We start from the raw sequence: 127,372 nt of genomic DNA on the forward strand, positions 1-127,372 counted from the left end.
GGAAACACAGGAGGCAGAGAGATGTGAAGAAAAAGCTGCACTAGCTTGTACTTCGACCAGGGGCTTGGGAGACAGGGAAGGAGATACTGCAAGAGACAGAGGACGTGGGTGAGAGACCCGGGGGAGGCTGACTGTGCAGCCTTTGTCTTGATTTTGATTTTGCTCTTTTCCTTCCAGACCTGCCCGGTCCCTTCTGCCCCTTTCCTATGGATCCCTATCAAAGGGTGGCTAGGCTGGTGACAAGTTTTTAGGCATCAGTGGCCCTACTTTGGGCCAACCCTGTTTGGCTGGGCATTTTACCCACGAGGGGATGAGTTACTTCAGGTGTTTCACAGGGAAACTTTTAAACTATGTGTTTTTCTCCCCTCCCCTCCCATCTCCTACCCTTTCCTCTCTCTGTCACACACTAACTGTATTACAGTTCCTTTCCACGGACATTCTTGCCCACAAGAGTTTGTTTTGCCTTTATGTAGGGGATGGATGGAAAAATCCATTCAGAGCAGGCAGATTTGGGGTCTGGGCTGCCCTTTATCCTACTCTGTAACTTGGACAAAATAGAAAAATCAACAATCCTATTTTAAAAGATATTTATTAATGTGTCTTTTACTGAAGGGATCTATTTAATATAACTAAGAGAATAAATTATTTCACCTCCTCATATATTCCTCCTCACAAGTAAGGGCTGGAAGACAAAACAGTTTTGTTGGCTTCTTCCTCCTAGGGCGGTGGAAGTTGGCTCCTTCACACAGGAGCAGCACGTTACAATCACAGGGTTCATCTCCTGTCTCTTCTGCTTCTGCAATTGCTTCTCTGAGCTGGGAAGAACAGTTCAGTTTTTGATGGACATTTTTAAAAATCAGCTTTATACTAATGTTTTGCCAAGTTTGTGTGGATTCAGCAATTAAAACTCAATATAATCATTATCTAAAAGTAGCTTTTGGAATAATCATAAATTAGTTATTTTGTTTTAATGAGAGACCAAAACCATTTTCCAGAATATTTTATAATTAATAAATTTGTTCTCCAAGTTGTAAGGCATTAGCATGCACATCTTGCCTCTGCTTTACAGTTAGACATCACTTTTATCATTAAGCGAAGGAAATTATGATTAGCACTCAACAATAGGAATATTCCTTGGAAAAATGAGTGTTTATCTCATTAAGACTCGCAAAATGACTTCTGAGATGATGATATGTTATTTTACATGCAAGAAAAAGAAAAGACAACTGTAACTATAGTTACCAAGTATGTCAGGGACCCCTGCTTTCCGGAATAGCCTCCAGACTAAGTATTTATTCAAAGAAGTTGTCATGTGAATACATTTAGGAGCAGGAGGTTAGAGAAGACTTTAAATGTACTTGTCACAAACATTTTAATATGCAACAATTCTTACTTCAATTTTTTTCATAAAACACTATGTACTTTGAAACCATCTTCTACAAAATAACCTCTCTTGAGTTGTCTAGGACAAAAAATGCTAGGTAGATTATCAGCTCCAAAAGGGTCCTATTTCCTAGACCTTACTTGCCCCTGAATCCAGGCTCACAGATTATCTTGATTTGCTCTCTCTCTCTCTCCCTCTCTCTGTATATAGAATATGTATACAACAATATACATGTATATGTGTAATCTGTATACGTACATGTGTGTACACATTACACATGCATATATATTATACATACCCGTGTATGTATACACATGCATATGACTGAATATACATGTGTGTGCATATTACACATACATGTATAATATACATGCATACACATGTGTGTATACACATGAATATAACTGAATATATATATGTGCTGAATATATATATATATATACACACTATATATATATTACTGAAATGAAAAAATTCCTATACTTTGAGAAGATAGAAAGTAGAATGTCCAGGTCAGTTTGTTTCTAGTAATCACCTACTTACTCTCTTGATAGAGAAATATATCTATATATTTACATTTTGTATACATACATAGATATGTATATAAATTCTAAGACTTGCAGATTTTATTCCCTAAGTTCTATGGTCATGCACACTTCTGGAAGTAATGTCTATAATAAGCTGTATTATTTACTCTACATATTATTGCTCAAGATATTTGGCTTATTCAGAGTATATTATAAATGTAGGATAGAAATTAGGTACCTGGATTTGAATACTCAAATCATCATTTACTCAACTTGTGAGCATGACCAAGATACTTTATCTGTCAAATCTTAATTTCCCCATGTTGCAAAATGAAGGAAATAATAGTATCTTCCTTATAGGTCAGCTTTGAAAATTAAAAGAGGTGACTCAAGTATAGCACAAAGAATAGAAATTGAAAGTATTTGATAACCTTATTCCTCTACCATACTAGGAAAGCAGATATCTTTCTCATTCTTCCAAGATAATCAACAGGGAACCACCACCACCCCCCACCCCCAACACACACACAGACACACAACTCCAAATTAAGGGTTGGGGATGGATTCAGAGGCTATTTCATATTGAAGAAAGAATTTTTCTAACTAAAAACGTACTAGGTCCACAGCCTGTTACATGATTACACATAGCTCTTCAGTTCCCTTCCAGTTATCTATTTAAGAACTGGATTACAATACTAACCTCAGACTATTCATTCTGGTAGGGATTCAACTCCTGTGGAAAGTTCAGTTATTCCTCCTGCCTTAGCCAGGGCTGAGTAGCACTGAGGAACTAAGCTTCTCTTACTGTAAGAGGGGCCAGTACAAGTCTTGGTGGACAGGAAGACTCCTGTCACTACACTACTGAATTTACATATAATAAATTCTAGTTAATTCTTGTAGATTTTTAGATATAAATAAGGGCTGCAAATCATGGTAAACACTTACCTAATATTTATATTCCAGGTTTTATTATACTACATGTTGTTATAGGAAGCAGTCTTCTCTATACTCTAACTGTTAATATTGATAGGGGGAAAAAAGGTTAGGGAAATAAAGGTTTGTATACTAATCAAAATATGTGTTTTATTAAGAATGCCCATTATTCTAATGGAAAGAGAATCTAGACTTCAAATAACCAAAAGTTTAAAAATATTGAAAGAAGTTTTCGATCAAAGAAAGTCAGAAGAAGAAAACAAGAATATGGTAAAGAAAGCATACTAGAAAGCAAATAGGATTCCTGCCTCTGGACTTAGAGCAACTGGTAGAGGTAAAATTGCTCAAACTACAGACAATAAAACTGAGAAAAATTTATGAGATAACTGTTCTCAGGTTTGACAACAGACTACAGAATTAAGATTCTCTGTGGAAACAAAACACACAAAGTAAACCTCATGTTAGCCACAGATTTCTGCCTGCACGTGCTTTTCTACTTCAATTTGGGGAGGTGGATCTTAAGAGGGGTGACAGAAGTTAAGGAGGAGGAGACTGGAATGGTTAAGTTGCTGAAGTTGGCATTTAGAGAAAATCTACTAGACTTATATTGGTAAAGCACAGGCAAAAATCTGCAGAGATTGACTGTGAATTCAGGCTTGACAATATAGGAATAAGATAAAGACTGGGAAACTGAGCAGAGATGGCAGTTACAGAACTGGGGACTTTTGGTCCAACAAATTCTGGAAAGGCGTTTTCTGAGCGGTTAGCATGCATTCTGTAGGGGAGGAAGGAGAAGAGCCAGGACAAGGGACTATGGTGATGGTATATGGGTGAACTGGTGGTGGGAATTTCATGGGAAACCATACACTACACAAAAATGAAGGATGATATAGTGAATATATTAAAGATATTAAAAAATAAATATTTTTTGCAGTTGAGCACAGGAAATATTATTTAAAATCATCTGCATCCAACCTAATCAGAAAATACAAAGACTACTACATGGGAAAACTAAATGAGGATGCAGTTAAATTAGCAAAATAACCTCAGAATGCACAGCTATCAAGACCAAGGGTGGCAGTTGGTAGTACCCATTAGAGCTCCCATGATTCTTTTTATATTTGCTTCAAGGATCATTTCCCATAGTGGTTTCAAGAAGGTAGAAACGAAACCCACCTTCCACTAGCACAATTCTACCATTAAGTATGGATTAATTTAAAGAGAAGTAGACCTGAAAACATAAAGAATAGCATTTCTGTAACATATGATAAAATAAAAACAGCACCAATAAGGGTGAGAGAAAGAGAGATGTTCTCACCAAGAAAGAAACCCCATCTCTGAGGTGGTAACTTAATACAGAAGGGACATGGAGGGCTCGGAGCTTTTTCCTGGGGAGTGGAGAAGTATTGTGCCCGGCTTGAGGTACCCCCCACCCTCCAATCTTGTGCTGAAGCCCTAGTACTGAGGCTGAGCAAGAAATTAGCCCAGGAAAACCAAGAAGTGTAGAGAATGGAGAGCCACCCTTACAGGCCCAGCACACAGATGTATTTACCCTGACACCCAGTGCAGTTAACACTGACCTGAAAGGCATCCCTTTCACTGGTGAAAGAACCCCACTTACCATTCTTACAGCCTCTGCCAAAAAAAGCAAACACTGGCCCTCCCTGGTGGCGCAGCGGGTTAAAGCAGAGCACTGAGAATCTAAAGCCGCTTCCGCATGAGTTTGATCCCCCCTGCCCTGGAGGTGACCACATGGTGTGGCAGACCTCTCCTGACCCGCCCGCTGCTCCCCTCAGCAGTGTACTTTGTTGATCTGCCTGTTCTGTTCTCCGCTCTGTCTCTGGTGAAGCCTCTCACCGCCCCTGAGCCTCTGGCCTGTACCCCAGTTCTGTATACACAAATAAATAAATCTTTAAAAAAAAAAAAAAAAAAGCAAACACTATTGGGATGACCCCTGGCATGGAAGTGCTGTGGGCATAATTTTGGCAATATCTCTCAAACATGCTCATAGCATACAGGCAGGTGGCATCCTGGAATCCTCCACCTAGAGGATCCTCCACCTACTTTGTGGGTGAACTGAAATGGGAGCCCCACCCAACCCAGGCAGGTCACGTGCTGATCAGCCAGGGAGCAAGTGTTCTGTCCACCTGTATCAGGGTGGTACCCAGGAAAAGGGGAAGTTCCAGGCTCCCTGCCCCAAAAAAAGAAAGATGGATTGAGCAGAGAGGAGAAGCTAGAAAGAGACTGGAGAAGGGAGGAAGCAGGATAGGGAGCAAGGAGGAGACCTGAAGAAAGCACATGGAGCGGAAGACATGAAGAAGCTGCATTTGCCTCTTGGTCCTGGACTGGCTGAAACAGGTTAGAGACCCGTGAGAAGGTGACGATGGCAGCGTTCATCTTGATTTTGATTTTGCTCTTTTCTTCCCACACCTGTGTCTAGCTGTTTCTGACCCTCTTCTATAAGTCCTCCCTGAGAGGAACTTTAGACTTGTGGCAAGCTTTCAGGCCTCAATCTGGGCCAATCCTGTTTGGGTAAATTTTTACCACAAGGGGGGTTACTTCAGGTGCTGGATTTGGAAACAATATTCTTTGCCTTTTCTGTATTGCACATTAAAAGTCTGTATGTTTTGTCTGGATGCAGCAGATGGAAGAACCTATTTAGAGCAGGCAGGTTTGGGGGTTCTGTGGTGCCCCCCTCCCTGCCCTGTAACACGCCAACAACCTCGCATCTAGCATCCCAGCAACCAGGAGCGCCATTTGGGCACATGCTTGCAGCTCTGCCCACCTGCCGTCCAGGTGTGGCCAGTGACCTCGCTGACAATTCACATACCCAGTGAGCCTCATGCCATGAGCAGCTGGGCCCAGCACCATTCTCAGCCCCACAGCTGAAGGCAAATACAGATAACTGTAAAATACAGATAACTGTAATTTAACCTTGAGCTAAGTGAAAGTGGTTTCATATTTTCATGGGGAGACATGCTCCTACAAAGAAGACAATAGAAATTGTTTAAAACAAAGAACTTGATTTATTTAAGATAAACATTAGCAAAGCAAAACAGAAAAGGTCTCACCCCTCCAACCAAACACCGTAGAAAATGTCAGCCCAGCAGAAAATGTCAAATGGGAAAAAATTTAACCTTTTTTAAATCCTGTTCATTTCCTACAGACTATGAGTCTCTCCTTTTTAAATAAATAAAATTTATTATTTTCTTCCTACTTTGCATTGCAGGAAAGACTATAAATCCACACTGGTACTGCCCTCTGAAAGCCAGACTTGTAATAAGCTGTCTCCACTAAATAGGAACAAAAGTATGAAATGATCTCTTTCCCTTTCTGGGTGCTGCACTTTTTTTTTTAAAGATTTATTTATGCATACAGAACTGGGGTACAAGCCAGAGGTGCAGGGGCAGTGAAAGGATTCACCATACAGAGCAGGGAGCAGAACGGGCAGATGGACAAAATACACTGCTGAGGGGAGCAGCAGGAGAGACGGGAGAGGTCTGCTGCACCTTCTGGGTCACCTCTGGGGCTGGGGATTGAACTCGCACTGAAGCAGCTGCAGCCAGCTTGCAGTGCAGCGTTTTAGCATGCTGCGTCACCAGGGAGGGCCCTGCATTTCCTTCATAGACCTAAGAGCATCAATAATAGAGACTACCTAAAGGTTAAGGTCGTTCAATAAAGAACAAAAAGTGCCTAAGTGCAGCCTCCCTTTTGCCCTGGGCAATAGCATCCAGTGACAAGGCTGCTGTTTTGAATAGTCATGGCTCCGGCTGCCCTTCTCCTCCAAAGTCTACGTGTGCAGTTTCTCCAAGGATGACTCAGTGCTGGCCTCAGAACCAGTGGGTAGGAGCTGATGTGGCTTCTTCCCTGTGGAACCCTGTCACCTTAGCAAGTTACAAGTTACATAACCTCTTAAACCCCGCTTCGTCAGTTATTGAACAGGATATTACCTATTGTACAGGTTCATGAAAATCATATAATGCAAGTATCTTGAACATAGTAAGAAGGAACTCAATCAAGTGTTATCAGTATTGTTTACATATACACAGAGATATAGATAAATATTACATTTCCTTGTGTGTGTGTGTATATTAAGATTTGGATTATGAGTAACTTCCTCTGGATCTCTTCTCTACTAGTGTGTTCATATGTTTGTTCTCCCCCGCCACCTACTTTGTGACATTATTACTTGTTTTATTCTCATAAATGCACATTAAACAGCAAGAGCTCTGGATATGAGGGGCTGAGTCCTTGGTAGAAGAAAGCCATTCCCTTGGCTACTTAGGAACACAGACATTTAGCTTCCAGTTTCCAACAGGTCACCGGTGATGAACAGTCAGCATCAAGCAGAGCCACCCACACAAATGAGGGGAAACTGAGTCACAGTTACAGACACAATGTAAGCAGGTGCTTTTGTGAATGCTCACCTAGACACTGAGGAGTCAGTGACCAGGTGGATGTTCTGTCAAAATCTGATTTTTGACCAAAATACCCTAGTCTGACAATCTTGCACCCCCTAAGACTAAAGATGGACACTGAAGTGTAATTACATCCAAAGTTTACCCAAGAACCAACACAAAGCAAGTATGCTGGGTGTTTACCTTCAGTGTTAATTGGTTGGATGGGTATTTGGGGCAAGTCTTTTTAGTACAAACAGTTCAGGTATATGATCCATCAGCTCTATGTAAAGGAATAGTCTATATAAATGTTGCTTATATTAAGCTATGGTAAATTTTTCAACTTTTATAATTAAAGCTTTTGTCTTCACTCACCCAGAAGTGAGGCTGGCATTTTTTTTTTTTTTTTTGGTCTTTAGATTAAATTTTAGTTTCGGTAGGAATGAAATAAACATAAGTTTTAGTTTATGAATACTTGGAGTGAAGTGTCTTTCATGAAGAGTCAATTGGTCATTTTTATAGTTTTTGTTATATATCCTAAGAAACTGCTGGAGGATGAATTTGGATGAAGATTGCAAAGGAATTGTTTCAGAATGAAATTCTAAATTCTTGTTATATTCCATCAACCGCAAGCTTTTAAAATGAGATTTCATATCTCAGTCAAGCATAATTTTGACCATTCAACTCTAAAATTATTTTTTAAACCCACTGGAATGTAGTACACTAAAGAGAAATAATTGATAAAAATGTTGCATTATGAACTGCCAATGCATTTTTAAGAAGAAAAACGTGGGGCCTTCCTGGTGACATAGGGATTAAGTCTCAGCACCACTATGGCCTGAGTTCCATCCCTGCCCAGGGAGGTGATCCACATGGCACAGCAAACCTCTCTTGTCTCACCTGCTGCTCCCCTCAGCAGTGGATTTCAACAGATCCACCTGCTCTCCCCACTCTGACAATGGATCTTCCTCTCCTCCCTACACACACACCTTTGGTCTACACCCCAGTTCTTCTACACAAAAATAAATAATTTTTTTAAAAAAGACAAAATCCTGGCCCTCCCTGGTGGCGCAGCGGGTTAAAGCACAGCACTGAGAAGCTAAAGCCACTTCTGCATGAGTTCGATCCCTGCCTGCCCCGGAGGTGACCACATGGCGTGGCAGACCTCTCCTGACACGCCTGCTGCTCCCCTCAGCAGTGTACTTCATCGATCTGCCTGTTCTGCTCCCCACTCTCTCTGGTGAAGCCTCTCACCACCCCTGAGTCTCTGGCCTATACCCCAGTTCTGTATGTACAAATAAATAAATCTTTAAAATAAATAAATAAATAAAGACAAAATCCACCCATTTTAGAAGGACCTCACTGGTTATTGTTAAGTTAAGCCCCCCGTGGAGGCCACTGCCTAGGATGTTCCAGGAAACTCACTGCCCCTAGCTCTAGGAACTGCTACACTAAAAGAGAAAAAAATAACTCCAGACATGGCCACCATGGGCGAATGAGGAGGCAAAAAAACCCCAAATAAGGCGACCACCCTGACCTCTCTGCCAAGTCAGCTCCTGGCCATTCTAGCACTACTTAAGAAACCCCAAAACCCTCAACTGGTACAACAAATTCTGGCTGCGCCAGAAAGCAATAAATTTTTCTTGCTTTTGCTATTTTTTTGTCTCACTCTTTATTTCTCGCCAAACTTTCCCTCACCATTCCTTTTTGTTAGCCTTTCAGTTATTAAGAATGCTTGTCTTCACACACTATAAAGTCATTTAAAAAACCTACCATGGGTTAGTGAAATAAGAATTATTTGTTGGAATTTGGTGGAAAAGCTGGCCTTCGGGACATGTTCCTCTCATCTTTGTTGTTGTATGTCCTTTGTGAAATGAAAGCTAATGTTTCCATAATGACCTGCAAATAAACTAGCAATTATGCTCATTTAGCTTTCCCAACATTGAAGATTTACAGTGACAAATAATAAAACACTTATAGTTAATGTTATATTAATGCTCTATTTATCTATAGAGACATAATAATTAGCCGAAACTACTTTTATGAAATGATCCAATCAAAAGTGCTATATTGAAGTGTTTATTATCTCATAATATATTTCAATTTATTTCTATCATCTTTTTCTACCACATCCTTTTAAATTTAGAGGGGAAAAAATCCCCTTCAATATTTTTTTTGGTAGAAATATACTCATTGGCAGAATGATCTTTTAAATGTCATTAAACAAACTGAAAAGAAAAATGTTCACATCGTACTGGTCACTCCTTCCAAAATGAAAAAGCCTAGATGTAAAACTTGACTCTGGAAATTTGATTTAAGAAGTGATAGGAATCAAAGACTTATCTTGAAAAGTACAGTGTTTCGCAGTAGCAAGAATGACATCAAGAATCACATTGAATGTTTACAAGGCACCAGGCACCATGCCTCGTGTTTTATGTAGCATTTTGATATCTCCATTTTGGAGTTGCAAAAACAACATGCAATCAACTGAAGTTAAGTTCCCCTGGCACCCAGTTAGGTAAGTAGCAGAACTGAAATTTGAAACCAGAGTTCTGAGTAGGAATCTGTGCCCTTAAGTAATGGCCAGAGCTTTGTTTTTAAAACCAATCACTTTGATGTGGAGACTCCAAGTATCCAGTGGAAAAAAAGTTAAGGTCATACATAAAAGTTCCCAATATTAAAAAAAAAAGTTCCCAATATTCAGCATGATCTGAACACTTCATCGTTTTTCAACTGTTAACATGAATAGAAAAAATGTCCTTTGGAAAACAGGTAAATCTGGCATTTGTACCCTTATCCATATTAAAATCAAAACCCTACTTAGAGTTCAGATTTCCTCTTTGTTCCTAGTTCTATCCTGCCTTCAGGTCTTTATTACAAATTTCTCAGGATTCTGCACTTAACCCTCTTCACGTCTTCACTTCAGTCTGTTTCTATTTTTGATGATTCCTAAATGTGTAACTCAAGCTGAACACAGATCTCTAAGGAGCTCTTCCCCCTAACCTCCAATTTGTTATGTCTCCATTGTCAAGGTCATATCCTACACAGTCCAAGCACCCAAACAGAATTTATTGTCTCTTCAAGCCTGTTTTCCAGCTCAGCATAGATCCTCTTAATCAGGGTCATCTTTATCTATCAAGTCTTCCACATTTCAAACACCAGGATCATCTTTCTTCCATTCAACCATTTTAACTCAACAAGCCACTTGTCATTAAATCGAACACTCTGCTTGCAAGGTTTCTTGCATTCACCATGACACAAGGCAGCAAGGGGCACTAACAGTGGCCCAGGACAGTACCCAAATAGTTTACCAGTCACTGTCACTTCTGCACGCCTTTGCAAGACAACTCCGGCTCCAGAACAACAGTAGTAGGACTTATTTAACAAACCAGAGAAAACAAACAGGTAAATGGCCATTTAACTCACCCAAAGCAGTGTCCACCGTTGTAAAGTCCTAAACACAAATGCCCCCAAGATGGAGTCTTCCTGCCCCCGTGGGCCTAGGGCATGAGTTAACCCTACGGGCCAGGATCCAGCTCGCGAAGACAGCACAAGACACAGCAGGCAACGCTCACGGGAGCTGCTTACATACCCCAGGGCAGCACCAGACAAGCCATACTCAAAACAGCAGCTAGAGGGCCTTAGGGCCGGCACCACACTTGAGCAGCTCCCAGTCTTCGTTCCCTTCCAGGCTGTAACAGCAGCAAATCCAGGAATGGTGTCAGTGACTGGGCCTCTTGCAAAGCCTCCTAACTTTTCTCCTCTGACATTGGCTTCTGGGAGCTCCCACATGTCCTTCAGAGGCCTTTATCAGCCTTTGGGAAGATTGGCATGGTAGGGGCAGGAATGGCTGACCCCAGAGTCAGGGAAGTTCGGAAAACACTGAAATCCGGAAAACTCAATCCCAGAGGCCACTTCTGCAGCCCTTTGTATTGCTTAGTAGAGTCTCAGCCCCCATTGATACTTTGTTCGTTATTTCCCCTGGGGCTATCCTTCCTCAGAGGCACCTCTGTGCAACTTTGGCTCAGTCCCCTGTTATAACCGTGTCTTCCTACAGATCCTGGGTCAAGCCCTGTTCAGATCTATAACGGCGTCTTAAATGGCTTTTAATCCCTGGCTCTCAAACTCTTTCATCAAATAGCAGGCATAATGGTTTTTCTGAAGAACAGGACTATTGATGCCATTCTGCTCTATGAAAGCTTCTCTTAGCTATAGGACATGATTAAATGTTTAAAATCTAAATATCACAAATGTGAACTCATTTTGTTTCCTGAATCATTATTAACAGATATCCCTAATTTAGTCTTCTCTGAGAAAATAGTCAGGCACCCGTAACGACTTTTTCTAATGCACTCAGGTCTATCAAAGCATGTTTAAGCAAATCTAGACCAATCTTTGATAACCTTTATATCCAAATATTTCTCTACTTTAAATTAGAAATTTTAATAGTATAGTAAGATGAAATGTGAATCAATATGGTAACTATATATAAAATTAATATTGTCATGAAAAGATCAGTATTTATTACTCATTAAATAAATATCGATTGCATGCTGATTCAGTGTACTGATCTTGGCACAAGAGACACAGTACACAGGGCCTTCCTTTGTTTTCTCCTTCCACTAAAGGGAAGAACAAGTTCCAGACTTATGTGTTCAATACTTCAAGACTCACTAACAATTTTTGGCAAGGTGTGGAATCCCAGCAAGGAAACAGTGTCATATGCAAAGAATGAACTCTCCATTAAAGCCTTGAACCCTAAAACAAATCTTGACTTTTCAGAGTGTTTTGCAGGTTACCTACTAACCCTGTATTTCAATGTCTTGGTCTAAAAGATGAATCGAGAGGACTTCCTGGTGTCATAGAGGTTAGATCTCAGCGTTATCACCTCTGTGGCTTGAGTTCGATCCCTAGTTAGGGAGGTGAGCCACATAGCAAACAGACCCCTCCTATCTCACTTGCTGCTCCCCTCAGCAGTGTACTTCATCAATCTACCTGTTCTGCTCCCCACTTTGTCTCTGGTGAATCCTCTCACCCCTGCACCTCTGGCCTACACCTCAGTTCTTCTTTGCATAAGTAAGTAAATAAAAATTTTAAACAAATAAAAATACTAGATGAATGGAGATGTATGTGTTTGCATACAACATAAATTTTAACTAAGTTCACAGAAGTAAACACTGGAGAATGAGCCTTCCCAAGTGTTACAGTAGGGGTGAGACAGAGCTACATAAATAACCGTAACTCAAAAATTTAAGTCAGTTAAAAGTAGGGGTTCAGACAACAGGTTGTAAATGTGAAAAAAAAAAAGACAATATATTCTGATGGAAATATTAGTGAATATTTGGGAATTAACTCAGCATTAACATTGCAGGACATTTGGTAAACTAGACTGGCTCCCTGACACCGCTTTTCTTGGTTTGGTTGATGAACTCAAACCCTACTTACTATGGGGCAAGTCAACTAACAGTTCGCGCCTCCACTTTTCCCTGGAGGAGTGCCTGTGGGGCCGTTTACTCCACACAATAATCAATAATTGACTGGAGAAAAGATACAAAAGCCCTCCTCCCTTGTGTAGTAGAGTTCATATTCCAGAACCCCCTTTATCATGGTGACATCTCCCACTTTCCCTGAAATTCTTGAGGATTGGATTAGTCCACTGACTTTTCCCCTTCCCTATACTATTTCCATTACTCACATTTGTTTTGCCCTGAGTCTGTGTGACCGGCTGCAAGAAAGAAGGATGGGAGGCAGAAAGGCTGAGCAAGCAGAATTTACTGCTCCCGGGGGGCAATAACTGAGACAGAGCCCCTAGAGTGGTTTCCGCAGCTACTGCCAGCCCTATGGGGGGAAGGGTCTCTTTAATAGATTCTAAGCTCAGATTCCAAAGGGGTGACTCATGGCTGTGTCCCTTGATGTAAGGCCCAGTTCATTATCACCTTCATCTACCATCATCCCGGATGCAAGGCCCAGTTAATTGGATGCAAGGCCCAGTTTATTACCGCCTTATCACCCTTGGATGCAAGGCCTAATTTATTACTCCAGTCCCATCAGTAAATCTTCACACTTGGTCATTCCCAACAACATTGGACTCTGAAGAAGCTATAGGTCCTGGATCTGCTGGCTGGAACCAGGCAAGGACTCCTAAGAAGGATGTTCAAGCTGCTGTGTCAAGAGAGACAAATGGCAAGCTGAATGAAGAAGAGTTTATCCATAGGGGAAACACTCTCTTGTGAGGCAGAATTTAACACCCTGGCAAGAGCTCCAGTTCTGAAGCACTGGAGGAAGGTTCAGAGATGGCTGGAAAGTGTGAGCTCCCATAAAGGAAGAGCAATCCCAGAACCACCCTGGCAGAGTGTGGAAACTTGCTGGCTGGGGAGTAGGCATGCAAGAATGGGTCTATTAAGTAGCCCCCTCCCCCACCCCAAACTCACAACAGACGTGTTTCCTGGAAGTCCATAGGGTTCACCTTTACCAAGTGGGCCATGGTCTACTGAACAGGAGGGAAGCAGACCTTGAGGGCAGTGAGCCTTGTTCTGAAAGCTAGAGCTCCCTATGCATCACACCAGAGGAACATGTGGTGAGTACGGCCAGGTGAAAGGAGTCTTAAATCAAGCATGAGTCAGTCTTCATTTAAAATGAAAATATATGGGAAATAAGCAGCAAAAATAAAAAGGAAATTAAATCCTACTAAGGAAATCAGTGTGACAAGAAAATAATGTTGAATTAATCAAAAACACCCTCTGCTCCTGAGAGAAAACATCAACAAAGGAAATTGATCCAATTAAGAGATTTTGTACCAACTAAAGCAGGGTGACCTTATCACACAGTCCCTTCCTCGTTCAGCCCAGCGATCTTGGAGTGAGACTGGGGTGTGTGTGTGTAAACATGAGTCTCTGGAAACAGCATAGAGGAGAACCTCTCCATGACCATGAAAGCTCTTTCCCATCAGGAAGGAAAATACTGGAGAAGGCACTGAGTGTACCATAACAAGAGCAATTACAGCAAGAGTGATTACAGCCTCAAGGATCAGTGCTTCTGTTACTCTGTCACAGAAGGAGCATTTGGAGTCATTGACACATGGTGTGTTGGGAAGGAACATAATGTTGTCCCCAGAGAAAGGGGCTCCAGAGCCATGAAAAATACAGCCCTCCTCCTAGCAACATCTGTCACCTTTGCTTATGCCCAAAGTCTTGCTACTGTTGCTTTTTGCAGAGTATAATTTAGACTTTCATTTTAGGCAAGATATCACACACACGTCGCCCATCAACCCTATTACAACATTTGCTGAGACATATGGGAAGAGGAGTGAGGAGCAGGGGAGCACTGGAAAAGTTAAAAAAAAAAAAAAAAGAGCCAAGTTTCCAAGATTGGTTGTCATCATAAACCCAGAGTTTGCTCAGAATGGAATCCTACCCATAATGGAACAAGAATGTTTGCAAAACACAGGAAATGTCAGTCGTCCTTATAACATAGAACTCTTGACATAAACTCATCCAAATGCTGCCACACCTGTGCCTGAAGATCACAAAAACCAAGAGAGCATAGAAAAAATAAAAGGCTGAGCATTATGCACACACTAGCAACTTCACTCCAAGCATCACATGACTTGTATGACTTGATGAGAAGCATGTCATGCTAGTAAATTTCATATGCAATTTACCAAGATTTTTGTTTTCTTTTTAAAAAATGCATCAAAGAAAGAAATTTAGTTTGATTTAACCTGTCTTAGTCCTAGACTAGCTAGGTACAATGAAACAGCCCCAAGATAGCATCAAATGCCTTGTGATAAATGCCAAACATCTACTTTCTCTGAGCTCTTGGTGTGTCACCTAAAAGATGATTTTCTCTACTAATCAGTTGTCTTCTTATCTGGCATTTAAAATATGAGTGTCTTTTCCTTATTCTTCAATGCCTGGTTGATGCTGTTATCAGTGGTGGGAACAGTAACTCTTGAGGTAGAATGACATCTCAGTGCTTTGGGTGATTAGCCTTTGATTTCCATGAGAAAATGTCATTTTTTTCCTAGAATGTCATCTGCATAGCTTTCCCTTCGTATCAGGCCACTGCTTTTCTCCCTATATACCCTTTGGCACAGATGACTAACCAGAGATTGCTCCAGTAATAAAGATGTTTTCAGTGTCAATGTAATTTCAACTTTCTATCAGAGTGTTAGAATTTATTTTTCAGAGCACATGACTCAGTTCAAACTAGTCCAAAACTAGACTTTTTTTCTATCCCCCATAACAAGGAACACTTGATCGTCAGGGGGGAAAAAAAACCTTCAGCTCAAAGCAAAAAACTCCCCTGCTAATTTATACACTGGAAATGTTAAGAAAAATTAGAAACCAAAACCATTAAAGAGCACAAATCTAGAGGGCCAAGCCAACATGTCAACGTTGGTAATTTCTCTGAAGACATGGATCAGGCCCTTTAAGGTTAAGTCTATAGTTTAAGAGCATAAAGAGGCTCGAAGACAAAACCACACCCTCTCATCACTAAGGAAAGCGGAGCAAAGACATGTATGAACAGAGCCATCAAAAACACTCTCAGTGGTGAAGTTGCAAACCTAACCACTAGAGGGAGCTAGGAAGCGGCTCACCGGCAGAAGGAAGATTTCTGGAAGAATAGTGGCTAGGGAGCAGCTGATTGGCAGTTTTCCCCTTGGGATATTGGGACTTCATTTGGAATTTTAAATTCTATTCCAAGTCCGTATGAATGTAGACTTGAGGTTTCGAAGTCTCAGAAGTCAGTTCTCTTACCAAACATTTTTCTAGTCAAGGTTGAGATAGCTCAATTATGAAAATGAAGAAAAAGAAAAACCTTGGGAAAGAAAAGCAGGGAAGTGGAAGGCTACCGGAGACCCTATTTTAAGACATGTTATAAAAAGTTCTATAAATCAAGCTGTGAGGTTATTAGTATATAAGTAGACTAATGAAAAAATTTAGTGGATCTGGATAGAGACCAAAAAGAATATGAAATATCAGTATAGTATAAATGCATCATCTGAAATCAAGGCAGGAAAGAAATTTCAATAAGAATGGGACAAAAGAATAGTAAAATGGAGTTTTCCATTGATCTTTTGATTAATATTTGATAGATTCACATCATACACAGGATGTTACGATTGGATCAAATATATAAATATGAAAATATTTATCTCTAATATATATCCTATTATATATGCATGCATATATATATAATATATTCTTCAGATTTTACTGATTTCTTTTTAACTTAATCAACCAAATGTCCACTGCAATGTTAAAGTTCACCATAGATCAAATTTTTTTGATGGCTTGATTATAGCAGAATACCAAAGTACTAGTAATTAACCATTTTAAGCTATGAAACATCAAAAAATAATGAGGTGAGGAGCATGATGAAAACATGTCTTTTTTTTTAATCATGGTTAGCTACATGGGATGCTTTTCTAAAAGCTGATCATAGGTTATAGGAAATTTACAAGTTTATTCTTTAACAAACTAGTGTTTCACCTAAGAACATACCCCAGGCATGCAGTACTCATATAATGGTGACAATAAGTTGAAATTGTAAATTATTGTCGATGACTAGTTAATGAAATATACAAGGGAGCACTTAAATATTTATAAACCAATCTTACTGAAGAAACACAACTATGTCTTAACATACATTCCCAAAATAGGTTTTTTACCCCCAGATTAAACTTATTTTCCTTTCCTTGTCTAAGAAAGTCATTCCCAAATACTGAAATTTTATAAATTCTGTTGCCAGTCAAAATAAGGCATATGTTTTAATAATCATTTTGCATGACTTAAACCCTGCAATTAATCCAAAAGTTATTAGAGAGATATTGGCCAAAGAGTTCCAAATAAGTGACAAGAAAAAAGAAAATCATATAGACTCTACCATGAGCATAGTCAAATGAGACCCCCCGCCAAAGAATCCAATGAGACATATAAAGGTGAAAAAAAAAAAACACCTTTTCTCACAAAATCTGCAGTAATTGAATCTAGAAGATAGAATACAAATCAGCATTCTTCTATAGTAACAAAAATATAAAGCAAGCAACCACTAGTTTGTTGGGATTTGGAGTAACTTTCCACACCCTAATGAAAGACATTTAAATGTTTCAATGTTCATCTTGTCATTGTTAGTAATGCCTTCCTTTTGAAAGCAAATTTTCCACTCTAATACAAGCCTGCTGTTGTCACTCTACTTAAAACTGTAATTTGTTAACATTAGAATTGCTAAAATTTGAAATTAGAGGTTACAGACAATTCGCACACTAGGAGAGATCCCTTAAGTGTTTCCGCAGACCTGTCTATTCTTTTTAAATAAGTCCTCCTTATTATGCCTTTCTGAACTTCATAAAATCTTTTGTCCTTGCTTTGAGCTTTTGGCAGGTGGAAAACTGCCAAAATATATGCAGTAGGGTCCTGAGAGTGAATAAAAATAGGTGAGACTGAGTAGAAATCATGACTCTACAGTCTGTAGAAAACCACCATTAACCAGCTCAACAGCGCATGGTTCCATTATAAGATGGAAAATGGTTAGAATGAATTAGGAACTTGTACATTAGATAGGTATTTATGGCTCTCAGTTCCACTACTCCCTCCTACACCCTTACAGATCCATGTCTCACCTCCTTGAACAAATTCAGGTTCCTTGGATTTTAACCTTAGCTCATCCCTGACTACTCATTTGCTTCCTTCATAACATGAAATAGATCAACTAGAATTTTTGATTCTTTGCTCATGCTGTCTTTTCCAGCCACTCTTCCATGTCTGTTGTGCACTTGTCTAATTTCATTCTTAGCCTATATTCTCCTGTACTTCTCCCAAGTATCCTGAAAATTACAGATAGTTAAATATATAAAAAGGCTATATTGTCAATCACCTTTTCTGTTCAATGCTAACTCTCATTTGCAAAGTTCACAATACACATCCTCCAGAGAACTATATAAAGGGAATTGAGCACACAAATTTTTCACTTAATCTGAAAATCATGGTTGAATTCAGCAATCCTACCTCCCGAACTTTGTTTTGAAAGTGACCCTAATTTTTGGAATGTGAGTTCAACTTTTATACCTTGTGGAATATAAAATAGTTGGTTATATCCTGGTTGAGACATGCTGTCCATTTAGATTATTGACAGAGGAAAAAAAAAAAAAGGAAGAAAAAAAGAAGAGAATAACAGAAAACCAGGTGGGTAGAACTCAGTCAGTGGCTACATTTCTATAGTTAAGTTGGTTTTCTATCTGCTCCTTTCTTCACCTGTAGTATACTATGCACAATGGCATCAAAGTAGGTGGTATTTTCAGGATGTCCCCATACTCACATGGAGCCCATAAGCATTAACCAGAGCCACCCCTCCCATAAAAAGCTGATGGCTAACTCAAAATTCCCCCTGGTGCCTTTTTCCCAAGACCCACTCTTAGTTCTCCGACTGGCCTACCAACTGGTTCCCATTGACAAAGGGCAAGAAGACACCAACAAAGAAGGTAACTCACTCCAGATGGTGGTTGTTAACATATCAGGAACTCACTTAGTAGGCGTGTCTTGGGTCAATGCAAGAGAAGTGACTCTCTGTACCTGCTTGTCAGAATCTTAAACGTTTATCTAGAGGCTTTAACAAGAGTTAAGCCATCCAGATAATCTTAATAGCTTGTTTCATTCTAAAGGCTGTTTCTTTGAGGCAGCTTCTAGTGTAGGGAAGGCAATCATGCCAATACTTAGGAGGAGGTGAGGGGAGGAGTTTCTGACCAGGTTCAACTTGAGGGTGATATAGTGGTCACATCCTTGGGATGAACTTCTCCAACATCTTTCCTGTGTATCAAGTCCAAATTCTCTCTCTCTCTCTCTTTTTTTTTAAGATTTATTTATTTATGCATACAGAACTGGGGTATAGGCCAAGGCACAGGGGCAGTGGGAGGATTCACCAGAGACAGAGTGGGGAGCAGAACAGGCCATCTGACAAAGTACATTGCTGAGGGGAGCAGCAGGCAGGTCAGGAGAGGTCTGCCACACCATGTGGGTCACCTCCAGGGCCAGGATCGAACTCGTGCTAAAGTGGCTTTAGCTTTATAGGGCTGTGCTTTAACCTCTTCTGCCACCAGGGAGGGCCCCAAATTCTTTATCAAGGTTTTGCCATATGTCTCTTACTTAATCCCATGCCTCATTATATATCCAATCTACTTGGCCTGGAAATATGTCTGCTTCGCCAACTCCTGCTATGTTATTTCCATGGAAGAAGGCAATTAGCTTTTGCACATTGCCATAGTAGTGGAGTATTTCCCAAAGAAACCACATAATCCTGGAGTTCTTCAAGCACCCGTTCACCTCTTGCCAGTGATTGTATCAGCAGAGTTGTATACTTTTCAGATTCCCTGGACAGGGAGCTGGCTGAGGAATCACTTACCAGCAGAAATGGAACATTTCTATGAATAAAACAGGGCTAGACTCCACATCATTTTGCATCCTTCCACAGACAGGAGAAAAAACAGGAAAGTCAATTACAACATTCTCCTTAGCCCATAACTCTTGTTTTGATCTTGAAGACATATTTCAGAATATTCATCTGCATTTTTCTAGCTTTGTGGTTTATAGCTTCTTTTGTATTTTAATCTGGCTTCACTTCAAGAGTACATTTTTGAATGCGTGATTCTATCTCAGAACTTTGCTGGACTCTGAGTCAACAGAAGTATAATGTAGGATTTTATTGCCTTATAATTTTTTTAAATGCTTCAAATAGCAGGAATGTTGTTTAGTTTGAAAGTGCATCATTTTTCAATGATTCTAAACAAAAATATGTACTTAGAAACTAGAGTAAGGACAAGAATATGATTTCCAGGCTAGATTTTGCTCAGTATCTATTTTACTTATTTTTCTTATCAGCAAGTATTTTTCTTATCAGAAACGGCTCTAGGCATTTCCAACAAACACAGATTTAATCTATGAAATCAGTAACAAGTGTCTTAGAAGGACTGATGAGCAAAAGATAATAAAAGAAATGTCAGAGAAGACAAGAAACTTCTCCACTGTAGGGCCAAAACCAGAGACCTTGACACATCACTGACGGTACAGTAGAGTTAGCTACTGTCACTGAGACAGAGATGTGTCTGCTTTCTCTGGCATCCCTGCACTGACTCTAGAAAACAGCTCTGCTGAAGCTGCTGGACCCAAAGCCAAAGTTGAGGGACTGAACGTTGCTGCCACTGCCAGAGCCAGACAGAAAAGTACCTCCTTTCTTTCTCTCTTCTAATCTCACTTCATCTGTCACTGATAGCACAAATCTGAATCTCAGCCATCAGGGGACACTAGAAGTGGCCTCAATCTTTCTGAAAACAGAGCAACATGTAGAAGAGAGGGGTTGTAGTCTGAATACTAGTACCCAACACTCTCGCAAATTCTGAGATGAAAGTAACAAGGTAAGAATGACTGGATTAAAAAGATGTGGTATACACACAATGGAATATTACTCAGCAACCAAAAATAAATAAATGAACACATGCCTTTTGCAGCAACATGGATGGAGCTGGAAGGGATCCTGCTTAGTGAAATAAGCCAGAAAGTAAAAGAAAACTACCAGATGGTTTCACTCTAGCAGGAGCATAAGGGACCAGGAAAAAAAAGAAAAAGAAAAACAATGAACAACTATAAACCAGAGACATTTTATGGGGGTGGAAAGGGGAACAGGATCAAAACTGGGGTGGGATGGGAAGAGTGCACGGGACTATGATGATGGCACATGGGTGAATTGGTCATGGGAAATCCATGGGGATTACAACCGAAATGAAAAAATGCACAAAATGAAGAATGATGTAATAAATAAATAAAAGAATGATACCCTTAAACCAGGCTTATATCTTCATAGCTCTGTGTGAATACAAATTAAAAAAAAAAAAGACTATGAAGAGAAGTACACAAGAGAAATCATCTTAAGGGAATGATACATAGTAAAATAGACTGTTGCTTCTAACAAGCCTTAAAATCTGTTTACTAGAAAAGTGAATCAAAGTCAACTTCACATGGCTTTTAAACCATTAAGCCAATCTTCAGGGTTAAAGAGATTACGAATATGGAACTTTTCTTCCTAGTGAAACAAGAAGCTGAAACACATTATTCACCCACTCAACAGTGTAATAAGGTCAGAGCTCTCCGCAATGTTCCAATGTCTGTGAATAGAGTGTGAGGACCCCCGACCTCATCTGCAGCTTCACTGTTGAGATGGTTCTCCAAAAAAGAATCAGAGTACCTGGTAGTCAGCATAACACATGTGTGTGCAAAGTGTTTGAGGGCATAGAGGTAAGTAAGGGAGCGCAGAAAAGAAATGTTTGGGCAAAGCTGCACAGAGTGACAACATTTTTATGGGTCTGAAAGTGCTATTGAGAGTTTCACAGTATCAATCTCCCCTCACTGTGCCTGCACGCAGAATCCTCTTATGGGCTCCCTCACACCAGAAGGAATCCCAAAGTCCTTACAAGGTCCTGCTGTGCTGGCTTCGGGCTGCCATTGGACCCTAAATCCTTTCACACTGCTCTTGCTCTTCCAACCTCAAGAATGGGCTTTTTCTCTTCTTTCTGCCCAGAAGTCCCCACCCCTGGTAATTGCCTGGCTTACTCCTTTGCTTCAGCTAGTTTCCTGTTCAAATATCACTTCATCACAAAGACCTTTCATCACCATTGTAACTAGTAGAGTTTTCTCTCTTCTTAACCTTGATTGATATTTTTAATTAATGCATGTCTAATTAAGGTAACACCCCCCCCCCAGGAATCGATACCATCATGCACCCACCCCCATAAACCACTGAGATTTCTTCTCTCTGTTCTTAACCCACCCTCACACCCACCACCCTGGATGGCTCATTTCTATAGTCGGCTTTCAAGGGTTCATTTTTAAGCTCACATTTTTCTGACTTAGTTTAGTTACTCTTTATTCCACATATATGATATGCCATCTGGTATTTTTCTTTTTCCTTCTGACTTATTTCACTTAATATTATCCCTTCCAGTTCCATGCATATGGCTGCAAGTGGCATGAGTTTTATCTTCTTTGACCACTAACTCATATTCCATTGTATATACACAATTGTGTAGAGTCTTCATATATGACTTTTCTTAATGGCATATAATCTCGCAGACATTATATCCTTATATGTACTTATAAATAGTTCCACATTCTCTACTTATACATTGCTGCTATATATGTATACATTGTCTCTCCCCACCTCTTTCCTGCTCTCTCCTCCCCCACACATACCAAGGGGCTCAGAAACTTTATCTGCTGCTGTATTGAAGCAGCTTGAGCAAACAAGCACATGGTAACTACTCAATAATTGCTGGCAAAATGAATTAAAAAATAAATGAATGAGCAAACGGACGGGAGGGAAAAATGGTAAAGACATGGATAGGTGGGAAAACTAATGTTATATGAGGAAAACAGACTCTCATATTTAAGGATGGCAAAGTGCCATCAGATTGGGTGAAATACATGGGGGGGGGGGGGGGGACAAAAGGAACCCTAAACCATTTTCCACTTCTTTTGTGAAGTTATTTTATTTCATGGGTTTGTAACATTATATAAGTTTCAGGTGTACACCATTATAAATCAATATCTGTGTTATGTATTATTTATATACTAAGTTATGTATTACATATACAAGTATATGTTGTATACTTGTCTAGATTTTTAATTTCGCCTCACATTGACCTTATGGGAAACCATTTTGTTCTTTTAAACCAATATAAGGCCTGGGGTTTATGAGACTTGGAAGGGAAATGCTACATAGATTCAGCTCAGATTTGAGCCTAAAATAATACAAAACAAACTGTGCTTAAGATAAAAATATCACAGAGCTCTGGTTGGATAACTAACTGTGAAATCCCCTGCCCTTCCTCCCTTCCCAATCACAGTTTCCTACAATAACAGCAGGGAAATCTCCCTGAGATACACATAAAAAATTAGAATGATGACATGGCAAGTAAAATTAACATCAGAAAGGAAAAGAGCTTGGAATCCACGCCAGCGTGGCAAGCACAAACATCGCCACCATCAGACAGCCATTCCCTGGCATGTTCTGAGAGGACTGGAGAGGATTCTGCCCTCCTTTCTCCCCTCCCAGATGGTCTTTCTCATGCTCTTCCCAGTCCTCACTCAACACACTCTCTCAATCCCTCCCTCATCTCCCCAACCTTGAAGACTTGTTTTCCTTAGTGCCTTGCCAAGAACAAGATGTACATTCCACATAAATGTGACATGCAATAATTTTTTTTCTACAGTTCCGTGAGTTTTCACATCATCATATACTTATACCACAGATCCATCATCCCCAAAACTGAGACGTTCAATCATCCCACAAATTCCTTTGTACTGACCCATTGTACAAATATTTTTAAATATGTAATATCCTTTTACTGAGTAGGGATACCTGGGAAGCAGACAAGTCCCGAAGTTGGGTGATGGAGCATTAAAAAAAAAAAAAAAGTATTACAACACACTGCTAATTGTTTTCCAATAACCATGTGTTCCTTCTTTGATATCTTAAAACTCCCAATTTTCAGTAGAACATTCAATCCTCCAGAATAAAGTTACCTATTTAAAAATCTTATAGATTGGGCCTGTAGCTAAGCTATGGTCAATAGAACAGCAGCATAAATGTCAAGTACCTTAACTATAAGGTAGCTGCTGCCTACCCATTGCCCATTTCTCCATCATCCCTACATCTGTTGCACTAACTGAAATTAGAGCATAAGAGTTGACACTCCAGCTGCCGTCTTGGGCCATGGGGACAAGAGCCACATTGAAAGGAGTCTGTGTTGAGCAAGGTTTCCTGTGGTTGAGCTACCAGATCAATCCTAACTGCTTATCTCTAAATTTTGAGATGAACGATAACTAAATATCTTACTTTGCATTATACTTTTGTACTTTTTATGTCTTTAATCTTAGCAGAGTATAATCATATTATACCAGTTGATGTCATAAGTAATATAAGTTTTATATTACTTGGTAGGTCCCAAGTGGTTGTGATTGACAATTCTTTGGGTTTCAACCAAATACTTATTTTGGAGGGATAGGAGAAGAGCAGAATCTTGAGTATACTAAGCAAGACAAATCTCTGATCTCATCACTCAGAGATAAATTATCTCAACAAATGTATAAAATGATGTAAAAATAAACTTTTCTAATAAAAAAGTCAAAAAAATTATCTCAACATTTTCAGTTTATTAATTTTGTCCATCTGTGTCAAAATTAACTTTATAATATTACTGCCATCCTACCTGGGTAGTAAAATACTGCCAGCATAAAAAGACTAGTTTTGCAGTTCATCGTCACTATTGAGACTTTATCTAATTATTTCCCCAGAAATCAATTAGACTGTTTCATAACTTTAAATTTGGTAACTGATAACTTACTTCAAGGTTTTTCCTATGGAAATAAGTTTTGGCTCTGTGGATATTAAAATGTATAAATTCACCCTTAAAAATAATCTGAAATAAAAATAAGTGATCTTTCATTATCCAAGCTTATTATAGAACTCTGTGATCCATATGTTGATTCTAAAGATACTTTTCAAAAGCCGTATCTATACATAAATTTACACTGGCAAAATATCTTTCTTCCTGCTGTAGTGCTTTAAAATTCAAATGCAAAGAGACCATCCTTAAATTATCTTGCCTTGTGAGTGACATCCTCCATTAAGGCCTAAATTTACCTCCAACCCACATAGATCCAGTGTTCACAGAGTTTGCTGCTATGAATTTTAATAGCTAGAATGAAGAATAGTGGAACAGAGGTTTGAGAAATTACATGTTCTCAAAAAGCTTAGCCTCACATCAGTTAAATATCTTTCCTGAACATTTCATTTCAGAGAGCAAAATTTATACAGGAACTGATTGCAGACTTGTACTCAAGAAAAAGTAGGTTATGAGTCAGTATATCTGTGGTGCTTGGCTTGTGTTTGGTCACATGAAATCAAGCATGACCTTGGGAAAAGCTGCCTTGTGGGACCTCCACCGAGTAAAGGTAGAGATAAGGGAATGGGTGAAAGATTTCTGTGGTGAGTTGCTATATAAAGAACCCCAAGAGGTATGGTAATAGTACTTGTGGAAATGGGGAATAAACATCAGTGAAAAGACTCACTGTGAAGTGACCTTGTATTAAATGAGAATTTATTGTACAAAAAAAATATATAGTAAAATGGTTCTCTATCTTTATTTACAATGTAACAGAAGGACAAAAGCCTGGTCTATAACATGGGAGAGGTGGGTGCCTTATCAAGAACCTCCCTGCAGAGACACTTGGGACTATACCAAGGGTTAGCAAGTGAAGGTGTTGGAATTTCACCAGTAGTAGCATTTGGGAATCCATATTCACTTACATAGCAGGTCCTTCTTTCTTACAGGGTGAAAAATAGGAACATGTACTTGGTCACTTAGCCAAGTACCTGTTGCCAATGCTCTTCCAGGTAACCACCTGATTTCCCAGTTAAAGGGCAGATGAGGAGAGTCACCTCCATCAGCTGTGAAGAAAGCAAGGCTCACCAGTAGTAGCAAGTCAGGCATATGCAACCATTACTAGATGGAAACCTGAAAGAAGGGAAACCCTGTGAGATGATAAGCATATTTGCTGGAACAGAGGATGTCTCTAGAAGCTGTGACCTGGTGGGTAGGGTAAGGCTGGATGTACGCCCACTTCAAGGTGCAACAGAAGATGACAGTGTCCGCAGGGTGCCCTAGGTGTGAGAGTGTTTACTAAGTTTGCTGTTAGAGCTGATCCCCTGCCAGTTCCTCCCTCATCTGGGTTGCCAGACCCCTGTCCATTGTTCCCCTGCCCCCCCTTCCTTCAGCACCCTAGCACCCCCATTAGAACCTTTGTCTTCTATATGTTATTATTCTTGTGTATGACTCACCTTCATAAAATATGGTAGGAATTGAGTATCTACATTTTAAAGGAGCACTTTCGGGATATACATGTCAAATACATTCTTTAAATTTGTGTAAGAACTGGTTTAAAAAAAAAAACAACCTTTGTCTTTTGTCCACCAAAACTCAGAAATTGAGGGAGATATGCTTTCAGGTGGGCTTCTTCTTGATTCTTTCTTAAATAAATCTGCAAAGCAAGCTCTATCATTTTCTTTTCCTAACGCCTGGGTAATTTTTTTTTAATGTCTTCCAAACTTCCACCAGTGTCCCTACATAATGCCTCCGGTTTCTGATACTTGAACTATCTTGGAAAAGTCAAACAAATAATAGGTTGTTCAAATGTTTCCAGATTCTACAATATTCTACCCCAGAAATTCTGATTCAACAGATTGAGAAAAGGATTGCCTCTACTTATAAAGTTCCCTTGGTAATTTCAGTGGGCCCTTTACTTAGGAACAATTGGTCAGTGGGTGTTTCAAAAAGGTTTTGTAGTTTACCCTAATATTCACATCAAAATATCAAATGTTATATATATATATCTTCTGGATCAATTAGTTTTTAGTAGTGTATATGTTTTCCTTTTGGTAATACATAGGAAAAACTTAACATCAAATGAAAGTAATGGAGCTACATGTGATTTTTAATGCATAATTCTTATTTACTTACTCCTCCAAACTGAACATCACAGTCTAACATACTCAGTTACTAAGAAATACGATGCCTTTTAGCATCCATTTTGTGCCATAAATAAGTTATAATATTAGCTACACATACCATGCATTATTAAAAATTAAGTAATTTGTTTTTATAACCTTCCAAAAACTGGAATGGTTACAATAATATTCATTAAATTTGTTCTTAATCACTTTCATCTACAATCTCCACTTTACTTTCAGTTTGTTTAATCTTAAATTGACTGCTTTCAGTAATCTTTTATGAGATACATTCCATAATTTATCTTAGACATTTTTATTACATCTGAAAGTTCAAAATGTAAAAGAGAGAGCCAGACTTTGTGACAGAAATGAAGTCTCATTTAGCTGACTGTGTTGACTAACCATTGAGGCCTGGTTTTGTTAACCTTCCTACACGGCAGACATTTTGCAGAAACTTAGGCTATCTCAGTTCCTCCAAAAGCACATGCCAGGACAGGATTAGACATAGGGAGATTTGCTAGGGAAAAAAACCACTACGAGGCATAAAGAGAAAGGAGTGGGAGCTGCAGGACAGTTCCCAGACTACACTGCAGGCCGGACAACTGAGAAAGAGGAAAGAGGAAGAACAGGGGAGGAAGACCTCAGACAGCAAGGAAGTTCAGAGAAGTTTTACTATGGATAAATCCTGAATCAAAGGTTTCTGATTGATAAATCCTACAATGATGGAATGAACCAGATACGAAACCCTCCATGATGGAAAAAAACCCAAAGAGTGCAGCCTCAGTCCAAGCCCTGATGGGGGATTTGAAAGCAACGGGGGCTGTCAGCCAACTGTGTTCACCCACAGCAAAACCCCTGAGCTTTGTCTCACAACCATCACAAAAGGAATGAGTTAAAGCTATAATTTATAATTTATGATTTTGAGAAGAATTATTTAAAATATGTAGATTAAACACCTTCTTAACCAAAACATTGATTGATCAAGTCTTTTGAAATGGGCAATTTTAAACTTCCAGACTTTGCTGTGTATATAGGATGAAGAAGTTTAAAAAGAATCTCTAAATGAAAAACCAATAATCATTATTAGTAGTCATTTTGTTACAAGGGAACTTCAAGGTGAAATGGGTTGACCTGACACTGGGTCCTCACCTGTAAGCTTAAAAGGACCTTACGACCAGATTCAACTGCAGGTACAGATGAAAGGTTAATAAAGGGTTTATTTTCAAAAAGGGGAAATGAAGAAATGAATAACTCAGAAGAGAGAGAGAGAGAGATAAATTGGTGAATGTGTCCTACCAGTTCTGCTGAGGTGGGACCCCAACGGCATGCTGAAAATGGTGAAAAACCAAAGGCCCCCAAGACCCTCATGTCTGGTTATATAGCAAGCCTGGCTACTTAACTCCACCCTTGGTTCCCAGCATCCTCCTTATAGTGGTGATGGCATTATGGGATTTGTAGTCCATGGTGTCTTGGATAAATTTGGTCTGAGATTGTGGAGTTTGTTCAGGACATCCTTCCCGCCCTCCCAACAATTTTATTAGTCATTAATTCTTACAATTAGGGAAGTAAACAATCATAATGACCAGTAATTGATCCTATAATGAGTCAGATGGTTTTCTGTTCTTTGCCTTGAGCCAAGTTGTAGAAGCATTTAATTGAATCATCATTTGATATCACAATAAAAATAATTTTTGAAGATGGAACCCTACTATGTTTTTAAGGTGTATTCCAGAATTCAAGGAATTAAGTGGGGTAGCCAAAAATAATTGAAATGCCTACTTTTTAATGAATGTTGCATTACAGGGAAGTATGATATGTAATAAACAAAAGTTGATTATAGATGTATATAGCACATCAAGATAAAATCCTAGAGGGGAGTAGAATTGAGAAATATATACAAATCATACTGTGTCCACAAGGCACTGACAGGCCATGGGAGATGCAGGGGTAGCTTCTGTAGTGTGGGAGTTGTATGTGAGAAGACCAGCATCCACCCAACCTATCTCCTTTGTGAAAGAATAAGCTACAGAAACTACAAAAACCTGTTGCCAGAGGGCAATTGTGAAAGCTTGTAGAAAAGAAGGTGGAAATAAAAGTCTATAAAAAGCTGGATCATAAAAACTTGCTGGGCTCAGCTTCAAGGAGGAACCTAATACTTAGGAAGGTCGTGTTCCTAGACACAAGGACACAGTGCCTGACAGACTGAGGCTTTATCAGGATTTGGCCCTCTTATTTTGCCCCACTGGGTTAACGAGCATCAAGTAAACAACAGTGGGATTTATCTATGACAAGTGTAAGAGACATTTTCTCTGGTGTGCAGTGAAAAGCGCAAAAGGGCAGTGGCCAGAAAAGATGCAAGTGAGTCATTGGGCTTTAATGTGTTAAAAAAAAAAAATATCTAGTATTTGTGAAAATGCACAATTAATAAAAGCACACAGAGAACCACAGACTGGGAGGAAATATCCACAGTACATTTATCTCACAAAACACTGGTTCAGAATAGATAAGGACAAATACTAATAAATAAGATGAACGAAACCTAATGGAAGTATGGGCCAAAGGTTTGGGAAAACACATCCCAAAATGCACAAGACTGGTTGATAATGTACATGGGAAGTTGTTGAGCATCAAGAATCATCAAGGAAATGCAAATTTAGATTGCCATCAGGTTCTACTTAACACTCACCTTAAAGACAAAAAGGCCAGCACTGCCCAAGGCCAGTAATAATGCAGAGAATTAAAGATCTTATGCCTGTTGGAGGACACGTAAAATAATATAACAAAGTTTGGAAAACTATCCAGCACTTTCTGGTAAAGCTAAAGATAGATTGATCCATGACACAACAATTTCAATTCTAAGTCTGTACTCAGTAGAAATGAAATCACATGTCCATCAAAGATTTGGTAAAAACCTGTTTACAGCAGTTCATTTATAATAGCCCAAAATTTGGAAATAATCCAAATGGAATCACTCAACAATAAATATCAACAGATGTTGAGGCATCCAACAATGTCAGTGAGTCTTGAAAATACTAGTTTGAGCAAAAGAAGCCATTTACAACAGATAAAATTCAAGACCTGACAATGCTAATCCTTGATGACTGAGATCAGAATAATAATTTTCTAGGTAGACTGGGATTAATTGTAAAGGGTCACAAAACTTTCTGAGACAATAAAAGTATTCTGTTACTTGATTGTCATATTTTTCACTGCTGCTATACAGGTTTACAACTGGTTTATGCAGGTGTATGTATTTTTCAAAGCCCACTAAACTATACATATAGGATCATTATATTTCACTCTTGTACAGATTTTACCTCAACAAATGATGCAATAAAAATAAAATTCCCTATGTTCACCACAACCACTGCAAATAAAAACTGTAACTATCGGAATATTAGGGAATTTGAAATCCCTTTTCTGAGCAACTTGTCAGAGGTTGTCAAATTTATGTCTAGGAAAAAATAACTTTTATGAAAATGATAACATGACAATTTTTTGCTATTTTTTACAATTACATTTTATTAAAATATTGATGCCCTAAAAGCAGTATTTTTTTATTGATCTGTCAAATACCCAAGACTGCTTCCCTATGCTGCTCTGTAAACCTCATGAAGGGAAGCTGATCAGTATGTGGCATATTAGCATACTTAAATAATAAAGTTTTTCCCTAAAGACACAAATACCTAAGGTATTAACAAGGAAAAGATGGTTTAAAAGAAGGACCCCCATGAGCTAGGTCAAATAACAATGTAATTAAAAAGCTGGGGGGAAAAAACAGCAGTCATTAAATTTGTTCTTAAAATAGTTAAAATCTAGAATTTTCGGCAAAGAAAAATTAACTATAAAAATATATCATATATCATGAATATAAAACAGCTGAGGTCTGTGTTTAGCAAATAGAAATTCTTCACTATTGCTTTATTTAAAAAAAAAATGCTTAAATTGTTTTCCTTTAACTCAAAGGGTCTTTTTTGGCTACTTGCTGTGCATAATAGAAATTCAACAGTTTCTTAATCGCAGTGGGAGACCAGCTCCTGTTGGTTTTATTCAAATCAACTTAAAAACAGGCATGGAGAATAGTTACCACAATGTATATTGTTTATTATAATAATTGATATTTTTAAAACTTTCAAATGGTTAGAGAATATTTATAAAATAATAAGTCTAGAAAGTTTTAGACCACATACAGTTCTTTGTTTCAAAGCCAAATCAGTCTCCTCAAGTTTGAGGGAATTATTGGCTTTACAAATTAGAAAAGAGGGAATTAGTGAATTGTTGTCTTCTTAAAATTGCCCAGCTGCCTCTAATTTGGGAAAGATAAATGCAGGTTAGAAAGACCATTGGAAGTGCCAAAAACAAGCATTAGCAGGAAGCCAAGCTGAGTGGGAGGAGAGAGACTGAGCAGCCCATATGCAGAAAAAGTACCCTGAAGTTGGGAAGCTTTTTTCTGAGAAAGTGCCACAGAAAGTTCACAATAACTTTTGAACACTGGTAAAACTGAAGCTCCTCAGTGTCAGCAGTAGCTGTTCCATCTTTATGCACCTGGAAATTTATCCCCTCCACAGCAGAGCTCTTTCTCTTTTGAATAAAAGGAAACAGTTGGGATAAGGGATGCTTGACAAAGTCCATGGTGCCATATTCTTCTCCCACAGTAGTGGGGTGGGTGTGGGGAGCGCTGAAGAAAACGATCAGTCATTGGAGGGTAAGCCTAATTCTCCATGTCACCCTCCAACTTACCACATATCAAAACACTGAGAGAAACCATGCAGTCTGACGTAGGCTATGCTACCCCTGCTGTCTTCATGGGAGTCTCCTGGCAATGGGGGAGACTCCCAAGAAGATGGAGGCTGCTTGGTTCCCAAGAAGACATACAAAGGGGAGTTCTAGTTCCCAAGACAACAGAATAAGGGGAGTCTCCATAGCAATGCTTACTGAAATACCTTGTACTTGTTCTTGGCTAATAGCAATTGTATCTGACCATCAAGCGATTCTTGGCCCTCCTTTGTTTGCGGCCTAATTGGACATTGAGAACCAGTTACAAAAATGTCTAACAATTGACAATGATTTTCTCAGAAAAGTACCTTAGCATAAATCAAGAGTGTAGATTGTCTTTATAAATATGGATAAAATATGATTAGGATGTACTTCCTCCTGGGACAGTTTGGAACCTGGGAAAGGATTGTTCATATTAGGACAAGATTTGCTGCTTTATTTGAGATGCTGACTAGAATGATTGATCATGCTGAAAAAATGGGGACGCTGATTGTTTTTGGTGGTTTTCTATGATCAAAAGAACTTCTTTGTAACATGTAATCACAAAAGTTTCAGTGTAGCCATGGAAATTAATTGTTAAAGATTTGCTTCAATGCCCATACTGATGTAATCTCACGGCTTGGAAATTGTTTAAATAAAAAACTTGCGGGAAGTTTTCAGTGGAGATACTTGCACCAGCTAGAGTGTCAGTGTCTGCCTCATTGCTCATTTCGCCGATGCCTCCTCATCCTTCGGGAAGAGGACCCCTGACCAGCCACCTGTCAGAGCTGGACTTTGACATCTGGTGTGGTCTCCGACAGCTGTCTTAAAAAACAATTGAAGCAAACAATTGAGCCTTCATTTAACAAGCTCTTTGTGCCCATGTATTTTACATACATACTCAAAATTTTTAACAATCCTGCAGCTGAACTATTGCCAACCTCACTTTTTTCTCTCTCCCTGGGTTCCTGGAGGGCATGGCCAGTATTGGGTTTGACATTGTGTCTCCATAGCATAATAACCAGTCCATGTTAAACTCAAGAAATGGTGTGTTTCCTAACTGAGCAAATGAATGGATGAGATACAATCGAGTTAACCTTGAAAAATACAAAAAATTGGAATGAGCAAAAGCAAGGTAGTAAACAGTAGCAAAGAAACCCAGACTATTCGGCAAGTGGAAACATACTACAAAGAGGGGTGGGTTCTTAGTTTAGCTGAGGCCAAATTGAAGGGCTGATAAGGAAAAAACCAAATCCAGTCTCTTCTTTCATTACTTGTTATTGTACCTAATTCAATTCACAGATGCAATACTAACACTAAATACCAGTTCCAATATGTTAGTTTGTTGGAGTGTCAGAAAAATACAGACTTCTCACTGATGCAAAACTTTTACATTTGCTCAAGAGCCCATTGGAATCTTCTGCATGCACTAAATTCATCTCTCACCAATCACTTGAATCAGCAATGATTGAGCATTGCTGAATACAGTTTGGATATATTCTTAATATCAGCTTTGACACAGGTAAAAATGTCAAATCTCTAGAATCTAAGGACAATCACTGTTAACATGCCCTTGTGGAAGATGTAATTTAACTCTACATTGAATATGGGGGAGAAGAAATTTAAATCCAGTTTACATTTCACAAACAATTTGTGGACATAGCTGTCCACAGATACTGTGAAAAGCATTGATTTTCTGTCATTATCACCAACTATTCCCATTCAAGAAGTTCAATGTTTCTGGGTATTTTCTCTCCCTGATAACATAAATGCGTAGTGCTTATGGGGACGATAATGGAAATACTTCTTCTAAACCATTTAGACTGATGTTTCCCAGGACAGGTCTGGTATTTCATGCTCACTGATAAATGCCAATGATGAATGTTTTCCTCTCTTGTAGCTATTTTAACACTGTGTTGCAATCCTGATCTACTGTTTGTCAACCTGTCTAGGCTGTGACATCATTAGGACTTGTGTGTGAGTTCAGACTTCAATGAACATATCTATCATTTTTTTTTTAATCCTGAAAAATAAGCAGTAAAATTGACTTGTCTCAATAGAATTTTTTGTTTCACCCTTTTTATTATAATAAACTCTGACACCTGCCCCTCTGACTCCTGACACCAGCTGGGCTGATTCTGCAACCCTTTCAGTACACAGGCTAACTCTACCAGACCAGCCTTTGTTTCTTCTTACCAGGACTCTACCTTAGCAGGTGCACATTTAATTGATAATACAACTCTGCAAACCCACTGTGAGACTCCAGACTGAGACCTCAGCCATATATACTCTCTGTATAATGGATAATTTCTTTAGAGTCATCAGAAAGACTTTCTGAATTTCTACCTAGGCTTTACTTTGAGCATTTAAGGCATTTAACTTACCCTGTCCTTATGCACCCTCTCTAGTATAAGAAATACTTGTCCTACAAGATAAATTATTCTGTTGGTAATCAAAGAGAATAATTAGCTCAACTATATTTTAAAGATGTATTTATTTATTCATACAGAACTGGGGTACAAGCCACAGGTGTAGGGGCAGTTAGAGGCTTCACAGAGACAATAGGGAGCAGAAAAGGTAGCTCAACAAAGTGCACTGCTGAGGGGAGCAGCCAGCAGGTAGGAGAGGTCTGCCGCACCATGTGGGTCACCTCTGGGGCTGGGGATTGAACTCACACTGAAGTGGCTACAGCTAGCTTGCAGTGCTGTGTCCTAATCTGTTGCACCACAGGGAGGGTCCTGTCGCAACTATTTTATCTCCTTATGTTTTATCTTCCCTTTCTGCTACCACTGGTGATAATCTTGAGTCACGATGGTGTTATGACATGCCCATTTCCCTTGACGAGGTTATTCACAGGCTATTTAAATATGTGAGCTGTCCAAGTCTGAGGTTCCATTTCAAAGTCTATTTGCTGTGACCACTCCTCTATTAACTACTGTTTGGTCAGGGCCTAGCAGCAACCTGTCAGCACACACAGACTGCTTAGTTTGAGACATGTAGAGGACAAAGGACAGTTTACAAAGGAGAGGCCCTGGTTTAAGGAAAGGTGAAGCATCTCAACCTAGGTAGAAAAGAAAGTGACCTCCCATAAGCTAAAGGTGGCAAAGAGTGAAGGTCAGAACTCAGAGAGTTGTGCACAAGGAGGGATGACCATCCAACCAGACATGCATTCGTAGGCCAATAAATGCTATTACTCAAGAGAGGATAAGACAGATGAGCACATGATACAAGACCAGAAAATAACCACCCTCTGTCTTCCATTTAGACTTCAATTTTCCCACTGATGCTCCCACTGGCCAAACCTAACTGAAGGATTCCAACTGTGCACCTGTCATGGCCTTGCATAATGCTCTGTCTCCAAAAGTAAATTCAGAGAAGGTGTGGTGGAAGGCAAAACTAAAGAAACAAGGCAAGGGTATCCAGTATTATCTTTTAATGTACTTTTTATTTGGTTTGCCAAAATATCATTTAGGGCTTTTGCATCTATCTATCTATCTATCTATATTTTTAAACTTATTTATGCATAGATGAACTGGGGTACAGGGCAAAGGTATGGGGGGGGTGTTGAGAGGATTCACCGGAGACAGAATGGGGAGCAAAACAGGCAGATCAATGAAGTACACTGCTAAGGGTAGCAGCAGACGAGATAGGAGAGGTCTGCTGTGCCCTGTGGGTCACCTCTCTGGCCGGGGATTGAACTCAGGCTGTTGTGGTGACAGGTCATGCACCTATCATAGTGAAATTGGCCTATCATTTTTTTTTCTTGTGCTACCTCTCAGCCATTGGGCAAAGCATGTAACATGATTCTGCCTCAATTTAAGAGGGTGAAGGGCTGTACTCAGTCACCCAATGTTATTTGAGACAAAATATAGCATTTTCTATTTCTTACCTCACTGATTTTTTTGTTTTGTTACTTCATTTACAAGTTTCTCTGAGTTGAGAATTAAAGAGTGTCTGAACCGTTACCCTAATCTCACGCTAACAGGTTAGTCTGCCACAATTTCAGAGATGAAAATAGAAGATCTGAGACTTCCAAGTCAGAGATAAACCAAAGTTATTGTTCACAGAAATAGCAGCAGCTAGAAAATCAACATTCTTGCTCCAAGTGACACATGCACACACAATGAGAGGCATTACAGGATGGGACTCCCAGGTCAAGAGACTGAATCTTTTATAGGGAACAATAAACACTGTATCTACTAAGAGAACTTGCTACACAAACATCCTTGAAAACTATTCTCAAGAAAGAACAAGCAGCTCTATTCAAGTCATTCACCAACATGAGAAGTCTATAGTATCGACAATTGTCAACTTTTTAAAAACCTCCTTTAGTACCTAATGGAGATTAATTGCTCATTTTGTTTGATTTGTTTTTTAAGATAAAGTAACTTCCTTAGCTCTGCTAATTTTCTTCTTGATTTCATCCTACATATGAATATTGCTACCTATTGTTTGTTGTTTGTATTACTAAATAGCTTTATACTAACCTGTGCATGTCATTTTATAAATGATATTACATGTCATTTATTGGATTATAGATTTGATACCCAGCATATAGTTGATGTTTTTGATATGATATGAGTCTAAGTTTTACTGGAGAATTTTAACCTATTCAAATTTATGCACTGTGATATTTTTAATCTTGAAGTACTTCCTTCCTGTTAACCTTAAAAAAATCCTTTATTTCACAAAGTTCTCAAGCTTGTTGCTGTTTCCTGCCTCTCTCTAGAAATGTGGAATTTATATATATTTTTTTCTTTCAGCAAATGATTTCTTTTAAATTTCTAAATGAAATACATGGATACCTACTTTTCAACCTATGTATATCTGCCATCCTCTTCTTTTTCTCTCTAGCCATTCTCCAGCAGATAATTCATTGGAATTGCCAGATTTTTCTTTTAGAGTCAAGTGATAAGGAGGATGAAGTGATGATGATGGCAATGATGATGATGATAATTTCAGTACAGGCTTTTGAGGCTTCTATTTCATCATTACATTGTTTCACAGTCACAAGTGACGGTCACTTAGAGAGAATCCTGAGGTGGTAACACTCACTGACATTTCTCAGATACAATATCATGTCCATGTCTTATTACCATTTTGAAGTCAACAAGCTTACAGAGGGTTGCACATAGATTTATGATATGCTTTGTGCCTAACAATGTTTTTCCATTGTTCTCGTATATTAATAATTTGTCTGGAAGTTAGTCTGATTTTTACTCTTAAGTTTCAGAATCCTTCAATAGAAATTTCCCTCTCTTCTGGCATTTAGTGTGGGGAAGAGAAATCTATGCTGTTCTTATTGATTTTTTTTTCATGTGGATAGCTTTTCTACTTCAACTTGAATGCTTAAAGAATTTGTCCAATATTCTAGAAATCAGAAATGTCACAAATTGCTATCTACATGTGTCTCTAAGTTAATTTTCTGTTCTTGGTAGGCTTTTTATAGAACTAAGGAGATATATCTTTTTAGCTTAGGGAAACTGGCTTAAAATCTCTCTTTACTAATAGTTTCTCCTTTTCTATTTCATTTTTATGAAAATGTTATTTCTAGTATGGATAGAGCAAAGCTGTTAAACTTGCTATTTTTACTTACCTACCTCATTTTTGTCCTTTTCCTCTGAAGTCCAGAGAATTAGCTTGAATTAATTAATCAAATCCTTGTTTTAGCTTTGACCTACAAATAACCACATTTTCTGCTCATTGATACCAATGTGTTTCTATTGGTAATTCAGCATTTTCTTATTTTATGCAATAGCAATTTTTCTAATGTAGTTTTTTATCTTCCTAAATTAAAAGTGACATCAAGGGTCCTTAACAAGCAAAAATGCATCAATATTTTTCCGGCAACCCAATATATGCTTCTATCGGTATATGTATAATGACAGTACGTGTTTCACATGTGTTAAATGGTGCTCCTTGAATGAAAGGTCTTACCTTTATTGAGTTATATCATACACAGATGCAGGAAGGGAGAACTGACAGCAGAGTATTTACTTCACCAGGTCATCAGGTCACCTAAGCTGTCCACTCTCTGCCAGCAGGTCACTGATCCTCTCAGGTACACTCCTTACACTCTGTCTTTTTCTAGATTCCCAGGCTTCTCCCTCCCTAGGCTCCTCTGACTAGGGGTAGACGCTTATCTGATGACCATTCCTTTGCTTCATTATACACTGCCCATACTTTATAATAAAGTCCCTTTGTAAATGAACTGTACTATAGTTATCCTTTCTCGAGCATTCCATCTATTTCTCACACACACTTGCTTGTCCTTGTGGGACCCTGACATGCATGTCACCAATGTGACTCATTTAGTTTATTAGGGTAAGAAAATGTTCAGGTTTACTTGACCAAGATTATCCTTCTTACAGGGTTTTCTCACTGACCTGCTGGGAGTTTTTCTAGTTGGATAAAAGATAGGTCCACTGCAAAACCCAAATTTCCAACATGGCATGCCAGTTTGCTTATCCACAACATTAGTTGTTTTATTGGATTTTGAAAAGGATGATGTAAAAATAGAAAATGATTTATAGCCCTATGTTAAAACATAACTTCTTTCATCCTCCTTGTAAAGATTTTTCTACAAGAGAATTCTATGTTTCCTCCCCTCATAAACTGACTATCCTCCTCTAAGGTTTATCTAAATGAAGGAGTACAGTTAAGAGGTAAACCTAGTTCTTGCTTGATGATTTTAACAATGACATACTTGAAAATTTGTTTTAAAATTTAATGTGAAATATGTAAAAGTGCAATGTTCTTTGACTCTAAAATATTAATTTCAGTAACAAAATTATATTTCAATTTAACACAAATTGCCTAACAAGAAAACATTTATAGAAGACTGTTTTTCTTGGTACAACTTCTACTATAAATACAAAAAAAAATTAAAATCAATAAAAAGATAAAATTCTATTTCTATATTGTGTGACCTCTGCTTTACTCTATTAGTAGTGGACAAAAATGCTGACCATCAAATAAATACTCCTGGGTCTTCTAAAGATAAAGTTCCTGAGGTGTTTTTTCTGTGTGCTATCTCCTGATCTCATTTACTTCACCATCATCCAGTATAAATGAAGCCAGCAGTGGAATTTGAGAAAAATAGTTCTTAGCCAAGATATGTTTGTGTTTGATCTTGTGAATAAACAAGGGTTCATATCCCTGAAAAGAAAATGAAATTCTGTTAAATGTCAGATATATTTGTCAAGTAACTTAGTTATCCCTCCATGCTCTTGCTTATTTATTGTTTCTGCCCAGAAGTAGTTTTTCTTATATTCTATCATCTATTAGGGCTCAGATCCTAGGAAGTGTTAACTGAAAATCTTTCCTAATTCTTCCTCTGGCCTCTCTGAGTCTAAATTAATCTTACCACTTTTCTCCATACTCAAAAGCACTTTATTTGTATTTTAGTTATAATATTTAGTTTATTCTTTCTCTGCTTGAGAGTCTTTTCCATGTAAAGAAAGTCCTGGAAGGACCTGACCTGGGTCTTTTTCATGCCTGTGTCTCTGGTTCCACATGATAACAAGGAGTAGTTTTGAATGAATGGTCTTGTCACCTCGGTTGTATCTTTAAATCTATTTTAGCATTGAAACTATTTGCAACTTGCTTTATTTTTCTTTTAATGCTGATCTTTCACTCCGTATCTCCTCGTTGGTGGTATGACAATACAAACTTCTCTTTGGTCACCCTTTTTACTACCTCTGATGTCTCCCCCTGCACTGGTTAACTATGAGAAAATGATCTGTCACATTTACAGCTCAAAGAACAGAAGTCTTTCCCTGTGTTTTACCTCTAACATTGTCATGGTTGCCAGAAGTCAAGATTGTTTTAACTTTTATTTTTTTCTTTAGTTACTGAAAAAGCAAATATCTCTGTGCTTTAAAAAAAAAATCTGGAAATGCTCCAATTTGTCCTAAGACACAAATTGTCTTTTAACGAGACTTAATACTCAAAAGATTATACCAACCCAAAACCATTTAAAGGGTAAAATTTTTTTTGAGTCAGTCTGTTTGAGAACCGTAGCTGTATTTACAGAAAGTCAATATGAGCTGCATCCTGACATTAGAAATGGGTGTGAATAGAACATTTAATTTGATATTGCCGGAATTTGATTAAATACACAAAGGGAGCTGTGTGAATAAATTGAAGAAGCAGTGAAATAACAGCTTTGGAGAATGAGCTTCAATCCCACTATGGTCCTAGATGAAATGATACTGCTTATATGAGTATGCTTCCTGTGATTAAATATTTATCAGGCAGCTTAGTTTAAATATAATACTTAACACAGTTTCAATTTCTTGCTGCCCTTTTTGTTAATCCCTAGAGTGAACTTTTTCTTAGCATGGAAAAATTTTTAAAACAAACTCCAAAAAAGCTAAAAATTTAGCCAGTTTCTCTTCTTTACACCTTCCCCTACCCTGATAAAATCACAGGCAGAGAATTGCACTATTTCAAATCACTATTATATTTCAAGTCATGTCTTTATTTTTTCTTAGCTGATATCATACATAGAATAGAATTAAAAGCACTGCAATCTAATCAACAGAAGCCAGAGTAAGTAGCAGCTATTGGAACCTTCCACTTGTTTCGTGTAAATGGGGCTTTCTGGGAACTCCTCAGGGTCTTCCAAATCTATTCATCAAAATATTCTACAGATTGTGTCTGTGACTGAAGTTAAATGATATTTAATTTTTAGAGTGTTTCCCTACTCCTAGTTAGTTAGGAACAAATGAACCTATACCCCCCCATATAAGTATCATTGAGAGCATACAATTATTAACATTTATTTGATACTCAGTGTGCTTTTAATTAAGCACGTTAAGATGAAAATCACAGAGGACAGATCCAGGTTATATAACACTTCTCTGATGGTTACACTCATTTATTCATGCAGCAAATACTTATTAACCCTCAATCTGTGGCAGGCATTGTTGTAGATGTTAGAGATATCGACATACATACGCCAAATGCAATCCCTGCCCTCAGTGTGGAACAAAAACATTTGAACTTGTTATTAGGAGGTAAAGATCTTTCTAAGATATTGATATTCCTTTTCCTTAACATTTATAGGCCTTAGCTTCCTTTTGATTTTAATCTCTGCCATACATACCAACCGCAGATTATCCACTGGAAGCATTTAAATTACACAGGGAGTATATTAAATGTCAGTCAAATTATGCCTGATGACTCTAAAGATAAACTGAACATCCCCAGAAAAGTTCAATTTGCTCACCTCTTCGGTTCTTGCTAGCTTCAGGTGAGCTGCACCTTCGTCTTTGGTGAGAAGAATGCAGTTCCAGGGGGACCACTCCAAGTTCTTGTCCCACCTCACCATCACCAGATCATTGAGATCATTCCAGGCGCTGAGCACCGACTGGGAGGCCCAGATCTTTTCAGTCAGGTACTGAATGTCTTGGAGCTACAGGTATGAAAAATATTTTCTTTTAAGCCTAAAACTTCTTTGAGGTTTTCCTATTAAGATAACAATCACATTGAGCCTTTTAAAAAAGAAGATTTATTTATTTATGCATACAGAACTGGGGTACAGACCAGAGGTACAAGGGGGAAACATTATTCCATGCACACAGCTTTTGATTTTGTGCCAGATCTCTGCTGGTTCTGCCCAAGCAATGTTATCAGCCCCAGGAGCTTGGTTGCATGGTTACCAGGCTGCTGTTGGGTTCTTGTCAAAACCCATTAGTAACTGTCAGCTTAGTCACTGAGTAAGTCATTTTATTTCCATTTTGTAATTGGGGAAATTGAGGTTTAATAAAGATGAAGCAGTTTGCCAAGTGTTATTCTAATGATTGTTATTTTGATGATAAAAGAGGGAAAGGGGGAAAATGAGATAGCTATAAATTTTTTTATTTAAACCATATAAGCTAAAACTTTTCAAGTCACTTTTCATCACAAGGTTTGTATACATAAACCTAGAATTGTCAGAGAGACAAGTTTCACAAAATATCAGCATATAAAAAAGAAACTAGAAGGTTTGGGATAGAGAACAGAAATCAATTTACCACAGGTTAAAAAAAAAAAAGAATTTTTCCCCATCAGTGACAGAAATGGGTAATTCAATATATTTAGCTCAATTAATGTAATCTAGCACTTCCTAAATGCTAGAAGTAGAGACAATGTGAGAGTAGCAGCTGTGGAAAAGAAAACTATGAAATTTTAAATTTTAATTTTTCATATTTTTCCCTTACACTAAAAGGTGTGCCTTTGTTTTTTAATTTGCAAGTAAGTGTCAGATGATAGGTCCAGAGGCATCCTCTGAGAGATGCCCACTTTTCAAGCAGCTGTACTTGAACTTGTTGCAATAACGGGTAAGGCTTGCTTAGGGTGAGGCCTTGTCTGTACAGACTACAGTTCACTAGAAAATCAGTCAAATCTCTAAACAGAGCATTTACATTTTGTGTATTTTTTTAAAGTTTTATTTATGCATACAGAACTGGGGCACAGGCTAGAGGTGCAGAGGGTAAGATGATTCACCAGAGACAGAGGGGGGAGCAGATGAACTGAAATACACTGCTGAGGGGAACAGTGGGGAAACAGGAGAGGTCCACCATGCCATGCGGGTCACCTCCCTGGCCGGGGATAGAACTCAGCGGCTGTGATAGCTTCATAGTGTTGTGTTTTAACCCATGGCATCACCAGGGGGAACCCATATACTGTGTATTTTAACTTTCCTCTTTTTATTTTACATGCCATTATCTTCAAAGCCATTAAATGCCACCTTTACTGTCATCCATGAGCTTTATTATTTCATCAGAAAGTCCACACAAATTATGTACATGGATGATATTGCTGAAATAAATATTAATGAAAATTATACCATTTAAGGGGGGAAGCTACTGCGCAAACATTTTGTCTATAATGGACACCCATTTTGTAGACACTGGACAGTTAGAAAAAAGAGACTAGTACCCTACACAGAATAGTACTCAGGTATAATCACATGTAAGGGGACTTATCTGAAACGTGGCAATGCCCCCCTCAAATTTTTTGTCACCAATAGGTAGGATGGTTAATTTTATGTGTCAACTTGACTGTGTCAGAAGGTGCCCAGAGAGCAAGTCAAACATTATTCTAGTTGTTTCTGTGAGGTTTTGCATGAGATTAACATTTAAATCAGTACAGCAGGTAGAGCAGACTGCCTTGTCTGACATAGCTTGGCCTCATTCTATCTGTTAAAGGCTTGACTAGAACAGTAGGTGAGGCCTCCCCCTAGTGAAGGAGTGATCTTCAGCACTTGTTTTCAAACTGGAATTGACTCTTCCTGGTTCCACAGCAGCTGGCTGTCCTTCAGATTTAGCCTGCATCATTGTTTCTACAGATTTTGAACTTCAGCCTCCATAACCACACGAGTCAAATCCTCATAGTGAATACACATTATAGAGTAAAATATGTATTTGAGTCCTATTTTTTGTTTTTTGTTTTTTCTGGAGAACCCTGACTAATACAATATATGATTTTGAGGGAGTTCTCATAGATGAATTATTGGAAAAGCACTAGAAAAAATCTAAAACTCCTAATAAATTAGTGTACACCTGTTGCATCAATAACTTTTGAAGAAAAGCTTGAGTATGAACTCTACAATAAATATGATTTTTATTAACATAATGTTAACCCTATCAGAAAAAAAATCGATGTATGTTTTAACTAACTGTGGGTTAGTCCCTCTTTTCATTTTTTTTTTTTTACTATTTATTTACTTATTGCATAGAAGAACTGGGGTGTAGACCAGAGGTGGGGTGTGACAGTGATTTACCAGACACAGAGTAAGGAGCCAAACAGATCGATCTACTGAAATACACTGCTGAGGGGAGCAGTGGGCAAGACAGAACAGGTCTGTTGTGCCATGTGAGTCAGCTCCCTGTTCAGAGATTCAAACCGTAATTCAGACAGTACTGGAGACAGTGCTGAGACTGAACCCCTAAACTACCAGGGAGTGCCCCCCCAACCCCTGTACCTCTTTTCAAATGGAAATTAGAATGAGTAGATGAGGTTGAATAGAAAATATCAGTGCATCATTAGCGGTGAGGGTAAACATTTTTTCGTGAAATATTTGCTTGAAGCACAGTCACCAGATTAACCACTTACTCTCCTAAGTCACTTCCTCAAGGAAACCTTTTTCAAATTGCACTAGCACCTGGTTGAATACTTAGACTGCTTAATACCTCCCCTTCATAGCACTATTTATTCCCATAGGAACTAGTAATAATATTATACTAACTTATTTTCTAGGCTGTAAGGTCTTGTGCACTAGTACATCCTCAGACACTGCTTAGTGTGACAAACCAAAGCCATGTCACCAAGCACAGGTCTTGCAAAACTATGTTCAACGGCACTTCATCCCATTCTACCCAAAGCCTCCTTGTCAGAGAGCAGTTCATATCCATAATTAGCAACTCTTACTGATCATACCTGCATCAGGAAAGCAATTTTAGAATCATCTTCATAATTGGCTTCTGAATAGTAGAGCCGTTTCAGTAAACATTTGTACTTCAAAAATGATTCTCGTTGCCTGGCCTCATTGTCGAGACTAACACAGTTACGACACCGGTATATGCGCTGTGAGGTGGAGGTCACAGCAAACTCTGTGGAAGGCAAATAGAGCTGACAACTGTGGCAGAAGTAAATCTTCTTATAAAACGCCATTGGATCCTGAGGGACCTAAATCATTCAAAAAATAAAGAAAAGCACAAAAAGAAAAAGGTATGTAAGCCAATGCAAATATTAGCCAACATAACCACAGGAAGTTAATCTCTTAGATTAAGACAGAAAGTTGGTTCATTTTAAAAGTTGCATTTCTCCTTAACTTATCCTGTAAATGTTTAAATTTCAAGCGATATATAGTCATTTACCCTGAGAAAATATTTAAAACCTTTATTATTCAATGAGCCTTAGATATATGCATGTAATTGAAGCAAAAATTACTATTAGTACAAAGCCAGTTTTGAGGGTGCCGTAGGAATTACAGCCCACTTGTTTCAGGTTTGTGATACAGATGCTAAACGAACTGTGTTCATAGACTTAAAATCTGATTCATTGGGTATTTTTTATTTCAGAACTGTGTACAAAAGATTATAATATTTGACCATAAATTTAAAGATCATTTTTGTTCAATAGGGGTCTAGACAGTTTACAGAGAACATGAATTCATATCATACTTTTGGAAGAGAACAGTGGTAAAAAATGTAGTCTGGTGTTTTATTTATTTATTCATTTATTTTAAAGATTTATTTATTTATTCATATAGAACTGGGGTACAGGCCAGAGATGCGGAGGGTGAGAGGATTCACCAGAGACAGAGTAGGGAGCAGAACAGGCAGATGGAGGAAGTACACTGCTGAGGGGAGCAGCGGGCAGGTCAGGAGAGGTCTGCCATGCCTTGTGGATCACATTCGGGGCTGGCGGGAATCGAACTCATGCTGAAGTGGCTTTAGCTTCTTAATGCTGTATTTAGCCTGCTGCGCCACCAGGGAGGGCCTATTTATTTACTTGTTAAGATTTACTTATTTATGGATATAAGAGCTGTTGTACAGGCCAGAGGTGTGAGGGGTGAGGGGAGTCACCAGAGATAGAGTGGGGAGCAAAACAGGCAGATCAATGAAATACACTGCTGAGGGGAGCAGTGGGCGAGACAGGAGAGGTCTGCCGTGCCATGTGGGCCATCTCCCTGGCCAGGGATAGAACTCAAATTGCAGTGTATGTCAACAGCTTCATCATGCTGAGACTTAACGCCTACACCACCAGGGAGGCCTTGGCCTGGTGTTTTAAAGTGAGTCAAGGTCACCGTGACACAGTGTTCACACCAGCACACAGCACAAGGTCTGTCTGCATTTCTACTCCCTTTGCCCTGCAGATTTTGAGTCTGATGGATCTTCAGAAACAAAATCCTTTCAGTCTAAAGAGCAGGTAAAATTATTTAGTCATAATGGTGGGAAATTTCATATTACTTCAATTCTCCATAATTCTCTATTCCTGCAGATAATGCATTTGTAACAGAAATAAACCATTAAAACAGAAGGAATTAAAAAAAAATCCTTTTAAGAAAAAAAAATAGAGTGAGTAAAGAAAGAGTACCTTGAGGTATCTTACAACTTCAGGATTAAACAGAGGTGTTTTGATGTAATGAAAAAAGAGCGTGGTGATTCTTTTCCGAAGACCTTCAAGGTTATAATGTTTGACTCCTCTCATCATAAGGTCTACTTCTCTGTCAATCAATTCTAGAATTTCCTGAGTCAGTTTGCAGTCATGTTCCTGCATAAAACACAGAAACATTCCATACAGAATTTTAAATATCACCGTCTGCTTTTTAAGTTGCTGCCCAAACAAACCAAAACCTAAATTCCAAAATTAATGAAATAAATGCTGAGAAGTGTACAAATTGATACAACTCCTTAAAAACAGTCATTATCTAGTAGAGTTTAAGAGCTGTATAACCTGAAACCCCAGCAATTCCACTAAGAATTTGAGAGAAAGGTGCAAGTAGAGTATTGTTCACTAAAACCCCAAATTTAGAAACCACCAAATAAGTTGACTGATAAATGATATGTAAGATAAGTGATACACAAAAATTATTTATTACATAAATAATAAAATGTTATCTAGTGCAGAAATGAATGAACAACAGCTCGCTATAATGCCAGGCTTAAATTTTACAAATTAATGCTGAGCAAAAGAAGCAAGACATAAAGCGCACACATGATGTTTGGGTTTTCCCCTTTCACTAGGAATATGGTTAATTCATTGCAGCCACCACAATCAATGCCGTGACATCTCATCTGGATTTCAAAGCAATCAGTCTCACACTGCTGATAGGGTTGGAACTCACAGCTCTCAGCTGAGTCTCTGGACTACTTCAGCTGAAGAATGTTATCTTCGCCAAAAGTTGGCCTCCCTAGTGGCACAAGGGGTTAAAGCGCAGCACTATGAAGCTGGCTGAGCCACTGCAGCACGAGTTCGCTCCCTGGCCAGGGAAGTGACCCACGTGGTGCAGCAGACCACTCCTGTCCCACCCACTGCTCCGCCCAGCAGTGTATTCTGATCAGTCTGCCTGTTCTGCTCCCCGCTCTGTCTCTGGTGAATCTTCTTACCCTGGTATCTCTGGCCTGTACCCCAATTCTTATATGCATAAGTAAATAAATCTTTTATAAAAAATTGTTTCTATCAATGAAGAAGTACTGCCCTGTTGAAGAACATGCTTTCTTCTCAGGGACATAATGAGCCAAATGACTAATGGATGTGGCTATAAGGCCCAGGATCCTATGAGAGTGAGTGTGGTAACAAAAAACAAAGGGCGTCCAGGGTCACACATAGCTCAGAGAGGATCCGCTGGGTTCACAGATTCCTCAGTGCTCACTTCCCTAGGTTGAACTAAAACCTAGGGATGGAGCATGTGGTATTGGCACAGCCCCCCACCCCCCTTTATTTCTGGATCTGTGAGGTAAGAGCATAAGAGCACAGGTGATGGGGAAAACCATGAAGTAATCCTGCTGGAAACCAAGGGAGATGGAAGTAGTAATGGCCCCAGTGATGAGCTAGGGAATTTTTGCTTCTTGTCCCTGCAATTCTAGACTCCCTCAAGTTTAGAAGTCCTAATTCTTGGAAGAAAAATGCTTCTAGCAGAGGGTTTAACAAGAATCCTATTAAACGTCAAGCTACAAATAATGCTTTGCCTCCTCAGCTAAGAGACCTGGGTGCAAGGAAAGTACCACATGCTTTTAGAGATCATTGACCTTGATTTTTTGAAAGCCAGTAGGACCCATGAGGACAGAAATATGTTTGGCACCCAGTAATGGGTATTTCTTGGTAGTTGCTTGCCCAGTTTTGGCAGTAATCAAAGTCAAGTATCCTCAGCCTACACAGCATGTGGTGACCTCTCAAGATGTGAGTCACCCCCAACAGGCAGACCACCTGAATCAATCAAAGTATTAGCTGAGGGTGAAGGAAATAAAACAAACAAACAAACAAAAAGAATAGAGGAAAGACAGAGTATCTCTTGTGACCTTAAGTTCAATGATGATAAAAGGGGCTGTATTTAGCTCTAACTGTGCTTGTATTTTTCCCTGGGTTGGGTGGAGCTTATCTGAGGGCAAAGAAACTGCTTCTAGAAGTTGTAACAGGAAGAGAGTGGGTCCAAGCAGCAGTATGTGTCATGGAGGCTGTGCCCAGGCCTGAAGTGCTCTTCTGCCCCTCCTGGTACATAGTTGACTGACACTCTCAACTGAGCCTCTCCTAGAATTGATTTTGGTAAAGAGATCCGTCATCTGAAGGTACAGATGGCAGCCCTTAGCCAAGAGGTGGCCAATGAGGGAGTAAAAACTCTTGGTCCCTGGGCTCCATTCAGGACAATCAGAAGGGCCTTCCCAAGGTGGCTGAAGTCACTGCTGAGATTCCACCAGTCAGTTCTCCAGCTGCCCTTAGCCACCTTCTCCAACCGCTCAGGGAGTTATGTTCCAATGATCTCCCAGTACAAAAACCCTCAGTCTAGAGTTTGTTTCTTGTGAACTTGCCCTGTGACACCCTCTTCATTGTCATTAAAAGCAGGATTCAAAACACATAAAATCAGTAATTGATGAGGGAAAAAATAGATAAAATTGATATGGCTATAAGACTGCTAGAAATAAAATTCTCATTAAAAAGTATCAAAATATATAGACACTAATTCATTTTATTGAACTGTGTTGAACACTAATCTTATATTATACATTTGCATATATTTGTATTCATTGCAGAGATAAGGACATACTTACATTTAGAATATCTGTTGTATTATATTCTGTTTATGATGTGTCATAAGAGATAATATGGAAACTTTCAAATATTAATGAATAAACATAGCCTCCTAAAAACCACTCAGTGGTGGGGATATTATGATAAAATACACTTGTAGAGATAGGCACCCATACCCTAAACATAAATGATGTCATAATAAACATAATTTATAAACATATAAACATAATTTTACTAATAAACATAAACTTCTTATAAATTGCTATCACACAAATATCAAAACAATATAGTTATAGTAAACAAAATAAAATTAACAATGATAAGCATTTATTCATCTTTATAAGTTACTTAAGAAATGTCTTATATATTTTCATATTCAATCTTTTTTTTTTTAATTTTTTTTTAATTTTTAAAGATTTATTTATTTATTCATATAGAACTGGGGTACAGGCCAGAGATGTGGAGGGTGAGAGGATTCACCAGAGACAGAGTGGGGAGCAGAACAGGCAGATCTACGAAGTACACTGCTGAGGGGAGCAGTGGGCGGGTCAGGAGAGGTCTGCCTCGGCATGTGGACTCCTCCGGGGCAGGCGGGAATCGAACTCATGAGGAAGTGGCTTAAGCTTCGTAGTGCAGCGCTTTAACCCGCTGCGCCACCAGGGAGGGCCCCATATTCAATCTTTTTATTGATAGTGATAGCTCAAAACTAAAAGGAAGCTCACATACCTTCACAGTGTGCTTAAGCGTTAAAAGCACATCCAGTCTCTCATCTTGGGAGATATTTTTCAGCATGATGCATTTATAGATGGTTTGCAGCTCTCTGGCTCTGATGGTGAACTGTGTATCCAACTCAATGATTTTCCCACTAACTGTTCTCCATGTCTTTGGGGCTGAACACTTAAAAATAATATTGCTTATAAATATTGGTTAATTAAAGACTGAAATATAATTTTGTTCCTTTACCAAAAGTTAACTTTAATATCATGTCTTTTATGAATAAAAGTCTCGTTAAAACTTAAGAAAATCAACTGAAAAATGTGTAGACCCTGGAGAAGTAAAACATGTTAGGAAAAAATGGAAAATCTGTTTAGTGTGTAAAACTGTGAGCACTTCTACAGGATGTAGGACTTGCTACCGATTTGTTACAACTGGTGTGCTGAGTGACCTGATGGGTACATGGAAGAACACATTTCCTCTGCAGGAGAAAAAGTATGCTCTTGAGAATGTTTAAAAAAAATTATCTGCACAGCTCAATTATATTGGGTCATATAAATGTGCCTTGCCAGTTGAAAACAACCTGTATGAAGCAATTATGACTGTTCTCAGTGGGTTAGACCGAAAGACAGAGCAGAAAGGGACTCTGAGTTATGGTTTTTGTCCTTTAGAAATAAATCGATGACAAGTTCACAGTGTAATACTGAAGCAACCCTGCTTAGCTTAGTGCTGTGGCCCCGACTCCTGCTGGCCGCTGAGGGTCTCACTTCCTAGTTCCTACTGAGCTTGGTACCTGCAACCCAGCCCAGCTACTAAACAGCGTCAGGGATAGAGTCTAGTTGCTCTGAGGCTCATCTGAGGGTTTCCAGGCTAAGAATTCAGAGAGCTTTATCCAGAGGGGAAATGTGTCCTGGGCAGACTTCAGTGAGAATTGTCTGCTGGTGACTACTTCCGTCCTCGCCTTCTGAGGCTTTCAGAGGAAATGCATCCACTTAGAAATTATACCAGGAAAACTATTTGTTCTTCTGCTTTACAATATAAAGCGGCGTAGTTTCTTTCCCCATAAGAATCTGTCAGAAATCAGGGTACGTAGAGAACAACGATGAACTGTTCAAATGCTGGATCCATAGAATGAGGGTACAGTGGTGGTCAGGGCTTCTCCCAGACCCCCCAGGGTCTGCAACCGGGCCACAGTGTCTAGTGCTAGCAGACAGCAACACCTGTCACCTGCGAATCCTCTGATCTCATTGCCCAGGGCCACACTGATTCTCAGAGCTGAAGTACAAATGCTTAATCAAGGTGGACAATTAATCTGCAGGTGATTTCTTCCACCTGCAGTCAAAGGGGGTCCCAAAAGGCACCTCTCTGAGGAACTCAGAATCCAGGCCAAGCAGGAAAGACAGAAAGAAGAGAGGCCCAGACTGGACTGCTGTCTCCTCCCTCCCCACTGACACTACTACCTTAAATTTAGAGTTCGGGATAAATGTCTTCTGTCCTTAAAAAACAATCAAGAAGCAAGCTCCTCAATTCCCTTATCTAAGTCTCCCCTTTGACCTTTCCTTCCCCTCCCACCCCCCCACCTTTCCTAACCTACAGAGGATTTGGGAACCATCCCCTTTGTGAATGCTGTGAAGTCACCTAGAACTTTGCAGAGCCCACCTATTGGATGGCTTTGAAGGCTGATGGGCAATTATTTTTGACATAATTTAAAACTTAAATAGGAGTCCTATTTATTGCAAAAAAAAATCATTAGGATTGTACACTAGTCAAACAGAGAAATCACATACGGCTGCTCTGGTACAACAGTATGATGGTAGGATAATAGAAACCATCTCAATTTATTTTTTTTTTTGACCATTTACAACATATCAGCCAAATTACATTGAAGACTGCATAGGAACCTCTTAAACAACTACATGTGATCTATTTTTGAACAAATCGCATTATTTCTGGTCAAAGCCAAAATGAATGTTTAGAACTAACAGTCTTCATCAGAAATTTTAGATTCTCAGATCTAGTTTTAATCCAGAAGTGAGAAGCTGCAGCCCTATAATTAATTTATATTTTTAGATTACAAATCTAATATCAAAATGATGTATTAATTAGCAGGTTGATGGAATTAAATAAAAGTTATTAAGGACTATGAAAGGGAAATAGCCCAATTTTAAAATATTTTAATTCAATTATCATCATTTAGAATTTAAAAAAAGTCTTAAATAGATTCAACCCTGTTTGGGGTAGACTTCAGAGTATTATTAAAGCTTAATGCTTGTTTCCAAGCTCTTTTTGAAAAGCTTTAAGGAATTAGTAATCAGGCTAAGTTTCATATTGCAGTATTCTTATATTTTAAAGTCAAACTAATGTCTTAATTTTGCATATAATTTTCCTCAGGGTGACTCTATTTAAATGTTATTTCCTTTCTTTCAATAATAAAGACAATACCTTTTGCTCTGCAGGCTTGTAAGTTATTTCATTTGTAATAATCCAAGCATAATAACGTTCAAATTAAATGCCTAGTTCACTTCATTATGTTTTTTCAGTTCATTGGCTGATTTAACTCTAGGTTCCCTCCAAGGCTTTAGCCCCATCTAATTTAGTAAGCTATAGAAATATATCTTGGATTTTTCCAAATATATTTAACATATTTTTTATTCTTCAGTTTTAACTTAAATCCTACCTTTTCCATAAAGATAACAACTATAGTTTGAAACAATATCATTAGTTTCTGAAATTCTATCCTTGTAAAACAGACATGCACACTTAATCATTCTCCACTGTCATCACTCTTGAAATGAAACTTACATCCAGATCATTCTACAAGTCAGTCTATGCTTATTCTATTGGTTCCTCAAGACTAAAAGAAACTTCTCGTGTAGTTCTATTATCTCATATGGCTGGTCTGTTTTACACATTCATTTATTTGGTCTATTATGTATATTAGTCTGCTTACTAGGTTCCAAGTAGATAAAATACCATCATGATTTCAAGTTCTCTCAAATACAACAGAGCATAAACATGAGGAAACAATTAACCAAAGTGTGATTATGCATATAAAGTTGCTACAAATTTCAAGGAAATACTTAGCTAGTAGAAAAAATAGTACCTAAGATGAAATATGAAGAAAAACTAGGTGTTCATCAGGTTAAATGGAATTGAGTGGTGTAAATACTCCTAGACTGGAAGTTAGAGTTCTGTAGTGTTGGCACTGAGAAGATAGAAAAAAAAAATCTGTTCGATCAAGCTGTTTTTATACTCAGACATATTTCTGCCAACAATGATAACTTGGTCTTCCATTTGGGCTTCTTTGATTTCATGCCTAAAAGTATTTTTACTCTGATGCAAAAAATATGTCAACTTTGCTTATTTCTCTTTGCTTTTTCTTTGAATGCTTTAGCTGGAATAAGAGTGTATGACAATTATGTTCTTAAATTGCTTCAGAAAACAGAAGCGTAACAAATTCCATTTAGCCAACAAATGAGATAGCACAGACTCTAAGGAGTAAAACAGAAGAAGAGCAAGGGGACACACTTCAGGGAGGCGAAGGTGGAGATATAAAAAAAAAAACCTTGACAGCAGCAAGCTTCCACAAAATATGAAGGAGTGTACTGGGAGGGGAGGTTTATTCCCCCTAAATTCATCCTCCAGTCCCTAAAGGTACAATTTAAAAATAATCCTCACTCCCCAAAAGCTACCAGGCAGTGATCAACATGGCAGAGAAGTTTTGCCCACCCATGAAGGACATCCCTGTGCCCCAGTGCTCAGAGAGGGGGGGGAGCTGCTGGTGATTTTTTAGACCATTAAATGCTGGGCACCTGAGTATGGAGGTAAAATATTTAAATGACAGAGCTTGAATGTTTTTTGTGATTTTTTTTTCTGGTGATTGTGAAGAGTGATGTGTCAGAGAGTCAAAGAAATGGGCTTGACTCTAAGGAAAACCATTAACAGAAATTCAAAAATGATCTCTTTTCATAGTGTGGGAAAGGAGCCCCTGAGATATATTAGGCACCAGTTAATGATTTGTATTTGGGCTTCTTGACCTGAATTTGCTCTTCTCTGTTAACTTGTGAGTTTTGAAATTGGATAATCCGTAGCTGCAATGCTTGGTGCATCTAAAGTACAAATAATTAAGTAAATGCTTAAAAAAATCTAAGTTAAGCCTTTTATTGGAATGAAGGCTCAGTATAGAATTTATACTAACTGATTAATTTAATGGGTTAATTGGATTAACTTAAAATCATATCATTCATTATGTAGAGAACTTTTACCATCAGGATAAGATTAACAATCTATTAGTTCAATAAATGACATGACATTTCAAATAAATTAAACTAGGCCCTCCCTGGTGGTGCAGTGAGTTAAAGCACAGCACGGTGCGGCTATCCACAGCCACTGCGGCACAAGTTCAGTTCCCAACCAGGGAGGTGACCCACATGGTGTGGCAGACCTCTCCTGATCTGCCTGCTGCTCCCCTGAGCAGTCTATTTCACTTGATCTGCCTGTTCTAGACCTCAATCTGTCTCTGTCTTTCACCCCCACAATTCTGGCCTGTACATCAGTTCTTATATGCACAAATAAATAAATCATTAAAAATAAAGTAAGTAAGGCCCTCCCTTGTGGTGCAGCGGGTTAAAACACAGAACTGAGAAGCTAAAGCCACTTCCGCATGAGTTCGATTCCCGCCTGCCCCGGAAGAGATCCACATGGCCTGGCAGACCTCTCCTGACCCGCCCGCTGCTCCCCTCAGCAGTGTACTTCCTCCATCTGCCTGTTCTGCTCCCCGCTCTGTCTCTGGGGAATCCTCTCACCCTCCGCATCTCTGGCTGTACCTCAGTTCTGTATGCATAAATGAATAAATCTTTTTTTTTAAAAAAATAAATAAATAAAGTAAGTTAAACAGAACCAAAATACAAACTTTTATTTTCCAAAGTTATTTCCAATGTAAATATTCTCCTTATAGAATTATATGTCATGATATTAAGTTAATTTAAAAATCTATTTATGGTTGTTAGTTTGACATCTGAAAGATCTCCGACCTTGTCTTAGCTTTAGGAATTAATTATAAGTTATTTTTCCTTACCTATCAAAAAAACTGTACAGTAAAAAGTTACTTCAAGTTTTATGAAATCAACACCAATTTCTCCTGAATCTGGCAACCACAGGAAGTGGGCAGGCAAAAGGGGAATAGACATTTCATGAGTATTTACAACAAAAGATGAAATATCAAATCTATCTCAATTATTTTCTAAGTTTAGTATAACAAATGTAAGCAGTGATTAAATTTTGTGTTAGAAAAACTACAACTTCATGACTTGGGTCAAAAATGGCCAAAAGTCACTATTATACAATGTTTTTAAAGATCAAAGGAAAGAGAGTATCTTGGGCCAGGGACTGACCTCAGGGCAGTCACTCCACTCCATTCTGTAGTTGATTTTTGCCCTACACAACCTTTTTGGTTTTGGTCAAAACCCCCTAGTATCAACAAATGTTGGTGAGGATGTTGTGAAAATGAAACTCTCCTACACTGCTGGTGGGAATGCAAACTGGTCCAACCACTATGGAAAACTGTGTGGAGATTTCTCAAACTGCTGAAAATGGAGTTTCCATGTGATCCAGCAATGCCACTCCTAGGGATCTACACAAATGACACAAAAACCTTAATTTAAAAGGAAACCTGCACCCCTTTGTTTATTGCAGGACATTTATAATAGGAGAGACTTGGAAACAAATGCCAAAAACTAGACAACTGGATCAAACAAGATGTGGTAATATACAAATATACACAATGGAATACTATTCAGCAATCAAAAAATTAACTCATGCCATTCACAACAACATGGATGGAGCTAGAAGGGATTATATTCAGTGAGAAGTCAAACGGAAGAAGAAAAATATTGGATGGTTTCACTAATAGGAGGACTATAGAGGGAAAAAACAATAACAATTAAGAAAAACACAACAAAAACAAAACAAAAATAAACAGACAACTATAAGTCAGAGACCTTCTACAGGGAGGGGGAGGCGCAGGGTTTGAAGTGGATATAGTAGAAGCACAAAGGTCTGTGGTGATGGTGCATGGGTGAACTGGTAGTAGGAATTTTATGGGGACTACACCTGAGAAAAGAAAGCAAATACTATTAAAAAAATGAAAAATGAGCAATGATGTAAAATATATATAAATTTTTAAAAAATAATAACCCTTGGCCCTCCCTGGTGGCGCAGTGGGTTAAAGCACTGCACTGAGAAGCTAAAGCCACTTCCTCATGAGTTCGATTCCCGCCTGACCCGGAGGTGACCACATGGTGCGGCAGACCTCTCCTGACCCTCCCGCTGCTCCCCTCAGCAGTGTACTTCGTCGATCTGCCTGTTCTGCTCCCCACTCTCTCTGGTGAAGCTTCTCACCGCCCCTGAGCCTCTGGCCTGTACCCCAGTTCTGTATGTACAAATAAATAAATCTTTAAAATAATAATAATAATAATAACCCTTGTCTCAGCAAATATGTCTAATGAATTAACCAGTTTATCAGCAGGGCTGACAGTGGCTTAGAACTCCAATTGTAAAAAACCTCTGACCCACAAAAAGCCTTTTGCCTTGATTTCTACCAAGTGCTTATGGCCAGCTTTTCTATCCTTCAATCTTCTGGTTTTGAAACTTTGTATTCTGCTGTAAATCATTCTGGCCATTGAAGTAGGCCTGGACATTTTTCTCCTGTCCTCTCCTCTTATAAAAACATAAAATCATCTGGTACTCACTATTTCATGTATTTGGCAATATAACTACAGAAGTTGTGAGAAGCCACACTATGGCCCTCAGCTTCCCAAATGTCTCCTCACCCCACTTGCACACTTTCTCTCCCAGCAACAAAAACTTCCCTTTCCCTTGGACAGATCAATTCTTTCTACACTCAGCATCCTTCAGAGGTCAGATTCAACCCAACAATCAATGTATCAAAGTACTTTTTTTTTTAAAGATTTATTTATTTGTACATACAGAACTGGGGTACAGGCCAGAGGCTCAGGGGTGGCGAGAGGCTTCACCAGAGACAGAGTAGGGAACAGAACAGGCAGATCAATGAAGTACACTGCTGAGGGGAGCAGCGGGCGGGTCAGGAGAGGTCTGCCACGCCATGTGGTCACCTCCGGGGCAGGCGGGAATCGAACTCATGCGGAAGTGAGGTTAGCTTCTCAGTGCAGTGCTTTAACCCGCTGCGCCACCAGGGAGGGCCCTCAAAGTACTTTTTTTAAATCCAGAAGCAAATACCTCATAGGAATTCTTATGAATGAAATTTCCCCCACTTCATGTGTTTACCGTAAGATGTAAACACCTTCTTAGTGCTGTACTTCATGAGAGTGATGCTCATCAAGTGACTCTAGAGTGGCTTTGCAATGTTAAAGTTCCAACACAGAAAACCAAGTTTGGGACACTTTATAATAAAAGAAATGTCTGTAAACAATGCTAGACAGAGGCTGGAGGCACCAGGTGCACTGGGGCTGAGGGTAGGGCACTGTTTTCCCTGTCCAAGGGCAATTCAGAGGCCTTCAGCTTCTTCAAACCCTGCACCCAGATGCAAGCTGTGCTCTTTAGAGGTTAACAATGAGACTCGTAAGGAACACAGTTGCCAGTAATGACGCTGGACTCAAAAATGAAACGACTTGCTAAAGGAGTAAGTCTAGTTCAAAATATGACTTTGCAGAAGTATGAATATATGACTTCCATAATGTTCCATAATATGCAATGCCTCATCTTCCCTAGCAAGAAAAGACTAAAGAATTTGAAATGACAGTATCTACATTGCATAGTTTCTTAGTGATACTGAAATGTAAAAGCACACAAACATTATTTCTGCCCCTATTTCTTCCTCCTTGCCTTCCTCCACAAGCATCTATTGATAAGTGCTGTGTAAAATGAGGAGATTGAATTAAAGGTCACTCTTGCTTTGCAGCTTAGAACCTAAGAAGGGTCAGAAAAGTAAACAGCTACAACAATAATAATAACTGGATACTATGTACTACCTGAGAGATGAAACAACCACTGAGAGGCACAAACTCTGCAGATCTTTTTGGAGAGGAACAGCATATGAACCACTTGTGATAGGTGAGCAGCTGGCCACTGAGGGAGATAGAGAAGGATGTTCCATCTAGATGCAATGCCAGTTGCCTAACACGTGATCTTTTAAGGGGGGGGGGCGTGGTTCGGGTCACTGAGCATGACTGGAGGACTGTGGCTGCAGAAAACAGCGGGCTGGGTGAAGGGTGCATAGAATCAATTACTAAAATCCTTATTCCCTGAGAGCTGCAAATTTAATGAGGTGCTCTGGCAGCAGAGGGAATGGGGAAGTGAGAAAGGAGACCAAGAGTCTGATTTGAAGAGATAAAAGCCAGTGAGCAGAAATCCAGATGCAATTAAATCAGTGAAAAACTCACAGGCAAGAGACAAGCCCTCTTATCAGAAGAGCCTCCCAGGGAAGACAGGGAAGCAAGTGAGGAGAGCTGCTCCCAGTCTCCTCAGAAGCCTCTCCTGTGCTCAACTTCCAGCTGGATCACTAGGCATGCCAGCAAGACCCGGATTCAGCACAGTTCAAGTTTCCTTGCCAGGTCTGCTCGGACGCATGCGTGGTCATCAGTTTGCAGCAGCAGTCATGGCTCTGAAGTTGGTGGCAATTGGTTTGGCAAGGAAGAAGGAAGAATTGAGATGACTAAAGTAATAGAACAAATAGGTTGGTGACTGGATGGGAAGTCAGAAATAATTACCCAGGCTTCTGCCCCAAGCAAGTCAGTAAGTGATGATATTATCTCTCATTTATCAGGCAAATAAATTGAGCACTACAGAATAGGATCAGCCTGGAGGTGGTATTACTAAAGGGTACTACATATCTTTGGCATTGTTATGCTAACTTGAGGTATATGCCAGGATCATGTAGAGACAAAGACAGTTGGTAATGGATAGGGGATTGGGAAGTTCCTAAGAGAGGTATGGCTGGAACTGTGAGGGGAGCAGACAGTAAAGCCACAGAAAAAATAGATCAGAGTATATAAGTATGAGGACATGAGAGAGCATTTAGAGTAGCAAACATATGATTTTTAAGAGCACAATTTCTTCAAATACAAGAATCCTACAACTAGGATTCCAACAGGCAAAAACCCCATCTCCTTTCTTATGCCAGGATTGACTTTTAACAGTTTAGAAAAATCAGGGTAATGACCTCAGTGTTACCCTTAATTGTACATCTTTCATAATCATATATCCTTTTGGTCAGAAATTTCCAATCAGTTCATGAACTTATGGACAAAAGTAAATTCTCTCTGTGTATAGCTGCTTGGCCCAGGATATTACTAGAGGTCACCATAGACCCCGACATTTTGTGACTTTGAGCGTAATTCAACAGGCAGCCCAAGTCTCAATGAACAGAGTCACAAAGAAGCTGCCTCCATTTTTCTTCCCTTGTGACCAAATCCTGCTAGCTAATAACAAGTTAAGACCATCTTACTAGCCAATAATTATTCCAGACTACAGTAAAAATCTAAAGTTGTAGCTGATAAAAGTACATAGATATGGAATTTTTAAAAATAAGCCACACCAAAATGATAAAATTGCTACAGATTCTTACGTCTTTTCTCTAGTTCATTAGTCTACATTTTTAGCTCAGGATATATTCACATTTAAGTAATTGCTACTTTACTAACCTTATCCAGAAAAGCCTGTATTGCTGCCTCCTGGTTGGCCATATTAGCATTGTACCTGTGTCTCCCAATGGAAGCAATTAGCTGGGTCTCTTTTTCCAGAAGGTCACACAAACGCGCTTTCCTTTCAGCTCCCGTGTAACATTGGTTAATGCATGCAAGTTCCTCTTGCCGCCATACTAAAAAAGCAACATGAAAACCTCTTGAATTTTTAAAGTTGTGTATTCTTACAGACCATTTCTTTACCATCACATCTTAACAAAAAGTATTTTAATTTTGCATCAATGGCAATAAATTTATACATGAATAAAATCACTGATTTGTACATCTAATAATTTTTAAGGGGTGAAATCAAACCAGAGGAAATCAGTACAATAATGTAAAATGATAGCCCCAAGTAAGCACACACATGGCTTAGGTTTTGTGGCGGCCGTGAATAAGAAGTGCTCAGATCTCCCTTCAAGAGAGTACGTGTTGAGAGGAAGACTAGTAACTACTCTAGCAGTTAAATTCATTTCCTTAAATTGACACCATTTTGCTTTTATTACCAAGAGACTCGCTTTGTGGGGGGTAAAGTTAAACTTGGCATTAGCTGTAGTTCAAACTATGCAATTGTCACTATGAGCCACAAGAGGGCAGCTGTTTCAAAGACGATTGTTAAGAATAGAAAACAGAAGAGCAGAATAAATGCTGTGCTTGTGAACAAGAAACTTTAATTACAACAAACCATAATTTTAAAAATGTTTCCCTGAGGGCTTTCAATTTAGAATTTTTTGGATAAGTCTAAAACTAAGCAGTGTCTTTGTGTAAGAAATTTCATTTTCTTCCATACAAAATATGCAGATATATAAAACCTGTCCTACTTTGACTTAGAAAAATACATATACTATTATTTTCTATCTAACACTAACTTGTGTATACATAAATTTCTGTACTATTTAAACACTTTCATCAATTTAATATTTTGTATTTTTCACTTTTTAATGTCCTCTGAAATAAATGAAACAGAAACCATCACCCTTTTACAGATGAATAAATTGAGACTTAGTAGAAAAAGTAATTTTTCCAAGTTAATACCACTAATACAGCAGGTGTTCATTCAGCATACGTCATATTATTTGGCATAGCTGCCTTTTAATCAAACAAAAGAACAATGGTATTCTTTGGTTTATTTATATGTGAATTTAGAATATTATTCAAACAGAGTTCCCTATAATAAAAGTTTACCTTTCTGCTTTTCAACAAGACCTTTCAAAGATACTTTGCTAACAGTGTTCTCTTAGTGACACTGAGAAATAACCTTTAATTTCAAATGACAGAGGAAAATAGAAATAGTAAAATTTAAAATAAGACAGGAAACTATTTGCAGAGGTAAACGATTAAAGAAAAGGAAAGCAAACTTCCAAATCTAGGGAACAGGCTTATCTATTACCTCAAGCACTGCTACATTCCTGAAGAGTTAAATTTATCAATATTAATGTTAATTTTTTTTAACTTTGAAGCTATTTTTAATCTTTAAAAGTCTCTTATAACATCGTAAGAATCCAACTTTTCTACTTTCTGGCTCCTAAGTAAGAAATAGCTCTTCTGTTCCAGTCACCTCTACTCTAGCTGGTACTCCAGGGAAAGCAGAAGCTGGAGGTAAACAGCTGCTTCATTCTTCATTCATCCTTCCCTGTACTGTGTATGTAAACTAGCCACAGAAAAAGAGGCCACCACAAAAAAAAAAAAAAAAAAAGTGAGTTATTCTCTCAAGGAAATTATAATCATGATGGAAGTTAAAAAAAAAAAAGCTGTATTCTTATAACTGATAGTAGTATGAAAAGAAGTCTGTTTGAGGTACAATAAAAACCATGAATTGAGAATCAGATACCCTAGTTGTTACTTATAAATGGCTTTGAGGCCTTGACAGGCAGGGGCTGGGATGTGAGCTTCAGGGAAAGGCTTCAGGAACAGTGTGTCCGCTGCCTGAGTAAGGAAGGCTTGACCTGTTCAAGTAACAGAAACTTTTGATTGTGTTGGTGAACAGCACACATCCTCTGGCTGAAATAAGCTGTGAAAGTCAAATGTGTTGAGAATTTATATTTATCTGCTATTATTATTAATGGAAAGGAATGAAAGGTATCTCCGCCTCTAAAGAGATAGGATGCTGGGTTAAAGGGTTTGAGACAATTCAGCTCTGAGTCCACAAATTCTCACAGAGATGAGGATCAAATTATAAAAAACTGGCCCTCCCTGGTGGCGCAGCGGGTTAAAGCACAACACTGAGAAACTAAAGCCACTTCCGCATGAGTTTGATTCCCGCCTGCCCCAGAGGTGACTACATGGCTCGGCAGACCTCTCCTGGCCCGCCCGCTGCTCCCCTCAGCAGTGTACTTCATCCATCTGCCTGTTCTGCTCCCCATTCTGTCTCTGGTGAAGCCTCTCGCCGCCCCTGAGCCTCTGGCCTGTACCTCAGTTCTGTATGCACAAATAAATCTTTAAAAAAAAATTATAATAAACTAGTTGCATAATTCATAGAGCAAAAAGCACATTTACCAACCCAATTAATATTAAAGTATTTCCGATTCATTCCAGCCTTAATTTTTGTTCCAATTTTAAATTTTATTCATGGTTTTAAATTCTAGTCCGGATTCCCATGACATTTTTCTAAAATAGTATCTTCTTACTAATGAAATATTTAAAAATAATATCCGATGTGAACCTTATTTTAAACTTACATTCTAGTGCATTAAAAAGAAGTTCAAAATCTTCTTTTGTTTGAGGATGATGCCTCCGGTAATAGTCCAATTGCATCAATTTTTCTTTTTCCCTTATTTTTCTCTCCTCTTCCTCTGCTTCCCATTTCAACCTTAGCAACTTTTGTCGTCTTATATTCTCTACCACGCCTTTAGCATGCCATTGCCTATAGTAAGTCTGTATTATTATTACCTATGGTTTAATGAAAAGGAAATAAAATGTCTATTGTCAACACTATCAGACAGTAATGAAAGGCAATAATGATTATTCCTATTTCAATTCAATAGCTACTAAAACAAATTGTGAATCTAGTTTAAACTCTATGCCAGATATCCCTGTATACATTATAAAATAGAAACTAGTTGGCTCAGAAATCTGGCACTTTGGTCGGAGGCCGTCAACATAATACATCAGCAGTAGGCTCTGGAGTAAAACTCAGTTTAAATCTTTTCTCTGCTATTCACTAAGTGGTTGATTTGGGGTAAGTAAATTGCCTTCTTTGCGCTTTAATGCTCTTATCTGTAACACAGTGAAAATAACAGTGTCCTTTAAAATATGAATGCATATATGAAAATTTAAATATGCATATAAGTTCATATAAAATGCTTAGCTCAAGTCTGGTACATTACAAATCCTCAATAAATACTACTGTCGCTATGAATATTATTAGTGACCTCTCGTCTATTGTAATTGCCATTAGATTAGGTTTTATTTAAAACAAAACTATTTTCTACAGAAAGTAGGATTTGAATCACCAAAGTCAAGTTAAGTAAGAGGAAGATATAAGTAAGTAAGTGAAAAGTATGGATATTGCCAAGTGTACAGTGTAGTGCTAGATTCTCAAAAAGCTTGCAATTCAGCTGAGTTTTCATTTACTAAACTCAAAAATAAAAATGAAATGTAGAGCAGATGGATCAAGATAGAGGATGGAAAATACGCTGACAATTCTCTTTCCCTCACCCTAGTCTGTGATCATTACAGAAACGTATAAAAACAGAAATCTGAAAAGACATTGGATTATACTGAAGGAGTCCTGTGAAGGAATAGAAACTTTGAAGACCCCTCAGGAAAGAAGACAACTGTGGTGATTTGAAGAACGAATCTATAACTTAATCACCAGAGAGGTAAGCTAGAAAATACAAGTGTTCTAAGGCTGTTTCAAGCCCCAAACTAGTGCATAAATGATGCTGAGTCCTGACAGGGTAGGAGAAATGAGAAAGAAAAAAAAAGAGGAAAAGAAGGAGGGGAAGGAGGAGAAGGAGGAAAAGAGCAAATACAAAGAGAAAAGCAAAGAAAGGCCTAATAAGGTCTTGTAAGACTGAACTTTAACCTGTAGCTCCATTTGAAGGACACCTGACACTTCTGCGTTTATTCAGAAGCTAATATGACTTAAGAAACACATACAGGGCTCTCCCTGGTGACAGAGTGGGTTAAAGCACAGCACTAAGAAGCTAAAGCCACTTCAGTAGATCCCGCCCTGGAGGTGACCCACAGGTGTGGCAGACCTCTCCTGACTCGCCCGCTGCTCCCCTCAGCAGTGTACTTCGTCAGTCTGCCTGTTCTGTGCACTGTCTCTGGTGAATTTTGTCACCGCCCCTGCACTTCTGGCCTATACATTTATTTATGTATGCATACATAAATAAATCTTTTAAAAAAATAAAAGAAAAAAAAAGAAACACAAGTGCACACTGATTCACAGTTAATTTTCAGTATTCACCCACAATAAAAGTCATCTTACTGCCTCCAATCTTTGAGCATGATATTCTTCTGCTGAAATATATTTTCCTGGTGTTACCAATTTATCAGTCATATTTGATACATACACACCAATTTTAGTCATCTGTGTCGATGTGTTATTTGTAGTTTGCTGGAGCTTTTTCTTCTGAAAGACTGTCTAAAATAAAAATAAAAAATGCATCAACTATATGCACATATTAGTGTGTAAAAAGCATATCTTCCCAATGCATTTATCATTTTAATTGCCATATAATTTCCTAGAAGATTTTAACTTCAGGGGTATGTGGTACAACATTTGTTGTTTCTGCAGCTTCAAAAACTGTGTAAAAAAGTATAAAATAGTACCTGGGTATCCCTACTAAATACATTGTTTTTTTGGTGAGTCTTTTTAGGTACAGTTTGTGTTCCAGCATTATGATATTCTGCTCCTGTTATTTTGTGTCTGAATCCACCAAGAAATGGTTTGTGAAAGTCAGATTTTATAATCTCAACAGCTACCTCCTGGTACTCATCAGTGCCTGAGAAGATTAAGTCAAGATTGAATTTGATTACAAACGTACTCTAAACTACTTTATCTAAAAGACACCAGGTCACTAACCAGTTTGTATTTTGACAGTTATAATTTGAGAGTCTTCATTTAATCCATGGATTCTTCTTATCGGAAATAGATCTGGCTGTGTAGAAAAAATTTCCACCTGTACAATATCCTGTGGCTTAACTCCATATTGTAGGAGGGTCTCATTATTTTTAAGAATAATTCCTAAAAATCAGATGAAATTATGAGAGTTAGAACTGAGAAACAATCATATGTACTCATTTGAAGGGATAGAAAACTTTCAAAGACCTATAAAAACTTGTAGCTTCATTACCAGAGTATTTATGTTCTCTAGCTCTTAATGTAATAATAATACAAAAAGCTGAACAATTAAAAAGGTGGTATAACTGGGACAGAAGTGCCATTACAAAGAAAACTAAAATGCTCAATTCTTCCAAAAGTTAAAAACACACAATTCTAGAAATATTTCAAAATTAAGCATATTCTACAATATGTACAAAACCATATCCTAACCACTGGCTACCTAAAAATAATTCGTAATATATTATATGTAAGCACAGGACATATCCAGATCAAAGAAAGTCTAATTATTTTATATCCTCCCTTCTCACTAGGGCAGAGAAATAAAATTCAATTCCAGAAAGCCCTTCTTTTTCTGCTTCCATTACCAGAAGCCCCTATATATTGATATAATTCACACCAAGGTAGAGAAAAGCCTCAGTTTTGTGCTAGAAAAATTGTCTTTATTTATTTTTATTGCACTGATTCAACTTCTTTCTTATATGTCCTATTTCCTCTCACTCCTACTGGTTTACTCTATAAATTGACTAATTTCAATTCTCTACTTTAAGGTATACAAAAACAGTATAGTGTTGCTGGCTTCTGGGCATGTCATGGATATTTTGTTGATAGAATATTTATCAACCTTCCAGTGTATTCTCTTCCTAAGTTAGAATTATGAATTTCAACATAGCAAAGTTTTGTTATACTCACTCATAGAAATATAGCTTCAGTTCTTTACAAAGTATTTGAATATATCCTTAATAAAATATGTTAAATTAACAAGTTCATACAATATATGTTCCAAGTGTCAAAATATTTAGTTTTTGAATTCAAACATTTTTATTGCTTCCATCTTAAAACTAAGGTGGCACTGATATATTTAATCAGCCTCCGACCTTACCTGCATGTCTTAGCTGTAGAGCATAAGGTGGGACATTTAATAGATGTGAAAATTTTTCCTTCAGGTATTTAAAAATAGTATCAAGTTTAAATGGGAATATGATTTCCTGGCCCACAGGAATAAGTACAACTTTTACTGTAGAGTGAAAAAAAAAGTGTCATAATCCAAAGCAAGTCAGCAAACTACAGTCTATAAACAGACACAGAATAAGAGGAGAATCTTTGTCACATAGGATTTAGGCTGATTCTGCCACCCTAGCACATCCCCTTGATAAGAGCTATGTTTAATTTTCTATGGGAGGGGACCAACGTTCAATTACAACCTATTCCCTAAAAAATAAATCCAGGAACTCAAGAATGAGCATCAGCGAGCTTACAGCACCCACTCCCTCATCCTGCTCCAAGTTCAGATCTCTCTTTCATTCCTTCCTGTGAGCCCTGGTGCACATTAAATTCAGGATTATGACTTCCTTGGCAGAATACCATAGCAAGGAGGAAATAAAATTAAACTGCTTTCAAGAGTTCTTTGTATGTGGTCTATATTACTCAGATACCAGCATAAGAAATGTCTCAGAAAAAATCAAGCATTTTTGTGTAAGAAAGGGAGACCCTGAGAAAGGACCTCACACTTGAGCTTAGAAATGTGCATGCTTTGATTACATGAGCTATCACACATTGGGAAATGAATACATTCAGGACATGAAGAAAAAACAGTATAGAAACTTTTAAGGAAAACTCTCTTTGACCTTGCAGTTATAAAAGATATCTCATGGTAAATCCTTTCTTCTTCCCATAATTAGTTAATGTCTATAGTTGGTGAAATGCAAAAACAGCAAACTACCATTACTACAAATATCTGGAATGTACACAAAATTAATCTCAAAAATTAACATTGTATGGGTTTCTCTTCACTCTATAAAACAGGAAATAGGTGCTTCAATTTTAAAAATAAAGAAATGCTGCTATTCTGAAATGATTATCTGTTCACAAAAATAGGAAAGAAATAAGAGTTCTTAGGAACTAATTATTATGGGGTAGGAAACTTTTTTTTTTTGAATATGTAGACTTTAAATTTTAATGGAGAAGCTGTACTAAGTAAGATGGATTGTGCAGTATGTATATACTTGAGGCCATTCAAGTGTGTATTTCTAAATGCCTGACATGAAAGTTCCTAAGTTTAAGTAAGATACTTATCAATAGTCCCATGATGAAATTTAACTAGATTTTGTTGATACTCAGGTTCTTTAAATTGCTTTAAAACTTATTTTCACAGTTCTCTGAGAAACACAGTCCTCAACAAAGAGAACACTTGCACAGATGTTAAATTATCAGAAGATCATTTAAATTGCTTTATGGTTCAAAATGCCATGGATAATATATTTAAATTTTTCACAGCACTAACTCCCTAATCTTTAGAGAGGGGAGGTGTGTGTTAAAGAATCTGTGAGCTTCAGGAGTACAGGACCAAGATATTTTTAAAATCATTTTTTTTATGAGCCACAATATAAAGGAATGATAAAAATATCCAACAATGGAGCCCAAATGTACTTAGTAATAAAATTAAGCATTTCCAGCTTCTACCAAGGTAACTGGGCCTAATTAAGTTCTTCCTTTTCATTCTTTAATTGTATGGCTACATCACACCAGGACTAATTATCCCACTGAATTCAAGATGGACTTGAATTCAAGATGTACTGAATTCAAGATGTATACCAGCCAAAATAAGTTGCTGCTGTTGTTAAATGATGATCCTTGCTTTCCAGCCTATGTATGGAAATGCTCTCAATACTAATGGGCAAGGAGGAGAAGGAGAAGTCAGCTAACCATGCAAGCAGAATGGTTCTCTGTGTAATCCCTGTCACCTTCTGCTTCATTATCAACAATGTAGGATTGACTCCTAGGTGCCATCAATGGATGCATGTACTTAAGTATGTACTTAAAATGAACTATAACGACATACATCTGTCCAACATTCATAAACATGTTTAAAACCACCTGTCTTTTGGGGGAAACTGATAAATACTACATTAAAATGTAATAATGTTCACTTATTTAGGTAGAGGAGATGCTAGAGAACCGAGCTACTTCACACATAGTTAAGAGATTTGAGTAGTGTGATTATAGAAGTTTAGTGATGAGAAAAAGGGAAAATAATGACAATAAATCTGCAAGTGAAAATGAATAAGAGAACACAACCATTTTTAAGATGAGGAAAAGAAATATCCTATATCTTTCCAAGCCAATACCTGTTGCTACAGAATCTCTCATTGTTGCTTTCAAAGATGCTTTTAGAGACTTTATTTCACCCATAACTGGCATAGTCACACCAGAATCTGAATACTTTTTCTCTGACTGTGATATACTTTCATATTCTGCTCCATATGGATTTTGATAAGATGGCAGGGTATCAGAACCTTCATAGGATAACAATGCAGACTGGTCGTATTGTCTTTCATCATGTGAGTATAGGCTTGACTCTGTCTGCCCTCTGACCTCCTCAACATTTGTTCCATGGCCCATGCCGGAGGGTTGCACTCCAAACTCATTGTCTCCAGCTTGATCTAACTCTGGAGTCTCTACTGAGGAAACTGGGATATTGATAGACTCATATGATTTATCATTTTCTTCTGATGCATGAACTACATTCTGAGCATTAACATTTTCCTCCTGATCAGACATATTCCTGAATTGAGAAAAATGAACACATTTACTACATACACAAAAAATTCTACAAGCATAAAATGCATTGCTAATATAATATTCATAATAGCTTACCTTATTGGTAATTGATTTTTCAATGTAGATTATCTTTGTAATGCTACCAGGGAAAAATACCTGTTGAATATCAGCAAAATCACCACAGAAAGTAAATATGTATATGAAAAACAAAACCTCAAACCATCGCAAATTTGAGAGAAATGATCTGTGAAGAAAACACTGAAAAATACTTTTAAATACAGTTCTATTTCTTCCTCATTCACTGACAAGTGTCTTATGATGGAGGGCTTTTTTTAAAAAGATTTATTTATTTATGCATACAGAACTAGGGTACAGGCCAGAGATGCAGGGGTGGTGAGAGGCTTCATCAGAGACAGAATGGGGAGCAGAGTAGGAAGACTAACAAGCACACTGCTGAGAGGAGTAGCAGGAGAGACAGGAGAGATCTGCTGAGCCATGTCGGTCACCCCCGGGGCCGGGAATCAAACTCACGGCAGTGGCTGAGGCCATCTTGCAGTGCTGAGTCCTAGCCCATTGTGCCACCAGGGAGGGCCTGTGATGGAGGGATTTTTGAGTGACTTGTTTTCTTCCTAAATATACAAGTGATAGGATTTATGCTCTGGCATTACAAATGATCAGCCAGCTATAGAGCATATTCCCAGGACAGAACACACATGTGGAAATATCTGTAGTCTCCCTAATTATGGCAAGGGTCTCCAAGGACTTCTGCCACCAAAATAAACATTAACAAGCATATGAGGGTTGATCTAGGAGAGGACTAGACTCTGACTAATAGCAACCAAGAGTTTGGGTATGGGAGATGGTGTGACAGCTTCACGGGACTTAGATTGTGGTGGCCCAGAGCAGAGAGAGAGAGGATCTGGATCAGTACAATAAGGTGCAGGCAGAGCAGAGTCCAGGCTGGCAGGCAGGAAGTGGTGGAGGGAAAGGGAAGTGATCCTGAGACCAGATTTCTGTGGCAATGCAAGGGAAGATTTAACCTTGATGCAGTACTGAAGTGAAAACATTGTATTTCTTTCTTCCACTTTAAGGAGAAATCCTTATGGAGAAAAAAAAAATAATCTTAATGAGGTTTCCTAGCTATTAGATGACAAACTTCCTCCCCCCCAAAATGAAAAATAGGAAATAAAATTACATTATTTAATTCAATCTGCTCAATAAATTTTCAGTATTCAAGGCAGTTAAAGAAAGAATTAATAAACTGGAAGATTAACAACTTTTATATAGAATACTACAAAGAGATAAGTATATGAAAATATGAATGATTAAGAGCCACACAGAAGAAAAAAGACTAGTATATTTTCTGCTAAGCATATATATTTCGCTGTGAGCTAAGAATGGACTTGTATTATAAAAAAAAAAAAAAAGATTGCACATGGACTGTGAAACTGTTTCAGAAAAAGTTTGCCAGCCCATAATCTATTACATATCAAATTAGAATCCCAGAAGAGATTAAAAATATGGAGAAGAGAAAATATTTTAAAATATAATGGCTGAGGATTTCTCAAAATTGATGAAAAAATGGATTCACAGATGCAGGAAGCATGGCATAAATGTATTACTAGTAGGAAAAATAAAAATAACTCATAGCAATATATATCGTAATGAAATTACAGAATAGTAAAGACAAAGGTAATGTACTAAAGGAAAGTACTGATAAAGGATATGTGTACATTTTTAATTATATTAATTTGATGATATTAGTTATTATTAATCAGAAAGAAAAAATAAAATCACTATAGACATCACAGCAACAGAAAAAAAAAAGGCCTAGAGTTTAAAGACCCCATTCCACAGCTAATCATAAAGAAGTCCTGACTCCTCGGAACATTTTATCTGCCCTTTTTGGAGGGCAATGTTGAATTTTTACCTAGAGGTCATCCTTCTCTCCAAAATGTCCAAGATGGCATCTTCTAAAACACCAGTAGCAACAAAATCAAGAATTTCTGTTCATCAAGAAGAAAACTAAAAAAGATGTTTTTTAAACTCCTATCTGATAAAGTACTTGTCTCTAGAATACATCGAAGACTCTTAAAAACTGAGTTAGTAAAAAAAAAAGTAAATGTGTAAAAGATTTAAACAGACACATCGCCAAAACATGTACAGCAAGTTCTTCTCACTTAAAGTCACTGATCAGTTCTTAAAACAGATAACATTAGGCCCTCCCTGGTGGCAAGGCGGGTTAAAGCACAGCACTAAGAAGCTAAAGTCACTTCCGCATGAGTTTGATTCCCGCCTGCCCCGAGGAGATCCACATGGCACGACAGACCTCTCCTGACCCGCCCGCTGCTCCCCTCAGCAGTGTACTTCGTTGATCTGCCTGTTCTGCTCCCCACTCTGTCTCTGGTGAATCCTCTCACCCTCCGCATCTCTGGCCTGTACCCCAGTTCTGTATGAAAAAAATAAATCTTTAAAAAAAAAAAAAAAAGGTGACATTAAATAAAAGGACACAGAACAGATTTCAACTTCAGACAGGTTTGCTTTCTTCTCCCCAACCTATAAAATGACATTATTCGAAGGCAAATAAACAGAACCATTACAAGGCTGAGGTGAGAGCAGCACTTGTACGGCCCTACAATAAACGCCTGACAATAAACGCCTCCTGAAAAATTTGGACCTAGTTGTCTCGTTTACGTCCCCCTAATCCTGGTCCTGAGGACCAATACATGAAAAGATGCTCACTGTCATTATTCACTAGAGAATGCAACGCCAAGTCACGAGATCACATTCCACGCTGAATCGAATAGAGTATTTATATTGTCATTAATTCAACATATCAGGTGCCAGGGAGTGTGAAGACAACTGGGCTCTTAAACCTTGAAGATGGAAATGAAAATTGTTACCCCATTTGGGATAACTGTCAGTTTTCTTATAGAATTAAAAATATACTTTATACCCAAGTAACCTATGTCCTTTACCCAACTGAATGAAAACCTGCATGCACACAATAGTTGTGGACAAAAATTTGTGAAGATTTTATTCTTAATCACCAAACACAGGAAATAACACAAATATTTCTTAGGTAAGGGTTGGATACATGATGATACAACTGTAAAATGGAATATTACTCATCGATAAAAGTGAATAAGCTATATAGCTATACCGAACAACATGCATAAATCTCATAGGAATTAATCTGAAGTCAGTTCTAAAGGCTCCATATTACATGATTCAGTCGAGTGAAAGAGCAAAACATTTTCATTTAATCGGAAACCCGGAGAGTTCCCCTGGGTTAAAGTGGAAACTGTTCACCCTCTGCCTGCAATGCAGGGAGCAAGGGCAGATGGAGGGAAAAGGCAGACCATTCCAGATTGGGAAGTTTTGCATTGGTTTTAAAGTAAAGGTGGAACATTCCCAACGGGTCAAGCAGTACCCAGAGCCCAGACCAGATCAGCATCAAGCACAATCCTCGTGGTCCAACGTCACCAGCTCAAGGGCGGAAAAGGGCCAGGGCAAGCAGAACCTGGCCTCCTACCTGACTAGGAAACGCAGCTATTCCACGAAAGCGCTTTTTCAGGATCCTAAGAGCAGCGTCCTCACTGACTTGGATTCTGTTGCTGACTGTATCCTAGCGACCGCGCCGCGCCCCTCCCAACACGCCTCCCAGGGCCGAGCTCCCGCGAGAAGAGCAGACGGCGCACTGAAGGGGGTGGAGCGAGGCGTCGAGGAGGCGGGGCGAAGGAATGAGGCCGGGAGAGGGGCGGGGCGAAGGCGAGAAGGTGAGTGCTCAGTTAACCGAATCCTCACGTGGAACGCTAACCAAGGGCAACCATTTTCCAGTCTAAACAGATAGCAATTCACTTTTAAAACGAAAAACTCCCGGGAGTAGAGGAAATACGAATATGTAGTGAGAGCGAAGGCATTAACAAAGAGCAGTGTATAGCAGTACATGCTTTTTGAAAAACTTTGGACTTTGGTCTTTGCTTCCTGGCAACCAGAGAGGAAGGGAGATGAAAGCTATTAAATAATTTCCCTTTTATGTCAGGAGGCTTTTGTTCATTTCTCCTATCACTATAAACTCTTCCAACTGAGATTTTCAAAGAAGCATATTATTAGGGGGAGAATTAGGTTCCTGTTGCAAAAGTAGTATAGTTCGTATCACTTCCAAATAGCTAAGCATTTACTAAGTATCAATTGTTGCTATTCACTTACATAAATTCCTAATCTAATCCCTGTGGTTTAAAAAAAACTGTGATTACCTATATTTTACTGAGGAAATAAGGGTCAGAGAGGTTTAATGGCAAGATCCAGGATTAAACCCAGTCTGGCTCCAGTCTTGATTTTAAACCAGTTTTATGCTATACTTTACACCAACTTTAAAAGGACATATCATTAATAAAATTAAAATGTTTTAATTTTAATGTTATTTTAACATCCTAAATTTCAATGTTTTTTAAAAAATAATTTATTTATGCATAAAGAACTGGGGTACAGGCCGGAGGTGTAGGGGTGGAAAGAGGATTCGCCAGACAGATCCGAGAGCAGAACAGGCAGACTGAAGAAATACAATGCTGAGGGGTATAGCAGGCCAGAGAGGAGAAGTCTGCTGCACCCCTGAGCCTCTGGCCTGTACCCCAGTTCTGTATGCACAAATAAATAAATCTTAAAAAAAAAAAACCAAACGTACATATTGTTTTTCATAGGGAAGTATGAAGTTTAGGAATAGAGACAGATGGGAGAAGAAAACTTGGTAGTAAAGAACTTGAAGTAGTTCACAGTGTTAAATGTGATGTGATACTCACTCTATGTTCTTATTTATATTTTGCTGTGGAAATCTTACACCAGTCAATCTTACATTAGAAGTCTAGTTTAATTGGGAGGTTTTCCAGTTAATCTATGCAGTTTAGAAAGACTACTAGCACATCAAAACATGCACACATGCACAAATATAGTTGTTTGGTCATATAAAATAAATGCAATCCAAGAACAACCAAGAAGAATAAACTTGATTTTCAAAGTGGAAAAGTAATTTTATAATATTTTTCTATTTTACCTTTTACAATAAAATTATGCATTTTCTTAGAAGGTACTACCCAAAATGACTGTTTTCTTCTACCTTTATTTCTTTATTCTACATATATCTTTACTATTTAGGTTTTTATATACTTTTGTTAATGTCTTATTTTTAGAAAGATGCCACCTAGTGGGGTTATGAAATCATTTATTTCAAAGTTTTCCCCATTGTTATTGCAAATTAAAATGTATTTTGATATAAAGGAATGCATTAGAAATTCAAATTTAGAAAAACATGGGCCTAAAATTATACGTTAGATAGTATCTATATGGATAAAATTTGGATTATAATACAAATTGAGCTTTTTAATAGCCTGGAAATACAAATTGATTACTCCTTTTCTGAAACCATAACTAACAAACGTGTTTGAAATTCAGGATCATACTAAACTATATAGTGAACTACTTCTGTTCATTCCTGTTTATAAGTGCTTTGATAGAAAAGTCAAAAAAATAAGATCCAGGTTCTCTTGGAGCAGCCTACAGAGTAGAGGTAGTAGTGACAGGATCCCCAAAATTTTCATGAAGAATAACATAAGGTTAGATGCATGAGCTCTGGACAAGATTGTCTAGGTTCAAATTTTACTAGCTGTGTGACTTTGGGCATATTATTTTACCATCTCTGTACTTTAGTTAGCTGATCCAGAGTCCCACATTGAACAATTACAGGTACGAACTACTCACACTAGATTCTAGCTTCCTAAGCTGAAAAATGGAGATAATTTGTAGTATTTCATTCTTAAGAGGTACAGTGCAGATTTAAAGAACAAAGTTAGTCAAGTACTTACAACAGTTCCTAACTAACATTAACACTTGTTATTACTGTATTGCTTCTACGATGACCACTAAGTTACAACTAGCATCTCTAATGCAAATACCGATAAGGTCTTTACTAACAGCCAGTTTTGTTGGTGACATATGAGATGCCCAAGAATCATGAGAAGCGGTGTTGAAAGTATGAGGAGATACCTCAAGCCTTCTTTCTATTTTTAAGTGCCCCCCCAAAATGATTTAAAAATTACCTTGAAAGTATTTATGCAAATATGCTTGACAATCAAATATTTTTACTCAAGTAAAAATACCCAAAGTATCATATATTAAAGCAGATGTTTAGAACTATAAGGGAAAGTATATATCCTACTTCTTCTAGAGCAGGAAGTAGGCTATTCTATAAGATCAACAACTTTCTTCACCTTAGTCACTGTGTTTACTATGGTGTGTGACATGAAAATTTGACTCACCCTCTAGTGCTTTTCCCACTTTCCCCTCAGGAGCTTTCCTGCAGTGTGACTGCTAAAAGGCAAATCAATAGACTTTAATATTTAGTTAGCATTTCATTTACTGCTCTACAGGAGGAGAAACATATTAGAAAAAAGAAAATACAAGTCTATTCTCATTCTGAACATTTTTTTTTCAGCTGCATTTATGAAGTTATAATTATACAAATAAGATGTTTTGCTGTCTAGCTGAATAACAGATAAATTTTAGGAACTCCTAATGTGTTTTCTTTCACAGAAATTCTGCCCTTATCCCAGCAGTAGTTTAATTAATCATGAAAATTTAGGTGAAGGGCCACAAAACAAACTTGAATGTGAAAAAAGGGATTTTTCCCAAACACCACTTTAAAGAAGAAATGTCTTTTAAGTACTAAATGAAGACTCGACTGCTAAGTGAATTCTAATTTGATGGCTTACCTCTTGCTTCTTAACTACTTTTCATAAAACAGCAACCTATAAATTTGTTTAAATAATTAACCATCTTTCCTTTCTATTCAGAATTTAAAAAATTAAATGTGTTAAAGATTACACTAAAAACACTCTTTTGAAAATGACCTCTGCACTGAAAATTTATAGGAATTTTTCCAATTAACGTTTAGATATTCTCACAAAATGTTTAAAGAAATACTACCTTTGAAATAATTCAAATGCATGCTTTACAAACCAAAAACTGATTATCTGTTATCATAATCTCCAATATTTACAAATCTAAATATCTTCTGTCAGATATCTTGATTATAAAATGTCAATAATATGGAAACATTTTAAGTTTAACAGAACATATTTAATTACAAGTTTCTCAGTGACACACAAGTCATTAAATTGGCCATTTCCATTGGTTGGCAGGAGGCTCTTCCACTAGAGGTTCCCACGGTTTCCACTGTATCATTTTTCTTGCTAGACTTAGTTCATTTTCAGCCTGTTAAAAAAAAATTGTTTAAAAAAATAATTTAATTATGTAGACTAGTAAACTTTCATCCTAGCTAATAACTGAAATTTTACTACTAGCATAAAACTTTCATATTAATACATAAGATGCTGTATCTCATCAAATGTTGAACATTATTAATTAAATTGATTTAATTCTCACAGCTACAAAATCACCATATATAAGAAAGGATGCCTTTTGATTTCTTCTATTTAATTAAAATTTGCAATTAAAAAACTATTATAACTATTATATAGGTTTAGTTGGTGAGTTTTCAATCTTATTCATCCTCTTCACTATTAGACTACAAATTCCTTAAGGATCACAAATATGTTTCATCTTTGTCAGGGCTTTCAAACATCATTTTACCCTGGCCAAACAGTAATACAAAAACTATTACTATGGAACCCATAATACACACGTAATTAAAAAAAGACTAAAAATATCATTACCTTTACTAGCTGTAGTACAATATTTTCTAGTTTGTTTTTTTTTTTAAAGATATACTTATGCATACAGAACTGGGGTACAGGCCAGAGGTGCTGGGACGGTGATAGGATTCACCAGAGACAAAGTGGGGAGCAGAAAAGTCACATCAACGAAGTACACTGCTGAGGGGAGCAGTGGGAGGATCAGAAGAGGTCTGCCGCACCATATGGATCACCTCCGGGGCGGGGACCGAACTCTTGCTGAAGTGGCTTTAGCTTCTTAGTGCTCTGCTTTAAACCCATTGCACCACGAGGGAGGGCCTATTTTTTAGTTTTTTTTTAAATGCTAGTCACAACCCACCCAATTACATGATCCATAATCACATAAGAGCCATGCTTTATTAAAACATAACCTGTGGTATATAAAAGAACAGGCCACAAAAAAAAAGTTATTGATTGGGGACTCCCTGGCGGTGCAAGGGGTAAGTCTCAGTGCTATCAAGCTATCATCAATCTCTGTGACAGGTGTTAGATCCCCAGCCAGGAAGCTAATCAAATGGCACAGCAGACCTCTCCTGTCTCACCGGCTGCTCCCCTCAGCAGTGTATTTCAGTTGATTTGCCTGTTCTGTTACCTACTTTGTCTATGGTGAATCCTCTCACCCCCTTCTACCTCTGGCCTATACCCCAGTTCTTATATGCATAAAACAAATTTTTTTTTAAAAAAAAATTGACTGAATTAAGTTTCCTTAAGCAGGTTCTGCAGCATTTCATTTTCTTGTCAAACACATTTCACAACACATTTAAGAAATATATTTTAGGAGTCTTTTAGCTCATTTTTTCCCCTACAACAAAAAGTGCTGTAAGAACCCTAGACAATTTAGAATGGACAATGCTGAACATATGTCATGATATCGAAGACAACATTCAGCAGTAGCAGTAAGTGCTTAAGCTCTATGAGAGGTTACAATGCTATGGTAATAAAGGTAATTCCTCCTTATGTCAGTGGTACAAAACAGCCAATTAAAATTTAGTAGCAACAGTTTTAAATGTATACTAACAATGGATTAAAGGCACTAATGGAAACAGGTAGATTTATTAATACTAAAATGAGAAAATACAAACACTGATTTAAAAGAACCATAAGGAGAGTTGTTTCTCTGTGTTTTGGCCTATGTCTCCAGGAATTCATGTTTTCTCTAAGCCCCCTCAAGCATTATGGGGTATGGGGAAGGTGTCTAGTTCTAAACATTATGGAAATCTGTCCTAGTTGACCCCAGTAGCATGTATCCCGATTGCCCACTTCTTCCTGTGACACTGTCTTCTGACCCACAATCCTTTTCTCAATCCTTTCAAACTACCCCTCCAGAAATGGGCTGTCCAATATGGTAGCCACTACCTATAGGAAGAAATCACCAATAACAAATTTGCCTCAAATTCCCGTAACATTATATTTCTTAGTTGATCTAGCGAGTAAACAGAAAGGCTAGGAAAATAGGCCTTTGAATGACTGAACAGTCTACATTCATAAAATGCTGTCTGAATACTGTAATTCTCTTAACAGCCTTTAATAACTGTTTTCAATTTGTGTATGATGTCTGTTGGTGTTATTGCTCCCTTGCTTCCCACACTGTCCAATATATCCTTTACTTAATCTTAGAAAATAAACAAGAAAATTAAGGAAATATGGCTACATATTTTTAAAATGTGAGAAAATATCAGAATTAAATGAAATGAAATTGAATATTCATTTATTTATCAAGCCCTAAAAAGGAAATTATTCCAAACCTAAAATATTGGGGTGAAGGAGATGTTGCAAGGGGGAATACTCAATAAAAATTTTGATTTATGGCCCTCCCTGGTGGTGCAGCGGGTTAAAGCACTGCACTAAGAAGCTTAAGCCACTTCGGCATGAGTTCCATCCCCGCCTGCCAGGGAGGAGATCCACATGGCGCAGCAGACCTCTCCTGACCAGCCCACTGCTCCCCTCAGCAGTGTAATTCGTTGATCTGCCTGTTCTGCTCCCCACTCTGTACCTGGTGAATCCTCTCACCCTCCACATGTCTGCCTGTGCCCCAGCTCTGTATGAATAAATAAAAATCTTAAAAAAAAAATTTAAAAAAATTTTTTTTGATTTGCCTACATAAAGTTTAAAAAATTTACATATGAGAAAAAAATGTCCAGTTATAGACAAAAGGCAAAGAATAAAAATAAAGTGTGGACAATATACAAAAACTTCAAGTTAATGTTTTTTGTTTTGTTTTTTCCCTCATATATAGAGAGAGAGAGGCTGTAGCATGAGGGAAAGGAGAAAATTTTCAAATAGAGTAATTTAAGACTTTATATGTTAAATAGAATTAATAAAGTCAATGATAATTTTCCCACTCCCAATGTCCTTTAAGAATTATATTAATTTCTGGCCCTCCCTGGTGGCGCAGCGGGTTAAAGCACAGTACTGAGAATCTGAAGCCACTTCCGCATGAGTTCGATTCCCACCTGCCGCCTGCCCCGGAGGAGACCACATGGCGAGCCAGACCTCTCCTGACCCGCCCGCTGCTCCCCTCAGCAGTGTAGTTCATAGATCTGCCTGTTCTACTCCCCACTCTGTCTCAGGTGAAGCCTCTCACTGCCCCTGAGCCTCTGGCCTGTACCCCAGTTCTGTATACATAAATAAATCTAAAAAAAAAAAAAAAAAAAGAATTATATTAATTTCATTATTTGTCAGGGTTAGTTCCCTGAAAACTATGTAAAATCATGCTCTCAAATACATTATACAACTAAAAATTGTTTTTCTCCAACAAATGTTAATTTGGTTGATTGCTCCAACAGTCAAAACTAAAATGTACCTTTTAACCTTTTGATTTTAAGCATATGTATTTTCCCATATTAAAAATATACTGTATTTAAAACTTGAAGTAACTATTTGGATATGAAAAGATAAATAATTACAATAACAGCAAATTATATTACTATTTGAGCTGAAATAAAGCTAGTAAGGACATGCTGACTAAATTCAGAGTAACAAATTTCCAACAGAAGCTTCATAAAATCATGTTATAAGAAATGATGAATATTTAACTGGTGTAGACAATAGAAGAATCTTCTATATGTGACTACTCATATTTAATGAGTTGATTTAGTTGTTCTTTCTTTATGAAATGTCAGTTTTGTCTTATACCAATACTGTACCACTGAACATTTGACACCAAATATATAAATATTCAAAATTTTCTTTACCTGAAGAATCACTTCTTCTATTTCACCACCCTGAAGTCGATCCTCTAATTTTTTAACATCTGTTTCCTATAATTTAAGGGGGAAAAAAAAAAACATATAAATATAGGAGCACCATTGACTATTTCAATATCTTACAGGACAGCAAGTTTGTCTGTATTGTTCCGTGCCTTGAAATTTCATCACTTTCATGCCTCAGAACATATGTGACATCATGACCTCATTAACCTTTCTAGACATAACAGAAGTTAGGAGTTCAATACAGGAATTTTGCTGCACACAGCCCATGACAATGCTCAGTATAATTTTTGATTCTTAAGAGAATAATTTGGTCTCCTCAGCAAAGCACTACTAAATATAGTTATGTTTGGCAGATTGCTTGAGATAGAGCAGATATTTTGTGGTTGTTTTGCCTTCATTATTCTTGGGAACTAGAGAAAAGAGATGAAGATTATTGTATGTATAATGAGTAAAAGCAATGAAGGACTGAGTAGGGAAGAAAGAATAAAAAACAAATACATGGTAACTTAGGGGAAGGACTTGTTTTATTGCTTCACTCCAATAAAAAATACTTACATATGGAAAAGTACTCAGCAAACAGGAGATTGTGAATAAAAGGGAGGAATGATGAAATAAAATCTTGTAAGAATGGAGAATAGAATTAAGAAGGAAGTATGTACATATGAAAAAAAAAATAAGCATCTGCTTCTTTTTTGTGAAATACTGCATTGGATACTATAAATCCAAGAAAACAAAGTCAAGTCATCTACTTACCGCTTTAACAATACCCAGCTTCTCATTGGTAATCTGTTCTGTGTACTTCCTATATGCTGCATTTTTAGGGATTTGGTCAAGAACATCAAGAATCTTTGTGTACAATATTCTTAGCCTCTGAAAAGACAAATCAGGGTAAATTTTCATAGTTTAAAATATGATAAAGATTTAATGAAATACTTTAAAGTCAGATTATTTGAATAAATGTCTTTTAAAAAGTAATTTCTCCATATCTATGCTATACCCCCCAATATAAATATGGAAACTCTTTAGTATGCCTCAAAAGTTGTACACAGTCAAAAGTATGATAACAGAAATAAAACTGCATTCTAACTTATTTTTAATCATCCCTTTTGAAAACCCAGTCATTAGCTAAATCAGTATTTCATAAAATTTAAATTCTGAAGTTTTAATTTTTCTATTTGTATATGTGTTGAAGGGATATAGGTCAAAATATATGTAATAGATTATCAGTGTGAAAATTTAATAAATGTAGTCATAATACTTTAGGGTAAAGGACTTTGAAAGTTTCACTAAAAAGCTAAACAGAGAAAACTAACAAGAGACTGCTCAGTTTATATGGAGACATAGTGAAATTAAAAGTTCAGTAGAGTAATATCTGGACTCTCTGCTACTGGTAAACACATGTGCAAAGAAGCAAGAACAATAATCCCCCTTATCCATGGTTTTACTTAAAGTAGTTTTTGTTCTCAAAAACACAAAGTAAAATCACATGTCATAAGTTGAAATGGCAGACTCTAATGATTCCTAAGTAATAAATGTCATAGATAGTAGCTAGTAAAAGCAATTCCTAAAGAGTAAATATAACTATATATATATATGTGATAAGGAATTTCTTTTGTTTGTGTTTAGTTTGAAGTTTTAGCTTAATATAAAATTGGTTGGAGCCAATACTTACTTCATATATATATGAGAATAAACAAATTCGAAGAGTATTCAGTATTCAAAAATCATTTATCTAAAAAAGTAGTGTAGATATTTAGATGCTATTTAAATATTTGAATATGATGTTTCGTAATAAAGGGTATTTTACTACACTACTTCAGATATCTTCCAATAACACGTAGTAGCTTTGGTTTTATTTTTTGCCTCATTTCTTCTAAATTTTAGGAAGAGGTATGACAACAGAAAGGTCAGGTCAAAAGACTTGGTTCTGATTATTTGTTCCCCTTTTGTTTCTGTAATCACTGTGTGGGGATATAGCTGTAGGCCCTCTCCACAGTCATCTGCGCAACCTGTCGTGTGTGTTGTTTTCATTATCTTCTTCATAATAAATATATGATAAATATACTTCCTTAAGAAGTATGTTACTGTTAAAACTTTGATTTACTCTTTAACTTGTAGATACTTTTTATTCATATCCTCTCCTACTTACATATACATATAGCAGTGTTTAATCTAACATAATAAAATTTTAATCTGATTTGAAAATTTAAATTTGGCTTCAATTTTAATCTTTCCTGATAAGACATCTGTTCCTGGAGGAGAACCAGAGATGATTAACTTATCACAAAGGAAAACATATTATGAATAGGGTGGACATCTAATTAATCCTACAAACTAGGACACTTGACAGTGAGGGAAGACACTATTAATCATTGTGCCAAAACACTCCAGGCAAACAAGACATGGTCACCCTGAGTGTTAGCACCAGCTTTCCAATAATTACAAACACATGAACTCTTCAAATAAAGATCATTCATTTTTTTCTATAAAATATGTGCTCCTCACTACTTCTATACAATAGTGCCTTAGGAGTTCTTTGGCTATAAAGATAGACTGCACATGGATCTCACTCCCATATGTTTAAGGTCTTGTAGAATAAAACAAAGAAAAGGAAAAAAATATTAAATACTATAACATAAAATAAGTGTGCAAAAAATGATTGGTAAACACCATAAAACATAAAATGAGTGTGCCTACAGTAGTGGTGGGGAAAGACACAGAGCAGGGAGGAAGTAGAGCAATGGTTAATGTGCCACCTACGTCAGACTGCTGAGTATATACCAGTGCACTCCCTAGTTGTACTAGACAAGTTACTTACTCTTCCAGGCTTTCATTCCTCATCTGTAAAATGGGGATGCTAAAATGTGCTTCAAAGGGTGCTATATAAATTAAACAGTACTTGGCGCACATTAAGTTGTAACAAAAGTTAGCAGTAGGGCCTCTCTGGTGGATCCCAGCTTCAGTTTCCGTGCCATCACCACAACAGCCTGAGTTCCATCCCTGCCAAGGAGCTAACTCACATAAAGTACAGTAGACCTCTTCTGTCTCGCCCACTGCATCCTGCAGCAGTGTATGTCAGTAGATCTGCCAGTTCTGCTCCCCACTCTATCTCTGGGGAATCCTCTCACCATAACCACCACCAGCCACCACCCTGTACCTCTGGCCTGTACCCCAGATCTTGCATGCATAAGTAAATAAATCTTTTTTTTTTTTTAAAGATTTATTTATTTATTCATACAGAACTGGGGTACAGGCCAGAGATACGGAGGGTGAGAGGATTCACCAGAGACAGAGCGGGAAGCAGAACAGGCAGATCGACGAAGTACACTGCTGAGGAGAGCAGCGGGCGGGTCAGGAGAGGTCTGCCGCGCCATGTGGTCACCTCCAGGGCAGGCGGGGATCGAACTCATGCAGAAGTGGCTTTAGTTTCTCAGTGCAGTGCTTTAACCCACTGTGCCACCAGGGAGGGCCCAGTAAATAAATCTTTAAAAAAAAAAAAAAAGTGACTTCTACAAAATTTTAAATTACAGACATGGCTTACATTTGTGACTTGTATTATATATTTTAATTGGATAACACACTAAAATATAGGACAATGAGAAATGCTTTAGGTTATAAGGTTGGAGAAAAATAAGTCAGATTGTTTAAGTGGTTTTGCATGCCAAGTTAACGTATTGGGTCTTTATTCTGTAAGCAATTAAAAGATTTAGAAAAGTTACATAATTAAGTCTATTCCAGGAAAATTAACCTAGTAGTAGCAAGTAAAAAGGACAGGATGAAGAAGCAATGGGTAGAAAGGCAAGTGCAACTGCAACTACCCAGAGCAGTGATAATGGTGACTGAGAACAGGGAAATTAGGAGAGGGAATGATGTAGTAGCCAAAGTACATGTTGAGGATAGCACACAGAGTATTTACTAAAGTACCAAATAAAAAAATAAAAACAAAACAAAAGAGGATTTCGTTTCTGATCTGAGTAGCTAGAAGAATGGAAGTGCCAGTAACTAAGATGAGCAAGGTTACAGAAGAGAGGTATTGGGGACATCAGGAGCCCAATTTTGGACATGTTAAGTTTGTTGCTTCTATGACATCCAGTGGAAATATCCACTAAACCTTTAAACAGGCAAGAATTTCATACAGGGAGATGTCAGTACGTGATTGGAAATCTAAGAGTATTCAGTGTAAAGGTGGCATATAAAAGCCATTGGACTAGGCCCATACACTTAGAGTGAGCAAATACAAAAAGAGAAGTCAAAGATCTAAGCCACAGAACTCCAAAAATTAGAAGTGCGGATATATGAGAAACAACCAGAAAAGAAGACAAAAAAAAGTAATGGGGGGGGGGGGGAGACAGAGGGCAGTAAAATGTTCCTGAAGCACAGTAAAGAAAAGACTTGACCTAACAGTGTTAAATGCTATTGTTGGGTCAATTAAGATCAGAAACATGAAATGAGCACTGAATTTAGCACCAGGGAGATCTTGATGGCCAAGCCTCACTGAATCGTGTTCAAGGAAAATAAGGGAAATTGGCAACAGTTAAGTGTAGATCCTTCTTTCTTTTTTTTCTTTTTTAAGGTACCTATAAAGGGAAGGTGGAAAATGTTGATTATGGGAAAGAGGATGGAGGAGGGCTTCCTGGGCTTTGGTTTAGATGGAAACATGTCTAGTGATGAAGAAGAACTACTAGAAGGGAAAACTGATGACAAATTGGGTCAACTGCCAGAATGAATTTTACTGGTCAGCAAAAGTGTATGCAATCTAGGACATCTAGGTAGAAACTGAGATGCTGGGGGAAAGACGGGACATGGAGACAGTGAAAGTGAAGTCCGAAGAATGACAGGGACTAAGTGAGTAAGACAAGTTTTAGAATAAAGATGTCCGGGAGTGGGAGTGGGTTGTGCGGGGGTGCGACACCGGTTCAATTAAATAAATGTCGCTCTTGTAAGAAGCTCTCACTAAACCGTAACTTCAGATTTACAGTATTCGTATCCCCTTGGCCTTGCAACAAACGAGGACATCGGGGTCTAGTCTTCCTCTAGAACTAAGGTGTCAAGAAAAAGAGGCACGTACCTCATGTGGAGTGTCACACACAGCCAATCCCACAAGGCCAGTGGTCTGTGCAAAAACAAAACAAGATCCACGCTGTTTACCGCAATTCGAGTGTTCCCGACGCTAAAGAATCACCACTCCCCGGGCTACAGCTTGTCTAAAACCCGCTAAGAGTCCCTCGGTGCAGCTCGTTCGAGCTCGGTTCTGCCACTCCGAGAGGAGCCACAAAACTGATCAGCCCTGTGAGCAGAACAGAAAGTCCCCCCAAAGCACTGGCAAGTCGGGGGAATCCCCTCGCCGACTCTACCCTCACAGTCCAAAATCCTAACAGTGACCTCCAGTTGTCTCACCTTCTTCAGCAGACCCGCCATGACAGCTCCGCAGAGCCGAGGACGCGCTGCCCTCTGGGAACCTTGATCAGACCCGCTCAATCCACCACCGATGCCGCCACTCTATCACCTTGGAAACCGTGTGGCTCCTCCCCCGCACCACACCCTCCCCAGTCTCCACGAGAGCAAATTCCCGCCCCTCCCATAACAAAAAAAAAAAGGAAGCGACGCATGCGCAGTGAGTGCACAAGCGCTTGGGCAAATGTTGAGTTAGATTTGTTTCGTCTAGGTTCCTGACACTACCCGGTTCACGTTATTACAGAGGTTGCGAAGCGCGAGGCCAGGTACCAAAAAAACCCCGAAAAGATGTCTCTAAGAAATTGCATGAATTCTTCAGCCTCCCTCCCCCAAGGTAGTGTGTATCAAATGCAAGGGATTGTGGCGCTTTCGCGTACGTGATCTGTAGCTGCAAAGGTTAATTTGCACACAATGTTCGTATTCTCTTAGAAGCCAAAGCTGTATGCCGCGTGCGTCAGTTTCTCTGCCAACCCTTTTAGATTTCACTTACCCAAGGACAACATCCTTTTTCTTATTTCCTCAGGTGAAATGATACCAGACCATACCACTTCTCACCTCTACAAACATTTATTGAACACCCATTATGTGTTAGTTACTAAGGGCATAATTTGTAAGACAGGATCTCATGTCCTGAAAGTCACAGAACAATGATAAAGGCATGCAATATTAATAAATTAGGGAGTGTTCTAAAAGTTGTTTGTGCCCAGCACAATGGTGGCGGGAAAGAGGAAATAACTAACCAAAATTATGGGTGACGAGTTAAAGAGGCATTTGTTGAAAAGTCAAGGGGACAAAAAAAAAAATTAGTTCCTTTACTATATTCAAACAATGAGCTAGAAGAAAAAGGAATATGAAAATGATTAAATATCTAGCGGTAAACTTAGTAAATGAGGTGACAGACCTATACAAAGAAATCTAAAACACATTGTTCTATTCAAAGAATCCTATAAAACTAAAAGAAATAGAACACACAAGGAAATGTGAAAATATTCCCTACTCATGGATTAGAACTACTAACATTGTCAGAAGGGCCATCCTATACAAAGCAATATGGAGATTCATTGAAATCCTGATCAAAGTTTTGTTGGAATTCTTCAAAGCAGTAGAACAGACATTACAAATTTCATACAGGACCACAAAATACCTCAAATAGCCAAAACAATCTGTCACATGCCTAAATAGCAAACTAAACCATGAAGCTATGAGAATCAAACAGTATGTCACTACAGTAAAAACAGACACACATGGATAAAAAACTTTGGATGTAAGATCTGAAACCAGGATCCTCCCTGGTGGGACAATGGGTTAAAGTGCAGCACTATGAAGCTATCCACAGCCACCGCAGCACAAGTTCTATCCCTGGCCAGGTAGGTGACCCACATGGCACGGCAGACTTATGTCCCTCCACTGCCCCCCTCAACAGTGTATTTCATCCAATCTGCGTGTTCTGCTCTCGACTCTGTCTCCTATGAATCCTCTCAACACCAACACTTCTGGTCTGTACCTCAGTTCTTATATGCATAAATAAATAAATCTTTTTTTTTTAATTTTTTTTTAAAGATTTATTTATTTGTGCATACAGAACTGGGGTACAGGCCAGAGGCTCAGGGGCGGCGAGAGGCCTCACCAGAGACAGAGTGGGGAGCAGAACAGGCAGATCAACGAAGTACACTGCTGAGGGGAGCAGCGGGCGGGTCAGGAGAGGTCTGCCACGCCATGTGGTCACCTCCGGGGCAGGCGGGAATCGAACTCATGCGGAAGCAGCTGTAGATTCTCAGTGCTGTGCTTTAACCCACTGCGCCACCAGGGAAGGCCAATAAATCTTTTTTAAAAAGAGTTCAATAATCATAAGGAAAAAATCTGAAGCTATAAAATACATAGGCAGAACACTCCATGACATAGGCTTCAGAGATATCTTTGAAAACTCATCTCTAACAGAAAAAAAAGTGAGAAATCCTGTACTTTAAAAACACAAACAATATTGCAAACAAACATTTTCCAATTAAAAAATAAAATAAAAGGATATTTTTAAAAGGATATTAATCATTTCTGGTGTCTCCATTCATTGTAGGCATATTAAAAAACAGTTTGGATTTTTTTTTCCTGTCTTCTTTTCTCGCTGAAAATGGATGTGGTTATTTTGGATATCCATACGGATATGCTATAGATACTTCTGAAAATATAATCAGGTAATTGTGTTTCTAATATATGATGTGTTTTTTCCCATACAATGTAATCCTGTAATATAGAGACATTATTAAATATTCAAAACTGCCTCTGTTTATCTTATAGTCAGTTGACTTCGTGAACCTTGCAATCATTTCTCCAGCAGGTGGTGATAAAGAGACATGTTAATGGTAATCTTGGATGAGGGGATGAAGAACCTTACTTCTTTTATATGTTCTGGCATATTCATTTGGTGAGAAACATAAATAGTACAGCATAAAGGAGTTTGGAGTAGCAAACACATAGACAGAAAGAGGAAAACTCTAGTTCAGTAATGGCTAGACCACGAAAAGTGTCCATTTAAAATTAAGTCATCATGAGTCATTTTAGGAAGTCATTACAAAATGTGACTAGCGGGATAAGGACGTCTGGGTTGTGCAACCCTATATGATTTTAAAATGCCATTTCTTGCATGTTAAGTATTTGGAGGATGTATATGACAGCTGTTAGTGGCAGTAAGAGAAAGTAGGGGCTCAGGTTTTCCCTGTCAGCATTAAAGGAAGGAGGGCCGGCAAGGGAAAGGAACAGACTAAAGAACTGGATTTTGTTATTTTTAAAATCCAGGTGATGATTTTCAGCATGTCAAAGGCACAAGGCCAGAAAATTACAAGGTGGGAAAGAGAAGCTGAACATCATGTCCATAGAATCTTAAAAGTGCAGCGTAACTGTCATGGTTGGAGGGGACGTGATGGGAATATTCTTGCAGAAACTTAGAAGCAAGCAAATTAAATCTAATTAATGTTCTGACATTAGTTCTGCAATAGTTTCTATAAGAAAGAAGTTGCAGAAGAGAACTGGAATGTGATGGAAATTCTGATAGACACAAGAATTCAAAGCAAATGATTGGTATTTTTAATCTAAGAAAAACTGCAATACGATGGCATCCAAGTCAATCTTTTTCAATGCTGAAAGCTGGAACTACAGCCATAGTTTCCTTACGTGGTGGGAGGAAGCACTTCTCTCCCCTTCCAATTCCTAATTTTCCCTTCCAAAGAAGGTTGCAGGTCCTGCTGGTATAGTATCACATCAGCAGACTTATTTCCTTTTCTTTTAAACAAACCACCTTTATTTTTCTTTCTGGAATAGCTTTGGCATGTGCAAGGAAAGCTGAATATATAAGAAACTCACTCTTTCCATATTCTCACTCCCCCCAGCAGGTATGTGGGTTCACCTCTGCGCATAGGCTTCCATTAACCCACCTTCCCAGATTAATGTCTGAGTAGAATAGCCCAAGCGAGTCCTTCTGGCAAGCAGCTATTAGTTCTGCAAGAGGCATACTGCAAGGGAAAGTAAGCAATTTCTCTTTCTGTTTCTTAATTTGGAGGCATTAAATAGCCTGATATATCTTTGCTTCTTCAGACAACTATTTCCTTTTCCCACTGGAATGTATAAATTCCTTCTCTAATACATAAACTCCATCCATCTGACCCTTGCTTCAAAACCAGTATGAATAGAAAAGAAGTCCAAGCAAGAATTCTAATTTAATGCCACATGTCACCAGTTTTATGTCTTTGGAAGATTCTTCAACTCCTCTGGATCTTGGCCAATACCTTCACACAGATAGTAGGTCATTTCTTGACATGTAGTTCAGGAACCTGTTGCTACTCAAGTCAGTGTTCCAGAGCATCCAGGGCAATAGAAGTTAGTAATGATATTTGTATTGATCTATATTTTTAAGCAATAAATATTTGAGAGCCCCCACTGTACAGTAGGCAGATATGAGCTCTGGGTAGTGGGGATCAAATGATACTGGGAACAGGCTAGCATACTTCTACCTAAAAGGCCTCAACAATTTGACTATTAATTTGGTATCAAGTTGTTCTTAATTTTAGGCAAGATATTGATATCTATCTACATAGAGACATTATACTCACTATTACCATTACCATTTCTCATTACCTTTTCGTCACTGCTCTTACTTCTCTCTCATTCACTCCCTCTTTATCCCTGTTAATCACTAATCTATTCTCCATTTCAAGAACATTGCATGCAACCATTTGGGATTCACTTTTTTCACTCTATAATTCTCTGAAAATTCATCCAGATTGTTGGAAAGAGCAATTCATTCCTTGTTTGCAGAGTTACATGCCATGATGTGGCTGTACCACAGTTTGTTTAAACATTCACCTGTTGAAGGACATCTGGACTGTTTCCAGTTTGAGGCTATTGCACAGTTGAACACTTTTGTTCAGATATTTGAATGAACGTGAGTTTTCATTTATCTGGTATAAGTGCTCAAGAGTGTCACCACTAGGTGGTATGGTACTTTCCTGTTTAAGTTTTTAAGCATCGACCTGACTTTTAAAAGTGTGGTTGTATCATTTCGCATTCCTACCAGCAATGCATGAATGACCATGTTCCAGTATTTGGTGTGGTCACTATCTGTTTTATTTTAGTCATTTTGACCGGTATGTAGTAGTATCTCATTGTGGCTGTAATTTGCATTTCCCTAATGGCTTATTGATGTTGAACATCTTTTTATATGTCTGTTTTCCATTGCATGGATATTCTCTCTCAATTTCTCTCTCCCTCTCTCTCCCTCTCTCTTTCTCTCTCTGTCACACACACACACACACACAGAACTACTTATGTGAGGTATTATTGTGAGGTGTTATTACTTATTGTGAGGTGTTATTCGACTTGATTATGGTAATCATTTTAAAATATATGTATCTCAAGCTACCATATTTTCACTTGAAGTGTTTACAATTTTCTCAGTTATACTTCAATAAAACAAGCAAAACAGCACTCACACATCACTACCTGTAGTTCACCCATTTCTCATTTCTCTGATTCCTCTTGCCCTTTAACTTAGTACCATATAGCTTAGAATTGGTTGAATTTCTTCTTCTTCTTGCTAATTTTGAGAGCAGAAAATATGATTTTTCACTTATTGTGCTTACTGGCCTACAGCACTTTGCCCGCAGCACTTTTCGTAGTTCATGATAAGGTAGGCGTACATCTAAACACATAGCAAATCAGTCAGTAAATTCTTACAGCATTGACAGCATCAGGAATTATAAATGATGGAAGAAACTTGGATTTGAGGACTGTACAACTTGTCCCTTCTTTCTCAACTCCCAATATTTTGATTTTACTTTTCATATTCAGAATTAAAGATTACCAGAGAAAAATTCCAGAATTCCCAAGGAAGTATCTGGGAGTGTGAATAAGCTATCCTTTATTCTTCATTTATGGATTTTCACCTTGGATATAAATGGCCTGAAACTATACTATTTAATGTTTGGGGTTTTTTTGTTTTTGTTTTTGTTTTTTTGTAATCTCTAATTATGGACTACCTCCAGCAGTCCATTATTACAGCTAAACAATGAATTCCTCAATTCACTAAACATTGTTCAAAAGATCTTTTATATCACACAATAATTTTTCTGAAGAACCATTTCTTATCTAGAATGAGGCTGCTCAAGTTTGAGCACTCCTGCACAGTACCTTTTAGTATAATTTTATTTTTCTGTTTCAGTCTTGAAGACTTTATTGGGGTTATACCCTACTCACTTGACTTCCAGCTCCTTTGAGCTCCATTTAAAACATATAAGGGATAAAAATCTGGAGAGGCCTGACCCGCCCGCTGCTCCCCTCAGCAGTGTACTTCGTCCATCTTCCTGTTCTGCTCCCCACTCTGTCTCTGGTGAATCCTCTCACCCTCCGCATCTCTGGCCTGTACCCCAGTTCTATATGAATAAATAAATAAATCTTTAAAAAAAAAATCTGGAGAGGAGGGTAAGCATTTATCATAAAGGTGTCAAGTTGATCCTTGTCTTTGTTCAAAGAATTAGGTTAGTTTACATTCAATAATCTAACTGATATTTGCTTTGTATTTTGGTCTTTAAAATTTTTTCCTATATAATTTTTTTTTATGTTTTATGTAGTTCTTCAGATTTTTAGAATGGCTTCTATGTTTTAATATGGTGGTTAAGATATTTACAGTTTTTAAAAATATTTATTTATTTATGCATACAGAACTAAGGTATGTGCCAGAGGTGCAGAGGAAGTGAGAGGATTCACCAGAGACAGAGTGATCAGACAGAACAGGCAGATTAACGATATACTACTATGGGGAGCAGCAGGCAAGACTGGAGAAGTTAGGTCACCTCCCTGGCCAGGGGAGGGGCGGAGCTGGCTGCTGCTAGCCTCATAGTGTTGTGCTTTAACCCGATGCACCACCATGGAATGCCCTAATATATTTACAACACTTTATAACTCTTAGTTTCTAGTTTTTCTAGATAGTACCTGTTTATTCCTTGGCAGAAAATTAATAAAATTATGTTCCTTCTTTCTCTACTTCTCTTGTGTATTTCCCTTCTTGTACAATCAAAGTTAAAATAAATTATCTTGCTAAGAGTTTACCTTTACATGTTGACTAATTTTACACTTTCTGTATTTATCACTTTACTTCCAGCTACACCACATGAGGTAATCAATACTCATTCTCTTCCTCTTTCCTGCCCCCAAATTGGAAGTTGTATCATTTCTATGTTGTCAAGGAATATAAAATCAGCATTCCATTCTGCAGTTCTAATTGCTACAGGTCTTTGATGATTTACTCCACAGCAAATATTTCTTCAATGTTCTCTGCTAATTCATTTGTCATGGTGGCCTCCAATTGTTTATTATTTGGCTAAATTAATCCTCTGGTAGTTTCTTTAAAATTTAATGGCAACAATACACATTGAGCCTTACAAGATCATCACTTGACTAGATCCAAAATGACTGGATCTTTCCTTACGTGTCTCTAGGTGTTCCCTTGGAGAAAGAGTATGTCAGATTGCCTTTTCTCTTCAGATGATTTGATATATATTTTTTCATCCTGGCCACATAGTCTTTTTTATTATTCTTTAAATTCCAGTGAAGCTACTAAGTTATATCTCTTATTGAGTTTTTTGGGTCATTTTTTAACCTGGCACAGTATTTCCTGTAGCTATGTAAATTTAAATCTTCTTGTATGTCTCTCTTTTCTTGCTTCTTCTGGTTTTTGTTTTTTAGCATCTGTCTTAAGGTCTCCCCAAAACTATGCATTTGTTGGACTTTTATTGACTGTTTTATGTGTGGGATAAATACAGAGTGATATATAGATTAATATGCTACTTTTTAAAGATTTATTTATTTATACATACATTTATGCATACCCCTCTGGGGTACAGGCCAGAGGTGCAGGGGCTGTAAGAGGATGCACCAGAGACAGAGCGGGGAGCAGAACAGGTCAACTGACGCAGTACAATGCTGAGGGAGCAGTGGGCTGATCAGGAGAGATCTGCTCAGGAGAGATCTGCTGCGCCGCCATATGGGTCAGGAGGGCATGGAACTCTTAGCGGAAGTGGCTTTAGCTTCTTAGTGCTGTGCTTTAAGCCCCTGCACAACCAAGGAGGGCCCTGCTACTATTCTTTCTAATGCTTGCTTTACTTTCATTCCATTCTATGGCTCTTCTCACTTTTATCCCCTGTGTGTCTTTCTGTGCCGTCTCCAAGGTCTATCCTTAAGAAGCCCTTCAAAACCTTCTGTGGTTTTTTGTTTGTTTTGTTTTGTTTTCTCTCTTCTGCTTCTTCCCTGATTTCTTCCAGCATTTGTTTCATCTTTTCCTAGTCTGTTTCCATCTTTTCACTGAGTTACTGCATTTCTACTCCTTCTTCCTTCATAGCTAAAGGTGTGTTATCACGGTTACAATTAATGATCATTTTAATCTGCTCGACAGCAGGCTTCCAGATAAGTGTAATTTACCTGTTGGAGTTTTGCTACATTTTCTCTATATCCTTCATTGCACTTTTATATCTGTACTCTAGCCTTCATGTTTATCAAGCATTTTAAAGCTAGTTGGATTTCCCTGCACCACCTACAATTCAGGAGAGAACAAAGAGACTGCTTCCTGAAGCTGTATGCTTCTTTGTGTGACTCCTTCCTTCTGTTTTTCTGAACCAAAGCAGATTCAAGAGGGTTTTTTGCCACCACCTTGCTCCTTTGTTCTTACTCACATTGACACAATCAAAGGAAATAACTCCCTAAAGAAGTCTCTCTGAACACTCGCTCTTCTCCAGTAGAAATTGTGGATTTGCTGATGTTTTACAGATCTGCTTCCACAAGGTTTTCCTACCACTCTGTTTCTTTTCACACAGTTCTGCAAAGATTCCTTGGTAATCTTTACGGCTTTTTAACAGTCCTTACATGTTTTCTTGAAATCTAGTGATTTTATTAGTCTAGTTTTGCCAAAAATGTGGTTGACAAGTTTTTAGTTTTTTTGTCATTTTCCTAGTTGCTTATACACAATTTTCCAGAAGTCAAAAGCAAAAGATAGACTTGCATACCCATGTTCAAATTAAACTTCCAAGTATCTGTTTTGATATGAGAACTATTCTTTTATGACTATCTCATTGCAGTTATAGTTATAAAAATAGTTATATAACTAATTCATCTTTAATGCAGTAACTGAAATTTCAGATTATTGACTACTAAGTCATGTCTTTACTTCAAATGTCTATTTGCATGAAGATTGAATTTAAATGTAAAGTTTTAACATAACCTTGATAAATTCCATTGTTAGATTTCCTTCATTTTCCCCAGCCTACTGAGATGGTTCTATATTATTATTACCAACTCACATATATGCAAAAAAAAATCTCTATAAATATTCTCAGAAATGTTATGAATAGCTTTTCTATTTTTTTCCTTATACTTAATCTCTGTATGACTTTTTAGCCTGAGGACTTAATAGATAATCATAACCAAAATGAAAGTTAAAATTAACTCAGAGAACTATCTTGCAACCTGCTTGGTACCAAGAGATTTGCAAATCTATAATTTGTTCAGCTCCTAGGAGCTGAATTAATTATGGCAAATCACACTAATTAAATTATTTACTAGATCTTTAATTAAAAACAAATTTATTATGTTATACAGTGCATTGTGGACTTACTTAAAAGCACCTAACTTATCTTTTCATATAATGTGAAATTCTTTTTCAGAGATGTATTCAAGTGAGACCACCGAACAGGGGCGGGGGAGGAGGTTTGTGGGTTTTTCTGCTGCTGTTTAGGTCCCCAGACTTTCAGTAATTTTCGTGTATTGAATTTCTGCATCAGACAAAGCCCCTGTGTGAGACCCACATCCTCAGAGGCTACATCTAAAAACTCACTGTAAAAATGTACATAAATAAGTAGAATACAAGGCAAATAAATAAACTAGGAAAATAAAGGAGAAAAAGAAATGGGCTCTGACAAGATTGGAAACCTTCATAGAGTTGGGAAAGAAAGGTTTGAGCTGGTTCTTGGGGGGCAGGACTTGGCTGGCAGAAATGGGAAGAGGCAGGTAAGGTAACTGTGACAGGTGATGGGCTGAAGAAGACACAGAGGGAGGAATGTGTGTATCCTTTGCAGAGGGCAAACAAGTTATGTGCAGGTAGCAGGTGATGTCTTGAGGTGAGGACACCCCAACCTCTTCAATATAATGCTTGTTAAATTTGTGGTTTGGTTACTTGTTGAGTTGTTTGAATCGCTGGGCAGAGCAGTTACCATAATAAAGCTTACCAGGCCCAGGGCAGCTGTGTGCATCTCAGCTCTGGGCCATGTTAAGCAAGTAATACTCTCTAGCAGGAAGACTCTGCATAGTATCTCTCCCTCCTCCAGAATGGGGCAAGTAAGCACCCCTGCACACATATGTCCAGACTCACACTTCTTGAGCTCCACGTATAATGGTTGAATCTGTCAAGATTAACATCCCATTTCTGCTTCTCACTAGCTATGTGAACTTAGGCAATATGCTTCATCTCCTGAACCTTGGACTCTTTCTTGAAAATGGTCATAATAATAAAACATACACTTTGCAGAGATGTTGGGAAGATTCAATGTGAGTTAGTGCCAACACAGGGCCAGAACTGCAATATACACCACCTTTGTGTAAATTAGAACATCTCAACCCTCCCACTTGATGGTCCAACCCATTCACCAAGGCACTTGAATCAGTGTGAGAGGAAGGATTTCATTCCTTGGCCACTTTACCCAAGAATCCTTGCATTGAATATAATCTGCATAACTGCACACAAAAGTCTTGAGGAAAGGATTCAGCATAATGCCTGCTTATAACATTCTAAATTAGATTAGTATTTATAAAATGTGCATAATGATCTAAACTTCAACCTTGATGGTTTCAAGACAAGAGTTAGCAGGGTGTAAATAAAAAGTATTCCTCAGAGTATGCTCTAGGAGTGACTGAAACACAGCCACTTTACTGTTTAAGAAGAGTTGGGACATTTGCCTTCACATTTTTAACTTTCCAATTTTGAAATAAAACTGATAAAATCACTATAATGCATTTATTAATACCAAGTACAAAGAATGGATCCAAGAAATGAGAAGCATGGACTAGATCAAACAGTGCTTCCCAAAACTTAGGGAGTGGAGAGATTCAGAAAACAGGGGTGCCATGGCAGCAAATCCAGCAGAGGGCCTGGAAAATAAAACAGTAGAAGGTGACTGAGCCCCTTACAAGGAGTTTTTCTAGAGCAGCAGCGAGGACAGAGCGACATGGCTTTGTGAGTGTTGACAGTGGCCTCACTTAGTCCACAGATGCCATCTCAAAGCAAATGTAAGAATGGTTCTTTTCTTTAGAAAATCAGTAAGATACAAAACTTCATTTTTTTAATAAAAAACAAACAACCCTCCTCAATGAACATCTTGGCTTTCTGCTTTTTTTCAATCTGCCACTCACTTTTTTTCTGAGTATGTGTCTTCCATACCTTGACCTAAAAATTCTCAGAGTCAAGGTCATTAGAATTTCATCTTCCCATGAGTATCACACTGATGTTGATGAAATGCAAATCCACTGAAAGACAGACATTCATTTAACAAGATGAGTGTGTTTGATGACATTTGACAGGAGTCTACAAGATGAAGAAGAAGAAACAATGTGTTAAATAGAATAAAAATGGATTCGAATCTGCTTATACACATTTGTTGCTTGAACAACTGATGTAAAAATGTTTTTTTAATTCTACTGCACTGGGGTTGCTTTGTTCCTCTAGCAGCTGAATTGGCAGATCACTTGTTTTCCTGAGAGCTCTTTGAACCAATCAGGATACAGATAATCTTATTATACCTCTGTGGGCTTGTATTCCTTTTGATGAGAGTCTGGAGAAGTCATGGGTAATACTTTACTGGATGCCAGGAACTGCTTATGTTTCAGTTGTACAAGGTCAGATCTTAATTTAGCCACCAACTGGGTGCTTAATTTTAGACACACAGAGGAACACATTGGCTCCAAGATACTTCCTCTGGTTTAGGAAGGCAAAACCCTGGATAAGAATGCCAAGATGATCATTCCAAAAGGTGAAATTATGAAATATTTGATCTATTCCTCACCAACTAGCTTATTGGGTAGTTAGTATTGGGATGCTTTAAACAAGACACATATATGTTGTAGTTCACTACTGATGACTCAGGTTCATTTTGATTTAAAATTTGTTTATCCTGCATAAAAAACCTGGGCTGTAGGCCAGAGGTGTGGGAGTAAGAGGATTCACCAGAAACAGAGTGGGGAGCAGAACCAACAGATCTACTGAAATCCACTGCTGAGGGGAGCAGCGGATGAGGCTGGAGAGATCTGCTGGGCCATGTGGGTCACCTCCCTGGCCAGGGATCAAACTCTGGCAGTGGTGGATATAGCGCTGAGACTTAATCCCTAGGCCACCAAGGAAGCCCACTCAGGGTTGTTTTGTTTGCTTATAGAATATTAACTCAACTGCATAGTTACTAAACATAAAATGTTCAGTAATAAAACAGATGAAAAATGAACAGGTTTATGGGAAGTATTCATGTAACAGTGTGAAACTCTAGGAGGGTCTTAGTTAACCCTGGGTTCTGCAAAAAAGAATGAAATGCTTTTTGTGAATAGTTAAAATAAATTTTTAGCAAGGTTTTCTCATCATTTGTTTTATGGGTGTTTTATATTCAGTTCAAAAAGATGTCTTTAAATTCCTTTAAAATAGATGGAATATAAGAACTCAGTAGAAATGAAATTAGCTTCTGCAAATTAAGTCATAACATCTTGATGTTCAAAAATCCTTGGATTTTATCTGATACCAGCACCTATATGATTCTTAAAGGAATAGGTAACTTCTTAGGACTCTCCTACCTCTAAAGTTATCTCTTGAGATAGTGATGTGTGCAAGGGAGCCCTAATACTGCTTTGTTCTAAAAGTACTGAATTATGTCATAAATATCATAATTTTATATTTCAGTTGTTTTTATGGAATTAGTATAAAATCTGCCTAAAATTTTTATATGTCCACTGGTGTTATTTGATATATATGCTAATTGTTAGCTTAAATTCTTTTAGGAAACCTCTTTTGAGGGTTATCAAATTTGGGGCTACAAAATGACACCATCTTTTCACTAATTCCATCATATCCAGTTTAAGGATAGTGATTACGCCTTTGTGGCCTCTAATGTCAGATAGCTGGGTTTACATCTGTGTCTCCACCCACTTTCTAAATGTATGGACCTGGACAAATTACCTAACTACACTCTATCCTCATCTGTAAAGTGGGGAGGAGGTATGTTGAGGCCATTAAATGATATAATCTGTTTAATGTACTTGGACTAATTCACGTAACAAATAAGTACTTGCTAGATGCTACTTATAGTAATCATTGCATTCAATAAAACACTTATTTTTGCTGTATGCTCCTCCTTTGAAGGGAGGAGAGCTATTGGTGTTTCTAGAGCAGGACCTAGAATGAATTATTTAAAGGAAGCAATCTCCCTGAGGTCATGGATCCATACCCTAGCAGACACTGAATCTATAGTTTTGAATGTATAAATAGTGAAGATCCATAGTTAAAAAAAATAATCCCTAAGAATTGGTGAGTCAACTCTCCTTTATTTTTTTGATTAGTAGAGAAGGGGACAGTGACAGATACTCTGTACCCACCTTCAACAAGATATTTGACAGTATCTCTTGATGAAGCTCTTGTTATCGAAAGAAGGTGGTGTCATTGGGAGGATTTGTAACTGGATAAACAACAATTCTCTTGAGGAGTGCTAAATAATAGATCAATGTCAACCTCAAGACTTTGTCCTGTGCCAGTTTCTGTCCAACATTTATCTTCATCAGTGGACAAATAAAAGATATGCTTATTAAATCTACAAATAGAATAACAATACTTGGAGATATACAGAGTATATTAGATTTTAGCAGACTGGAATAAAGATTCAAATCTGAGAGGGAGACAGAGAAAGAAAGGTAATAGGGTGAAATGAAGTTCTGCACAGCGATGATGTAACTGAATTACAACATGTAGAAGTTGGAGAAACTGGGCTCCAAACCAAGTTTGTGATATGATAGCTCAAAAATTCATCAGAACTTGGGCTAAATGAACAGAGCTACAGTGTCTAGAGAACAGAAGGCATCATACCCACTTAATGTTGTGTTCATCTAAATGCAGTTATTGTGTTCCCTCCACAATCCATGGGCCAGGGCAATTTTTAGAAAGAGATGGATAGCTGAGTTGTTTCCAGAAAGCAATTAAGGTGCAGGGATGTGAAACCACATCATAGGAAGAACAATTGTCTGGAGAAGGTTCTGTGGAGACCTGACAACTTCTTTGGGACTTGTTAAGAGCTCTCCTGTAGGGGAGAACAACATTTTCTCAGTATTTCTCCCAGAAATACAAGTAGTATTTCAAAGAATAATGGATCAAGGAGATGAATTCAGCATAAATGCTTTTCGTAATTGTTAAAACAAGTCAAAGATGAAAGATTGTGTGTGGACACAGTAAGATTCCTGTCACTTTACTCAAGCTGAGGCCAGGCAATTCCACATTGCACATATTAGTCAAGTGGCTACCTGATGGCCACTTGATGATTCTAGAAAAAAAGGGAAAGGAAATAATGAGTGTGTCAGATTATCATTCAAGATAAGGAATAGGTCTACCAAATAAGCTTTAGAATTTTGCTTCCCCATTTGAAAGGATTTCAATCCTGAGTAATAGCAGGTCACTAACTATTTGCATCATGTCAGGCACAGCTAATGAGGCATTTAATCCAGGAGGGCAGGATTTGAACTCGCCTGCCTCCACCAGAAAGAAATCAACAGTCTATATATGATTTGAAAATGAGATACAGGGGTGGAATGGCTCATTGTTGATTGAGCTTAAAATGAAAAATATATGAATTGGACCTGATGTCATGTCAATGAAATACATCATGCCCAGGAACAAATATTTTGAGAGAGAGAGTATATTGTATGTGTACTCATGTAGCTGTACATCTATACCAATACCTGTATTTGGATCTTCTTTTTATTAGGGTCTAGAGATAATTATTTTTTACTGTTATTATACCTAGTTAATGTGAGCACCTATGTTTTACTCATCTTTTAACTCAGTTGTATAAAGCAAATGTTATCTTACTGGTTTTATTTATAACTGGCCTCACGTTACTCAAGAGCTGCCACTCATAATTAGTGAATAATAAAATTTTGGTATCATGTGGACAGATACAATTAGTTGGGTAATGAAGCCTTTACTTGGATGACCCAGGTAAATGGGTCACCTTTCAGGTTTCTGTTCCTCCCCAAACCTAGAATCTCTCCCACTGCGTTTTAACTGCTTTACTAAAAGTTGGGGCTTTTTCCTCTCTTGTTGGCATCTCCAGGGTCCCTGGCCTCCAGGAAATGACCTATAAGGTTCAGCACTGTCAGCCAGGTCCAGGCCAATGTACTGGAGATGTAAACTTTTCTTTTATAACATCAATCTTATTTCATTCAAAGTAGCTAGATGTAACTAGTTAAAAGAGCATTGACATAGCTGATTAAAAGAACATCATTCTCATATTTGACACTTTATGCATGACATTATATTCTTCAGGGATATGAATGTTACTAACACAGTTACCATAGCTTGGCTGTCCAAAATGTCTTACACAAATTCCCTCCTGCTAAACATTTTATGTTGTTTCTAATGTGTTGGCAATTTTAATGTAACAGAGATGAACATTTTCACATGCAAATCTATTTTGTCTGATTATTTCTAGAAGATAGGAGTCTGATTATTTCTAGAAGATAAAGTCCTAGATATAGAATGACAAACAAAGGGTAAAGCTGTTTAAAAAATCCTATTTTCGGGGGCCCTCCCTGGTGGCGCAGCGGGTTAAAGCACTGCACTAAAGCCACTTCCGCATGAGTTCAATTCCCACCTGCCCCAGAGGTGACCACATAGCGTGGTAGACCTCTCCTGACCCACCCGCTGCTCCCCTCAGCAGTGTACTTCATCGACCTGCCTGTTCTGCTTACCACTCTGTCTCTGGTGAATCCTCTCATCTTCCGCATCTCTGGCCTGTACCCCAGTTCTGTACGAATAAATATAATAAATCTTTAAAAAAAAATCCTATTTTCATACTAACTTGTGATCAGGATACTCCGATCAAGTTTGCTTTCTACAGATCACATTTGCTCTATTCTTCTCTGTTCTGTAGTTTGTTTCCCCCCAAGAAACCACAAGCTTGTGAACTAAAACTATCCTAGACTGTGTGTGTCATTTTCAAAAGCTACTATATGCATCTTTATTTCTGTCATATTTGAATTTAATTTGGAAATTAATAGTAGAGAATGGAATTTTCGGACTTTGTGTTATGAACCTAGAGAGAAACAAAACTAGTTTGACAGCTTCTATCACTAATGCATCTTTGTCAACATTAAACTTCAGTTAGTGAAGTTCCAAAAACTGGAAGTGAATTTGACAAAAACTCTTGTATGACCTATAAAGAAACATAAGAAATCATCTATTCTTACTTATTTTGAGGAGTATCTATCTGATCACTATTGTCAGCAAGTAGTGGATGTTCCTTACCTACCAGTTGTCATTTTAGATGTGTGTGTATGTGTCAAATTTATCAAGTTGTTTGCTGAGAAAGATGCTGTTTGAAGTGGTCTAGTTCTTCCTGTACCCTTATACTTCCTCTCTAGTATAAAAGGCAAACATCATGCAGAGAAAATTGCTATAAATTATTACCTATTAGTAAATATTACTTGTATTTGTGGGATGGAAACTGATTCTGGCAGAGTTTAACTCTGAATTCCTGTGGTGACCAGTTGACTCTGTTGATGAACTCAGCTTAATGAAGCCATTGATCTGATTTGCCACTCTATGCTCCAAGATTCTGAAAAAAAATAACAAATTTTGTTCATATTTATTTCAATACCTATCTTTGAATTTACAGGTATAAATGATCCAAGTGCATTACTTGATAATAAAAATTGAATGCAAATAGGAATTAGCATTGTTTTATACTACTAACTGTATTTTCTTAACTAAACCAAAACATGAAAATGCCCTTTTACACTTGCTCTTCCTCTGGTACAACAGATCCTGATGATTTTCTCTTGACCCCAGTAGATGAGCTCATCTCTCAAGAACCCCAGCAGTTCCAAGGTAAAAGAAAATTCCCTCCAGCTCAGGGTCCCGCAGTCCACATAGCATAACCAATTGTTCCTTCAGAACCTCGGAGTTTGGATTTAGTCTGACCTTGTATTCAACTATGAAGAAAACCAAATGTTACTATATTGCCCTTTTCCTACCTCTATATCACCTCCTACTAGACTTAGTGTTAGACCCTCTGCCACCTTCCTTATCTCATGCCACTTTAGAAACTGACCTAAGAGATTCTGGTTCTACTTGGGGGACCAGCATGATCTTATTGGCATTTGAAGGGCACTCTGGAAGATGGAACAATAAAGCTTAAATACATACCCTCTCGGTGATGTAACAGAATTACACTGATGTGACAGCTGTGGGGGTAGTGTGATATTTATGGATACAAAGTCTTTCCTTGCACGGTGGAAGCAACTGTCCATGCTGGGAACTCTTAGGGCCAGCCGTTTTCAGGAGCCACAGAAATAGTTTCGCTTTTGTTATGCCCAGGACAAGTGTGAGGGTGAGTGGTGTAGGAGGTTTGGATGATTAAAAGTAAACCAAACAGGTCACAGGGAGCCAAGTTACATTCACCAATGTTCAGGGTAAAGAAAGATCTTGTTTCGTGCTTTGAGAGACCCCACGTGTAGGGGAAGTTCTAAGGGGCCTTACAAACATATTGGTAATCTATCAGTGTGGACCAGGGCTGGGTGGTTGTGGGGAGAATCCTTTGCAGAGAGCAGCGACATTTCATGTACTCACATTCACGCAACATCCTATCTATGCCATCAGCCCAGCCTCCTGCTGATGCAGTGGGGCACCCATTGGTATGTTGATCCTATATTTTTAGACAATGTTTCGATTCCAAGACCAAAAACAAACAAACAAACAAAAAAACGCACACTGGAGGCAAGTTTAGGGCACCTCAGACCACTATAAGCAACACAAAGCTGCATTGTACTGAGCCAAGGATAAAGATTTATGTGTCTCTGAAAGCTATTTTTTATTTTTGGAAGTTATTGTCATCAAGAGCTGGCTGTGAAGAGCAGGATCAGAATGTTTTCTTTTAAGGACAACAGACCATGGGTTGTTTTTCTGCAACTTCGAAAAGACTTTAAAAATAAAGCTGCTCTGTGTTCTATCCAGATTTGGGTGGGTCTTTTAACTTCTGCAAGCTGAAGTTTTCACTTTGGTATCAACTATTCACCTACAAAGTAGAATGAAGGGAGGATTTAAAATAAGATTGGGTATAAAGAATGCTTTCCCAGTGGCTGAAACAAAGTGAGGACTAGGTCATTCCCAGCTGTTATTATATTCACCATTTTAATTATTTTAATTACTAAACAAGATACTCTAAAACTTCCAAGATCACCAAACTTTCCTTTTCCCCACGACTTAAATCTGTATTTTTATTCAACCCAATTGTAAGTTGAGCTAATAAAGCCTGGTATCTGAATATCTGAATAGTACATTTAGATTTTGAAAATCCTCAATTGAGTGACTACCTGGAGTATATGAGAGGACTTCAGAAGATCCATAAATTCCCTGAAATTTTATGCAAGATCTTAAGTGTGCTTCTGGAAAGAGAATTCATTGCTTTCATCAAATGTGTTCCTGACCCTAAGCAAGTTTACCTAGTGCTGTAATAAAAAAGGCTAACTATACAGTACAATTGTCTCAATTATTTTACAATTCAGCTACAAATTGAGAATAACTAAATCTCACTAGACTTCTTCAAAATAAGACTGAGTGTTAACTGACAAACTATGATTTAGAATGAGTCTATTAATTTCTACAGATGATTAAAATATTATAAGGGGCCCTCCCTGGTGGTACAGTGCATTAAAGCACAGCACTAAGAAGCTAAAGCCACTTCAGCATGAGTTCAGTCCCTGCCCCGGAGGTGACCACATGGCGCAGCAGACCTCTCCTGACCTGCCTGCTGCTCCCCTCAGCAGTGTACTTGGTCAGTTAGTCTGTTCTGCTCCCCACTTTGTCTCTGGTGAATCCTCTCACTGCCCCTGCACCTCTAGCCTGTACCCCAGCTCTATACACATAAATAAATAAATATTTTTTAAAAAGAAAGAAAGAAAACAACTTTCTACAACTCAACTCAGTTTCACAAGGAGTCCATGGTATTTCCCATACTAGAATCCCACATTTCAAACAGGGCTAATGTTAAGCCTGTGACTTAAATAGGTGAAAGGCTCCATATCCCATTACTAAGCCCAGAGCCATGCAACCCCTCTGACCAGAGTGAGAAAAGCAGCAGGCCATCCCACACGTTTAACTTTATCATCTAATTGTGCTGAGGACTCTGTGCTTGTCTCTAGTAATATGTCAACAGTTTGGGTTTTTTTCCCTGTTGGCCACTGAGAACTGCCATTTGATTAGGAGTAAAGTGGAGAGAAAGGACATTAAGGAAAGATAGAGTTTTTTCCTCTCAGAAAAATAACAGCCCAAGTGAGGATTTGTGAAGAGCTTTCAAAGCAAATACCTAATGGGTGTAAATTCAGATGTTGAAAAATTGATGTAAGAGGAGAGATTCACAGATAAAGAAGGCCAGAAAGGACCTGGAGAATTTCAGCAGTGGGTTCCATTAGGACAACTCTTGAGTTCAGCTTGAAGTGGTTGTGAACTGTGGCTGTAGAATAGCAGGGAGGGACTGGTGAATGAAAAGGAAAAAGACATAAAAATACAAAAGTAAGGAAAAGTGAAGCTAAGCAGAGTGAGTCATCATGTTTAGCCAGAAGGCAGACTGCATACCTGTCAAAAAAGATAGGCTGTAAGAATAAAGCCTGTGTGATGTTAGTGTCTGTTTATTAACTCATTCATTTTTTCCTTCATTCAATACACATTTAGAGATCATGAACCATGAGACAGAAATTTTCTAGGTGCTGGAGGTTTTTCTTTGCTTTTAACCTGCAAAACCATTTGGGTGCATGTGATTCACTTGAAACAAATAGATGGATTAGGGAAAACTGAAATAGTCATCAATAAATTACATCAATCAGCCCAGAAACATTTCTGTTTGACTCTTCAAAAGCAGTTCATGTTTACTCTGCTGATTTTTTTGCCAGGTCAGTTTATCTGTTGGCAGTTCTCATAATTAAACCTCGCTTAATAAATCTACATTTGCCTCTCCCCATAGTAGCAGTTCCAATATTCCTAGCTGCATTAAGGATGCCCTTCTGCCAAATTATCAGGAAAGATTTTTCGAGAAGTGCATGTAGCACAAGTCAATAGAAATTATTTTTCTGCTGTTTCCGAAAAGCATGTGGTCTGTTCACACCCAAGTGAGCTAGTCAGTGGAAAAATTCTCCAAGTGAATCTGTTTTGGTTTTGATAGTCTTATTTTGATGCTTTGGAATTTTGAAGGCTGTTCCCTTCATGTGAGATTAGACAGTAGATTTTCAAAGAGAGCAGAGGATGAAGTTCTCTAGTGCTTCTATTTAAAGTTTCCTGTCTTCTCAACTTGCTATCAAATTTTCTGAGGGCAAGACTCAGCCACTACATGTGTGATCCTTCATTCTCTCTAATTCAACATTCATTAAGAAGCTTCCCTGTCGAGCATTTTTTAAAGTGTAGGGGCTGCAGAGATGAATGAGGTAGATCTATTTACCTCAGAGTGGAATCTTTTAGAAGAAATAACAAATACAGTTGAAGGCTGAGACCTCAAATCATTACTGGAATGAAGAAAGGGATAAAGAAGCACAGCAGTCATAGAATAAAAGTAGAGAACGTGAATGGCTCAGTTTTAGTTTTCAAGTGTATGATGAAAAGTCATGTGTTGAGAGAACTATTGGATTAAAATTAGCGTAAATCAGAAGCATGTGGAAAAAAGTGAGTAAGCCCAAATGTAGCGACTACTGAAAAGAAAGCCAAAACCTAGAAAAGGCAGAACCACCCCCCAAAAGGGCAAGTATGAAATGTTTTAAAAATTAAAATGGGCTTCATAGATAATATAGATTGCAAGGTTAGCTGCATCTATGTTTGTTAAAAGCAGTCAAGCGAATGCATTTTATTTTTCACTTTGCGTCTTTTATGTTGACTCTATTCTGTTCTATTGACACTTGTTCATTATGAAAAATTGCCTCTTTCACAAGTATATCCAGGCCTGGATACTACTGAAGACCCCCAAAGAAGACCATGTACAATTTATGATATGGTGCTCAATGTTCTAGAATCTATGGTGTACTTTTATACTGAGAGTTAACATTCAAATTGACTGTTACCAGCAGGATTGCTTTATAGCAACATTTACTGCTCGCTGGTAAGAAATCTAATGGCTTTACAAAGGTCATAACACATAGTTTTAAGTAATCTGATCTTCCACAAATCGCCATCTTGTACAGAATATGGCAATGACCTAGAGGGGAAATTCTTTGTCACATTTAGTTTTACAAGATGCCTATTTTATACATGAATATGGGTGTGGGATCAAAAAGAACAATAAGTGCTTTGAATACATTTGCAAGTGCAGTTTTAAACTAATGTATTGATAGGTATACTGAGACTGTTCTGTCTATTCTAGAACCCATCTGTCACTGTCTCTTGAAGCAGTATTTTCCATTTTTGTATCTTTGAAAAATAATGATAACCTGCTTTGCCCTTATGTTTTTTTGTTTTTTTTTTTTTTTAAAGATTTATTTATTTATTTGTTCATACAGAACTGGGGTACAGGCCAGAGGCTCAGGGGCGGTGAGAGGCTTCACCAGAGACAGAGTGGGGAGCAGAACAGGCAGATCAACGAAGTACACTGCTGAGGGGAGCAGCGGGCGGGGCAGGAGAGGTCTGCCACACCATGTGGTCACCTCCGGGGCAGGCGGGAATCGAACTCATGCGGAAGCGGCTTTAGATTCTCAGTGCTGTGCTTTAACCCGCTGCGCCACCAGGGAGGGCCTTGCCCTTATGTTTAATAAATGGAAAAGAATTGAGGGCTTTTAGTACATATGACAAAGTAAGATATATGCCATAGGCTAGTTAATTATCTGCTATCCAAGGGATAAAACTTATAACAAATTATACCAAAAAACTTATATTTTATGTTAATGGGAATTATGGAATCAGAAACCGTAAAGTAGATTTCAGTCTAGAACAACACACTTTATAACAAAAATAATTTAAACAAAAGTAAACTTTATCTTTACATTCTAGTGTAGTATTTAGAATTATCAATTTTGCAATTCAGCTATGCTTAGAATAGATTCAGTGCTACCAAATTATGTCTTTGAGCCTTTTAAAATGGACATATTATATTTAAATCTCTGTTCTCGATAATTTTTCCCTTATCTCCAACAGATTTTAGAAATTTAGAGTTCCCAGGAGGACGGTCACAACCCTGCAATGCCAGCAGATGTTTCTGTTTAATAGAGTTAAGTTAATTTATTATGAAATTCTGTTTCCTTTAAGTAAACACACACTGGAGGTTTGCCAGGAGGGTTGAAATCAATTCCTGCTGGGCCAGTAAGTAGGAGTTTATTCAGTAAGTGCTAGCCTGTTTTTTCTTGGAAAAAACAGTTGATTAAAGATTCTAACTTGCGGCCCTCCCTGGTGGCGCAGTGGGGTAGAGCACAGCACTGAGAAGCTAAAAGCCACTTCCACATAGGTTCGATCCCCACCTGCCCCTGAGGAGATCCACATGGCGCCGCAGACCTCTCCTGACCGGCCCGCTGCTCCCCTCAGCACTGTACTCCGTCGATCTGCCTGTTCTGCTCCCCACTCTGTCCCTGGTGAATCCTCTCACCCTCCGCATCTCTGGCCTGTACTCCAGTTCTGTATGAATAAATAAATAAATCTTTAAAAAAAAAAATCTAATTTGCAGTGTGAATCATGAGCTCCCAAGAAATTATTAATTAGCAATGATTAAGTCCAAAGCAACAAACACTTATAAAGATAGAGATTTTAAAGTTGAAAGAAACCTTAGACAGCTTTCTATTTAATCCTATCTTTTTTACAGATGGAAAAAACTCATCCCAGAGCAGCTAACTGGTCTCCCCAGGATTACAGTACCACAAAAGCTATTCTGACTGCAACTGTGTGATCCTCTCCATTGCTTTGAACTAATTTCTGAGACAACACTGTAGTTAATTTTTAGTCATCTTCACTAATATCCCTAAGTTAATCAGAAATATATTATGTATCTCTTAGATACTTATATATTTTAGGTAGATAAAATTAGTGGTGTCTATTTCCTATAGATCTTATTTATTAAAATTATATACAAAACCTCAAGTATATTGAAAAAGTTCATTCCTTTAAAGTGCACCACTCAGATAAATATGGCTCATATGTCTTTCTCCTTTAGCGCTGTCCACAAAGTAAACAAAACCGAAAACTTGTGAAGCCATACAACAAGGTAACTGGGGCTCATGTCCAATGGAATGAAGTGGCCAAGGCAGATATTTGTCATCAGCCTGTGTTTTTCATTTAGGTAATATTTTTGAGCTCTGGGAATATGTGAAGTATAAATAAGTACTGGATGAAACTGATAGAAAAGGCTGGCTCCCATTACATGAAGCTATTGTTCAGCCTATTCAACAAATACTGGAAATTGTTCTAGATGGTACAAGAACATCAAAACCCTTTGATTAAACTTGAAGGCAAGATGTAGAAGTCTTTAAAGTTCCCAAGGGATACAATAAGTATATGGAAAAAGCAAAACGAAGATCATTTGGGATTTGGAAAAGGCAATACCCATTATTTTCCACAGAGAACAAAAATTAGCATGTTTTATTATAGTTACCGCTCCCATTATTATACATCTAGCATCTTATAATATCCTTGAGAATCTTCTATATCTTAACCTTAGATGTTGCCTCCTCATTCTATTCTAGACATGGTAGATACTTGAAAAGCAGCTATTTAGTCAGCTGGCCTGTTAAAAACAATAGCTAGCCACATAGATGCCTAGTCAGATATGCACGTCTAGAAGACGATATCAAACATGGTGTTTCTTTTCTAACACATTTCAATAATTAATTCTCATTTCCACATCTACTGTCTTCATTTGATAAAAACTAATTTCAGATACAATTTAAATAATTCGAAGGATTGAGGAGTTGTATTACAAAGTATCAAGAAATGATAATTTGTAGTGTTCGTTTTTTTTTTTAAGATTTATTTATTTATTCATATAGAACTGGGGTACAGGCCAGAGATGCGGAGGGTGAGAGCATTCACCAGAGACAGAGTGGGATGCAGAACAGGCAGCTTGACCAAGTACACTGCTGAGGGGAGTAGCGGGCGGACCAGGAGAGGTCTGCCTGGCCATGTAGATCTCCTCAGGAGCAGGCGGAATCCAATTTATGCGGAAGTGGCTTAAGCTTCTCAGTGCAGTGCTTTAACCCCTGTGCCACAAGGGAGGGCCAATGTGTGTTCGTTTGTTTTTTAAAGATTTGTTTATTTATGCTTACAGAACTGGGGTACAGACCAGAGGTGTGGGGGGTGAGAGGATTCACCAGAGACAGAGTGGGAGCAGAACAGAAAGATTGACAAAGTACACTGCTGAGGGGAGCAGTGGGTGGGTCAAAAGAGGTCTGCCACGCCATGTGAGTCAGCTCCCTAGCTTGGGACTGAACTCGTGCTGCAATGGCTTCGGAGAGCTTCACAATGCGGTGCTTTAATCCATTGCACCACCAGGGAGAACCCTATTTGTTTTTTAAAAAGCCTTGACACATAGGTGCTTCTATCTGCCCACATGATTAGCAAGTTCATTGTTACCTAAACATCTTCACTTTCAAGACTCCAGGGAAGAAAACACTGTAAAACTTTGCTCTGACTCTGTCCTATTTGAGGACAGATCCCGTAACTCAAGGCAGAGTCCATGAGCTCAGTAAGAAAGAGTTTACAGTTTCCTTCCTCAAAAGGCTCCAAGATAAACAGAATAAATACCAGTTGGCCTGCCTGGTGGAGGGGGATGCCAGAGATAACTTCTGAGTTTGCTTCCAGCCCTGCATTTCTAGGAAATAGACAGTTAAGAACAACATAGATTTTATTATCATGACATCTCTGAAGTCATGACATATGGCCTATATTTAAAAATATAAATATTTGAATTTATAAAAAGTCAGGAGAATATTTTCTTAAAAGAGAAAAAAAATAAACATACCTACCTTCATTTAATAAACATTCATCAGGTCTTCTTTTAGTCTCCTCTTTTTCTTCAATTGATTTTTCCAATTTAATTATATAATATTGCCTTATCTTGTCATATGCAATAGATTTTTAAGTGAAGATGTTTAACTTGACACAAAGCTTTCACATCTTAGCATCCTATCAGCCATTCTGGGAATTTAGATCACTGATGGAGAAACACCTTTGACTTTGGCGGTCAAAGCTGGTCTGGTGGAAAATGTAAGAACTTTACTAGAAAAGGGAGTGCAACCAAACTCCAAAAATGATATAGGAGCGACACCTCTTCTGATTGGCGAGTGACTTTTCCCCCCTGGTTTTTAGATTGTGAGACAAATACTAATGTTTAGTAAGTTGGAAACCACTGTGTATTGGCTACAATTATGTGACCTCATTTCCTTTCATTGCCTGAATTCCTCTTCTAACACCATCTGACCTGTCCTATGAGTTTGTTTTCTCACACAAAGATAGAAGTCAAGTGTAAAAGATGGATATATCCTTCAGCACCTGCTAACCAGGAGGAAACTGAACTGGCAGTGGTATAAGGCCAGAAGTACAAGTTGTAAAAGAATATTCTTTAGGAGGGCTGTATGTATATATGACAAGTAGCCAGAAGAAAGAGGCAAAACGAAGATTCCAAGGAGACGTCAGAGCCAAAGGAGGCCAAAATGGAAGGAAGCAGAGCCAGCAGAGTCTAAGCACACCTACAATGCTGGGCAAAAGGTGATTCACGTGGTGGCCAAACAGGAAAGCTAAAAGAAATACCTGAAGGAAACACAAATCTGAAGAAATCACTTATCAACTTCTCAATTTTGTGTATACTGTTGCTTGTTGACCAAGAATCGGTTTGTAGAAACCCACAGAAAAGACATTTCACTCCAAGAGACCAAAGGTAACATTTCCTTTCTCTTAAGAATGTAAGATGGTGGAGTAAAGCTTTTGGACTTTGCCACCTGACATCTGTGGATGTAAATCCTAGCTATGATATTACAGTCATGGCCTCAGTTCCCTCAAGTGTAAAATAGAGATACAATGGGCCTTCCCTGGCGGTGCAACAGATTAGGATGCAGCACTGCAGCCACTTCAATGAGAGTTCAATCCCCAGCTCCAGAGGTGAGCCACATGGCACAGCAGACCTCTCCTGTCTCGCCCACTGCCCCCCTCAGCAGTGTACCTCATCAATCTGCCTGTTCTGATCCCCACTCTATCTCTAATGAATCCTCTCGCCGCCTCTGCACCTCTGCCTGTACCCCAGTTCTGTATGTATAAATAAGTAAATTTTAAAAAAATAGAAATACAATACCAGTATGCAGCATGGTCATAAAAACTTAGAGAAAAATCCAATATATAACCCCCCATGCTACATGACAAATGCTCAGAAGAGAAGAGTCATTTTGAATTTGTGTGTGGCAGTCAGGGAGACCTGGGATCATTTACCAGCTATCACAGAGGGAGAGAATAAACATCATATTTTTACTTTCTTAGTCTTCAGTCATCATCTTTGTCTTTATTTATGGAAAACCCTAAGATGGTCCAAACAAATCCCTTTTGCTCCCGCCAGAGTCCTTCTTCCTCATCAGCCATTTAGCCCTTTTTTGTGGTGCTTTGATGTAATGCAGTCACATCACACACTTATTTGCTGAGAGGGGAATACCTGATTTGTGGTGATCTGACAGTTACTGAGGGAATTTATTTTTTTTTGTACTTGGACTCACTGACTATCACCCTTCTGAAGCCGGTATCACCTTTCTCCAGTTGGATAGTCATAAGATTATCCCAGCCAGTGGGACGAAGGGTGCAGAGGAAGCCTGGAGAAGCTTCTGGCGAATGTCCAAGGTCCACTGCCTTTCATCTTTCCCCACAACCTATGCTATTAGCAGTTCCATTAATTTTACTTCATACAGTTTCTTTCTCACAAATCAATATAGATCATCTTCACTATCTCCTTCTTCAGTCTCACAATCCTTGTTCAGATACCTCTGAAAAATGTCTTCGCTGTGTGTTATGTGAATCAGAACTAATTCGAGCTAATAATAATTAAATTACATAAGGAAAAACACATATATGCAGAGGAGGAAGAAAATGAAAGAAATGTAAAGGAAAAAGGAAAAGTTCCAGCAAACTTTAAAATGTTCAAAAGTGCTTATAATCTATGCAAAGACTCCAATTTTTTTTCCATCTAATTCCCTAACTCTTCAAGTAAAGCTTGGTTCTCTTTAACCATTATTACTGAATGTATAAATCATTCAATTTGTATTTTGCTTAGGTATGTTACACAAATAGCAAGCCTTATTAGTTTTCACCGTTTCTGTCATCTTTTGTTTAAGAATGTGTAGTGTTTTAACTTGGGTGGGTACTCTGTAATTTACATTATTATTTCTATGGGAAACAAGGTATTTTTATTAGTCCCAAAATGTAAATACCAAATAAAGATTTGTTCTTAAAGCTATGTAAAGCGGAACATAATCCATATCTGCTGTTATTTTCAAAAGGAAGACAAATGTAGCTAATCAATATGATTCTGAGTCAGACAACAGGAAAACGAATTACTCAAGAAGAGGTTCAGCACTTTAAAACATTTCTTTTCCTATGTAGAAAATGGAAGCAACAATGGGAACCAGAAAGGTAAATGAGGACACACAGCTCTTAGTTCGTTTCACTTATTGATGTTTGCTCCGCCATAGCACCAGCTAGTTGAGGTAATTCGCTGTAATTAGAGCTGCTAGTGGCAGGTGAGCAATTCAGAAAAGGACCTCTGTCAACAGATGCAGATTCTACTTTGGACAGTGAGCAGGAGAAAAGCTGGAAACTCACTGCAGACGGCCTGCCTGTCTCCAAATGAAGTCGGCAGAATCATATTGATTAGCTACATTTGTCTTTCCCTCTTTCATGCCGGGTGGAGCCCTTTCCCTTAACTTGGCCAAGGTCCCTTCTGCATTCTCCTCCGAGCTCCACATGTTCTACCTGCTGCTACATTTGCTGCCTCTCCCAGCAAGGCCCAACTCTGAGCCACAGTAAGTCTCCCTTCAAAGTATCAGCTTCTTTCTGCATGGTAAACTCCACAGGTGAGATCCAAGTCTGTCTTTCTCCAGTTTTCCACAGAGCCTGGGCCTTTTCACAACACTGGCATATATTACTTTACTAAGTGAAGGAAGGAATTAAGCAAGTGTAACTGTATTTATTTCTTTGTATAGAGAGGTACTCTGCCCGCCTTAAGAAAAGTACAGCACTATGAAATTATCCACAGCAGTTGCAGCACAAGTTCTCCTGACCTGTCTGCTACTCCCCCCAACAGTTATTTCAGTCTATCTGCCTGTTCTGCTCCCCACTCTGTCTCTGGTGAATCCTCTCACATGTTCCCCACCCCTAACCACCCCCCACCTCTGGCCTGTACTCCAATTCTGTGTGCATAAATAAAAAATCTTTAAAAAAAAAAGATTTTACTTACTGATAAAAGTACATTTACCTATTCCAGAAGTATTTATATCCAAACCAAAGCAATCACTTAATAATCTAAAGGGGAGAGTTTTTTAACAGTGTGAGTTCAGCCATTAGAAGTAAAGCAAGGGGGAGAGAGACATCTGGTTTACATTAGTTGTCACATGGTTCACCTGTTTAGAACAGGCCTACCTACATTCTAAACATCCCTATCTGCTTGTTCTGCTCCCCACTCTGTCTCTGGTGAATCCTCTCACCTGTCTCCCACCTCTAGCCCCCCCCCTCCCCGGCCTGTACTCCAGTTCTGTGTGCTCCCATTAGGAGCATGGGAAAGAGAAATTAATTGATATTGCTATGTTGGGTATGTGGGAGTTGTGGGGGGGCCTGGGATCTTTGCAAATGGGGGTGGAAAACTTGATAAACATTATTTACTCATATGAATCCAGGACCCTAGAAGTGATGAAATGATATTAATATTTATTGAACTCCTAAATATGTTCTAAATGTGTTATAGACATTCATTAATTGATATAACTTATAATTGAAGGATGCTATTTTCATCTTATTGATGAACAAATTAATAATTAGAAAAAGAGCACATAACACTCTATCAATGGACACTATTTTCCATGAAACTCTTGTCTCTCCTCAAGTCAAGGGCTTAAGGAAAAGGCAGTATGATCTGGTACACTGACACTCCACATTCAAAATAGGAGCTATAGAAAAGGTATGCAAAAAAAAAAAAAAAAAAAACAAGAGTTATTTGTCTTAATATTCTTACTACTGACTATTCTTTTCAAATCATCTTCCAACTCTACCAAAGGGCTCCCACAACATGGCATCTGCACTCAGGAAACACGACACCAGACTGGCCAGCCCTGCCTCAAGCGACCGTCAGCAATGCATCATCCAACAAGACCACAAAGGTATCAGAGCTCTGCTACTAAGTCACGAAGTAGTGTCCACCTGAGGAGTATATATATCTGGGGATACACCTTTGAGTGTTTCCACCAAGGACGGTTGCCTGATGTTACAAAGGTGTGCAAGAAGGCACTGTACCCCCTGATGTTTCTTTTGCCTTTTGGGTCCCTTTCCTTTATTCCTCACTAGATCTTGTTCCTCTCCTGATCTTGTACCCTCTCCCTTCACAACTCCTCACAGACCCCCTTTCCATCCTTCAATTCAGCTGAACTCTATACATCATGATCTACAAATCTGCATCAGACCCTGCTGGCCCTCTCTATGACAGAGATGGCTGTAACAAAGATGGCTCACCTAGTCACGGCATCTTCTTCTCAAATGAATGCTTATTCTTTCACACTTTTGACATAATGCTTCCTCTCAATGAAGACTTCCCTTTACCTCTGTTTCATCACTTGCTTTTCCAAATCCAGTCAGTTGCCGGGTACTAGGGTGTTTCTTCTCATGTTGTGCTCCCTCTGGTCTGCATCCTCACATCTTCCCTAGACCATCACAGTGTATCCTAACCACTCTCCTGGTACCCAGCCTCCCCAATGGAGAATCTGTCCTACCTACTGTACCACACCCCCTCCTCCAAAGGGATGACTTTAATCATACAAACAATCCATACAATCCTCAGTAGCTCCCCTACTACTCACAGACCAGCCACAGGCCCCCATGCATCATCCTGAATTGTCTCTTCAGGTTTATCCCTCATGATCCTAGCATACCCTGTCCTCCAGCTAACACACCTGCCATGCCCATTTTCTGACACTAGCCTCGAGGTTTAAACTTTTGGTCCTCAGTGTTCTCATCTGTAATTAAAGGCAAGTACCATAAGGATCTTTTGTGAGAGAAAAGGATAGCTTTACTTAGGCCCCTAAATGGCAACTTTTTTTTCTATGAACTGGGGTACAGGTCAAAGCTGCAGGGGTGGTGAGAGGCTTCACCAGAGGCAAAGTCGGGAGCAGAACAGGCAGATCTACTGAAATACACAGGCAGATCTACTGAAATACACTGCCTAAGGGAGCAGTAGGTGGATCAGGAATGGCCTGCCACACCATGTGGGTCACCTCCCTGGCCAGGGATAGAACTCGCAGTGAAGCAGCTATGGGCAAGTTTCAAAGTGCTGTGATTTAACCTGTTGCACCACCAGGGAGGGCCTGCAACCTCTTAAATATCAAATAAACCCCATGATACAAGGGTTTGTGTTAGCCTGGTTAACAGTTGAGATGGAGATTTCACAGAAGTCATTAGCTTGCCCAAAGCTGTTTCTGTCAGCAGCAGAACCGTATTCAAATACAAACTGCTTTCCCTACATGCTGCCTTCTGGTCTGCTGTCAGTTGACTTAGACAGTTACAAAGATAGAGGTAGAGCTTTGTTATATATATATCAAAGATATTTTGTTTCATTTCCTCTTTGAGCTTCTTAAGAGAGATTTATTCACTTTAGGATCTTCTGCTGGATAACATACAGTGTTTGCACCTAGAAAATAATTGATCAATATTTGTTGAAATGAAATCAAGTCTTAATTGTCATTTTTATATGTAAGGATCTAAGGAGCCCTTTTACTGAGACCTTTGTTGATCTTAGAAATTGACCTATTCATTTCTTAGCTGATCTTGTGATGCACAAATTTTCCAATAACATAAAACATGCTGCATGGTTGTTTAGTAAAAATACTGAGAATGTAGATGTTTCTAATTTGTAATAAAGCCCTCACAAAAAAAGGAAAACAACAGGTTTTTTTTTAAAAGATTTATTTATTTATTCATACAGAACTGGGGTGCAGGCCAGAGATGCTGGGGGTGAGAGGATTCACCAGAGACAGAGTAGGGAGCAGAACAGACAGATCAACGAAGTACACTGCTGAGGTACACTGCTGAGGGGAGCAGCGGGCGGGTCAAGAGAGGTCTGCCTCGCCATGTGGCTCTCCTCCAGGGCAGGCGTGGATCGAACTCATGCGGAAGTGGCTTAAGCTTCTTAGTGCAGTGCTTTAACCCGCTGCGCCACCAGGGAGGGCCACAACAGGTTTTTTTTTTTTTTTTTTTTTTTTAAGATTTATTTATTTGTTCATACAGAACTGGGGTACAGGCCAGAGGCTCAGGGGTGGCGAGAGGCTTCACCAGAGACAGAGCGGGGAACAGAACAGGCAGATCGACGAAGTACACTGCTGAGGGGAGCAGCAGGCAGGTCAGGAGAGGTCTGCCACGTCATGTGGTCACCTCCAGGGCAGGCGGGAATCGAACTTATGCGGAAGTGGTTTTAGCTTCTCAGTGCTGTGCTTTAACCCGCTGTGCCACCGGGGAGGGCCCACACAGGTTATTTTTAAGGGAACTCCTTGACAACCCACGCAGCATGCCGCATGTATCTTATTACCAGGCAGTGAAGTATCTGTTCTGGCAGATGATAGGTCATCTCTATTGTTTGAGGCAGCAAAGGGGGCAATTCAAAGTAATTTTGATTGAATTTCTTTCCTGCTGAAATATGAAGGAAGTGGAACTGTGCCTAACATACAGTTCATCTTTTTATTCACCGAGCGGCCTATAAGGCACCTTACCTGTGAGTAATAAGTCACCGAATGATTATCTTCCATTGGAAAAACAAAATTGTATATACAGAGTTTTATAAACTACCCCCCAAATTCAAAAAGAAGATGAGCAGAAAGCTCACAAACTTCGCTTATTTGAGTATTTGCTTGATATTTCCCTTTCTTTTTATTGTCTTATGTTTTATTAAACATTTTCCACATTAAACAAACATTAGTTTTGTAGAGAAATGTCTTTGTTTTAGAAGAAGCTGTAAGTGAGAATTCTACACAAGCCACCCAAATGTGCTTTTTTTTTTAATGTGTTTAACAAAATGCTACAGATTTCAGAATAATTTTTCTCTTGACAAAGATTTTATGGCAAAACTTTCAATTATGTGCCATCACCTATGGATATTATAGTGTAACTGCAAATTTATACTTGAATAGAAAAATTTCATTTTAAATGTACTTATTCAAAATAAAACCTGATAGATTTTCAATTACAATATGTGCCACAACTAACACATCAATAAAATCCTATAATCATTATATTAAACTATGCACCATGACAATATGAGAGTATGGTTTGAGGCAATTACACATATTTCATATACTGCAAAACTTTGAAACACTTAGGTTTTATCACTCTAAGTGGCCACATTGGCTACGTTAAGTGACCAATGACGTATAATTGACGCTAAGTGACATGCTGTTAAAGTTTACCTGGCCTTCTTCCCAGTGTTCATAAATTCACACATGGTAGCTTTGAATTAGGTACAAGAGATCAAATTATCCTTGCCTGTGATTCACTACACGTCTAGTTGATCAGGCAAGTGTGAAATTCACAACTTTATAACAGGCACTTAGATACTTCAGCTGTGGTTAGTTATCTCAGTTGGACTGAAGTAAGGTTAATGGAATAACAACGATTCATTTTGTGATTAATAATTCAATTGCAGGCCTTCCGTGGTGGCACAGTGGGTTAGAGCACAGCACTAAGAGGCTAAAGCCACTTCAGCATGAGTTTGATCCCCGCTTACCACGGAGGTGACCCACATGGTGCGGCAGACCTCTCCTGGCCTGCCCACTGCTCCCCTTAGCCCTGCACCTCTGGCCTATATCTGAGTTCTGTATGCATAAATAAATAAATAAATCTTTGAAAATAATAATAATTCAATTTCAGGTCCTCTCTAGTGGTGCAACAGGTTAGGGCACAGCACTGCAAGCAAGCTGCAACTGCTTCAGTGTAAGTACAAACCCCAGCCCTGAAGGTGACCCACACGGTGCAACAGTATATTTCATCGATCTGCAATTCTGCTCCCCACTCTGTCTCTGGTGAATCCCCTCACACCACCCCTGCACCTCGGCCTGTACCCCAATCTGTATGCATAAATAAATAAATCTTTAAAATAATTAAATAATTCATTTGCAAGTTTTGTAGAAGTAGAGAGGTGATATATGGACAATATTAAAGGATAGAGTGCTCAGAAAGTAATGAAAGAAAGGGATGAGAGAGAAGTAATGAATGAGAATTCAAATGGTCTAAATTCCAGTCCTTAATCAACATCTGTCTGTGTGACATTGAACAGGTCATTTTACCTCTCCAGACTTCATATTGCTCTTCTTCTTCTTTTTTTTTTTTTTAAGATTTATTTATTTATGCTCACAGAACTGGGATACAGGCCAAAGGTGTGGTGGGTGAGAGAATTCACCAGAGACAGAGTGGGGAACAGAATAGTCAGATCTACTGAAATACACTGCTGAGGGGAGCAGTGGGCAGGTCAGGAGAGGTCTACTGTGCCATGTGGGTCAGCTCACTGGCTGGGGATGGAACTCCTGATGTAGTGGCTTTGGAGAGCTTATCATAGTGTGGTGCTTTAACCCATTGCACCACTAGGGAGAGCCCATATGTTACTCTTCTTTTAAATGAGGAGTTTGAACTGAGTCATGTCCAAGTTCTCTCCCAGGTCTGTCTTCCAATGATTTCATGATTCTAATGGTCAAGCATCCTACCATGATAGCAGATGAATTTACATTTCTTTTTTACTTTTACTTAAATGGCCAGCACTGGTTGATTCTTCAGAAAGGAATTACAAGATCAGACCATTCCTGAAGAACCAAAATTCTCAGACTAAATATACAAGAACCAGTATGTTGCCTAGGAATATTTAGAATTGGAAGCTGAATCAAAATCAGTCTACCTACTAAGCTGAATAGTGATAGTTAATAGGCAATGTTTTGTACAAGATTATCTAGGGACAATATAGGAAACAATAAAACTGCATTCACTTGTCTAGTGAAGAAGCTGCTTTACTTCATTTCTTGATTTTCATCACGCTATGTGTTACTTGTCTTTTTTTTTTTTTTTTTTTTTTTTTTTTTTTTTTTTTTTTTTTTAATGCACTGACCTATCTTATCCCAGTAACATCTAAAAATTCTATCCAGGGAAGTGGACTATTATCAGTTCATTCAGCAACAGGTAGACAACATGTACAGTGCCTATGACTGCTCATTGAAAATGATTTTGATATCAGTTCCCTGCTTGCTGACCACATTTCTAAGCTCTACGGTGACAAAAGGAAGACTGTCCTATATACTGCTATTTCAAACATGATATCCATTGCATCCAAGCCCTGGATGCTGTGCAGAACCTAACCTAGACCCCCTCAACTGTGTACTTGAGGCAGTAAAAGCCAACAATCATGAAATTGTCTGACTGCTTCTCTCCCATGGAGCTAATATCAGTGGCTATTTTATGCCCATAAGTAACATACATTTCTGCAGTGCCATCATTATGCCCTCAATGATGAGGCTGTTGCTGAGAAACGGTTAGCAAGTGGAGATACGCTTTGACTGCATGCATGGAGACATATTTGGAAATTTGTTTGTGTGGCCACAGAGAAGATATTACCACATGGACACCTTGTATCATAAAAGATAACCCGGTGAGTTACATCCTTTTCTTCTTCATATTGGGTCAATATCCCACCTTTCACCCATTTGACAATATTACAAGAAAACTCAGTGCTAACTTTTCTATTTTCTTGTCCTTGAAATTTTGTTGGCAATGCTATGAGGATGTGTAAAATCAAGCCAAAAAAATAAAAAGTGATGTTTATTTTTCTTGAATTGGGAGCTAACTATGGAAGAATTTGAAAGGGTACATAATTAATAACTCATACTTTTTTCATGAAATGTTGAGGAAAGATGAATAGAAACATGATTCTTCCATGTTATGGTCACTATAATCACATAGTTTCAGAAAAACATGCAACAGATTTATTTTTATTTTTGTTCATTACAAAGAGAGTTCTTTTATTTTCTATAAAAAGATGAAGATTACTTTTTCTTAACAAAATGGTGTGCTTATGTATAGGGTATATTAAAAATTCTATTAAATTAAATTTTTATCAGTTTTCTCAGTTCTGTGAGGCTATTACAGTTCCTTTGGATAAAGCACATTGTTGGCAGCTAGAATAGATCATATAGAATAGACATCCCTTTGTGTGCTAACTGAAATCCATACTAGAAGTCCAGAGAGAATGGCCAGAAATATGTCAAATACTACCTAAAAAAAATTTTGTCTACAATTTTTTTATTATGTATAGAAGTTTTTTAATGTCACCTTTGATAATTTTTCAATAATGCTTTATTCCCTGAATTATGTTTTTAAAAATCATCCTTTACATTTCTTCTTATACAAGATAAAAATTAGGGGGCTTTTCTTGGTATTTTCCAACTTTTAAAATATATAACATGTAATGCTAGCACTATGTTAATATTCTGACTATAACTCATTTTGATGAGTTTGTAATATAGAGTTATATAGATTATAGTCTCTATGCAACATGAATATATAAAACACATCTTAAAATACACCTTACAGAGTTACATATCTTCATGCTTGCTTTTACAAATAAAAAACTAAGGCTAAGGAGAATTACAAAACAGCCTAGACCCTATGAATTTTTTTACTCTGACCAGTCAATGCTGTCTGTGTGCTTGTACTGGGAAAAAGTGATCAATTTGACAACTTTATTTTTTCCACCTTTTTTTGTTTTTGAGGTAACTTTGGTTTATAACACTGTACATTTAAGATATGGGATCACACCTTCTGAGATGCCTGTCACACCACATCCATCACTAAGGCATCGTCCACTGTGTCCTCTCCCTAGCTTGCCACCCATTATAGTTTTCAGAATACTATAATTTATTATTGGCTTGGTTTTGCTTGACTTTCTGTTTTTTCTTAAGTAATTCTTTTCCTGTGCTAAGGTACTTGAGTTGTTTTTTTGTTTAATGATACTTTTCTAAAAACTGAGTCAATATTGGTTTAACACTGTACATGATTTAGGGGAATAATCTTGTACCTCTTTAGATGTCGCCATCCTATCTATACCCACCACTGAAACACCCACATTGCCTAAGAATAAAGGGAGGAAATTGTATGTCGTTTCCGTCACACCTTTTTACAAGTAGAATAGCTGATTGTTATGAGTACAGTTAACCACTGGATGTCAGGATTCCTTCAAGTATCATCTGTATTTTCCAGGCAGTGTATTTGTTAAGCATGAAAATAAAATGTTAATTTCTTTAAAAGGTGGGTTCATTTTGCCTGTTCAGGTGACAGTAGTTTTGCATCAATCATTTTTGAAAATTTTGAAAACCATTTTAATTTTTTAAGAAAGACAACATGAATGTTTATATCAAACAAAACAGGAAATGTGCCCCTTTTTTTCTTATTCAGTAGAATGATAGTTCACATCACTGAATGGTTTTAATGTATCAATTATGTCAGAATATTTTACATGGATTAATGTTTGATCTCCAAACAACCTTGTGAGATAGGTAACAGTGTTTCCACGTGTCATGCGCAAGAATACTGACTGGGTGGAAGTCAAGAAACTAGTCCAAGGTCACTGAGTGGCAGAGTCAGAATTCAATCCAGAACTGGATCCAAAGCCCATATCTAAGTCCCCATGCTCCGCTGGCCCCTCTAGCACATATTTCTTGAATAACTTATTAGTGGTATAACTGTGGTATTGAGTTGAAGATAAAGACTGACATCAGATATTTGAGTAGTCTTGGATTATTTTGGAAAACATAACATATTTAAGGATCTATCATATGTAATATGGACTCATGGATATATGGAGTCATTTGCAGCAAATGTTTTCCAAATAATTATTCATCAGAAAGATTAGTAGAAGTGAGAAGAAATGTATGTCCATTCTAAAAGTAAATAAATAAATAGATGTGAGCTTTGAATATCTTATATCAAGCCATTCATTTAATATATTCTAGTTGAATATCTATATGAATCAGACGCTTCCTGACACAGGATCAGCCTAAGTGACTGTCTTCATGGTGCCACAGTCAGAGGAATGGTCTGGAAAGCTTACTTACAAATTTAATTTTTTTTTTATGCATTCAGAACTGGAGTACAGACCAGAGGTGCAGGGGCAGTGAGAGGATTCCCCAGAGACAGAGTGGGGAGCAGAACAGGCCAACTGACGAAATACATTTCTGAGAGGAGCAGCGAGCACGTCAGGAGAGGTCTGCTACGTCATATGGGTCATCTCCGGGGTGAATATCAAACTCATGCTGAAATAGCTTTAGCTTCCTAGTGCTGTGCTTTAATCCTCTGTGCCACCAGGGAGGACTACAATTTGAATTCTACTTAGTAGCCAGTTGTTAACATGGCATAACAGTTTATCAAAATGATACTATTAGTGTTATTCTAGAACTGTCTGTATCTCCTAGGTCAATCCACTAATGTTGTTTATATTTTTACTTATTTTACACCCATTTATTTGAGAGAAACCTTGCTCATTAAAGCATTTGTGCTGGTGAAAATTCCAAGACTCATGGGACTCCAATGACTCTTCCAGCCAGCCTCGATAGAGAAGCTTCTACTACCACCATCCATTCAAAGATACATCTTATCTAAAAAGTATGATCTCTATGGACAAGAGCTAAAATTTCCATAATTTTAAACTAATTTCATGGAATCATTTTACATCCTTAAGTGTATTTAAATCCATTTATGTGACAACTGGATCGTGTAGCCTTATAAGAACACTACGTTTCACATCTTTAAGAACAATATGTGATTTTTTTAAGCTGGTCAATATTTTGCAGTTGAATTTTGACTTGCAACAAGTCTTCAAACTCTGCCTATCAAATGACTCCTACATTTCTGTGAACACATCTCTCCTGTGTTTACAAAATAGCCACTTGCTCATATCCACAAAATAGTCACTTGCTCATATCCGTATCTCCAGGCACTTACTGGCCTACTCCTTTCCTTTCTTTTATAACCACACTGTGTAAAAGAGTTGCTCCTGTCTGCAAATACACTCACTGAAACCTGGCTTCCCTTCCCAACATCCTCTAGTTGCTAATCGAACGAGCATTCTTCAAACTTTCAATTATCTCTACAGCACCAAGCACCCACTTTTAAGTGGCCTTCCCTCGGTTTTCCCGATTCTCTGCTCTCTTGATTCTCCTCCCACATCCCTGACTGTTCGATCTCTGTCTGCTTTCGACATTGCTCCTCTGCTGCCAACCTTTATCATGAACTAAGCCCTCTTCTCTTCTTATGCGACGTTCTCTGGGAAATTTGACTCATGACCATGGTCTCAGTTATTACCTATATGATATAGACTATAAAATGTATATCCAAAGATGAATTCTTTCTCTCGTGTGTTTCACACCTAGGTAGACATTTGCTCTAAGGGACATTTCAACTTAAAAACACCTCAAATTCATCATATCCCCGCATGAACTCAGTTCCTTTCTTCAAAACAGCCTCCTTCCCTTATACTTTCTAAGTCAGCAGCCAAATTAGCAACTTAATTTCTCTTCACAAAAGTATGTACATCAACCTTAAGATTTCACTTCCCTTTCCAAATATAATAAATCATCAAACTCTTATAATTTTATCTTTTGAAGTTACAATTTCCTTCTTCTCCATCTCACTGACTAAGCCCTGATTCCATCTATTATCTCCTTTTCCTTGGGGTCCTGCTGAATCTCATCTACATTCTAAACATAACATCCCAGAATGATCATTTACAAATATCAGCAGAATTTCACTCCCTGTTTGAAATCATTCCCACTGCTCTTAGGATAAAGTCCAAAGTTTCACATGGCCTCTGGTGATCTAACTGTTTTTGTCTTTAGCTTTATCTCAAAATCCCTTTCACTTCTCCCCCTCAACCATGTCAAATACCTTTTAGGAATTTATTCTTTGAGTCATGAATCTCGGATTTTCAGATTTCATATAGCATTTTTTTTATGTTTTGCTAAGGGTTGTCAATTACATATATATAATTTACTATCAAAGTCATTTCATCAAAAAAGGAACCATTTTAATGCCAGAATATAAAATGGCTTTAAACTTATTAAAATTGAGTGACTTTAGCTTTGAAAAGACCTACCACAGTCTTCATTTCCTCGTTGACCAGTGCAAATTTCATTCTGGTACAAGTCTCCAAGGTGCTTTGTTTGGGAATCACTGCTGTAGGATAGACCATGTTCACTTACACGGCAAGGTCTGAGTTTCTCCTCCCTCTGCCTGAAATCCTTTCTTTTTCTCCTTTCTCTCTTCACCTCATCAGTCCCCCTTTAACCTACAGCTTTCAGCTGAAATGGGAGGGCCCCTGCTCAGCACAGCTGTTGCTGTTATACATGTCTCAGTTCTCACTGGTCTGCCCTACGAGCCGTAAGCTCTATGAGGGCAGCTATGTCTGCTATAATTCCCAACATTTCTTAGAGTCACTAGAATCCCGGGAGCATAGAATTCAATAATTATTTGTTGAGTGTATTGAATGACACCCAGATAAAAGTAATCAGTGATCTTGTTACAGGGCTGGAGAGGGACACCACTGAGCCCCCAAACCTGTCTGCTCTAAATAGGTTCTGCCACCCACTGCATCAAGACAAGACATAAAGACTTTAATGAAGAGGAATTTTAATACAGTGAGTATACAGTACAGAAGACAAAGAATATAATTTCTAAATCCAACACCTGAATTTACCCATCCCCTCATGGGCAAAAGTCCACTCAAAAGGGATTGGCCCAAAGCAAGGCCTGAAAGCCCACCACAAGACTAAAGCACCTTCTGGCCGGGACCCATAGAACAGGATCAGAAATGGCCAGACAAGTCTGAGAGGAAAAGAGCACAATCAAAATCAATATAAACACTGCCATAGTCACCTCCCCACGGGTCTCTCACCCACATCTGTTTCAACCAGTCCAGGGCCAAGAAACAAGCACGGTTTCTTCATCACATGCTCGCTGCTCCATGTAGCTTCCTCAGGTCTCCTTCTGGCCCTCCATCCTGCTTCCTTCCTCTTCAGATTCCTTCTCTTCTCTCCTTTTCTCTGCTCAGCTCCACCCTCCTTCTGGGTGGGGCAGGGAACCTGGAACTTCCCCTTTTCCAGGGGACCACCCTGTTACAAGCTCATGGTAAAATGAGTTTTCAGTCTCTGAATTGGCTGTGCAATCTAAACAATGTGATTACCTTTTTTTTATTTTGTTAATGTATTTTTCCTATATTTATTTTTAATCTTAAGTGTTACTGTCTCCTTTCAATTAACATCTCACTGATCTGTACATTTTCCCAGGGACATTAAGTGTTATCTATAAAACTTAAATAAGTATTTTTTTAAAATTTCATAATTAGAGCAATAATTTTAGTTTCTTATAGTTCTTAGAGGATACATTTTCATATAAATTAAACTTTAATAGATTTAATTTGAATTATAATGTTTTGGGTGTAGGATTTCATGATTCCTCTGTTGCTATCTAATTATAGGCGAAATGTGTTGTTAATTACAAATATTTCTCTAAATAAATAAAACATGTTAAATAAACTGAAGATTTCACACTTTCTTTAATAAATTTTTATGTAAACCTATTCAAGATACTTTGAATAGTAAATAAAACTCTAGTACACTTAAGTTTTGGTATTTTCTCTGATGTATTTTGTGCAAATATATTTGAAAAATTCTTGAATGTGAACATATGAATTTAATGCCTATGCTAAAGGTTCTGAAGTGGTTCTTTTGGTATTTGTGAACAAAAGAAAATATATCCTATGAAACTGAGGCAACCTCTGTACCCAAAGTGGGTTTGAGCTGTATCTTACCATATCTTAAACTTTTCTACCAATGTTTTTGCTTTTGAGAGGGTTGGATGGTGAGATTAATTTATTCTTAATAAGGATTCTGCTTCTTCTGGGAAGTGTGACTTATCAGGGAGAGGATAACAGCCATTCCTCCCCAATCAGACTTACTTACAGGAGATGCCATTCTTCAGCGTGGCCTATTTAACCAGGTGGAATTGACATGATAGAGTTCTGGTGACATTTTTCCATGCTACCAGCATGACCACGACTGTTTTGATCACTGTGTCCTTTGTTTTGTATCATACAGAGAGAGTGAATGGAAAGAAACAGAAGTTGAGTGAGTTTTGTTGGATTTTTTCAATAGACAGTCTTCAAATAGTATTTCCTTTACCAACTTAAAATAATTTCAATAAGCACATTGAAATCAAGTGCTTCCTGAAAAATATGGTTAAATCATTTCAGTTAAACATAGGATATGTTTCCAGGCAGTAAGTTGGCAATGTAGAAAATATGAAAATGATGTATAAATGTTGCACAGCAAATATTCAGACAGTACTCCCTTTATTGCAGGTTTTGAAAAGTTAGTACACATGGGTCAGATAGTGCAGCTGTTAAAAAAAAAATAGGGTCTTCTATGGTCCAGAGAAACACTTAAGCCTTGTCACTGACTTTTACCAGATATTCCTACACAAATTTTGATTTAAAATAGCATTACTCTTGTGTATATAGTCACCTTTAAATCAGAAATTATTCAGAACACATTAAAAACTCTAAGCAACTTAGTAGGACAAAATGAACAGTACATGTATATACTCATCCTTGTATACACACAGAACATATATAAATCCAATATACACGTATGGATTTATGATAATGTGACATTTTAGCAATTCTATATAAGCAGTGGGCAACAACATTGACACCAGAGTCCCACTGACCTGAGCTTCTACCAGGTTCCACCAATTATTAGCTACTTGATTCTGAGCAAGATTTGAGATAAGTAAATGTTTTGTGAAGATATGAAAAATATTGTCAGAGATGCATAACACTATCACTACTAAATATTTGAAGAAAACAGCAAAGAACTGTCCGTAGTACCTATAACCTCTACGATTGCCTTTGGCTAGTAAAGCCCCAACCAACTGTTGAAAGAGGAAAAGAACTTCTCAGAGGAGAAGGTGTGTAGGAGTAGACTTATTTGACCTCAGTGGTCTGTGTTTTGTAATCTCAGGGAGTTGTAGAGATGTCTGGGGATTTGCTGTTTTCAGAAGGAGACAGTCTCGTAATTTGAACTGAGCAGGGAGGGGGAGGGCCGGGAGAGTCTGAGTTCAAATGTCGGCTTGGCGGGTGGTTCCACCAGGGGCACTTGACAGGGACTCACATTCTGTGCCTCAGGTACTGGGAATAGCTCTTTCTCCTGCCTTGGAAATCTTCCATCTTGGAATCTCCCAGTGAGATTCAGGGTAAAATGACTCAGAAGGAGCCCATAATGTAGAATAAATTATGTGTGTAGAGGGTGCTAAATGTGATACTTACACCAGTATCTGATTCATTGTGTTTGAAACAAAGTCTTCTGGCTTCTGAAGGAGGACATTTTTTTATGCTTGTGGAAATCAAATTACCATACATGACAATCAGCCATAAATAATTTATGTTCCTAAACGTTCAAATACCCCAAGAGGGCTAGCTACCTTAATTAATTTAACACTATTTCAGTGAAATGACCATTTTAATCACTTTTGGTTAGAAGGTAGTAGCACTTACTTAGACTTGACCCACTGGAGATCCCTCAGCTGGACTCAACTCTGCACCAGTCCCCTTGCTGGGGTCCCAAGAGGCGAAACTGAATCTGGGGGTTAGTGGGTGCCTGCTCAATCTGAGCCTTAACTAAACTGAATTCAACTACCCACAGTAACTCTATGATACCCAAATACATTGTTTTCAAAAGGAAACAAAACTATTTGATAACCAAAAGTGTTTGTTACTTTAATAAAAAATGTGAAAAATACACCGATTGAGACAGTAAATAGCTGGCAAATAAAAATAAATTATATCATCAGGGAGAAAAAAATTTAAAGTATAGCAAATTTAAAAGAGGTAAAAAGACATCAACACTTTTCTAAATAACAGACTTTGATAAGGGGAAGGTGGTGAGAATGCCAAGCCTATAGAAGGGAAAAGGTAGATATTTCCAGAATCAAAAACTTAATCATTTGTTTGGAAAGAATCTTGAGAATTATCTAGTTCATTTTAATACATTCTACAAAGGTCATTTCAATAATCAAAACTTTCCTTTTCTCTTGTGTTTTACAGAATGTTCCCATACATCATCTCATTAGATTCTTACAATGGCTTTAGGAACAAGGCAGGGGGTGGGTTAATTATCTCTACAGATAAGGAAATTGCTTTTAAAACTAAGGAAGATCACACATATCAGATCTAAGACTATGCATCGGACTCCTAGGACTCCTGACCCCAACTCAACAACTTTTCTACTTAGTCATGTTTAGTTCAGATTCGGAAGGTATGATTTAACAATAGCCCAA

At 38.1% G+C, this 127,372-nt stretch overlaps 3 protein-coding genes across 3 annotated transcripts; 1 reads left to right on the forward strand and 2 right to left on the reverse strand.

Annotated features, from left to right (window-relative positions):
- Nucleotides 1-38,490: 38,490 nt before the first annotated feature.
- Nucleotides 38,491-67,577, reverse strand: IQUB (IQ motif and ubiquitin domain containing). Its single transcript, XM_004677171.2, has 12 exons — nucleotides 67,145-67,577; nucleotides 64,900-65,034; nucleotides 63,759-63,920; nucleotides 63,506-63,678; nucleotides 63,162-63,317; nucleotides 61,405-61,615; nucleotides 58,688-58,863; nucleotides 49,020-49,190; nucleotides 45,642-45,818; nucleotides 43,980-44,228; nucleotides 40,786-40,971; nucleotides 38,491-38,711 (listed from the first exon to the last, which is right to left on the reverse strand). Exons 1-12 carry the CDS (start codon nucleotides 67,575-67,577, stop codon nucleotides 38,583-38,585), a joined length of 2,358 nt encoding a protein of 785 aa, XP_004677228.2. The 3' UTR covers nucleotides 38,491-38,582.
- A 5,706-nt stretch (nucleotides 67,578-73,283) lies between these two features.
- Nucleotides 73,284-84,018, reverse strand: NDUFA5 (NADH dehydrogenase (ubiquinone) 1 alpha subcomplex, 5). The gene is made up of 5 exons (XM_004676991.2): nucleotides 83,935-84,018; nucleotides 83,606-83,650; nucleotides 79,291-79,407; nucleotides 78,520-78,585; nucleotides 73,284-74,846 (listed from the first exon to the last, which is right to left on the reverse strand). The coding sequence occupies exons 1-5, from the start codon at nucleotides 83,953-83,955 to the stop codon at nucleotides 74,745-74,747; spliced, it is 351 nt and encodes a 116-aa protein (XP_004677048.1). The 5' UTR covers nucleotides 83,956-84,018; the 3' UTR covers nucleotides 73,284-74,744.
- Nucleotides 84,019-93,432: 9,414 nt separating this feature from the next.
- Nucleotides 93,433-121,682, forward strand: ASB15 (ankyrin repeat and SOCS box containing 15). The gene is given in 21 exon segments (XM_012720762.1): nucleotides 93,433-93,534; nucleotides 106,938-106,968; nucleotides 106,971-106,988; nucleotides 107,064-107,195; nucleotides 108,901-108,927; nucleotides 108,930-109,058; nucleotides 112,918-112,928; nucleotides 113,025-113,070; nucleotides 113,073-113,109; nucleotides 113,111-113,156; nucleotides 115,520-115,673; nucleotides 115,676-115,724; nucleotides 118,092-118,300; nucleotides 118,303-118,332; nucleotides 118,335-118,590; nucleotides 118,592-118,637; nucleotides 119,116-119,139; nucleotides 119,141-119,201; nucleotides 119,204-119,258; nucleotides 121,509-121,537; nucleotides 121,540-121,682. Coding segments are annotated over 21 exon segments (1,635 nt in total).
- Nucleotides 121,683-127,372: the final 5,690 nt, after the last annotated feature.

This window comes from Condylura cristata, unplaced genomic scaffold (assembly GCF_000260355.1).
Source record: "Condylura cristata isolate star-nosed mole 26May11 unplaced genomic scaffold, ConCri1.0 scaffold00005, whole genome shotgun sequence".
Taxonomy (NCBI): domain Eukaryota; kingdom Metazoa; phylum Chordata; class Mammalia; order Eulipotyphla; family Talpidae; genus Condylura; species Condylura cristata.

Bases quoted from the DNA above. Each gene is read 5' to 3' on its own strand.
- IQUB (XM_004677171.2), bottom strand. From the start codon at position 67,577: ATGTCTGATCAGGAGGAAAATGTTAATGCTCAGAATGTAGTTCATGCA. The intron at 63,318-63,505 runs GTACTATTTTAT...TTTTTATTTTAG, and splicing joins TATTTAGTAGGGATACCCAG to ACAGTCTTTCAGAAGAAAAA. The intron at 61,616-63,161 runs GTAAGATGACTT...ATTAAACCATAG, and splicing joins ATGCTCAAAGATTGGAGGCA to GTAATAATAATACAGACTTA.
- NDUFA5 (XM_004676991.2), bottom strand. From the start codon at position 83,955: ATGGCGGGTCTGCTGAAGAAG. The intron at 79,408-83,605 runs GTACGTGCCTCT...TTGTCTTTTCAG, and splicing joins TGTGTGACACTCCACATGAG to AGGCTAAGAATATTGTACAC. The intron at 74,847-78,519 runs GTAAAGAAAATT...TTTTTTTAACAG, and splicing joins TAGAAGAAGTGATTCTTCAG to GCTGAAAATGAACTAAGTCT.